The sequence below is a fragment of the Crotalus tigris genome, unplaced genomic scaffold (assembly GCF_016545835.1).
Source record: "Crotalus tigris isolate CLP2741 ecotype Arizona unplaced genomic scaffold, ASM1654583v1 scf7180000020925.269527, whole genome shotgun sequence".
Lineage (NCBI taxonomy): Eukaryota > Metazoa > Chordata > Lepidosauria > Squamata > Viperidae > Crotalus > Crotalus tigris.
Genome location: NW_024098258.1, coordinates 31,200 through 175,378, shown reverse-complemented (window position 1 = coordinate 175,378; position 144,179 = coordinate 31,200). Strand labels below are relative to the sequence as shown.

Here is a 144,179-nt window from a genome sequence, read left to right as displayed (position 1 = left end):
AGATTCCCCTTTGATTCATGAGATGGAAAATACAACTAAACGTCATCAACAAACTGATGATACCTCACCTCAGACACCTTAAGGCAGGGGTCTTCAAACTTGGCCCTTTTATGACTTGTGGACTTCAACTCCCAGAATTCCTCAGCCAGCATGCCTGGCTGAGGAATTCTGGGAGTTGAAATCCACAAGTCATAAAAGGGCCAAGTTTGAAGACCCCTGCCTGAAGGAGTTCATCTGGCTATTTCCCAAAGCTGGTTTAAAGGGAAATCAAAACATAAACTAAGCCCCAGAAAAGTGAAAATCCCCTAAATAGGGTTCTTACTCTGCCTATATACATTCTTCCCTTCCTATATTGTGCTGGCTACAACTATCCCCGCCTGCTGGTACTGCCAGTCTCTCATGTCTGCTCTGCTTGCTCTACTCCTGGCTGAGCTAGCAAATACACAGTCTTTTTTCTCCTTTCTTGAGTATAGGAGCTAGGCAGGGAATAGAGGAGGAGGAGGAGGAACAGCAGGCTAGGGTGTTGCAGCAACAATAGCAGCTGCTGCAGAGATAAAAGGGAAGGAGAGAAAAGCACTCTGCTTTTGTCCAGAGAGGCAAAGAGCTATGTTATCCGGCCTGCTGAACTGTGTCCCACAGCCAGCTTGGCTGACTGCTGTTGGCTGACTGCTGACTGAAGAGGGAGAAAGAGGCTGGGGAGCATGGTCTGGCAATAATTGCATTTGACAATGATACTGGTCATACTATGAATGCTGAGAAAATGTTAGCAATATTGGCAGGATGAGAAAATGGGGGGGGGAAGACATTTCCAAAATCATATCAGATTTTTCTCTCTGCCAAGGGAGGTGTCTCCTTTAAAGAAGAATTTAAATTTTAAAAGATAAAAGCAGCAGGTATTTATAGTTTATATGCTATTGTTAGTTCAAATTCTGTGGGACTGAATACACAATTTCAGGTTCTCTTTTTGCAAGAATCCATCTAGGGCTGGGGGTTGGGCCAGCCTCCAAGCCTGGCTTTGCATTAGGCTCCAAAATTATTTAAGTGGGTTTTCTTATATCCTCTGATAGCTTTTTTAAAATTGTTTGATGTATTGCTGTCCAGCAGAAAAATATGGATTCAAAGGATTATGCTATATTGCTTACATCTCAACGTGACCTTTCTCTAAATCCGCTTGCTTCTCCACCAACTTACTACTACAACAGACCCAGACCCTTCTCTGGGTATAAATTTGAACTGAATAAATTTTAAATAAATTGCGTACATTCTAAATAGCTAGGGGAAAGGAGATTTTCCTCTCACAGAAAGATAATGCTATTTTCATGTTCATAAAAAAGAATCAGTTATTCATTTCTTCAAAACACTTTTGGGGGGTGGGAGGCATATTTCAATTCCTAAGTTTATGCATATTTTCATAAAATGGCTGCCATGGTGGATAAAGACCAATACATAAACACCAAATATACCAGAACACAAGTTTTTGAGGCCAATTTGTCTCATACCCTTAATCTCCGAGCAGGTTCTTTGCCACCTCTACCAGCTGGAGGTGAACAATGTGGGAGTTATTTGGAGTGTGAAAGGAAAAATATCTATCAATATTTATCTCTGATTCAACACCTCCTTGATTGATCTCAGTATTAGAAGACTTGCTGATTAAGTCAAGCCTTAGGCCTGTTGACAATATTAAACCAAAGTTTGAGCTATGGCTTCTTTCATAATATAGTAGAAAGATTTGTAATCAAACTATGGCCTTTTACACAATATGTTGTTTTTGCAAACTTGTATATATATACACACACACACATACACACACATACAGTGGAGGGGTAAGAAGAGAGGGTGTGGAGCAGGGATTGAGAAAAACGTGGGGGGGAGCGTCTGTGATCCCAGAGAGGGTTGTAATACTGACAGAGGAGAAACGGATGCCCCCAGGGTGGAAAATGAAAAGAAAAAGGAGATGAGGGTCATACTATGGAAGGAAATAAGGATAAAGGGGTTGTGGAGGAGATGAATGTTAGTAATGGAATGGTGGGAGGAATGATCCGGAAGAACGATAGAAGGAAGTGCAAGGAGAGTAATAAAGAAACATCTGGAACACAAATTAACCGGCCGGGACCGGTGACGCAGTCCAGGAGCAGGGTGCAAATGTCAGCCAAACCCATTTAAGTCATCATTGTTTACTGGCTCCTTAGCCCTGATGCTGTTTGGAGTTCCCAAACGAAAACTTGGCAGCTTTTAGTAAAGTATATTTTTATATTTATATTCTCCTGGTGTTCGTATTTTATTTGTGTGTATATATATATATATATATATATATATATATATATATATATATATATACACACACATACCAGGAAGTTACAAAACTATAAAAAGTTTTAATAAAACCAGAATAAAACCAAGCTTTCGCTGGCTTCTGGCAGCATCATCAGGTTAGTGTCCAGTCGATGGGAGAAGCTATTTATAAATGTGGCGCTCTTTGCACCCGGCTTCTTGACCTCGTCATGGGTCCCAGCCAATCCACCTGTGTTTTGATCGTAGTTTCTGTGTTGCAAGCTGTAATTTCCTCACTTTCCTTACTTGTGCCGGTACCGCAGCTCTTCCTCCCTTCTTTGTATGACTGTAAGTCGGGGGGACTCCTTAATTTTACGTAGTTAAATGTGCACTGTCTGTGTTTATGTTGTTTATTCTCCTCATCCTCCCTCTTTGTACTCCCTATTTCCATTCTCCTCCTCCTGTTTCTCTGTTTAAGAGGGAGGATGAGGAGAATAAACAACATCCCCCCGACTTACAGCTTTGAGCAGCAAGAAGCTAAAAACACCAGCCTGAAGATGACGAATGTGACTTCGTCGAAACGTTGCCAAGACACTTCCAATTTTACGCGGGAGAAAACCCGAACAACCAAAGACATATATATATATATATATATATATATATATATATATATATATATAGGTTCAATGATGCAATCTTCGATCTCCGGTCATATATATATGATATGAAACTTGAAAGCCTGGAAATTGAGTAATTTGTAGTGGAACAATGACACATGTTATGGAAAGGTGAGTTTATATCTGATTCTGTAGCTTGTATCTGATTCAGTTATTGTTAAATTCTCAGAAATCATGTGGCTGTGGTTTTAAGAGGCTCGGGACCATTTCGTCACCAGCCATCACTCAGTGACTGTTCATGCATTTGGTCCTCATTGCAATGGGTTGTGTAACTACTATCTGTATGTTCTAAATTTCAATAAAACCTCTGAATTCTAAAGTGAGATGTTTTTGGTGTGTTGACTCTTGTGTTTATCAAGTTTTTCCTCTGACAGGAATTGGCTTTGTTTGTTTTGAAATAAATAAAAGATATCACATGAGCAAAAGGCCAAATGATCCAGAAACACCATGAAACTGTAATCCGTACAATTAACATCAGTTGAAAGCAGCCAGACACGCTTGTGAAGAGTCTCAACTGGAGTTTTATTGCTAGTCAACTATATTACAAGAAACTCACCAGACTAACTGCATTCACTTTGGAATGGCAAGATTAGGCTTCAAGGATTCTGAGTGAGGTCCAGCCTGTGCTGCTTACTGCAGTGTAAGGACTCTAAACTCAGGCCCCTCTTGACCCTCCCTACAGTCTAGCTGGAGACTTTACCATAAGTAGGAATATCATTTCATGGGCATTTCAAAATCAGTCAAGAGATCTTGGCCAGCTGATGCTGAGCAAACCTCTGCTAGGTCTAAATAACACTTTCCATTAATACTTTCCCTTTGGGGCATTGAGATAAAATATCCTCTTTTTGTTTATTAAGAAGCAGAAAGATAAATATTTTTTAATAATTAAAATGAGATGAGATGGAGCACAAAGGGTGGAGCTGGCAAGGGAGAAGTGTGTGGGAGCACTGGAGACCCAAGGAGGAGGCCAGCCAGATCAGAACTCACTTTTCTGAAAAGAGACTTCCAAAGAATTGGGTAGATGAAAGGAATATTGCTCAAGTGTTCTTCTTTTTTGCATCATGGTCAGGCACCTGCCATCTCATCCTCCTTTTAGAATCTTTATTTTTCATAAATCAGCCCAGTATTATTGCTTTTTAGAATCTCAAATCATGCTCAGTGTTTCCCAGCAATCAGCAATCTTAAAAAAATACAATATATATTGTAGAACAGTGGTCCCCAACCTTTCCACCTTGGCAGCATAACCTGCCACAACGTGTGTGTGTGTGTGTGTGTGTAAGTAGTAGGCACACGTGCACTCACAACTCCATTGGCGCGAGCAACAGGCACGGTCGCCCTCCCCTCACGCAAATGGAGCTTTGAGCATGAGTCAAGGGTGCTTGCTTTGCCCCCTTCTCTGCTAGTCTCCCTGTCTCCCTTTCCCTCACGCTGCTTCTCTGCTTGCTTTACTGTCTCCCTCTCTGTCTCCCTCCCTTTTTCCTCTCTTCTTCCCCTTTGTGCCACACGGTTGGCCAGCCTTCCCCACTATATGAAGACAACCTGGTCCAGGTCTGCCTATAACCAGTACAAAAGCTGAAAAAGGTCAGATGATTCCCAGGCCCAAGCCACTACCAGGAGCCATGAGTCCAGAAGGATTCTAAGTCACAGACCAGTTCCTCTGTGGGAAATACATCCTTATCAAGAGCAATCACCGAGCCAACGTTATTGGACAGCCAAAATATTTATGGACAAATAATTGTTCCATCTTGCTTTTTTAAAAAATCCTCTTGAAACACACCTGTTTGTCTTGAGATCAGAATATTCCAAATTGGAAATGTTTCTGACTTCCCTGATTTTCTTATTATTTGAAGACTGCAGCTGCTCCTCCCAAATAAGCTCACAAGATTATGATAGGTGGCACCATGCTCAATAGTAGTAACTGTGAGAGGGACCTCGGAGTCCTAGTAGACAATCACTTAAATATGAGCCAGCAGTGTGCGGCAGCTGCCAAAAAGGCCAACACAGTGCTAGGCTGCATTAACAGAGGGATAGAATCAAGATCACGTGAAGTATTAATACCACTCTTCAATGCCTTGGTAAGGCCACACTTGGAATACTGCATCCAGTTTTGGTCACCACGATGTAAAAAAGATGTTGAGACTCTAGAAAGAGTACAGAGAAGAGCAACAAAGATGATTAGGGGACTGGAGGCTAAAACATATAAGGAACGGTTGCGAGAATTGGGTATGTCTAGTTTAACGAAGAGAAGGACAAGGGGGACATGATAGCAGTATTCCAATATCTCAGGGGCTGCCATAAAGAAGAGGGAATTAAGCTATTTTCCAAAGCACCTGAAGGCAGGACAAGAAGCAACGGGTGGAAACTAATCAAGGAGAGAAGCAACCTAGAACTAAGGAGAAACTTCCTGACAGTGAGAACAATTAATCAGTGGAACAGCCTGCCTCCAGAAGCAGTAAATGCTCCAACACTGGAAGTTTTTAAGAAGAGACTGGACAGCCATTTGTCCGAAATGGTTTAGGGTTTCCTGCCCGAGCAGGGAGTTGGACTAGATGACCTCCAAGGTCCCTTCCAACTTTACTACTATTACTATCCAGACTGACTTTCCCAAGCATGAATCAATCAGGCAATTACAACTTCATTTTCCTAAGCCAGGTCCTTAATGAAACATGTGTCCTTTGTTGCCTATTGCAAAATCCAACCCTCAGTCAACCTATAAAGTGTACTGTGAAATATTAGCCTTTTCCAACCAATTCTGCTGACATTATTTCCATTCATAGGGAGTTCAAACAGAAAAACATCCAAATAACCAAAATAATGCCCTTTCCTAGATTAGCTTAATACCATTAGGTTAGCTCTATAGGTTAGTTTAATATTGAGGACCCAGATTGTTGGGGGCAATCTAATTATATATATACATTGCTTACTGGTGTACACCGCTTAGAGAGTGCTTGCACTTAAAGCGGTATATAAGTCTCATAAATAAATAAATAAATAAATAAATAAATTAAATGTAGTCAGCACTCAAGATAATCTCCATGCTGTCTATATTGAGTAAAACTGAAAATAAATTGGCTATTGTTATATTCCATTCTGGACCACGGTGGCTTGTTTTTCTCTATGTCATTTGGATGTTTAAGGCACTGGAAATTCTAAAACTTGCTGAAAGCAAATAAGTACTTTGAACATGAAACTGAACACAAAGATTTGATTGTGTAAAAAGAATTGTGCTGGAAGGTCGTGTGAGTTTTGACTAGGATTGGAGAAGGTTAGGGAATATAGTGTTCTTCTTTCCCCATTAGTGAGAAACAAAACAGCTAACTCAGACTGTATTTTTAAAAAAATGATTTATGCAGTACTAGAAAAAAGTAAGTTGTCCTTTAAATGGGTCAGTCTGTAAGTAAGCAAAATACAACTTGACCCAATCCTTTATAATCAGCCATGACTTTCTTTTAAAGTAATCTGTAGCTTTGTGTGCTGACCAAACAAGTTCTCTCCCTTTTTTTTTTCTGCTATTTTACAATCCTCTCATTCAGAGGGAAGGCAATGCACAGCTGGCTTTTAGGGTATTACTTGGGGAAAAAATAGTTTTCAATGGATTTGCTGACAGACTTTCACCTATTATAGACCTAGCCAAGCAGTTATAATAAAGGGATTTATCTTGGATTAAAGTCCTGGAATTACTCATTAATTGGATTAATGAACAGCAATTCATCATGCATGCCAAGCTTTGCCTCTTTCTGACTTCTTGCTCCAATCCCCTTGTAAAATTATCAAGGGGAAACCCTCTGTTTGTCAAAACTTTTTGAAGAAGTTTTAAGGTTTGCTTTCAGTCAGAATGACCCCAAATCTTCTTTGGTTTATTTTAACTTATTTTTCTGCAGTTTTCTGATATTGGGTGATTGTTCTTATTTTTAACTTATTGCAGAATGGTCAATGTTTTTTTTTTGTTTTAATTTCAAAATGGAGACATGCTATCTGGCTGGTTTTCTTAACACATAGATAAGGAACCTGTATGCTCTAAAAGTGTCTGAATAATGGTACATAGCCGATCCAGCCAGTAAGTCTCTTTCTCCCAAAAAAGCTGTACAGGTAGTTCAAATAGACACATGTCCCTTTCTCTGTCCCATAGAATGCATTACTATATCTTATTCAGACATAATTGTAATTCTAGTATCTGATGATCACAGAAACCATGATCTGATGCTCCTCATTAGGGATAATAGATCAGATGTGCTCTTTTCTGTAGTTTCGTATTTGGGATAGATCTCTAAAATGGCAAATTTCTGATCATTTTCTATTAAAAATTTTAAAAGATGTCTTCTTTCTCTGTATGTATTATTATCACCCTGCATACTCTCAGAGCAGGAGTAAACCATCTTTGTTGAAGGTTATGGATTATAATCTACCATGGTCTCTTGACATTAGTAGATATGTTGGACTTTCCAGACCAGAGAGAGTAATCCAACCAAAGCAGTTCGCACCAGTTCAGTAGAACTGGTAGCTAATTTTTTGTTGCCCAGGCCCAGAATGGACTTCCGGAAGCAGAGAACCAGTTGTTCACATATTTGAATCCCACAGAGAACCAGTTGTTCACATATTTGAATCTCACCACTGGCCCAACTGAAGTTGAAACTCAAATACTTTGGCCACCTAATGAGAAGGAAGGACTCACTGGAGAAGGGCCTAATGCTGGGAAAGATTGAGGGCAATAGAAGAAGGGGACGACAAAGAATGAGATGGCTGGATGGAGTCATTGAAGCAGTAGGTGTGAACTTAAATGGACTCCAGAAGATGGTAGAGGACAGGAAGACCTGGAGGAACGTTGTCCACGGGGTCGCGATGGGTCGGACACGACTTCGCAATTAACAATTAACAACAACAACTGGCCCAAAGTCACCTATTTCGTTTCTGTGTATAAGGGAGGACTTAACCACAACACCACACTGGCACTCTCACACACGTGTGTGTAATGCATTTTTAAAAGCCAGGTACGCTGTTTTGTGCCAGGAAGGGAAATTATTGACTGACTTGCTGGAAATCTTGATGGAATGAAATACCCACATTCATTTCTCACCTCATTGGTCCTATGGTAGTAAAAGGCCCCTCTGCCCCATGCACATGTAAGTTGCATTCACTACTCTCCCAATACATGTGAACTGCTTAAAGTGACCCTGAGTGGTAACAGAAAGAAGACTCAGTCAATAACCTATGCCCAGCAAACATGTTTTTTGTATTCATTGACCATATCTCAAAAATAGTATAGCTGTCATGCTGACCTAATAGGAAGGGATAACTAATAAGGAGTCACCCAGATGGATTTTATTAAAACATTCCAACCTCATGTTGTAATTTATTATTGCTTGTTTATTTGTTTAGTTATTTAGCTATTTAGTTATTTATTTATATCCTGCCTTTATCATTGTTATAAATAACTGAAGGCAGCAAATATTCTAAACCCTTTCTTCCTATTTTCCCCAAAACAAGAATCCTGTGAGGTGGGTTGGGCTGAGAGAAAATGACTAGCCCAAAGTCAGGATTACTGGTCAACAAGTTTAGTTGACTAGTTTAATCTGTAATAGGCTGCATTCTATTTATTATTTCTTTATAACTATCAGCCAGATGGGGTAGAACAGCCAAGATGGGGAGCAGCACAAGAATCTGCATTGAAAGTAATAAGAAATTTGGATGTTCAGGCAATGCCTTAAAGACAGTTAAAATTCAACATTAAATCTTGGTTAGGATGGGGAAGGTTGCCCTTAACCTATAACTTGCACTTAAACAGGCTGAAGATAAGTCAAACCAACTATAACTTAGCATTACCAGTTGGTTTAAGAAGTGCAGGTGTAAAACTAATCCAAAATAAATACTTCAAAGTCCCATTGATTCCACAGATGATCCAAAGGAGCTTCAACCTCCTTTGGTTGAATCATATCTGTGCAATTAATAGCAATACACATATGACAAAGCAGTTGACTGTTTAATGTTTTGCTTTGGGAAAAATACACCACAACACAGTTTTAATTTTGTCACTGTGGCTTGCTGAAGATGATAAATGATCAGAAATACTAAAGAACAGTGTGCAACTTTTTTTGGTTAAGCAATTTACACCTTCAAAGGGAAAATTTTGTCAAATAAACAGATTCAAAAGTAGTAACAATAGAGCTGTTTAGCTTTTGAAAGACAAAACAAAATGAAATATATTACAGACAGTTTCATCCTCAGTATTGTTAATACAGCCCAGGTAGTCCTGCCTTATGTATGATTTACAACTACAATTGAGCCCAAAATTTATGTTGCTAAGTGAGAAATTTGTTAAGTGAGTTTTGCCCCATTTTACGACTTTTCTTGCCAGAGTTGCTAAGTGAATCACTGCAGTTGTTAAATTAGTAACATGGTTGTGAAGTGAATCTGGCTTCCTTGTTGACTTTATGTGCCAGAAGGTTGTAAAAAGTGATCACATGACCTCGGGACACTGTAATCATCATAAATATGAACCAGTTGTCAAGCATCCAAAGGTAAATCATGTGACCATGGGGATGCTGCAATGGTCATGAAAAATGGTCATAAGTCACTTTTTTCACTGCCATTGTAACTTCAAATGGTCACTAAGTAAACTGTTGTAAGTCGAGGACTATCAGTAGTTTTCTTTCAAGACCTTAGAAATTGAATATGCTTAAAATGCCTCAGTTAACAGCAGGCCCAAATCATGTCAGAATTTTCAAAGTTGTTTCACTGTTGGTCTTGCCATTATATATTCAGAGTTTTGAGTTAAAATTATAGGAGAATGAATGCAAATGCATGTAAATAATTAAAGTTTCAATCCTGGATGGAGGCATCTGATATTCCAATAGCTATAATACAACTGAAGCCATGTTTATAAAATCTCTTCCTCCAAGAACACGTTAATGTATAAACCAGAAGCTCCAACAGGGCAGGATTTATCAAAGTAACCATGCCCATACAAGAAAGAGAGATCAACATTAACTGATCAAAAATGTTGGCTGTTTGCTTTCCCTCCTGGAGCACATTCATTTCATCATTAAAAGAATGCTTAAAGGTTACTCTGTATAGATTGTGAGGGAGGATCTCTGTATTCCAGAGGAGAATTCCACAAGGTCTAACAAGGATCCTTATAGACCAGTATTCAATTTTCTACAGTAGCCATCTAGATGTAAAGCTGAGTAGCTATGCAAATAATGAGATTCATATCAAGAGATTTCTGTAGATGCTGTTGTAATGAAGTAGCTGCCAGAATATAGAAGAATCCACTTATTTGGCTGAATGGATGCTTTTGCCAAAACTTTGCAATTTTTTTCCCAATCCAATGGAATGCTGGAAAGAAATAATGTAACAATGCTCAGGACTCCCTTTGCATATTCATCAGCAGGGTAATTCCCTGGAAATGGAACACAACTGGTTGTGAAGACTGGAGATGGTCCAAAATGAGCTGGTTCCCCCCCCCCCCAAAAAAATCCACAAAAAGATCTCAGTATATCCTTATGGGAAGGGAAGTTGGACATGACTTGAAATACTCATTCTTAAGTATCCCTTCCTCCAAGTTATAGACTGACAGTGGGACAAATGCCTAATAAAGGACTATAACCTGGGCTTTCCCATTTCTAAACCAGCATCTTAATCATTACACCACTCAGAGATGTGTGTGTTTGTGTGTGTGTGTAAACTTGGAACCATTCTATCATAACAAACACCATAAACACAGCCTTTGTTGTCCTATAATAGTGATGGCGGACCTTTTAGAGACCCAGTGCCCAAACTGTAGCCCCAAACCCACTTATTTATCAACAGGTGGCGGGTGGGCATGGCCGCAGTGGGCATGGCAGACTGGGTGGGCAGGGCCAGGGTGGCGGGGGTCAGTCCCTCGCCATCTCCAGGGCATGGCACACGTGCCCACAGAGAGGGCTCTGAGTGCCGCCTCTGGCACGCGTGCCATAGGTTTGCCACCACTGTCCTATAATCAATGTACTTTAGCAAAGACAGGCTTTCTGGCCTACTTCCTTACCTGATAGCATCATTTTAAGGTCATTTCAAGATAATTCAAAGGCCACATAAACTTTACTATACATAGCAATCAGGTAAAATACAGTGTTTCCCTCACGTTTTCTCTGACCCAAAAATAAAGTAGAAAAGAATTAGGAACACAGAAGTGATACTGAGACATGGACAGAGATAGACTATAACTGCAAAACTGCCAAAAACTAGATTTATTTTTTTCAGATACAAAATTAATTAATACAGATATTAAATCAAAATATGTCATAAATGTGGTTGAATGGTTCTTTTCCTTGAGGTCTTCACAAAAACCCTCTGACACTCTAGAGAAAAAAAAACAGAAAAAAACCCCAGAAAATGCTGGCCACGCCCATCTGCCTTTGTATCATCTGTAGCCCTCATATAATATTAATGGTAACTCTCTTGAGCTAAAGGTAACCCTTGACCTATAGACCTATTTTACAAAATAATTACATTGCTTCAGAAAAAATACACAATTCTACAAATCTGTTGTCAGTGCTAAACTTTTTTTTTTTTAAGGGTATGACTTTACAGATTGCCTCTAACAGATTTAATGTTAAAAAGTCGAATCATAGCTTCATCTTTACCATTAACATTTATAAGAGGGAAAGTTAGGCTAATATGGAACACTTTGGTAAATCCCTTAAGCTTCTTAGTTCAACCATTGTAGAGCTCTCTATTAGTAGCAACTATGCTAATGTGAATTCGATGTGTTTTCCCAGCCTCTGTGGAGAGGGCAAACTGTCTTTAATTGAGTTTATAAAACCATGTTTCTTTTCTAGGCATGGACCCTAATGTTATGCCCAGAAAAAAAAAATAGTTTTCAACAACTCAGATGGAATTGTTTAAAAAAAAATCACTTATCAAAGTAGACCAAAGCCATACCACCCATCAGGTACAATTTAGAACTATAGAGAATATATTTGCTGGATAATCTACCTATAGATTAAAAATGGAAATATAGTACCCAAAAGAATAATGTCTGCATCATTTACATAGTTAGGATAGAGATTCTCTGGATGCAGTTCTTCACAAGATAAATAATGGTGTGTGCTTCACAGAAGTGTGAAAGCAATGGCATTAAGGAAAAGGTTTATTATGTATAATTGCTTGCTCTGTTTATGTGACTTCTATAGAACTTGGACAAGCAATTTAGTTTGCAGAGATTTATAATGGTTTTCATGAAGATGTATGAAACTAAAAACCTGTGAGCTTTTTCAATCCACCAATAAATCATTTTACAAAATTTACTTTCTCTTTGTTGTGTGTTTATATATACACATATATAACATTAAAATTAAAACTAGCTTACTGAAGTAGCATATATTTTTCTGTTTGTTTTCCTTATCTTTTATTCATCCCTTGATTCAATTTATGAAATAAATTACAAGAATTTAATGCTAACTTAATGGATGATATTATTACGTTTGTTGAAACTTTGTTTTCCAGAAAATATAGTATTTCATATCAGAGATGTACAGTATATAGAACCATTATATATTTTGCTGGGGAATTGTAAGCATCAAGGAAGAAAAAAAGAACTAAGGAATTAAGATTGCCATGATATAAAAAAGATGTTGCGAATCTAGAAAGAGAGCAGAAAAGAGCAACAAAGATAATTAGGGAACTGGAGGCTAAAACATATGCAGAACGCTTTCAGGAATTGGATATGTTTAGTTTAGAAGGACTAGGGATGACATGATAGCAGTCTTCCAATATTTGAAGGGCTGATACAAAGAAGAGGGGATTAAGCTATCCTCCAAAGTACCTGAAGGCAGGACAAGAAGCAAAGGATGGAAATTAATCAAGGGGAGAACCAACCTAGAAATGACAAATTTCCCGATAGTGAAAACAATTAATCAGTGGAACAACTTGCCTCCAGAAGTTGTGGGTGCTCCATCACTGGAGGTTTTTAAGAAGAGATTGGACAATCATTTCTATGAAATGATATAGAGTCTTCTGTTTGAGTAGGGGATTGGATTGAAAGACTCCCAAGGACACTTCCAACTGTTCTATTATTCTGCTTCATACTGGCGAAGCAAGCAGATCTCTTTATCCTAAGGATAAGCCTTTTTTGGGTTAGTTTGTTTCTTTGGCATCCTAACAGCATGTCATAGGTGTTCTTACAAAATGAGAGCTATGAATATGGCCAGCTGTAGGACCCCTTTGAACTCATAGGCTTAGATCCTCCTTGCCTTCCTTTTAGCCCTAGCACTAGCATAACTTTGTGGGCAAGTAGGCACACTACTACACAAAGCACGGGGCAATAGCCACTTGATGTTTATTTCCTATGAAAGTCTTTTAATAGGGTAGTACTACAGTCCAGCTCTTCATCTGTCCTTTCAATGAAAAGAATATATAAAATTGAGCCAAAAGAAAGTGCCTGTGTGCGCACATTGGCTCCCAAGAGCATAATGCTGTTGAAGATTGCTTTATCCCCTCGCTAGTCCCAGAATTATATTAGTGCTTTGGGATCATTTCCTATTATTTAATATTTGCCAGATGAAAATAGAAGCACTTTTATCTATTTAATAATACCTCTGCCCTGGCCTATCTTCTGCTTTTTTGGACCATATTTGTACTGCATTCTTCAGTTTCCTCCCCCCTTCCCCATGTTGCGCACTCCTGCTATATTAAGGCACTCAGAAGTCATATTACTGGATTCAAACTCTTCCAGATAAATGTGTACAAGATAGCACTCTTAATCTCTCCTACTGTGACACCTACCTAGAAGGAAAACATTCAGTCATCAAATGTCACAGAACTTGTCTCTTTTTTCTTCTTTTCTCATATTTAACCTTATTTACAATTTCTTATCATCTAACTGAAGCTTTGCAAAATCCTCTCCTGATGTCCCGTAGGGTTTGAGGGAATTAATGCAAATCTGCTTATTAGGAAGATAATGTTATAAAAAATACTCAGAACAATTTGAACATTGTTTTCTAAATCTTGTTTTGTATTCTGTGGAAGAAGGTTAATGTTCTATAGACATAGATAGATAGATAGATAGATAGATAGATAGATAGATAGATAGATAGATAGATAGATAGATAGATGAATGAAATGGCTCTGTCTCATAGGAAGGGAGAAAGCAGCACAAAGTGCATTTGACAGAAAGTGGTACAGCTAGTACATACAGTATATTCTGCAGTTCTTGAAGGCATTTGCATTCAAGTTCAAATTGAATGATGGCCATGGTGTTGCCAAGGTGAGTGAATCTATTGTCCTCCCACTGGTTATGTGGAAATTGCCTTTTCGCTACTGATAATTTGGACTGCATTTTACAAAAAGACTTCACAAGCCTAGGTTACTTGCTGCTGAAAATGTACGAAAGGAAATCTCAAAAGAATTTTTTATGGTACATTAGCAATGTATTGCATCCATTTCTCCATGTGTATATCCGTGTGTGCCTGGGTGTGCATAATATTTGGGGTGGACCTAATGTTATTGAAATCCTGCCAACAAAAGTTGTAAAGAGCAATTGTGAGCTCAGCACATTTCCCCTCTCTGCTTTTCACACCCAGCAGGACTTTTAAGCATTGTACCTTGCAACAGGAGAGAAAAAAAAGTCAAGTACAAACTGATTCATCCATGCAGACTGTTGAAAAATGAAACATTTAAACTTTCTTCATCTGAATAAAATCGAAGAATGGCACATCTGGAGACTAATTGACTGGTGTGGGGTAACTTACACCTCTTCCCAGTATCTTGCAGAAAGTTGTACCTGTGATTTTGGAGTAAAATTCATGGCAGACATGATCCATGGTTTCTTCAATAATGGTTTTATTGTATAAGCCACTGAGATGAAGGGGAAACAAGAGCTACCTTTTGAATAAACCACAGCAGGTGAATATGAGCATTTACAGACCCAAAGCCTTTGACAATGGAGAAGGCAGGGAGCTGGAGAAGATGATTCAGGGAAATGCCAGAGGACCAGAAGGAAATGCTGCTGAGAAAGCAAACCTATATTTCCCTTATTGGGCTGTACATGCTTCTTACCCCTCTGTGAGGCATGGCTTTGTCTCAACATTGTCCAGGGAGAGAGGAGAGCTGCTTCCTCATCCTGGAAAGTCATCCTCAGGAACACAGAACAGACTATAGGGTAAGGAGATACTTCTATGCCCACAGCTGAAGTTGGAAGGCTTATTGAGACATCAGGAAAAGAAGCCTCAAATTAGTACTGCCAGAAATTCTTACCACCTTAGCATTCTAGCTTGAATGTTAGTTTGACAGCTGAGGCACCCAAGAATCTGTTTTTGCTCTCAGCTCCAGTCTCTGAATGCAGAAGGGAAGAATCAACTTCCGTAGGCTCTCTATAATTTTAGAGCAGGGGTCTTCAAACTTGGCCCTTTTATGACTTATGGACTTCAACTCCCAGAATTCTTCAGCCAGGCACGCTGGCTGAGAAATTCTGGGAGTTGAAGTCCACAAGTCATAATAAGGCCAAGTTTGAAGACCCCTGCTTCAGACTCCAGAGTTTGTTTTTTCACCAACTCATTAGCTCCCCACCACTTGGACTACAAGGTCTCTGCTCCAACAGTCCCAATTGCTTCTGTCAATGTGGCAGGCTAAGCAAAAAAAGTTGTTGTGCCTTAGGGTGCTGTGCAAACCCAGGTAACAAGCATGATAGAGGGGCAAAGATTTAGATATATTTTTTCTGAACTGAGAAGAAATTTGTTTTTGACAAATATGACTGGGTGCTGTGGATTACCATCAGCAGCTAGTTGCAATCTGGAATAATTCTTGAAATTGTAGGTAACCCAATTTGGATTACTTCCTTTGCTCTTTTAAATTTCCTCAGACAATTTTTGTATTAATTGTTCTGCCAATTCCATATTGTCTTCCTAATCCCTTTCTTCCTGCCAGTCAAGAAAAGTGGCCCATAATCATGACAATAGAAAATATTTTTCTCCTTTCCTTTACTATGTTATAGGTTGTAGGTTGTTACATTATTATCTGTGCATTTGTTCTATTTTCTCAGGCTTTGCTTTATGTTGTTTCTCTGTCAAAAATACTGAAATGTACAGCATTGGTGAGGAAGAAATAGGACACCTTGAAACACAATAGGAACAATGCCCTACTATATACTTTGTGTAAGCAACTGTCTACTTCTTTAGATGTCATGTTAGGACAGCCAGAAAAGTAAGTTGAAAAGTAAGAGAAAAATAGTCTAATAAATAATAAGTCTCATGCTCTCTGTGCAGAATACAAAGCCTTCAAAAGGCTCTGATTCTACAAAGTCAGATTATATAAATATATTTTTTGTTATTGTTGTGTACAAGGCACAATTCTGTTTTTTTGACATTACCTTTCCCCAAGATACAACTATTCTGACTATTTCGGTTTGACAAAAAGAGTCTTTGGGGGTGAGGAGGGGAGTGATAAAATAGGAATCAGAACTTTACAATACAAAAAAGGCCCTTGCATACTTGCACCAGAGAGCAAGAAAAGAAACAATGGTTGGAAACTGATCAAAGAGAAAAGCAATCTGGAATTAAGGAGAACCTTTCTAACAATGAGGACAATTAACTAGTGGAACAGCTTGCCTTCAGAAATCGTGGGCGTTCCATCACTGGAAGTTTTTAAGAAGAGACTGGACAGCCACTTGTCTGAAATGGTATAGGTTCTCCTGCTTGAGCAGGGGGCTGGACTAGAAGACCTCCAAGTTCCCTTCCAGCTCTATTCCACTCTATTCTATTCTATTCGCATAGTACATCACAATATGAAGGGGCAGAGCTTGTGGTGTGACATCAAAAACTATCTTTCATTACTTTGACATCATCATGATCAGGAGTGAGCATCTATTGGTAGACAGGGATATTGGACCATCCAGGAATGAGACCAATACTTAAATTCAATGCAACCTATTTTTATTAAATAAGTAATTGATACCTCACCACAGTTACTCATACAGCAGAGGAGATCTTCACCCAGAAAATGGTGGTTATCTTCAGAGGTAAAAGCTTTGTGATACATCTGTAGCTTAAAAAGGCCTTGCTGATGTTGACCTGCTTAACTCTTTCTGAGACTTGTCCAGTTGTAACTTACATCATGTCTTTTTGTAGCCCTCAGCAAATTCTTTAGCTTAAAGATAATAAGCCATTCTTTTTGGGACCTCAATGTATTTCTTATCTACAACTTGACAGTCTTAATGTCTTCCTAACATTCTGATTTTCGGCTTTCCAGTTGACCCCATTTCTCTAGAGAGCTCTTTTATTTGCAACTTTTTGACCTCATTCTTGCTCATTCCTTTTGCCTCTAATACAATTTCTTGCCCATCCTCTATTTGTGCTCTAAAATGCTTACATCGCATTTCAGTTGTACAAGAAATAATCAAAGTATGCATAATCAATATCCTAGATTTCAGAAATTAGAGTAAATAGCTAAATTTACATTAAGAAGGATTATAAGGATGATTCACCAAGCTATCTTATGTTTCATGCATATACTTAGCCTGAACTTTCTAAAAACAGAACTCTGAAATTGGAAATGCTCCATAATATCCAATGTTATAGTTTTGGTAATACAGTTAGTTTACATTTTTGTCAAGCATAGTCCATTTTTTCTTCTGCTACAGTATAACCTTCCTTTTGGACATGCACGTGATTCTGCAACAGATGAAAAGGAGGCAGAACACCACAACACTATTTTTTTTTATTAAAAGTTTTTAAAATTTTACAATAAAAACCCCTTCCCCAATCCCTCCCAACCCACCCCAAAACCGTCCCCCATTCTTCCCAGAGCTGAATACAGGCTTAACTAGAACTTAAAAGAAAAAAAGTTTTAAGCCCAAATAAACCTTAAGCAAATATAATTACACTCAATAAACAAGTTGTAAAATACTTTAACTCCATTATATATAAAAAACAAAAAGAGGAAAAAAAAGGGAAGATAAAAAAATAAAAAATTAAAGAATAATAATAATTACACTTCTAGATAATATCTTAAACTTTAAATATAAATTATTCAAAAGCTAGATAATATTTTCTTATATCATACTTATATTGTATAAAATTTATCCATCTTTTCCACACCAAGAGATACTTCTCTTGTGATTGATCTTTCAAGAAAGCCGAAATTTTTGCCATTTCCGCTAAGTAAGAAACTTTAAAAAACCATTCTTGCAAAGTAGGCAAAGATTCCTTCTTCCAATATTGCCCTATTAACAACCTAGCCGCAGTAATTAAATTTAACATTAAAATAATCTCTTTGTCATCACAATCCAGAACAATACCCAATAAAAACAATTGTGGAGTAAATTTTATCCTTCTTTTAAAAATTCTTTGAATATTCCACCTTATCTTAATCCAAAAAGCTTTTATACTTTTACATGACCACCAGATATGATAATAAGTAGCATCCAAGCAACCACATCTCCAACATTTAGGCTGCAGGTTTGGATACATACGAGACATTTTTTGTGGATCAAGGTGCCATCTATAAAACATTTTATAAAAATTTTCCCGTAAATTTTGGGCTTGTGTGAATTTAACATTCCTCACCCAAATAATCTCCCATGTATCTAATAAGATCGGTTCATCAAAATTTTGTGCCCACTTAACCATACAATCTTTAACTAGCTCTGCTTCTGAATCCAATTCCACCAAGACACCATAAATTCTTTTAATATGGGTTCGACTTTGATCTCTAATTTGTTTTAACAAATTCTCATCCTCTCTAAGCAAGCCCACATTATAATCTATCTTCCACCTTTCCAATAGTTGTCTATACTGAAACCATGAATAAATAATATTTTCTTGTGCTAATTCTTCCATAGATTTTAATTGCCGATTTTTACCATCCCACTTAAGTAATTGTGTATAAGAAATAGTGTCCATCTTAACTCTTCTCCTTATTCCTTCTATTGCATGCCATGAAATAGCCCATAATGGAATTCTTGAATCACTTCTATAATATTTCTTCCAAACCCGAAGTAAAGAAATTCTTAAGATATGAGATCTAAAAACCCTATACCATAACACTATTTTTATCAGTCTGACACACACATACCTTTTCCCATGTGGAAACATTGCTGCAATATTATTTTCTTAAATTCATTATAGCTGCCCATGTTACTGATGATGAATTTCTGTTACATACCCTGGGCAAAAAGTGTTTGTTATTAATAAGTAGCATCCTAATGTGGGAAATCTGGATTGTTCGGTGTCCATTGTGGTCAGTAACAGCTGAGAGTTTCCTGTATTTATGAGTACTTTTTGATTTTGCCACAACTCTGCATGTCAGACTTAACCTAGGATCTCATAAAGTAAAGACAAAATCTTTGTACTCCATTCCTGGTGACTTAAATAACATTGTCACATTGTTTTCTTGGAAACAACATGGAAATGTTTGGCCATTGCCTTCATTCAAGATTTTTTTATTATTATTTGCCATTCTCAACATCACTCCTGACTTAAAGAAAGGAAAGCCTGCCTACTGAATCATGGGTGCTGTATCTCTGGAGAGTTTGGGTCAAAAGTTGAATAGCCACTTGCCTGGGTTGGTCTGAGGGTTCTTGCTCTGGACAGGGGGTTGGCTAGTATATTTCCAAGCTCCATTCCAACCCAGTAATTGTAAAGCAAGCTTTCAGGCCAATTCAACATGCAATTTTAAAGCCGTTTATGGCACAACCCAGGAATATATCAAGCAACATTTTGCCAAAGCTGAATCTATGGGTCAGCTAGAGAGGGCTCTTGAGTACAGTCTGCTCCTTGAGAGACAAACATGGGAGTGGATTAAGTGTCATGCCTTATTCACTGTAGCCACTGTAGCCACTCCCTTTCCCCCTTAGAGTATACACAGCCCCTACTCAGCTAACCTTCTGATAACATCTGAAATATTTATTTCAGTGTACTTTTGGCCCCCGGAATGATTGAGTGGTGGCACATTTTACAGAATTTATTTTTGAGTTTCGTATTTTCACTTCATGATTTGATTTTTGCACTTGCATGCTACCAGAGACTTTGAGGACTAATGCAGGCTATAACAATTGCTGATAAATACATTGTATATTTCCATTACAGCCAGAGATTCAGAAATCTCACCCAAGGACAAGGCTTCTAAGCTAGAAAAATCAGGGGGATGTTGCCACCTGTTGAGAGTATACCCCTTGTCTTCTGCATTAAACTCTGCTCCATCACTCCTCATAAAAACTCAAGTCTGATCATGAAGTCTGCCTTATGTTATGAAGTTTTTCTAAAGATAGGAATTCTGTGGTTTGAACTCTTACTGTATGCTGTTGCCGACTAGATTTACAACCTCATAATAGCTAATTAACTGTCTCCAGAATGAATGGGCCATGACACAACTTCAACATCTGTTTTTATATTTGAGAGTAGATTGTGTATCTTATGATACACAGGATATTTCAGCTGTGAGTCATTAGGTATTAATAAGAGATATTCTGTTTTGGCATGTCTTGTTTATTTTGAAGTAATTGTATTCAGGGTATAATATAATAAATAAATAATGCTCATTTCAAAGTTCTGGCTGGAATTGATTTGAAGAAGCATTTATATAAAATTATATACAGTCTTCTGTATGTCAAAAATAACCCCTAATAATTAATTAAAAAGTTTAAAAATCCTGTTACTATTTTATTCTTATAATTAACAAATTTATAAGCTTGCTATTTCTGATGGTTCATATTTCAGTCCAACTCTGTTATCATTAAGTCAGGCAATTATTATTATTATTTTTTTTTTTGCATTTTCTCTGGTAATTAGAAGAGCACCCTGACTTCAAAAATAAAATGACCTTGTATTTCAGATTCTCCTTTAATCATTGTTTGTTCAACATGAAACTTGTGCTAGGATTAAGAAAGCTCCACATATGTTTAGGCAAAATAGGCTGATTATGCATTAAAGATGGTGTAGTTAGTACACTTGAAGAGTACACTTTTAGTTAGTACACTTTTCCAGTGTCACTTGGGTCAATATTTCAAGATTATAAATATTGAAATACTGTACATCTGGTGGTGACCAGGGCACCAGGACCATACTGCTCTATGCCAATCAGAAGAATAATGGTGTGTGTTTGTGTGATTGTTTTGATATTTCCATTCGAGTACAATTCTAAACACTGTTCTTTGAAACTTAAGTTTACTGGTTTCCTGTATAAATTATTGTAGATAAAATCAATGAGACTTACCTTCAAGAAACAATGTTTAGATGGTATTGAAAACTACAGCAGAACATAATAGCTTAGGAAGAAACTGCTTTTACTGCTTTGATATTTCCCAAAGCTGTATAATATTAAAATGTTGAGATAATAATATTTTCAGAGATACATTTCGTCTATCTTTTGAAAGCAAAACATGATTTCAAGGAAAGAATGCTGGGATTAGACATTCCCAAGGCAATTACTAATAACGAATCCAGTTAAAAGGAATGGAAAACACATGACCCCATTCAAAATAAATGCCTTTTATTTATAACAATCCTACTAAAGTTTAAAGTGAATAACAGCAAATTTGACAGTGATTAATGGTTTGAATTAATTGTGATTTTAACTATGTGTTTCTTGAATTATTGCATGGGTTTTCTATTCTTACATGTCTTATAATGTGTTTGTCTGTTTGTGTGTGCGCGTGTGCGCAGTTGCCTAGCGGTTAAGACGCTGGGTTTGTCGACCAGAAGGCTGGCAGTTTGAGACCTAAGTATCACGTGATGGGGTGAGTTCCTGTTTTTGTCCCATTTCCTGTCAGTTTGAAAGCATGCAAATGCAAGTAAATAAATAGGTACCACTTTGCTGGAAAGGTAACAGTTTCTATGAGCCTTTGGTGTACAGTCATGTTGGCAACATGACCACGGAAGCGTCTTCAGATGACACTGGCTCCCTTGGCTAGGAAGCATAGATGACCACAGCCTCTTAGAGTCAGACACAACTGGACAGGGTAAACCTTGCCTTATTCTTTATAAAATAGATTGTTTTCTATTTTACCCTGGATTTTATACTCTAACATTTTTGTAAGATGAGTCTCTCCTTTGTACTTATCTTTGTTTCACTATACATTGATCTGTCCTGGGGCTGTACCATAATTCTGTCTGCATAAGATAAGTAATACATGTGTATACCATTTTAATAAAAGTGGTATGGCAGAGTAATCCTTGCAAGTTAAAAGGACAAAATAAAGTTTTCCTGATCATTTGTGGGCTTTACCTCAAGAGGTAAAGCAGTATCTTTTTCATTTTCTTCCTAATGTGCAGTAGATACAAATCTTCCTTCTACATCGTATCAAAGAAATGGTCAGCCCTCTGTTTATTAATAATAATAAAAAAAGAAAACTGGAATATCACCGATTCTTCTTGTTTATTTACTGATGGAGCTGTTTTTTAACATGAGCATTACATCCTGGCTTCACATTTAATGCAAATACTCAGAGCTCCTGAACAGTTGATTTGCTAAACACAAGATAAGCTATATCATTTGCAAGCTTGTGTGGTTGTTATGTAAGTTGCTTCTGGCTGGCTGTGTGGCTTAATGGCTGTATCTGACCACTCTGACAATTCACCACTCCTCCATTTTGCAAATCACTTCTTTTGAAGACTTCACAGAGTCTTCTCGGACAGAGGCCTTTTAGACCCTTACATATTCCATTAGAATACTTACAGGTTTTATATGAGATGTTAGAAAAAGCAAAGCAACACTTTAGTTAATTCAAAAGAATAATATTTAAGGCAGAATATAAAATTGCAAAAATTGACCCCATCACTTTCAAACTGCTAATTTTTCACAAACCGAATTTGATATAGACTTTATATGAAAGCCTGATGGACTGGATTGAAGCATAGGGATTGCTAGTTCTACCAGCATAATTCTCAGAGTTACATATTCCCTGTCCCTCATTAGCTTTGCATTTCTTCTGAAGATGAGTGGATGAAAACCAAGAACTCACCTCGAGGGATGGAAAAGAAATTATTTTGAGTGATATTTTAATATGAATTTACCATTGTTGCAGTTCAACAATATGCATAGTTCAGACCACAATTCTCCTCCAGTATTCAATTCTTTAAACATTTGCCAATACAATTTTGTATACACAGACATACATACATGCACATACATACAGTGCTTTTTTTCTTTAAAAAAAAAAAAAGAAAAGGTGCCGGAACTCACACACGTCATACAACCCACCTTGCCTACCCTACAAGGTTCCATCCAAAAAAGGTGCCGGAACTTCGTTCTGGGCATTCTATGACAAAAAAAGCCCTGCATACACAGACACAGACACACACATACACATACAAATATACATTGGAGAAAGCAATATAGACATTAGAAAAAATCATTTGCAAATATGTTTTGAATAATAAATGCATATATGGGAAGAAATGTACATTTAAACTTACATGCATTGTCATGAATACTATTAAAATTCAAATTAATGCAGAAAGGAGGCCAATGAAAATGGAAAAATGGAAAGTAAATACACTGGAACACACAGACACGCATGTATGCATGTATACATGTATTTCTCATTGCTATCAGTGAGAGACTATATAAGTTGATAATTAGCAAGGTATTAGAATGGTTGATCTCTCAACCTAGGCTGGGTTTTTAGCTAAATAAAGACATGTCTCAATAGTAATTGATAATAGCAATTAATAGTTAATCCATACAGTAAATACTGGGGGAAACCAAAATCCTTTAGGGAAGTTATTAGCTCTATATCTAAGAACATCACAGCTGTGCCGGAGTGGATTAAAGATCTTTTAGCTTCAGCATTTTATCCCCATTAAAATCAGCCAGAAACCTAATGGACCAAATCAGAGATCCAGTAGTATACTTGCATTCATGTTATCCAATGACCCTCAGAAGATACTGTAAAGTCATTACAATTGGTAGCCGTTCGTTATTTATCTTTCCCTAAACAGGAATACTCATCTTCTAAAAATCAATGAATTGCCAATGCTAGTTACATTTTGTTCTAAGAAACTTTGTAGTTTTTCTATGCCCTGAGTGGACATACAGTATCTTTCTGGATAGTAGCTGAAGACTGTCTCCACCTACCACCCCTTTTTTAAAAAAAATAGTCTCTGAGCTCCACTATTGAGAATGGTAAGGATAACCATTTTCTGTTTTGTTTTGTTTTTTAATTTGGGGAGCAGACAGGTGGTTATAAAGTACAAACTGATGTAATTATAAAAAGAGAAACATTGCATCAAATGTCCACAGGTAATATAGGAATCTTTAGAGGGCCAATAGGGATGAAATCTGGGGCAAAGGTTTGTCTACCTCTGCTGATATTGAACTGTACACTCAAGATTCATGCCTAGTGCTATTAGATTTGTCAGGTCTCACTCCCTATTTGATTGTAGGTGTTCTTTTAAAAATGGAATATGTACAAACACTGATGGAGGAACTGTAAAATAAGCTTAAATGTAGTACAAAAATAACATAACCCCCCTCAAAATTACCAGGGGTAGTGGAGTAGTCCCAATAAGCACAATGTGCTTTTTTGTATCATTGTTTTGCCTATAAAGTCTCTTTGCCCTACAAAAGTTTGTCATCTGTGCTCTAAGCCAGGAGTCTCCAAACGTGGCAACTTTAAGATTCCCAGGATTCCCTGGTCAGCACTGATGATGTTACCTAGATTGGGTAATGAAATATCTGCAAGAAAATAAGCAAGCTTAGAGAGCATCAAGGACCCCTCATTTCAATCCTGAGCTACAAATATTCTCCTTTATTGGAAACAGCACTGTGAGTGGTGTTATCCTTGCTCTGACGACATTGCTAAGATAAATGGCAGCTATCTTACCTAGATCTAATTGGGAACATCTTTGGGAGACCAGAGAAGGTGGCAGGAAGTACCTTCGCTGGTTTATTTTTCGACAAAATCAGTGTTTCATAGACAGCCTTGGCCACACTGGTAGGCATTTTTAGAAGACTCCTAAGATGTTCTCAGTGCTCCAGATATATTCAAGAATCTAAAATGTTGCCTAGTTCTGGTCTACGTCTAGTTTCTGAAATGAGTAATTGGGATATCTGATTTCTCATGATGCTTGTTGGTTTCAGCTTATGGGATTTGGCTGACTTTGGGTGATGTTAAAACTAAACAGCGTCATAAGACCTCAACAACCACTGAATTGTTTTGCAGGGACTGTTGGCAGAGCAGAGTGTGTTCTCCTGTGTTTTTTTAAAAAAATACAATATAAATCCAGAAGTGTTTTGCTTAGTGTTAGTCCTTTGAGATACACCAGATAGGGAAACAGAAAGCACAAGGATTCCTAAAATGTTATTTTATTCTTACGAATATAATAACAAAATTTTGAAAGCTTGTTAGAATTTCTCTCTGCCCTCCCTCCTTTACTCAATAGTATTAGAGTGGCGTTATTTCAATTTCTTATACTTGGACACTTTCCCAGGACTGGGTAAGTCTCTTAACAATTTTTCCCTTCCAAGGTCATTTTTACATTCCTTTAAACTTAATATGTTAACTAAGTATAACCATCTTAATGAATGAATCAATCTATTTTCTGATGTGTGACAGCTGTTTCAGTAATATAATTGTGCATATGACTGGCACTACATTGGCTGCCTATATGTTTCTAAGTAAAATTCCAAGTGAAGATTAAGACCCATAAAGTTCTATATGGCTTCAGTCCACGACATCTTTAGGACCATCTTCTCTGAGCAGAACTGGAGTATTTTGTGTGACACTCAGATCCTTTTCCCCTAAGAAGGAGTAGGAATAGGAAGCAGATTTTTCTCTATGGCTGCTAAGTCTTTCTCAAACAGACTATCCATAATGTCCACATAGGCCCCATGGTGATATTTTTTAGAAAACAGTGGAGATTGAAGTTTTATGTTAAGCTTTTAGGGTTTAGATACTGTTTCACTGACTGTTTTTCATTGATATTATTATTCATTTGAATTATTTTACTTTATTTTTTTATTTTATTTTTTTCAGTTATTGTGGCTTGATGTTTTTGAGCATTATAAAGCTCTTTAAAGTCTATTGAATATGTCAGAAGATATGATCCGAAATAAAATAATGATCTTTGCAAGTATCATTGTTTTTAACTATTCTGGCCTTTGTTAGCACTGAAATACTCTTATCTTACATGACCTTGTCTACATACAGTATATAATTGCTTTCTCGTCTAGGATTAATTTTTTTCCTACTTCTGCTTATTTTTATATTTTTCTGAGCTTAAGAAAAAGAACTACTGATAGCCATCAAATCTTCTTCATAATTAATGCTAACCTAAGCTTCTATTTTCCATTGTTATTTTCAAAATTAGCTCTTTTAAATCCTCTTTACTTTTGACCAAGAAATTGATATAGCCTGCAGAAGTAGTTAGTATTTTGGCCTCCAATTTTGAAGCAGTTGTCATCTCTTCCAGACTTGCCATTTGTATAATAAACTCATTGTATAAGTTAAACATATAGAAAGACAGCATTAGTCTTGTCTAACACTCTTCTTCATGTCCAACTACTCTGCATCTTCAAATTCAGTTCTAACAGTGCTTTCTTATTAATTTTAAAGGTTTCTCAAAAGAATAATCAAGTGTTCCAACACACGTTAGTCTTAATATGTTATAAATTCTGACATGATCAATATAAGCAAATTATTGGTGTAGTCCATGAAGCAAAGATAAATTTCCTTCCTATATTTTTTTGTCCTCTTTATTCATGTGATCAAAGTCAGTCATCCGGTCAGGTGAGGTCAGGAGAGGTCAGTCACCTGATCAAAGTCCAGATGCAATGATGGGGGACAGAGAGAATTCAAAAAGTCATGATAGTGATTGCAGTTGCTCAGTCAAAGCTCTGCCCTTTTTAAATCTGCCTTTATCTCAACTACATGCACCAATAGGTGAGGCTTCAATTATGCTTCTGCAACTATCATCTTGACTGTTTTGATGTCTCCCCACCCCACATCATGAATATCCATTGCTCAAGTCTCTCTAAAATTTGATTGTGCATTGGCTCTATTAATGTCATACCTTACTGTTTTGTAAACTTGGTTCCTCAATATATTATCTCTCTACAAACATATTCTCTCTCTCATTTTATAATTCTGTTTGTGAAAATTGTCTTTTACATTCTAGCATTTTTTTGATAATGACTTTTCATGTTCCACTATCAGATTTCTTCCATAATTTCTTTGAACATTCCTACCATAGCTGCATATTTTCTTGATCTTCTGAAATACTGTAAATAACATTTTCTTTTCTTGCTATATTCTTGTAAATTAAGATGATCTGAACTGGCCACATCATCCTGTTCATATATTCTGATGGAAATGTTACGCCTTTTCTTGTTGAATATGATCTGGGTTTCCAATGTCGTTCTTCTGATTTGCTTTTCACTTCCTTCTCCTAGATAGGTTGGATTTTCTCAGGCAGAGCCATACCTGCTCTCCTGTTCATTTTGGATTTCTTTTAGTTTTGGCTCTTCCCTATCAACCTACTGGCATGGCAAGAATCTACATGATCAGGAGCACTCCTACTATTGCTGCAATTAAGATTAATGGGGATATTAAACTCTCCCACTGCATAAAGATGACCATCACCTGCAGTTTCTGTCTAAGAATATAGATGAAAATATTCTGGCATACCTTTTGTTCTTCTCAGTCTAGCATACAATCCTGAATTTTCCTGGCTGTCTCTCATTGAGACACTAATCCAATCCAACTCCGTTCACCTTCTAAACCCAGAGAAGATCAACCAGATTTGGTCACCTGCTGGAACTCAGAATGATTGTACCACATGTCTTTCCCAAATGTTAAGAATAACCTTGGTGCCACTTAATGCAATCAAATCAAGACAGCACCAAACGACTAGGGAAAAAAAACATAGCATTTTATTAACAGTCATTTCTCCGAGGAACAGATTCTGATATAAGAACTAGGAAAAGCTTACGTCAAGATATATTCTCTTATATTATGCCTTTAGCAGTCCTTGTGGAATACATTAATGAATAAGTTATAAGTATTTAAATGTAGATATATGACATAGTTATGTTAATTCAAGTTATAAATATTCTATGGACTGTCTGTGCTTCTTTACACTTTTCTAAGCTGAACTGCCTATTTTTAGAAATCAATTACCATATCTGGAACATCACTAACATCATTTTTAACCCCAAAACGTTTAACTAATCAGAACATCTTTTCATTAGTATTAGACAAAAGTGTTTTGTTTCTATTGAATACTAATATTAATATATTAATATACAAAAACTAATTTAAAACAATTATAAAAACCATAAAGTTGGATATAGTTTAGGATGAAGACTGCAATGAAAGTCAAGAGGTTGATTTAAAGAGATGGATTTTCTCCAGAGTACTAGAACTAAACCAAAACTTATCAACAAGTCATGAAATTCTATCCCTAAACACAGAATAAATTACTACTGGTTCAAAATAAATTATTTCATATAATTCTATTGTGTCCAAAATTAATTAGCACTAATGAATCTGATTAGGAACTACAACTAAGTTTCTAAATGGACAAATTTTCTGTGTGGTTACAGCAGTACAGCCTGCTCTGAGGATCACATCTTCAGCAATACTATTGCAGAGTGTCTGATCCTGTGCCAGTTTCATACATACATACATCATTTACTGGTTATAAAAGCTCATGAGCTCATGAGCTTTTTATGTTTTTGAAAAAATGGGCCATTGTATGTATTTTTTTAAATTGATAAACACTTTTATTAGGCCTGTGTTGACAGCACTTCAAGGAGGCATTTTGTAATGTAAAGACAATGTGATTCTCTGTATTGCGAGTCAATGTCAAATGAGATGCTTCACCTCCTTTTGAAGATTCATCTATGCTTGATTTTTGAGCATGCACAGCACATGCATTACAGCCTCTTCTGGCTACTAGAAATCCTGGAAAAAGCCTCACAACAGTGGCAAGGCACCAAATAATTTTGCTTTACTTTTTAAGTGTGGAAGATAAGCCATTTATTTATGAAATATTTTTTTCAGGAGTCCTTTGCACAGAGGTTTGTCAAACTGAAGCAATCCTTCAAAGTATTGCAGAATCCTAATTTTAGTTTCACATTAGGATCCTGCAGATTCTCTCCCCCCCACTTATGGGGGAGATTTTCAGAAGATTTTACAGCAAGATATCTATCTGCCTAGGGCAAAAGGTTACCTCTTGAAACAGATAACTCAACATGTACTCAGATGTACTCAGTTTCCGTGGAAACCATACTGAAGTGGTTTGCCATTTCTTTTTTTGGGGGGGGGAACAGTCAAAGTGTTATAAAACTAATTCAAGTCAACAGTCATTTGAGAGAAGAATTATTTAGCACAGTTGTTAATTTTCTACCTAAGGAGCATGCAATTTTTACCCAGTGGAAAGGTACAATGGTAAGATTTGGTTCTGGAAAGAGAGCAGGAAGGAAATGGGCCTATGAAGCGAAGGGACCAAATAATCAAATTCATTCTTTCCCTTTTGTTTATAGTGACTTGAAAGACTGCTTGGGATTGTTGCTTGCTTGGACCCCAAAGAATGAGCATTTTAATTTAGAGAAGACCATATCCCCATTGCTAACCAAGTAACTCACCACTGCCTAACACTAAACCTAGAGCTGAATTCATCTTCTTAAATCCTTTGTGCATATAGCGACTCCTGCTTGAGCAGGGGGCTGAACTAGAAGACCTCCAAAGTCCCTTCAAGCTCTATTCTGATTCTAATTCTAATCTGGAGTTCTATTTGGCTAATAGAAATTGTTTTGTAAAGCTTAGAATGTAGATGGTACTGCCTGGAAATATTGTGTGGCAACATTTGTTGAAACCCTTTTAACTCCTGAATTATTGGTCATTCTGCAGATTCTAAGTGGTTACTGTTGTCACTGTTTTTGATCTATTAATTCCAGACCCAATTATGTAGGTGTACAGGAATATAGCTTTAATAATAAAGATCAGTGCTACACATGGATACTAGCTGAGAGCAGAAAAGAGCTTTGAGAAGGGGGAGGGAATAGAACTTCATACTTGTAAATGCCATTCTTCTAGTGAACTTAAATAAAAAGTAAGAGAAAATGTTGCGTAGCAGATTCTACAGTTTTCAAGCACTGTTTTTGATAAGAATTGAACAGCCATTAGGATGAAATGAACTGCAGTCACTTAAAACAATTGTAATAAAAATAGGTATGAAATAATGAAAATCAAAGTAGAAATAGAGGTGGGAGAATGGATTGAGCAGTGTGCTGTATGACACATGAGTGAGTTTGATATAAAAGTCCTTAAATAAAATTACACCCAGATTGAATAGGTGTCCCATAATTTTATTTCAAATTCTGACATTACTACTTTCATCACCTGCCTAAGTGGCACTCGCATTACAATTTCAACTCATATGTCCAGATTAAAGCATGCCCATCCACACAAATTTGCTTTATATATATAAAAGACAGGAAAAGGGGATACAAAAATTGCACACAAAAGAGTAGACAGTCAAAGTTGAGAGAAAAAACAGGAATAACAAGCATACTGTTTATGTAAACTCACAAACAACAGATTAAGCTTGGATCACACATAATCTTTGTCAGTCTTTACAATATATCAATAGCAAATCAATTCACAGATAGAAAATGAGCACATATATTCAAACCAGGATTCTAAAGCTGATGCTGCATATTCTTTTTATCAAAACAAAATAATATTTGTCTATACTCAGTGCAGAGTAAATCCAAACTTCTACGTAAATTGATAATTGTATGCTTCCTGATACCATGCAAAACATGTTGTACATGGACTATTCACGGACAAGCTGGTACATGCAGTCATATTTGCTCCAGTCTTCAGACAAAGACAAAACCTACAGAATTTAAATTTAGTATCATTATGACCATGACATTATTATGTTTGATTCTTATTTATCTCCCTAATACTATATTTAAAAAAAACACTTACAAATATGAGGTTCAAACAACACAGCAAGGAACAATCCCAAAATGTGTACACCAATATCTCCTCTACCATATTGCACTTCCATGTGCTGAATCTGAAAGGCAACCTCTGAAATTTCCAATGAATAAGGAAAAGGTATATTTTGTTCAATTATTTGCATCTGAAGATTGTAAGGTACATATTTATTATTCTTTAAAACTGCAAGGCCCATATCAGTCAAAGTTAGAGGCAAACAGTCTAAAACAGTGGTTCTCAACCTTTTTAATGCCGCGACCCCCAACCGGTCATAAGTCGAGGACTACTCAACTGGTTGTAAGTCGAGGACTACTCAACTGGTGCAGCACCATTTGCAGAATGGGACTTTTGGTGGGCTCAGCAGGCCAGAGACAGCCTGGACAATTCCTATTGGCTTTTAAAAGCCAATAGAATTAGACTCTATTCAAGAGAGTCTATTCTATTGGCTTTCAAAAGCCAATAGAGTAAAAGGGAGTAGCACAGCTAAGGAAAAGGGGGAAAAAATAGTGGACTGCGTTGTTTGGCGACCCCGTGAAATGGTCGTTCGACCCCAAATGGGGTTCCGACCCACAGGTTGAGAACCACTGGTCTAAAACCAGAACAAGTGGTCATGCTCCTCCTGCCTCCTCAGCTTGTTGTATCACCCAGGTAGGAGGGAAAGGTGGGAAAAGGAACTCTTGCCTCTACTAGAAATAAGGCTTGCCTGTTACACTTTGTAGCTGCTGGATTTCTTTGGGGATGGTTGCCATAAAACTATTGATCAGAAATTTTGCATCCTTGAATTGCTGCATAGAATTCTTGTAGCTGCCTTCCACTCCTTCCAGTCTAATTAAAGTCTTTTCTACATTGAAGCCTTAAGCTACTGAAGTTTCCTGTGTAAAACGGTTAGAAATGAAGATCGCTTCAGTAATCCTCTTTTTGGATTTCATCCACTCCTTTGCTTTGGCTAAGGCAGGGGTTTTCAAACTTGGCTGAGGAATTCTGGAAGTTGAAGTCCACAAGTCATAAAAGGGCCAAGTTTGAAGACCCCCAGGCTAAGATTATGCTCTCTCCTGACTGCATTTAGCATGGCTTAATTGGTGGACCTATTTATTTTATAACTGTCCTGGAGCAGAGATAGAAAAATATCCACATGGACTTGGTAAAAATAAAACAAAACAAAAAACAAACAGAAAATCCCAAAGACAAATCAATTATTTCACTGTTCTACTCTTGCATCAGTGAATATATAAACAATTTTGAATGGAAATGTTTATCCATAATGAAATGAAGCACACCAGTAAGCTGGACAAAACCACTTGAGTTAGTGGAAGTCAAAAACACTACTTGTAATGTAGAAAAAGATGATCAAAAGTGGTCTTCCTGATGGACTGAAAATGGGTGTAGAACAGGGATATTAAACTCGCAACGTACAGGTTTCGGGTTTTAAAATTAATAATAATAAGACTAAAATATTGCCTAAAAATATGACCAATTTGGACAAGGAGATCCTGGTTAGGTTGACAGATTTTGAGGTTGTCAATAAGGTAAAATATCTGGGGGTTATCTTATCTGTTTCTAATGTAAAATTGTATAAAAACAATTACGAAAGGCTGTGGGTCAAAATACAAAGAGATTTGGAAAATTGGGAGAAGCTGCAATTATCTCTTTTGGGGAGAATTGCAGCGATCAAAATGAATGTTCTGCCAAAGTTTCTTTTTTTATTTCAAATGTTACCCATTTTAAAGAATGAGGTTAACTTAAATGAATGGCAGAAAGGTATCAATAAATTTATTTGGGCAGGGAAAAAACCAAGAGTTAAACTTAAAATTATACAAGATATTCATGAGAGGTGGACTCAAGGTACCGAATTTGAAATTGTATTATGACGCTGCGGTTTTAACATCAATTAGTGATTGGGTTAATTTAACAAATGTAGAAGTACTCCTCTTGGAGGGCTGGGATTTACTTTATGGTTGACATGCCTATTTAATTTTTAATAAAAAGATTGATAGGGTATTTAAATCTCATATTATAAGGATTTCTTTACTTCGGGTTTGGAAGAAATATTATAGAAGTGATTTTAAAATTCCATTATGGGCTATACCATGGCATGCGATAGAAGGGATAAGGAGAGGAGTCAAGATGGATAGTGTTTCTTATGTACAATTACTTAGATGGGATGGTAAAAACTGGCAATTAAAATCTTTGGAAGAATTAACACAAGACAATATTATTTATTCATGGTTTCAGTATAGACAAATAGTGGAGAGGTGGAAAATAGATCGTAATGTGGGTTTGCTTAGAGAAGATGAGAATTTGTTAAAACAAATAAAAGATCAAAGACGAACTCATATTAAGAGAATTTATGGGGTGTTGGTAGAATTGGATTCAGAAGCAGAATTAGTGAAAGAATGTATGGTTAAATGGGCACAAAATTTTGAAGAACCGGTTCTATTAGATACTTGGCAGATTATTTGGGTGAGGAATGTTAAATTTACACAAGCCCAAAATTTAAGGGAAAACTTTTATAAAATGTTTTATAGATGGCACCTTGATCCACAAAAAATGTCTCGTATGTATCCTGACTTGCAGCCTAAATGTTGGAGATGTGGATGTTTGGATGCTACTTATTATCATATCTGGTGGTCATGTAAAAATATAAAAGCTTTTTGGATTAAGATATGGTGGAATATTCAAAGAATTTTTAGAAGAAGGATAAAATTTACCCCACAATTGTTTTTGTTAGGTATTGTTTCTGATTGTGATAGTAAAGAGACTATATTGATGTTAAATTTAATTACAGCGGCCAGGTTGTTAGTAGGGCAATGTTGGAAGAAGGAATCTCTGCCTACTTTGCAAGAGTGGTTTTTAAAAGTTTCTTATTTGGCGGAAATGGCAAAGATTTCAGCTTTCTTGAAAGATCAATCGCAAGAGAAATACCTCCTGGTATGGAAAAAATGGATAGATTTCATACAATATAAGTTGGATATAAAAATATTATTTAGTTTTTGAATAATTTATATTTAAACTTTAGGATATTCCATAGATATTCTTTTTTAACTTTTTTTTTATTTTTCCTTTTTTTATTTATTTGAATTTTTCTTTTCTGTTTCTTTTTTCTTTCTTCTTGTATCCTTTTTATATATTGTTGTTAACTATTTTATAAGTTGTTTAATTAATGTATTTAGATTTGCTTATGGTTTACATGTGTTTTAAGATTTTTTTAAAAAAATTTTTTAACTAAGCCTGTATTCAGCTCTGGGAAGGTCGGGGGAGGGTTGGGAGGGTTTGGGGAAGGGAATTTCTTTTTGTAAAACTTAAAAATTTTCAATAAAAAAAACTCGCAACGTCACGTGACATGTCATGCTGTATCATGACTTTTTTTCCATTGCCAGCAATGGGGTGGGTGCGGTTTCGGTATGATGCATCCGGCCCGCAGGCCGGCAGTTTGACACCCCTGGTGTAGAATGAGGAGGCATGCTCCTATCTTTGAGAAATGGTCAGTGTTGAGTCCTTGGCGGGAAGCAGACACGAGAAGCAGTTGAAGTTCTCAGTTTCCTTTATTCAGCGTTCAGCTTACAAGTAGATGGCTTCAGCAGCTCCCAAAACCTCCCAGCTTCTTATATAGACGCTTCCCGGGTAAATGTGATACTTTTCCCGCGCCAGCACCCGCGCATGCGCACGGCGCTGGCGACAGCCTGTCTGGTCCCGGGCAGCTTTGCACCTGCCCGGGACTGCCTGCAAACGCCCGAGCCGTTTGCAAGGCTCGGGACATAACACCCCTTTCCCCCGGGCTAAAACTACTACCAACATATAATCATTTATTTTATGCAGTGTTCTGCTTCTCAGTGCTCCTATCGTTACCTGGCTTTTGTTTAGCCAGCAATGTTATGTAATCCTCTAAGTATTTAGGAGACTTCTTTGCTCTCTGTGACCTTCTCAGCTCTGGGTTACTAGCATGAGTTCCCTGACTGGAGGGAGATGTGAGCCTGTTCTCCTTATTTTGCCTTGGTGCCTTCCAAGGACTGTGCCCCGATGCCTGGCCTGCTTGCTCGCCCACCGGGCTCGTCAGGCCAGGGCTTCTGTCACTTTGTGACCTGGTTGACCTGCCTAGCTGTAGACCCTCGGGCCCCTTGAAGTGATAGCCACTGCTGGGCGTCTCTGTTGAACCTCCTAGGTCCGTCTAAGACCTGTCAGGAGGCTGACCATTCCCTGAACCCCGTTCTGTGTTCGGGCTTGTGTGGGTTTCTGTACTAAGGATGCTTCTTCGCGAAGCGCAAAAACCTACCCTATTCTGGCTGAGGAATCTGGTACCTTTCAGGCGCAGTTCTTCCTGAGGTTGTACCTTTCGTCGGCCCAGACACACAGCTGCAATGTGACCTTGTTTGCCGCATGCCCAGCAGGTAGCGGAGCGGAACTTGCAGTCGGTTCTCCCGTGGCGACCTCCACAGCCGATGCACTTGAGTGGAGCTGAAGAGCTTCCCTTCTGTTTTTCTTCCGTCGTGGGGTGGAGACGGTCGACTTCCTCATCCGGATCCTCCTCGGAGTTTCTTTGGACGTCTTCCTGGTGCACGGATGCAACCTCTGGACTGTTTCTGATCGGCCGCATGTTCTTGACAGCGCCGCCTGCTGCTTCTTCTGCGGTGACTTCCCTTAAGGCATCTTGGTAGGACAATTCTTCTTTAGCGAAAAGTCTTTGTTGTAGATCTCGATGCCTTAACCCGCACACGAATCGGTCCCTCAGTCGTTCTTCGAGGTCTTTGAACTCGCAGTGCTTGGCGGCCTTCCGTAATGCGGCGATGAATTCTTTGGCCGACTCACCGGGCCGTTGATCCCTCTGCTCGAAGGTGTGGTGCCATGCGATGACGGACATCTTGGGGTGGAAGTACTCCTTCAGTAGCTTCTTCAGATCTGCGTAGCTGACAGACTCTACTGGAACAGGTGCTGCAAGGTTTTCTGCGATGTCAAAGGCGTCTTGACCACAAACACAAAGCAGGGTGGCAGCCTTCAAGCTCTCTTCCCTCACTTGGTTTGCCTTGAAGTAGTTCTCCACCCTGGCTACGTATGACTCCCACCGCTCTGGATGTGAGACGTCGAATTCCGAAAGCCTTCCGATTTTCGCCATCTTCAGAAGACGGGTCTATCAGCCAGCCTACCCCCGAATGCGCACTGGATTGGCGGGTAGCTGCCGAGTCGACGCCGTTCCGCCGCTCAGGACTCACTTGGGTAAGCTTACACTTCTTCCTTTCCAGGAGGTGTAAGGCATCCCACCTTCGTCGCCAGTGTTGAGTCCTTGGCGGGAAGCAGACACGAGAAGCAGTTGAAGTTCTCAGTTTCCTTTATTCAGCGTTCAGCTTACAAGTAGATGGCTTCAGCAGCTCCCAAAACCTCCCAGCTTCTTATATAGATGCTTCCCGGGTAAATGTGATACTTTTCCCACGCCAGCACCCGCGCATGCGCACGGCGCTGGCGACAGCCTGTCTGGTCCCAGGCAGCTTTGCACCTGCCCGGGACTGCCTGCAAACGCCCGAGCCGTTTGCAAGGCTCGGGACATAACAGTCAGTGGCCTCTACTTATAGTAGGGTAAATTGGTCATATAGGTCAGCCATGAAAACAGCCTAACAAAAACATCTTTGATTTGTTAAAGCACGATATTTCAACTCTTTCTTCCTCCACATCACTAGCTTAATCTCTTTCACATCCTTGTGACAATACAATATTGTTATACCATTACTAGCTACCTGAACTTAAAATGCATGGATATCTGACTACTACACTGATCTTCCTCTTATTTCTGCTTGAGGCAAAAAGAAAAACTAAAACCAAGGCCCCACATATTTTTCTGTCCTTGTTCTATCTTTCAAATGTATCCATTCAGCTGAGTAGGAGCAACTTACATGGATCTATCTTATAGTTGATCCCTGTTTGCCTCTATATTGGTGACTTTTCTAGATGTTCAGAATTCTAGATTCACCTTCAAAATAATAATAATAAAACCTATTTTTAAGGAATAGTTTTAATATACCTTTAGATCTTGCAAAAAAAAAAAAGGCTTTTTCAAATGGTCTGCTATTGCTGATTCATCTGCCTGTATCTTTTCTGCACTTTTTCTGTCTTCAATGTCTTATTATTATCATTCATCGCACAGTCAGCCAGATGTTCAGACTGGATTTGGCATTTTGTCTACCTATCGAGTCCTTACCCAGGACCTGGGATAGGCAGATGTGGATGTTTGATGGTATTACAGGTATCGTCGCAGGATGGAAGCAGTTCCTAATAAGGCCGCCTTTTGCAATTGACTAATAGCAAATTTGTCAATGCCAATGGTGTTCAAGTGGTGCTCCAGTTGTTTTGGGATTGCGCCCAAGGAGCCTATGACTATTGGTACTACCCTTGCTTGCTTCTTCTTCTTCTTCTTCTTCTTCTTCTTCTTCTTCTTCTTCTTCTTCTTCTTCTTCTTCTTCTTCTTCTTCTTCTTCTTCTTCTTCTTCTTCTTCTTCTTCTTCTTCTTCTTCTTCTTCTTCTTCTTCTTCTTCTTCACATCATTGGACTTTCCTTACTCGAGTCTCTGCTACCAGCTCTATTGGAAGATGCCTTATTCTCTTTTGGATTTCATCCTGTTTCTTCATTAACTTTGCATCAATCTTAATGAAATAGTAATGATTCCATTAATTCCTGATTCTTGTGTACCCTCTGGGCAAGAAGGATCTTATCTATGAAAAAGCCTGTGTAAAAAGCATATGTACTGCCTACATCTTTGCAGTTTAAAAATAGCAAGGCATGTATTTCAAATGCAATAGTAGAATATGGTACTGTCCTTTCATAATGGCACCCAGCACTCTCACATCATAACATTTGACTCTGGTTGCCAGCATGTTTATCATATAATAGAATATTTCTGGATACTTTATTGCCATACAGCTGCAATATAGCTGTAATATTTCTTACTTTTTGATATCAGAAATTCCCCTGCTCACAAATTACTTTCATCTGGAAATAAATGCCTCTTGTTTACATTCAGAGGTAACTTTGTTTTTGTTGTTGTTATTCAACATAGCCAGAGCAATAAAAATCCCTTTAAAGTGAGACTGAAAATGGGTAGCCTAGAAAAATGGTATTTTGGAAATGGTAATGTCTATTCTATTCTCCCATTACCGGCCAAGATTGAGTTTGACATTTGGCAATATTGAAATATATTTAAGCATTCTTCTGAAATCAGGCATGGAGCTAAATAAATGATGGGCTTAACATCATATGAAGAAGAGTGGGGTTCTTGCCTGTTTTCTATTGTGCTGTGATTCTGAAATTAGGCAATTTATATATGGACAGCTATTCAGTGAGGCAAAGTGATAGCTTTATATTTATTCCCGAAATATTGGGGAGGAGAGGCATTTGGTGAGATTGAATTAAATCCTCTTGTATTTTGATTTTTTTTAAAGGTTAACTTTCAGGAAATGGTGGAGAAAAGTATTCCCCCCCTAAAAAAAATCTTAACTGTAGTAATATTCAAAACTGTTATTACTCCATTTTTTTTTTCTTATTTGATGGTATCTCCATCATTGTAATCACTGCATCATTTTTATATATTCAGTCATCTGGTCTAATAGAATTCATTAGAGATTATGTAGAAAGCGGGATGGTGTGACATTGTAATCTAGCCAATTTGTGAAAATATATACAGCACATGAGACTATAATGGGCAAAATAATAATAATAATCATAATCATAATAGTAAAAGTTGGAAGGGACTTTGGAGGTCATCTAGTCCAACCTCCTGCTCAGGCAGGAAACCCTATACCATTTCTGATAAATGGTTGTCCAATCTCTTCTTAAAAACTTCCAGTGTTGGAGCATTCACAACTTCTGGAGGCAGGTTGTTCCACTGGTTAATTGTTGTAACTGTCAGGTGTGGGAAGTCAGAGCCCCAGAGAAGGAAATATTAAAAGTGCAGAAAAATATATTTTTCCTCTAAAGGATTTTTAAAAGCAGGAACCAACTCTGCCCCCAAATCTCTCTATCCCAAACAGGAGCCAGCTCTATACAAATCCAAATGTAAAACCATCAGAAAGTTTGTCAAGACAAAGAGACTTAAAATCTGCATACCCCACCCAAACTCTAGGAGTCATTAGCCCCATCACCAGGGAAGCAGGATATGATAATAGGATTAAACCACAGATATCAAGGTCTAGAAAAATACTCACATTCAGTTCAAAGTTCAATCCACAGGAACAGGAAACTATTCCAAACAAGGCTAGAGAGGGTATACAAACCTACTGCCCATGTGCTCAGCCCCCCTTCTTCCCTCTGCTCTTTCCTGCAAGAACCATCTTTCTGCCTCTTAATAATCTGTAACCTTCTTCCCAAAGCAGTTGCCATGTTGCTTATTTATTCCCGGCTTGGATGAACCAGGATGAAGACTTTAGTCCAACACAGGAAATTTCCCCTTAGTTCTAGGTTGCTTCTCTCTTTGGTTAGTTTCCATCTGTTGCTTCTTGTCCTGCCTTCAGGTGCTTTGGAGAAGCTGTGCAACAGTAAAGGTCAGTCTTATACGTAACTGATAATTGGTAGTTATTTAGCAAAACAAATGATATTTATCCAATGCCATTTAATCAATCAGATTTATGCTTAGATTAAAACTGACAGCAAATGAAGCTAATACAGCCAGATTCAAAGCAATCTGAGGGGGTGGGGATTGAAACTTGTTAATACAGCCAGCAGAGTAAAGCTTCTGTTTGAGAACTGGGGTTACCTAAATATTCAGTGGATCTTATGGCACTTTAAGAATTAATAAATTTATTCCTGCATAAGCTTAGCCTTAAGAGGATCAATGAAGCATAAGCTTCCTTGAAAAAAAAAGCAAGCATTTTTTAAGAACAATGGCTTGGGTAAAGGAGATAGTTAATAATTGCTGATGGAATGACCTTTGCTGCAAAAATGAATGACATTAACTAGTTGCGTTGTGTTTATTGCAGCAGAAGGATTCTAAGGAAGCTGATTGTAGAGAACATAGATTAAACCCAGTTATTTTATTAGTTTGTTTTTATTTGTCATTCTGTAGAATTACTTCATTAGCTATAAAACCCTGTGAAATATTTCAGTCCATTGCTTAATAGCTAAGCAAGCTATCTTTGGTAAATAATCAGTACAAAACCTTACTTTGTATTCTAGAAATGTATATGGTAATTAAAATATAAATGAACTACCTCATTAGAAATATAATTAATAAACTCTACAAATGTTAAGACACTTCAAATATTGCCTAGGTAGCTCCACAGGCAAAAATAATTGGCATATGATTTGGATCTAGAGAGCAGCTGAGCTCCAGCACATGGGAGCATATTATAAATGAAATGCACCAAGGTCTCTAACAAATAAAATGGTGAAACATGTAATTATATGCCAAGTACACTGAAAAATGTACATTTACTCAGTTTCTTGAGTAATGGTGGGGCACAAGGTTACAATTAGATATAAATCATGTTAAACCCAAAATTGACTATAAGAAGAACTGTGTATTGTACATTAATATTTTATTAAATTTCCAAGACAATATGGATACAAACTGAAACCAGATTTTCAATCACAATGTTTTTTAATAACCTAGTCCTTCCATCTTCCTAAATCTGCAACAATAAAGTATAAGTCAGCATTATTCGATTGGATTCCAAAAAGCCCTAGCACTTCAAGCAGGAAGGAAATCTCCATGAATGACTTTGCATTCTCTTCCAGCCATCTCTACTTCAAACCATAATATCCATGCTATTGTTCATACTTCTTTTATTTTCAGGCTTTTCAAGAGGTCAAAAAGCTAAAATCATGGGGAGGTTGAAGAGCAATCATCTCTTAATAACTGAGGCAGCATACTGAATATTTAAAGGAGCCAAGAATCATAGGAGGTAGAATCATAGCATTTGTGAGGATAAATAATACAGGATCCAATCTGGGTCAGTCACCAGGACCAGAGTTTTTTTTCTTCTAAGCTTTCGGATTTGTACTGGAGCCCATCTTCAGAGAACCTCTCTCCAGCTTAGAGAGAAGTTCCCTGAAGATGGGGGTCCAACATGAGTCCGGAAGCTCGGAAGACAAAACCTCTTATCTCGGTGACTGACCCAGATTGGATCCTGCAACATTATCTTTGGATACGTACATTTGCCTTCATTTGCGATAAATAATACATTTTGGTGAAGCCAGAAATTTCAGTTATTGAGAAAATGAAAATGTTTTTTTCTAAATATGTTCTAAAATGTCAGATGGAACACTGTATATTTTCTTTTGCATGCATTTGTTGCCCTTGGAGAAGAGGGATCTTGTTGAATGTTGTATTTGTTTTCTGTTCTGTCTCCGACACCAGTAAGATGAAATGTATGGTCCTCAACCTCTTACAACTGCCCAAAGCAGAGTACTGCTACCTTTCCTTTTTCCCAGCTATTTGAGATCAGATAAAATTTGGGATGGCTCATAGAAGGATACTTCAGATTTAATTCAGTTATTGAGAGTACAAGATGGCATAACCATTACCCTCCATAGCAATGGATGGGCTGCCCTTGGTTATCCATTAGCTTTAACACTTCACAAATACTCTTAATTGCTTTGTCAGTTACAAGAGACGGACTACACTTTCTCTATCACATAAATGTTACAGGTTAATAGAGGGTACATAGATCCATCTCTGTCTCCTTTTCCAGATATTTCAGCTCTTGTGCTAGCAAGGAGCTCATAGTTTTCCTCCATTCCCAAGACAAAAGTTAAGAAAGGCCCATATCCCTGTTTTGCAGGAAAGTAATTACAAAACTTGCTGGTATGATATAGTATGGTGTGGTGTGGTATGGTATGGGTAAAGGAGTTCTTGTCGATTTTACTCCACTAGTATTGCCAACTATATGGGGTGGTGCTCATCTTTGTTTCAAAGCCATCGAGACAGCACTGGCTGATGACATTTCTGTGGTCATGTGGTCATGACGTCAAAGTGCTGTTAGCTCATCAAAGTGGTATCTATTTATCTACATGCATTTGCATGCTTTTGAACTGCTAGGGTGACAGGAGCTGGAACGAGGATGGGAGCTCACCCCATAATGTGGGTCTCGAATCTGGCTGCCAGCTTTCCAGCCAGCCAGTTCAGTATCTTAACCGCTGAGCTGCTGAGGTAGTATAGCAGAGCAGAGCATAGCTTAGCATAGCATATTTTTCTTTTTCTTTTCTGTTATTTCTGAATAAATGTATATAGTGCAATAAATAAAGATATTATTCCTTATGGAGGCATTTTCAACAACAATTCTCCACATCTTCACTATCCAAACATAGCTTGATTAGAACATCTATTGATTTTTTCTTATGTTGCTTGCCATATCTCTGTAAACATTCCATCAGTTCCCGTAGTCTTATAATTTAGTAATGTCCAAAGAGTTGATCTAACTTCACCTGTACATGTATACTCAAGATCTGTTCCCTGGTCAGCCCCTGGGTATGATTTTGCTGAATCTCCAATATAAGGGAATTCTGTAATCAATTTGATTTTTGGTGATGTGTCATTTTGGATGTTTAAAGACTGTATTTAACAACAAAGCAATCTATGGATAAACAAAAATGAATTATTCCTTCCTTCCTTCCTGGCCATACAGTCTGACTACATTTTTCTCCTTAATATTCCCAACTTTTGCATTCTAATCCTCAACCACAAGCAGCATATCTTGCATGTATGTTGTATAGATTTTAGATTGAACTTAATCATAAAACTCATCAACCTCTTCTACATCAGTGGTTGGAAAATAAACCTGAATAACCTTCATATTAAAGGCTATTCCATGAATTCTAATTGACTTTATACATTTATTGATTGCATTGCAGTCCAGGTTTATTTTCTTGATATAGCTGCCCTAATTATGAAAGCAACATTGTTTTTTCATGTCTTGAATAGTAAATATTGTGTTCTTTTGACTGAAAGTATCCATTCCAGTCTATTATCAATTCATTCATGCCTAAGATATGGATGTGTTGATTCATTTTATTTTTCATATACTGAGGTTTTTCATATCCATGCTTCTTACCTTCCTACTAAATCTGTCTTTGTAGCTTCCAATTTTCTTTTCCCATATGGCAACATCAGCAACTAGGTAGTCTAAAGGCTTTACTCTAGCTACCTCATAGACATCATTAGCACAAGAGAAGGGGGGAGGGAGGGAGGGGGAGAGAGAGAGAGAGAAAGAGAGAAAGACAGAGAGAATGTGAATATTTCCTACATGACTTTATGACTTCTTTTAAGTTATGTTCTGTGAATACAGCAACATTATGATGAGGTGGGTTGGGCTGAGAGAAAATGACTGAAGCTCAGCTTGAATCTGGGTTTCCCCAGTGCCATCAATATTTTATTCACTACCTTTCTTATATAGGTAGTTCTTGACTTACAACAGTTCATTTAGTGACAGTTCAAAGTGACTTATGACTATTTGCTTGGCAACTGACTCAATTTACGACTATTGCTGTGTCCCAAGGTCACGTGATCCCCTTTTGCGAACTTCTGATAAGCAAAGTCAATGAGGAAGCCCGATTCACTTAACAGCCGGGTTACTAACTTATCAACTGCAACGATTCACTTAACAACTGTGGCAAAAAGGTCGTAAAATGGGGCAAAACTCACTGAACAAAGAAATTTTGGGCTCAGTTGTGGTTGTAACGTGAGGGCTGCCTGTACTTATTCTGCTTCAGCCTGTCAGTTCTTTCCAGTGAAATACATCAGGGTACGAACAAACTTATATGCATATAGAAATGTAAGGGAACTCAGGAATAGGATAAAGTTTTTTTTTTCTTCAAGCAGATTAATACCGAATACGGAGCTAAATATTTTAGTCTCCCCTTTGTCATATTATGCTTTCTTGGCTTTTAGGTTTTTGGGATAATTCTGTGCTTCTTTCTTCTCTGCTGCTTCCCTCAGTCTGTTCTTCCATGCCAAATGTTTTTCTGAATCTACCTGTTCCATTTATTATTATTTTTTGAATTTTCATTCCATGTTTCTGGGTAGTTCTGGAAATAACATTTATATGAAAACTTCTTTCCTCTGTTTGGTTTCTTCAAAGGGAAATGAGGGAGAGTTAATAGAGAAAACTTAATCAAGAGAGGTGTTGCCTATTATGTAAAAGGGAGAGGATTTTGGAATAAATTTATCTCAGCTATTTCTGGCAAAGCTCCCCTTTATTTTCCATCTCCTCATTCCTTTTGTTCTGATCCCACAGAGCTTGCAAGCCTGAAGGCAGGTGAACTTCATTTTTACTGTTGTTCAGTACTTCATATATTTTTAGGCAATCCAATTAAATGATGAAGAAAAATGTGGAGTGGGGAACATTTATAATTTTGTTATTAGTCATAGCAAAGAAAGGTCGAACAAGCATGTGGGAAAATATATTTCAAAGGGCTTGATCAATTAAACTAAAATATTGCTGTTTGTACCAGAGAACAAGGAATAAAACTGCAGATGGTTATATAATTACCCAAGATCCTTCTTTGATTCAGTGAAATTCAGTTTTATTCTGGGGCTCTTCTTAAACTTTACAATGTCACATAGCTAGTTAAGATTCTTCCAAAATCATTTTCTTCAGCAATTTATAGTACGAAGTACAGAATTATTCATTAAATAGGTCAGAATGGTAGATAGGTAGATAGGTAGGTAAGTAGAGAGGGAGGGAGGGAGGGAGAGAGAGAGAGAGGGAGGGAGGAGGGAGGGAGAGAGAGAGAGAGAGAGAGAGAGAAAATGGATGGATCCCCAAAAGTTGCATTATGTGTTTAGATAATATTATTAAACTATTTAAGTATTATATAAAACCTCAATCTATTTTAGGGCCATACATATGATATTACATACAATGGAAAATGGATTCCCCCCCCATTTAGATGTAAATAATAGTTGTATGATCCTTTCTTCCCTACTCCATATTGTCAATACGTACCTTCCAAATTTCTGTAAAGCTATAATCTGTGTTTACACAAAGATTCATAGAACTCTGGATATATTGCCTTTTTGTTGTTTAGACCAAGGTAAATTCAAATAAAGAAAATAAAAAGGAAATCAAAAAGATGCTATACATCTCACATAAACAGGAGGCAAGTAAATACATTTACAGGATGTTTCATTACTGCTATATAGTTCTGCATTTGTTTGCTTCAGGGCAGATTGGTTGCATATTCACTTTCAAATTGCAAGTATATTGTTTGTATGTTTATATTAGAAATAGATATGCCTCTCACAAATGGCTTTTGGTAGCACACAAAAAATTATAAACCTGAAAAATCATACTGTGGTATTAAAAAGACCTTTCTAAAACTCTGTAAGTCCTGGGTTTAAAATAGATTTTGAGCCTTCTTCTAAAATATAATTTGGAAGGAACCAGCCATGACTATATAAAGCAGTTTGTTAGGCCCCGCCACAGAAAGTTTTATTTATTTATTTATTTATTTATGAGACTTATATACCGCTTTAAGTGCAAGCACTCTCTAAGCGGTGTACACCAGTAAGCAATGTATATATATATTTACATTGCCCCCAACAATCTGGGTCCTCATTTTACCTACCCCGGAAGGATGGAAGGCTGAGTCAACCTTGAGCCGGTGAGATTTGAACCGCTGACCTGCTGAACACAGTCAACTAAAGTGGCCTGCAGTACTGCACTCTAACTGCTGCGCCACCTCGGCTCATTAATTCATAATTGATTAGCCATATTGGAAAGATACATGGCAATATGTGTGAAAACAAAGCTTTGCTGCATTTAGGATCTCTATTGAACCCTGAGGTAGATGGATCTTTTTTATTGGATAGAACTAATAACTCTTCAAATATAAAACATCAATCAATATGACATGTGCTAGACCAGTGGTGGCGAACCTATGGCACGGGTGCCAGATGCAGCACTCAGAGCCCTCTCTCTGGGCACATGCACCGTCACCCCAGTCCTAGGCCTTCAGCTGGGTTTTATAAAACCTTTTGCTTTAGGCCTCCGCCATCGTGTACAAAAAAAAAAAGGTTCAATCAATCAGTCAATTTCAACTTCTCGTGGGGGAAAAAAAAGATCTTGCAAAGTTAGAATTGATTGATTGAACTTTTTAGCCCCACCCAGTCTGCCGTTACCACCGCAGCCACGCCTACCCAATGGGCCACACCCACCCAAGGGCCACACCCACCCAGCACCTGATGATGCATAAGTGGATTTTGGGTTGCAGTTTGGGCACTCGGTCTCTAAAAGGTTCACCATCACTGTGCTAGACTCATAAAAAAAGAAGTTCCTTTTAAATCAGAGTGGAAAATCATTTTGAAATCTCTCAGATTAAAATGGACAAGGATTGCATTCTAGCTTAGAGGCAAGGAATGTGGTACAGTGACAATCCATATGGTAGTTAAGCCTCATACCTTGTGTTAGATCCAGTACATTTCCCCAAGATAGTATACTTTAGGAGTGGCAACTCTGGAATACAGCAATACCGTCTTCCCTGATAGAATGTGCAGCCATATTTCTTTTTGGCTGAACTTAAAGATAATATCCTGAAGCAAAAAAGGCAGTGATCTTGTCAATGTGTATGAAACAAGCTATTTGTAACTTCCTGGGTCAACAGTAGTAATTTGGGTTCTCCCAGACATTGACAATGAAATAGGAGAATGAGATTGGAATGTCAGAATGAAAATAATGGTAATCAGTGCTGAACTATAAAACTAGAGAGGAATCAAAATAAATGAATATACAAGTAAAATAATGAGCAAACTATTTTTGCTTTTCAAATAATGAGTTTAGTTACTTTTCTCACATTCTATAGTATATGACACAAAACAGATATCTGTCAATTAAGTTACAGGCATAAGCTTTTCCAGATGTCTCACTGAATTATTTTAATGCTTTAGTATATTAGCACCAATTCATGTCAGGGTTAATCTCCAGGTATAAAATGAACTTAAAAGAATATCAGATAAAGGATGTTGCAGCTCTAGATTTAACTACTAGAGATTTAAGAGGCCCCCAACTGTATTCACATTACTTTATTGCCATTTAGTGCATTCTAATAAAAATAAAAAAGACCATTTCTTCTTTCCCCCTTTTATGCATTTTTGAAGTGATTTAGCTTTAAAGAGAAAGAGCAAATGACAGATTACAGAAAAATGTTAACCTATAAATTATCTACTTCTATGGACATACTGACTATTTATGAGGCTGGAGGTGAATTCTGACATCTGGATGCATTAATTCACCTAGAGGGTCTATTATTTTGCTGTTCTTTTAAGGAAAAAAGTTTCTGTTCAGCTGAAGCAGCTTGACAAAAGGGGGACAGGTTAGCATGGCAAACTCCAAGGCAAGGTAACTAACAGTGGGTTTTTTTTTGTTTCTTGGATTAAATTGGGCATGCATAGATAGTTTGTTGTTTTCCTAACCTTTCTTGTAATATTTTTCAGGTTTTTATTTAAAGCTCAAAGATGGTAATAAGGAATGTTCAAATAAGCCCCTCCCCCAACACACACACACACACACACACACACACACACACAAATTGAAAAAAAAAGATAGGAAAGAACTCTATAATCTCTGAATAAATGAGTGACAGGATTATGGACCACATAGAACAGCCATAGTTTAATGGCAAGGACTATGGTTGCCATAGAACAGAGTTCCCCAACCTTTTGGGCACCAGGGACCGGTTCTATGGAGAGAGGTTTTTTCCGCACACTGGAGGGTGCATGGTTTTGTGTGCTGTCTGCATCCTGCAGATGGGGCTTTGCTTGTTTGTGCGGACTGGTTGCTGGCATGCCGCAGCCCGGTACTGGTCCACAGGGGTGGGGGTTGGGGACCCCTGCCATAGAATATAAATGTTCAGTTTGGATCTTCCTTTTCTAAATTATGAGAGCAATTCGGAAATAAATCTCCATTTGGTTATCAATGACAGACGCTCACAGATACAGAACTTTTATTATACACATTAGAAAACTACAACATTACTTTTTGACATAATCGCCATTCAAATTGAGTCACTTGTCATAACGTCTTACAAGGTATGAAATTCCTTAGTAGTAGTCGCTCAGTGGCAAATCTGGGCTATGGATGGGGGTGATCAAAAACATCCCAACGGAACTGCTTTAAAAGTTCTTGGATACGTCTAGTGGTGTGCAGGTGAGCATTATTGTGAACCAACACCACACCGGAAGTCAGCATGCCCCAATGCTTGTTATGGATGGCTCATCTGAGTTTTTGTAACATTTCACAGTAGATTTCTGAATTGATGGTCGAACCACGTTCCATGAACTTCACTAGTGGTTCTCCTTTGGCAACTTCACATTTGGTGGAATTTTCTACGGCACCACTTCTGGTGTGGTGTTGGTTCATGATAATGCTCACCCGCACACTGCTAGACGCACCCAAGAACTTTTGAAGCAGTTCTGTTGGGGTGTTTTTGATCATCCCTCCCATAGCCCAGATTTGGTGCAAAGTGACTACTAAGGAATGTCAAATCTTGTAAGACATTATGACAAGTGTCTCAATTTGAATGGCAATTATGTCAAAAAGTAATGTAATGTTGTAGTTTTCTAATATGCATAATAAAATTTCTGTATCTGCAAGTGTCTGTCATTGATAACCAAATGGAGGTTTATTTCCGAATTGCCCTCGTATTATTTGGTGTTTGGAATGCAATAAATATCTGATCATTTACCCACCCACTCACGTGTCAGACTCTAGGCTCTGTTAGATAGCCATAAAATATTCTGGACTGCCTCATCTAAATGTTGTGAAGTGACAGGATTCTCTGCTCTGAACATCTAACTTTATTTTTTCTTATCCCACAAATATTATATAAATTAGGGGCATGGAAATTCATGTTTATTCCTTATACTTTCACTGGAAGAAAGAGGGGGAAGGTACCGTACAGTAATAATATATTCACTTTTATATCCCTGTTAGTAATAATTACAACTGCAGATTTAGTGAATATCATCTAGATCTGTATAAAATACAACAGTGATGGGAAACCCAAGGCATATGGACTACATGTTGCTCACAAATGTTTTTCTTATAGGCCTCAGAACTTTCAATTCTCCCTCCTTCCCTTTGGCAGAAAACAACAAAACAGATGTTTTAAGTTTTCATTTATGTTTAATCTTTGCAAACCCTGCTGCAGTAAATCCTAGTAGAACTTCTTTTGGAGATATTATCATATTTGTTTCCTTAAAATTGCAGGTTGTGCTCAAAATAATAGGAGAAAAAAAAAGGTACTTTTGGACATAAAAATTACTTCCCAAACCTTCAATCCCAATTGCAATAGTTTGTCATTGAAGTGGGACAGTTTTAGGAAAAAGTTCTCTTCTAACATGGAAACTACAATCCTAAACCCATTCTACTTCTTATGGGTGGTAGAAACTAGTGAGTACGTGCTACTTCCTTGTCAATATAGCCATATATAAAGGATCTATATTACAATACTGCTAGTTAGGGTTTTCTACACATCTTTCCTATTGTCTCACAAGAGCTCCACCATAATGTACAATGAAGCAAAAATTTGCATGGTGGCATATAAGATCAGGAAGATGTTGGTTTCTTCAAAGTGTTACCAATACTTGGGATTTTTTTTTTTCCTCCTAAGCTCCTCCATAATCACTTTTTACAGGCATGTTGTCTGGTTTTGGCCAGGGTTTTCAAACTCACTTCTTTCATGTACTGATATTTTCCTGCTTATACATTGTCTAATATTTTTATATAAGGTAATTTTATCATGCTTCTAAATTTATCCTTTATCTTTTATAGCTTTGATTTTTATTCTGATTTTTAGTTCCTACTGTGGCAGTTTTGACTATATCTTGATTGGTTTTGTAGGTTTTTTGTTTTTGTTCTTACTTTTTTGTATTGTTCTATGCTGTTTTGGGCTGTAATGAAGTGTAAGTTTCAAAATTCAAAAAAATCAGTAAAATTGATTTTTGAATAAATATTAATAACATGATAGAAGGCATGCAACATAATCTTAGACATGATTGAAAAGACTGCTATCAGTGTCAGCAGTATTAAAACAGATGAAGCAAGGGTCAAAATTAAGTCATCTTCCTATGTTGGTGTAAATGAATACAGCTGCCACAATGACAAAATGGGCTTGGCTTTGGTTGTAATGACACTCCCACCATTTTGCCCCCATGGACATGCTAGGAATGATAATGTTGATGATTATGATGATGACAACAATGAATTGGTTTCAAAAGTATATTCTTGAAAACAACTATTATCCAATGAACTTTTCTATATCATTCTTTTTCTTTGGAGCTAGAAAGGAATAAAAAATAAAACTCCATTTCTTAAATGATATATAATGAGTAGATCATCCTGGACAAAAGTTATATCCCCCCTGTAAACTAGGCTGTTTTAAAAGTATGTTTCAGTATATTTGTAGCAATGTGGATCATTGTAAATGCTTCTACCCGTTGCAGAAAACATTTAGGTTTGTTTCCCATCGTCCCTCTTGTAATAACTGCTTTTTCAATATTCATAAGAAAAGAAAAAGTATATAGACATTCATATTCCTGGAACAATTTGTCTAGCTTTTCTCCATTTCTGCTTAGAATAACAAAACTGTCCTGTGGTTTCTTTTGGCAATGGCTGCCCAACCAAATGGAATTATATTTCATATCTGTAGTATGCCCAATTTAATTAATTCCCTTGAGTCTAAAACCTTTATTTTCATCCAGCCTCACTTTTATTATTAGGATTGTCTTTTTCCGTCAAGAACCAGAAAGTGGAAAAAGTGGATGATTGCTTTGCTAGAGACTTCATTTATTATTGTTATTATTATATTGCATTTTGTTTTGTTTCTTTCTTTGTGGATCCAGCTGTCTTTAGAAGTCCCATCCATTGTTCTGTTAGATTACTCTGGACTGAACCGAATAAAATTCTCAGCTGCAGACTTACTTTCTGAATGTTCTTTGCTTTGAATAAAACTGCATCTAGAATGCTTTATCATGAACTAAGCGTAAGTGCTGGATACAATGTGGGCTAAATTATTATCCTCCTTTTTATTATAATAAAAGATATTTCATGAGATTCACTTTTTCCAGAAATCTTTTGCCAGCCTTTAGTGGTTCCAAATCAGAAATTGTGATGTATTTAATAATGAATAGCAAAGTGTTAAATTATAATGTACAGCCATTTTTCTAATCATTGAAATTCCAGATAAAACTCAACACAGCTGCATGTTAAATTTGGCAGGTTACATTTTAAAAAAAAAAAGAATTATTCCTAACCCTTATAGAAAGATGTTAGTGCATCATTTCAAAGGTATTTACTTGGATGGAATGAAGCAACTACAATGTGAATGACAAACAGGGAAAGACTAAGCTTCACGATTGGAGAAAAGGCTAAAGGAAATATATTATTTATCTTAATAAAAGTTTGACCAAGGTTCCAGTTTATTATTTATGGAGAAATCATGATCTGAAGATTTAAATTCTTCTGCCCTCTGTTCTCCAGTCTTATTCTTAGATTTTTACAAACACCATCCAAAATAGCTGAGATTTGCATGTAATATTTTTGAAATATGTCTATAGGGGTAACTGTAAAAAAAATAAGGCAATATCTTATAGTCTTATAGGCAGTCATCTGTTGTACATAAGCCCAATTTTTCTCTCTCTCCCTCTCCAGATTTGTAGGACTTTTTTTTGGGGGGGGGGTGTTTATCTATGTTAACTGCTTATAAATACTTTTGCAATGTTTTTCACTCAAAATAGCTGAAAATCATATATTTCACCAATTGTTATATTCTATACTAGATTTATTGATGGAATAGAGGGTAAAGCAGTCATATTCCTAATATCTGCATAGTCAACAAGACTGATATTAATAAACAGATTGAAATGTATATTGGGAGACTTCCCCTTCTTTTTGCTCCTCTTTAAATCCATCCATATGAACCTGAATAGATGTTATGTTCAATATTAAAAGGTAATTTTGCTCCAGGACATATTAAACAGTAAGCCTTTCCTGAATAAGACTTGATTGTAAATTTTTTAAAAACAGATTTCCCATAGTAAATACATTATACACAGTTCTGCTTAATTTAACATGCTCAGCAGAGTCATTAGTGGGGTTGGGGCAAGGGTGTCAAACTCACAATGTCACATGACGTGTCGCAAAGTATCGCAACTTTTTCTCCATTGCCGGCATCCAGTCAGCAGGCTGGCAATTTGACACCCCTGGGTTAGGGTATTGTGTGAACACCAAACCTAAATAACAATTGAGTGAGAAGTGATTAATTTCAATTCCAAATAGTTTGTGGTTTGGTTGGGGCCAAATTGCTTTCTGGAACCATGTTATTGAACAGGGAAGGGAGGGAAAAGAGACAAAAATCCTAGAACTACCCTGCAAACATAAGTCTTATATAGAAACTTTATCTTTTATTTTTCAAATACCTCTCTCCTGGCAACATGAAGTTTGAAGACTCTCCCTGCTCTATCTGAAGTCTTCCCATTTATATCCTATATATGAACCCTATAACCTTGTACAGGCTTACTCCTTGGAGTACAAAAGAGTACTATAACTATCTAGCCTTGAAATGTTAAAAAACTGCTGAATCCTCTCCAGTTATTACAAATAGTCTTAAACTTACAAGCATTTGTTTAGTGAGCATAATTACAACAGCATTGAAAAAAGTGAATTATGGACTTCCAGGTTAGATGTTGTGGTGTGATGGGCCAGGAAAATGGGGCTCCATTTTCCACATCTGATTTTGCTCTGCTGGGGACCCTAAAAGGGTCTAAAGTCACTCCGGAGAGATGACAAGAAGGGGACCCTCGTCGATCACGGAGGGGTGGCAGCCCTACCGTTTGATCCGAGGAAGCCCTTTAAACCAGCAGAAGAAAGACTGGCTGCATTTATGCAGCCAGCCAGAAGCCACCGACAACCCAAGACAAGCACTAACTAGCAACCTCTGAACAACATGGATGGAACTGGGTGAGAACGATTCTCTCTTTATAATTTTAAAACCTCTTCCTGGAAAAAAGAATTCCCAAAGCAAAGAATCCCCCAGATGATAGAGAGAAGGGGAATTTCCTCCCTGTTCTCTCTGGAAAAGAAAAGCAGCAAATAACTTTCTTTGGGAGGAAATTAGAGAAAACTACAAGATTAATTTGGATTTAATATAGAGACATAGCTTTGACAAATTTGGGGACTAAAAGTATTTCTAAGATTTTCTTTTTGAAAAGATATTTGAAAAGTTGATGAAATAGGTTTGGACCTAAAAGCTGGAAGATGGATGTTAACGATATCTAGTGATGAACCTTGGCATTACAATTTATTATGCTTAAAGAAAATTTGGCACAAAGCCCAGACATAGATAAGGCTCTTTGTTGTTCCTGGAAACTTTCACTTTTGCAGACTGCAGCTGGGAAAAGGGGAAAAAAAATCCTTGGGCTGTTTTATCTGTATGAAGGAAACAATAAACCATTCTAAATAGGCTGGCCTGGATTACAAATATTGACTGACTTTTGGTTTCAAGAATTATCAAGAAATATTAAGAAACAGTGGGAAAGTTGCTTCTGGACTATTTCTCTTTGGAAGAAACATGGATAAGCAACAAGAAAATGTAAATGGACTTCAGAAAGAAATCATTTCCATGTTGAAATCAATTCAAGAGACAATTGTTTTAAATTATGAGGAGACTAAAAATAATTTAAACAACATAAATGAGCAACACTCCAACTTAAACTTACAAGTAAAAAACGTTCAGAAAAATGACAATAAAGAATAAACTAGCAACTCAGAAACCAGAAGAAAAAATAGAGGAAACTGACATAAAGATAGAGGATTTGAAAGAAGAAACCAACAGACCAGCACAGATAAATAAAAATTTGGAAGACCCAGATATAACACCGGAAATGGGAAAGACATTTTATTTTTTAAGACTTCAGAACATATTTGAGGACAAGGAAGAAGAATTGGTAGAATGGATGACAGAGCTGTTAGGAGAAATGTGAAAACTGGGGAACATTCCCATGGGAACATTCCCATGGTCTCATGATAAAAATTCAGATGCTTGGCAATATATTTATGATGATTGCAGTGTCTTGGGGGCACATGATATCCTTTTGTGACCTTCTGATAAGCAAAATCTATAGTGACACCAGATTCACTTAACAACTGTACTGCTAACTTAACAACTGCATTGATTCACTTAACAACAATGGCAAGAAAGGCTGTAAAATAGGGCAAAATTCACTTCACAACTGTCTTGCTTAGCAATGGAAACTTTGGGCTCAGTTGTGGTCATAAGTAGAGGACTCTCTATTTCCTGGGAGAATTTCCCATCATACATACAATTGAAAAGTAGCATTTTAATATAATCTATCAAAGAGTAATGAGGCATACTTCTTGCTCTGTATAAATTCCAAAACACTGCAGAAAATGGGTCTCTAATCAAAGTCTATTAAAATCAGTGGAAAAGAGAAAATAAACATAATGAAGACAAAATACTAATATCTGACATCTGAAATGATCAGAAACTGAAGGTGCTTGACACTTCTGCATCTGTCACTAAAAGCCTTGTTTAAGTATATTTTAAGTCCTGAAACACATTTACTACACTCCACGAAACACTTTCTGAGCTGACGAGCCAAATCACGAAACAGACCATCTGTCGTAAATAATTACAAAAATAAGAAAGCATCTGAAAGTATTTTTAAGATGTTATACTGGCAGATATATCTGTTATATTGCTAAGGCAGCTGAGGGATTTCTCCCCTTTGCAGGAACATTATACCTTTGGGATCCAAACCATGAGTAAAAATATAGAGGATTTTTATTACAATTAATAGGGAGTTCTTTCACTCCACATTTTGTACTGTAATGTGTTCAGATATTTCACAGCAGTCTTTGCAAAATTCAGCTTATTTTTGAAAAATGCAGGAACATAATTGTTAGCTTTATAATTATGACAATATTTTTAAAGGGCTGAGAGATAAGGTAGAACAAGGTGCGAAAGAAGATATGCTAAGAAAAATATTAGAATTACGTTTTGATTTTTTTGCAAGATTTTATAATTACCTCTAACAAAACTTCAAATGCATCATAGCTCTGCCTTTAAAGGAAATGGTGTAGTTGTATTATGCATGTACAGTTTTCTGACAAAAGGGCACAACTTTTTAAAATCCTGAACATTTTGTGTTTGCACACTTGCATACTTACATAAATATAAATATACTGTATCAGTGTCTTAGAAGTGGTTTTATCAGCCAAAGACCTCTCAAAAAAAGGAGACCTGGAATCAAGGTTCTGAAAAGGAGAGCTGCAGTATAGTCCAGTATCTTTTAATAGTCATAGTCTATCAAAGGTTGTGTTAATATAGTCTTTTTAAAAAAAAAATCAAGCAATAGAGATTTGTTAACATTGGAGCACATTCTTCACAAATGTACTGTATTTTTTTCTTCAGCAAAAGAGGAATGTTATACTTATTACATACAATTATATATTTTAAAAGTTAATAGCTAGTTGTTAGGATCCTGGCTTAATAGTGATATTTCTGCATCTGTAGGGGGCTCCTTTTCTTAAGGAGGCCCCATTTGTTTGCAGAGCCATCTTTAAAAAAACAAAACAAAACCAGAGCCCCTTAGAGCAGTGGTTCTCAATCTTCCTAATGCCGTGACCCTTTAGTACAGTTTCTCATATTGTGGTGACCCCCAACCATAAAATTATTTTCGTTGCTACTTCATAACTGTAATTTTGCTACTGTTACGAATTGTAATGTAAATATCTGATATGCAGGGTATATTTTCATTGTTACGAATTGAACATAATTAAAGCATAGTGATTAATCACAAAAACAATATAGCAATGCTCACTGGAGAAGCTTACTCTTCCTTGCTCAAAAATGTTGGGAGGGAGGGAAGGGGAAGGAAGGAAGGAAGATTGAAAGGGAAAGAATGGAGAAGGAAGGAGATTGAAGGGGAAAGGAAGGAAGGAAGGAAGGAAGGAAGGAAGGAAGGAAGGAAGGAAGGAAGGAAGGAGAAAGAGATTGAAGGGGAAGGGATGGAGTTGGAGAAGGAAGGAAGAAAGATTGAAGGGGAAAGGAAGGAGATGGAGAAGGAAGGAGATTGAAGGGGAAAGGAAGGAAGGAAGGAAGGAAGGAAGGAAGGAAGGAAGGAAGGAAGGAAGGAAGGAAGGAAGATTGAAGGGGAAAGAAAGGAGATGGAGAAGGAAGCAAGGAAGGAAGATTGAAGGGGAAAGGAAGGAGATGGAGAAGGAAGGAGATTAAAGGGGGAAGGAAGGAAGGAAGGAAGGAGAGAGATTGAAGGGAAAGGGATGGAGATGGAGATAGAAGGAAAGAAGGAAGATTGAAGGGGAAAGGAAGAAGATGGAGAAGAAAGGAGATTGAAGGGGGAAGGAAGGAAGGAGAGAGATTGAAGGCGAAGGGATGAAGATGGAGATGGAAGGAAGGAAGATTGAAGGGGAAAGGAAGGAGATGGAGAAGGAAGCAAGGAAGGAAGATTGAAGGGGAAAGGAAGGAGATGGAGAAGGAAGGAGATTGAAGGGGGAAGGAAGGAAGGAAGGAAGGAAGGAAGGAAGGAAGGAAGGAAGGAAGGAAGGAGAGAGATTGAAGGGAAAGGGATGGAGATGGAGATAGAAGGAAAGAAGGAAGATTGAAGGGGAAAGGAAGAAGATGGAGAAGAAAGGAGATTGAAGGGGGAAGGAAGGAAGGAGAGAGATTGAAGGGAAGGGATGGAGATGGAAGGAAGGAAGATTGAAGGGGAAGGAAGGAGATGGAGAAGGAAGGAGATTTGAAGGAAGGAAGGAAGGAAGGAAGGAAGGAAGGAAGGAAGGAAGGAAGGAAGGAAGGAGAGAGATTGAAGGGAAAGGGATGGAGATGGAGATAGAAGGAAAGAAGGAAGATTGAAGAGGAAAGGAAGAAGATGGAGAAGAAAGGAGATTGAAGGGGGAAGGAAGGAAGGAGAGAGATTGAAGGCGAAGGGATGAAGATGGAGATGGAAGGAAGGAAGATTGAAGGGGAAAGGAAGGAAATGGAGAAGGAAGGAGATTGAAGGGGGAAGGAAGGAAGGAAGGAAGGAGAGAGATTGAAGGGAAAGGGATGGAGATGGAGATAGAAGGAAAGAAGGAAGATTGAAGGGGAAAGGAAGAAGATGGAGAAGAAAGGAGATTGAAGGGGGAAGGAAGGAAGGAGAGAGATTGAAGGCGAAGGGATGAAGATGGAGATGGAAGGAAGGAAGATTGAAGGGGAAAAGAAGGAGATAGAGAAGGAAGGAGATTGAAGGGGAAAGGAAGGAAGGAAGGAAGGAAGGAAGGAAGGAAGGAAGGAAGGAAGGAAGGAGAGATTGAAGGGGAAGGGAAGGAGATGGATGGAAGGAAGGAAGGAAGGAAGGATTGATCTTTGGAGAGTCATGTTTTCCCAGATGGTGATGAACTGCAACTCCCAGCATTCCCCACTCTTCCACAGTGCTTTTTAGGGCTGCTGGGGATGGCAGTCTTGTGGAGAGCCTGGCGAAGAGCCAAGTGGCAGCACCTCCAGGGCCTCGGAAGCCCTGCGGAGGATCTGCGTGCCTCAGAGCCACTGGCTGCCTTCTCGTGCCCACCAACCTGGAGCCCCCCATCCTCATCCTGGTGCCTCTTGCCCTCTCTCAGCCACCACCCGGGACCTGCCTGCCCCTTCAGCCTCCTGAGCACCATCGCAGCGGCGGAGTCATGGGATCCCCTTTCCACGCCGCTCAGCCCTTCACCGCCATGACCCTTCCCTGACTTATTGCACACGAGAGGGGCGCGGCCGGAGCGCCAGTTCCCACTCGGAAGTCGCTGCTTCTCCCCTTCTGGTCTGGCCTGCTGGCCTCCGATGCACATGCGGGCATCGCCACTGCCTCGCCCTCTTCTCCACAGCCTGGCCACTTCTGAGGCCCGGAGCCCGGCGAGCCGGGAAGGAACTGCTCCTGCCCGCTAGGCCCAGGTCCATGCCAGGCACCAGAGGGCTGAAGTGGCCTCCAACGGCAAGGGAGGCGGGCCGGACGGTGCGGGGGAGGTTCCGGTGCGATGTGGAGGGCAGCCAGGGGGGAGCACGGCTGAGCAACCAGGAGGCATTGGCACCGCAGTTCAGCTTAGTCAGCAGCAGTGGCAGAACAGCCCAGCAGCAGCACCAGCAGTGGCCCAGACCTGGCTCGGCCCAGCCGCCCATGCAGCTGAGCCGGTTGGGGGGCGCGCGATGGCGCTGCAGCGGCAGGAGCAGGTGCTGTCGGAGGAGAAGGGCACCCTGGAGGCGGAGGAGCCGGCGGAGGATGAGGGTGGTGGTGGAGGCAGCCGGATAGAGGAGCGGTGTCTCAGTTCCTAAGACCATCGGAAATATGTGTTTTCCGATGGTCTTAGGCGACCCCTGTGAAAGTGTCGTTCGACCCCCAAAAGGGTCGCGACCCACAGGTGGAGAACCACTGCCTTAGAGGATCATGAGACTATTACTTACTTGCAGAATAGTGTGAAGTTGCTATGAGGTAGGTGGCCTAAGCAAGAAAACTCAGCCTCGTATTGCATGGCACAGGCCTTGATCCTCTGCAAAGACCAGAAAGGTGAGTTAGGTGCTGCTGAGCCGTGGAGCTGACTGAAGAAATTGGCCAAGTCCTGCAAAGCGCTTGGGTGGCTGGATGGGAAGTAGGCCAAGGCCTACAAATAGTAACAGAACTTTTCTGAAAATGGGAGCAGGGTGTATATCACCTGAACAAAACTGGGATTTTAAAAAAATGATTAATTACTCAAACTGCCCAGCACACCATATTCCCATTCAATCAGATAATATATCAACTTACCAGTCGCTCATAGCCAGAAGGGATGGAAATAAAGTCTTCCATGCACAACACATTCAGCTACGTCAGCAAAAGTCCAAATTTGGAAAACCATCTGAAATGAGTGAGTTACAAAAAGTGAATGAATCAGTCAAATACGGTTACAGGGATCTGAGGGAGGGAGACTTTAACCATGCAAGGGAATTATGTTTTGTCTTAATTCCCCCTTTCAATAAATTAATTTTATTTTTAAACCAATTTAGAATACCAGCTTAGAATAACACGAGTTGGAAGGGACCTTGGAGGTCATCTAGTCTAACCCCCTGCTGAACCAGTAGACTCTATACCAGTGGTTCTCAACTTTTTTAATGCCGCGACCCCCCAGCCGGTCGTAAGTCGAGGACTACTCAACTGGTCATAAGTCGAGGACTACTCAACTGGTGCAGCACCATTTGCAGAATGGGACTTTTGGCGGGCTCAGCAGGGCAGAGACAGCCTGGACAATTCCTGTTGGCATTTGAAAGCCAATAGAATTAGACTCTATTCAAGGGAGTCTATTCTATTGGCTTTCAAAAGCCAATAGAATAAAAGGGAGTAGCACAACTAAGGAAAAGGGGAAAAAATGGCGGACTGCGTTGTTTGGCGACCCCCGTGAAATGGTCGTTCGACCCCAAATGGGGTCCCAACCCACAGGTTGAGAACCACTGCTCTATACCATTTCAGCAAGTGACTGTTCAATCTCTTCTTAAAAACCTCCAGTGATGAAGCACCCACAACTTCTGAAGGCAAGCTGTTCCACTGGTTAATTGTCGTCACTATTAAGAATTTTCTCCTTAATTCCATGTTGTTTCTCTCTTTGATCAGTTACCATCCATTGTTCCTTGTCTGACTTTCAGGTACTTTCCCAACATTTCCAACCGTATTGTTCTGGCTTTTACTCTAATGTAAATTCCAGCCAAGCTATGTACATTTTTCATTTTGGAAATATAAATTCTAATTGATTAAACTAAAGCTGTTTTTCTCTTATTAAGGTATACAGGAAAACAGGCTTCAAATCAGCTAGGCAGTCTTTATATGAACAAAACTGGATATAAGCTGAGCAATTATTCTCGGTAAGAAAGCAATCAAAATCAAATGGGATAGATTACCTAAAGGTGGAAGGAAATGTCCCTCAAAATTATCCAAGAAAGGTGATAAAATGTTCTGCTCCCATATAGCATTGCACTCCACTACTTACCTTGTATTTCTATGACACGGGGAAAGTTTCCTTTTCACATTCATAAAGCTTTTTTCCACTGAATTACAGTATTTCCTATCTTTATTTTTTTTTCCTGCCTGGCCTGCTGCTATATTAATATTTAGCCCACACTCGCAACCCAGTGACAGCAAATCCCTTCAATCACCTCTCCCTCTTGTTTTGTGCCATCATCAACCACAGCAAACATGCACTTTGAAGGCTTATGGCATTCCCAGCAGTCAGGCTACACATCTGGCTTGTCAGTAAATTGCGGGTCTCCAGATATTAATTCAGCTCTCAGCTAGACTTGGCAAGGGATTTCCAGATCAGTTAGGTAAGGATCTTTATTACAGAAAAGAATGAAGCCTTCACATGACACTTCATCCCCCTGCAATGCAATACAGTGAGAGACTTAAGTAGCGATGTTTCCAGGTTTAAAATCTAAACCTTCTCCCATCCTTTCAAATAATTGGATGTTTGGCAGGTCACTTGTTACCTTCAGAAGGCAGAAGAAACATGTTTGCATGACAATCTTCTCTGGCCTGAGGACTGCTGACTCCTACCTCACCAACCCCAGCTCCTACTTCAGTCTTATGCACTGGTCCAGGTGTATGAATGCTGAATTGGTTGGTTGCCTTAATAGGATTGTTGATGTTCCAGACATTTGCCCCAAATAGATCATAAAACATCGAAGAGCTTGATTTTTTTAAAAAAATTGTCCTTTTTATTAATGTAAAAATTATATGTGCCGGAAGTGAATTTAATTTGTGTAATGTTCATTCGGGGACACTTCCCAGATTATAAAGATTTTCCTGGAACAGTTAGGAGAACATACAAGAGTCACCATGGAAGATTTGTGTCTTACTGCAGCCATCTCACCTAGTTAAACATGATTACTGAACTTGGTTGGGTTGATTTATTTGGAAATTGGTATTTTAGCCATTCCACTTCTGGATAGCCTCCAAGTGTTAAAGCAAGTAATAAAAATGTACAGTTACCTTAGTTAAATCATTATTTTTAACATGAGTTCTATTCCAGCTTTTATATTATCCCTATTAACTTTTTATTTGTATTTTTTATATAAATTGAACCCATCAGGCAAACCCAAAATAGTAGATTCTAGTACAGTTGCAAGCATTACAAAGTACATGTGACATCCATTCTCATCATGTTCTGGGTTTACAAACAAAATAAAAAGCTAGATATTACCTCATTTCCTTCTATGAAAATACTATTTGCACATGTTTTTCAAATTGGCTTCAAAGGATGTAGCTCTAACCTTTGGTCAGTTGGCTTCTCCCTGTCCTATAGTAGGGAATATACGCAGGGGAACTCAACACCAGTTAGAAAGGTGTTCCCTGCATGCTTTCTCCACTTGTACATAACTTCCTCTTCTCTCATAAATCCCTCTAGCTTTTCCTTCCCTCAGCTGAGTTAACCTGTGGTGCATTTAGTGCATAAAACCTTGAATCAAATTATTTAAAATTCCTAAAGCCATGTTGGATTATATATTGTCCATTTTGGAAAGCATGTACCTGAGATTTGTTTAGTTTAAATTTCAGTGCCTTTCTTAAATTTTCTGACTAGTTTTAATAAGTATCTCATTAAAATAAGTCTTGAATTTTTTTTCCATTCTATAGTAAACTTCAATTTAGAGTTTACAGTATTTTATGTTGTTGGATTAAGTTCCTCTGCACCATTTTGTGGTTTTGTCTGTTGGGCCCAGTAAAAACAAACAAATAAACAAATTCTGCATCCATCACACAGCTACTGAATATTTTTTTCTGAAATAAAATAATTGTTGGTTCAGTTAAATAGTAGGAAGTTTCCCTAATGGGCATGTCAGCTTCTGGTATAATCAAAGCAAATAAGGCAGTGATTTCAAATGGTTCTTTGATTAACGATAATAAATACTTCATCATTTCCTACTTGGAATCAACAGTGTTGATGAAAAAAGCAATATGCAAGAACCCAAAGCAGTCAGCTGTCATTGATTAAGAATGATACAGGAGAGTATTAACTTAATTAATCATGATGCATCAAGCAGCATATCCCTAGCGATTGGCACAAGGAAAGTACTGAATCTGTACTTGATTTTTCAATCATTAAAAATATGCTTAGTATAAAAAGAAGGTGTAATGAATACGGAAAAATTATAACATTTTTCTCCATGATTTATATTAGGAAATGCATCCGTATACCATATGCTACTCACCCCTACCATGTTTGGGAATGAAAGAATGGACCAAAATATTTAATTGCTCTAATTTAAGAAAATACCAGTGAATAAGGTAATTATTTCATATTTATAGTTAGCTGTTATTTAGGGTTAGTTCAGGTAAATGTGCAGTAAACCCAGTTGAACTGATTGGACAGGTGTCAGCTAAATTAAGACTAAATCTAAAAAAGAGAGATTGTATGTGCTGAGAGAAGATGGTGTTGACATTTCTCTACTGCATGTAGACTAATGAAGTTGAGTATATCAACCAAATTGTGCTGGAATGTTATTTGGAAAGAGTTCTTCATTCTTTTAATTTATAAAACAGCAGTGTAACTAGAAATGTTCATGAGTGTTCTGCTTCGATATATATATTTTCAAAGTACAAATAGAAAATATTATTGTTTTACGAGGCTTCGTATTGTGGCTATTTAAAAGCTTTATATAAAACGAGAGGGAGTTAATGAAGTGTTAATTAATAATTTTTTATAGTTAACATTAAAAGGTAGGCTACAAGCTTCTTTCCTTGCAGGTTGAATTTCACTGTGTATAACTCAAATGGATCATAGCTGGAAAGTCACGTATCTGCCCTTATTATAATCCACCAAACTTTAGGCATTGTACAGCTGCACAGAAAGTTATAGCTTTTTTGTTTTATTTAGTAATAGAATCATATAAAGAAGGAAAGAGTTTACAAAATCCAATTTCTCTGCTCAGTGCAGGAACTCCAAATTAAAACATCCCAGACAGATGCTCTGCAACATCTGTTTCACCACATCAAGGAAAGCGAGTCCATCGCTTCATTAGGTAATTGATTCCATTGTTTATCATTTTTCCTTTAGGAATTTTTCCCTAACCTTCAACTGAAATTTGTCTTTCTGCAATTATTCTGTTGCTTGAAATCTTGAACAACAGAGTCCTCCAGTTTTGTGACTCTTAGTCTCAGGAAAGAAGCTTGATAGACTATCAGTAAGTTCTTTTAGTAGCCTACAAGGTCATCAAATCTTAGAAATGTGTACTTCATTCAAGATCAGTAACAATTTTCAAGCCATGTTTCTGTTGAATTCAAGCTGGATACTGGCCCCTTGAGCCTTTTGCTCATGATTCCCTGACTGGAATGCATATCTGTTTCTTTGAGAGAACTGAACCAAAATAAAATGTTGGCTATTTCGGCCTTTTCTTTGTTGTCTGTTGGCTTTTTGCCTGAAGTAAGCAGCTGGAATACTGTTTTTTCTTTTCTTTTCATTTGATGTAGTTTGGGGGGGGGGAAACTCTTTTTCTTGTTCTTAGCATTTTTTGCTAACTTCATTTCCTTCTGAATCTTAGATATAAGTACATCTCTATAGGCCCCAAAGCAAAAGCCTCAGACGTAGATGCTTCCCATGTTGAGAAATCTTAAGCACTAATCCCTTCCCAGACTGCAGCAGTTCAGAGCAAGTAGGGAAAAGAGAAAAAGAGAACCAGATGGTTGCTACTGCTTCTCCACTGCCAGAGCAAGAAGCTCAGGAGAAGAAGAAAATGGAAGCCTCTAAGTTTCGGAGGGTCCTGCTTTGATTACATGATGTGGTTCTTCCTTTCCCCATTTGCAAATGTTCTGTAGCAATAGATGCAGTGATGGCAGTTCCTCTTTCACTCAATGTCAATCTATGCACGTGTATGCTAGTACACATATGCTACCTGTGAAACTTGGGGAGAGATGTGGCAGAAGTAGCTCATGACAAACATTCCTTCTGAGGTGAAATGGCATGATCAATTTGCACAGTTCATCACCCACCATCCATGGTGCCAATTACATTATGCCATCCATGTTTTTGTCTTTACCTGTCCTATAACTGAGCACTGCCAGGTTGGCTTGTCTTTTAATAGACTGAAGGGCCAACTGGGATTCCTGCTCCTGTGTGCCCCAAAGGGACACACTTCCTCTGCCTTTGCTTTATTTATGCTCCTGCTTCCAAAATTTCACTTAGTTTTTTAGCAGAAGAATTTATGGTAGGAAAATCCTCATTTCATCTGATTAGGATAGCAATCACAGTTGTGCAGTGCTTTGGATTCAATTCCAAAATATGTGAAAATGCTAATGTAGCACCTATCAGCAGCCCTAAAGGATTTATGTCCTTTCTCAGGATCATGCGGAAACTGCAAAAGGCAAGCCATGTGTTCCTAGGAAAAGAAATAAGTGTTTTAAAGAGATGCTATATTCTTTCAGACTTAGTTGTATGCTTGTTTGAACTGAAAATATATAGTAACATCCATAATGCATAAAAGTGTTTAATTGCTATTGTATGTTTTATTATAATAGAAAAGAATTTTAACCTCATATTTTGGTAGGCCAAAAGGACTGTGCAGCATCTTGAGTTTGAATTGAAAAGGGGACTTTGAAGTACATGGAGGTACTCAATTGAGACCTATTGGCAGCTCTTTAAAGCCGTCATAGTTTGTTTGCTTTACACAGCTGTAGCACAATACCAGGAAAACATACTTGGTTGATGGAGTTGCTGGCTAATGATGCATACATGTCCACATGCCCAATTGCTCTGTCAATCTTACTGTTCAGGCTTGATCAATTTACTTTGTTTGGGAAAGTAAAATCAATTAAATAAAATTGTACTTAACTTTGTGCATAACATAAGTTGATTCTGCATTCTAATAGTTCAGAATATCTTTGAATTCTCTTGTTTCTAATTCCACACACATTTTTATCCATTGAGCCTTATCCCTGCTTTGGTTACTTTTCTTTATTAGCTTCTATTGTAATACCATTCTTATTTTGAATCCAAGCAATCAGATCCAGTTCCCCATTTCCTATTTGAAGCAAAACAATACATCAATGTTTACCACAGATTTATGCTTTGTTGGGCCCCATCCTAAATAAACAAACTCAATTTTAATTTAGAAATTATAAACATAGAAAACTGCTTAAAACTGAGACAAGCCACAATCCAGACATGCAAATTATTAAGGCAATATATCTGCTTAGATAGCAAAGTAGAATCCCTCTCTCCTATGCATAAATCATCCAGATATTTATGACAGCTATGATGATAATACTGACAGATTATCAGAATTGTAAATTTAAAAATTTTGGTATTGAATTAGTTTCAATAATAATAGATAACTCTACATCTAAATTTTATATTTACCACATTATTTATATAGATACACAAAATCTTTTCTAATTCATCATTAGAATGATGACTATAAATTATCAGGCATGGTTGAATAGAAAGAAGCTTCATTTTGCCAACAACCTTTGCAGAAGAAATAGATTTAGACATACAAGGTTAAGGAAACTGCAAAGAGGGGAAGGGAAGAGAATACATTAAAAAAAATTGAATAATTTTTCCCATCTAGGATTAGTGTCTTCTTTTTAAAGCAATTGGGACTTCAGGGAATACAATTTAAATTGGAGCAATTTCACAGAAAGGAGGAAAATATCAGGAGTGAAAAGTGCTTTGTGAGATAGGTGGCTATAAAAATATGATAAATAAAGAATTAATAAGCATATGTTTGAAGAGGAAAACTGGTTATCTGTTTACAAACACACACAAAATACAATCACTGGAGCCTAAAAAGAAAAAAAGTGGCGGCAGAGGGGGGGGGGGAATAATTATTCTATACTCCAAGTGAGGCATTGTGCAACTGTATCAATGAATGGGTGAAATTCTATCCATTCATAAATAGGGGAGATTCATTTGAAGTTCAAATCATTTCCATTGTTTGTTTGTTTTTCTGAGTCTCTGGAATGTTTCATCATTACCCGGGTGAAAAGTGTAATCAGTTGTAATCTCCATGACCTCCTATCTCCCTACATTGAACTAGGAGTGGTTCAGAACTATACTTTCTATGCACTTTTGTAGCACATAAACAGAAGACCCAAGCCACCAAGATGAGGCACAAAAGGTTCTTAGTTAACCTACTTATTATTTAGTTCTATCTCTGCAAAAGAAATACTTCATTTACTTATTATAACCACCCATCTTGCAGCTGCAAATCTGAGTGGCTAACAGCACATTAAAGGAATACAAAAAAAGGTCAACAAATCATTAAAAGTCTACAGTGATTGCTAAGAACAATCCTAATAACCACTCAGTAATACTGTAACATCTGAATGTATGAGCCACCTAACCTCCTGACCCACATACCCATAACAACAACAACAACAACAATATTATTATTAATAATAATAAGCAAGCAAGAACTGGTGGAATCATAAAATAGAGAAGGTCATAGAAAATGATAACGTTAAATTGAGCCGAGGTGGCGCAGCAGTTAGAGTGCAGTACTGCAGGCCACTTTAGCTGACTGTGTTCAGCAGGTCAGCGGTTCAAATCTCTCTTGACTCAGCCTTCCATCCTTCCGAGGTAGGTAAAATGAGGACCCAGATTGTTGGGGGCAATGTAAATATATATATATACATTGCTTACTGGTGTGCACCGCTTAGAGAGTGCTTGCACTTAAATATTCCCAGGGTTCATATTTTTAGCGTTATTAACTACTTAAAGCGGTATATAAGTCTCATAAATAAATAAATAATAAATTGCTCTGGGACTTTAGAATTCAAACAGACAAGCATCTGCCACATAACACCCCAGACTTAACAATTGTCAATAAGAAAGACAAAAAAGTCTGGATAGTGGACGGGCAGTGCCTGGAGACAGCAGAATAGACGAAAAAGAACTGGAGAAGATAACAAAATACAAAGACCTACAAATAGAAATAGAACGACTGTGGCAAAGGCAAGCAAGGGTAGTACCAATAGTAATAGGTGCCTTGGGTGCAATTCCAAAACAACTGTAGCACCACTTGAACACCATTGGCATTGACAAATTTGTCATTAGTCCATTGCAAAAGGTGGCCTTATTAGGAACTGCTTTCATCCTGCGATGATATCTGTAATACCATCAAACATCCACATCTGCCTATCTCAGGTCTTTGGTAAGGACTCGATAGGTAGACAAAAATGCCAAATCCAGTCTGAACATCTGGCTGACTGCGATGAATAATAATAATAATAATAATAATAATAATAATAATAATAATAAAGTTGGAAGGGACCTTGGAAGTCATCTAGTCCAACCTCCTGCTCAGGCCGGAAACCCTGTACCATTTCAGACAAATGGCTGTCCAGTCTCTTCTTAAAAGCTTCCAGTGTTGGAGGATTCACAGCTTCCTGAGGCAGGTTGTCCCACTGATTAATTGTTCTGACTGTCAGGAAATTTTTCCTTAATTCTAGGTTGCTTTTCTCCTTGATTAGTTTCCATGTGATTGGAAGAGCGCAGGTATAATAGGTGCTCTTATAGAGACATAACTGCCTGAAACACTGCATTTTTAAATACTCAAAGCTCCTGGATACTCTTTTTTTTAAAACACATTTTATTAATTTTTTAATTTCTTAAGAAAAAGTACTCAAGACCCACTGTGGTGTTTGGGTGGTGAAACATTCAAAAGTAAAGACATATATAAACAGCTCAGCAAAATACATTTCGCTATCCCCTCTCTATTTCCCTCGAATAACATAATACATTTAAAATATTCCATTTCTATTTTAAATTTCTATAATTGCTCAACCTGTTTTATAACTTTATCAGTTTACAATTACCATAGTTTAGCTTTAAAACAACAAATTATCAATTCTAATTCTTAATCTCTACATCCCTCATTTTATCACCAATCTCATTTGTTTCTTCTTCCATAACACAGTAAATATCTTAACAGCAATAAAGTATTAATCAACCCTATACGTATAAAATTCCACAATCAGTCCATCTCTTTAAAATAACAAAATAATATTAAACCTTAATGTAATAGGTTCTTTCAATATGGCACCAATTTCTGTAGTGGCCTCATATATCTTTTCCAGTATAAGATTATAATTTAGTTGTGAATGTGATTCCTCCATTTTAATAGTAAGTAGAAAAAATCTCTTTTTTCTTTTTCTTTTTTGTGGGGACTGTATTTGGTAAAGATTAGTCAGTGTCCACCCCCACAGTTCCCAACAGCTGCATAGCTTATCTTTTTTCAAAAATAATTTGAAGGTCAAAACTTTCCAAACAATAACCAGAAATTACAATGTTAAATTTTTGCCATTAGATGTCCTCAATAGGTTAAGAAAAAGTCTTTTCCAGTCTTTAAAAGTATAGTGTGAAAGAAGAAATAATCTTCCAACACCAGATGATAGTACAATTCTTAGAAAAAAGGAGAGAGAATTTTCTGTATCCCAAAAAGTATGAAAATAATATATAGTCTTTTAAAAAAAAGCCTTCTTTCCCAAGCCAGGGAAATAATTCCAACAAGGCTCTTACAGGTTCCAAAAGCAAAGTAAAGTAGAGAAAGTGACAAGAAAAAGTCTCACCTGGATTCACCACAGGGGTTCTTACAGCTTAGATGTTCTTTGACTTGCGGTTTGAAGCAGCAGGGTGATCGGCCATTTTACTGGCTGATCTTCTTCTCCGTTGGCCCTCAGAGATTGCCTGGACAGCTGGAGGAGCCACTGCTCCTCCGTAGCCGAGCTGAAGCCTCCTCGACAGAAGTCGCACCCTCCAGGGCGACTTTCAACCCGTATAAGGGTCGACTAGCGGAGGGAAAGCTAGCCAACGAGGAGACGAGTCTCCCCGTGTGAATAGGAGCGCCATGAACCGGAAACGGAAGTCATCGAAGCTCCCGGATACTCTTCAAGGATTGTGTTGTATAAAGCATAATGCACAATATACAGTAAAGTGTATTACAATGGTTCAATCTGGAGGTTACTAGGGCATGACTACTATAGGCATTATAAGGGATTGACTGATTGATTGAGTGATTATGTGCCATCAAGTTGTTTTCAACTCCTAGTGACCACATACAGTAGATATTCTCCATAACAACCTATTCCTAACTTGATCTTTCCAATCGTACACTCATTGCCACTGTAACTGGTAATGAGTGCACCATCCAATGAGTCCATCTTGCCGCTGGTCATCCTCTCCTTCTCTGCCCTTTCACCTTTTCCAGCATTAGAACCTTCTTTGGAGAATGGGCCTTTGCATAATGTAGGATAATTTTAGCCTGGTCATTTATGCCTCTAGTGAGTTGATTTGTTGATACATTGTTTTGTTTTCTTGACTTTCCACCATATTCTCAACACCAAAAAAGGAAATATATTGTGGATAGCTAAATGTAAAAATGCATAGATTATGGAAAAGAAAATATTAAGGAAAGTGGCATACAACCATTGTGGATTTCCTTCCTCCACCCACATAGAGCTCTAAAATAATATTTTTAAAAATCGTACATAAAATATAATAAAAGAGACCAATATTTGAATTCATTCCATAGTGCCATGATTTGATTTAGAGAGCTACACATACCTCTATTTAGGAAATGACAGTAAATGAATCTTTAAAATTTGGGATGAATGATTAGAAAGCTTTGGGAAGCAATAGGAACATCTGGGATCACAGCTTCCTGGTATCTGCACAAATGTATGATGTAGTAACACCAACAGCTTCAGAACTATTACAAGCATAAGAAGCAGAATATTAGTTGTGACTCTAAATGTGCATAAGTAACATGTCCTGTTACATTTCATTTATTAGATTCCTTAGAAACAATAGGGTAACAAATCTATGCATTAAACTATTTTTTAATATGAATTATTTATTTTGTGAAACATTTTCTGCTTTCCAACACATTTTTGTATTTTTGCTACAAGCCTCTAAAATATATGAGAATATACTTAAAATAAGATTTTTTTTTCTTTCTGAGTGATTGTCATTTTCAGTCCACAAACACACACACACACACACACACACACACACACACACACTAAACCTCAAAGATCAACTTTTTTTCCCATGACACAAAATTAATTTTGCCAGTAGCTTGATTTCCATGGGACAGTTCCAAATCATCTGATATTTTATTCTTTCTGTAATTTAAATTGTATCTTCTGATTCATGTATTATTGTTTGCTTTGCTAGTCTTTACGGTTCACCTACCAAGTCATGCACCAAAGGGCGACAGTTTCCACCCCTTAAAAATCCAGAAATAATTAACTTCTAAAGTGTACCTATGAGCTTGTTAGAGGAGATTCATTGAACAAATGCAGAGACAAAGGAATGTTAAAATTAAACTGCAGTGATGGACATTTGTCATATTTGCTGAGCTTGTCTGAGCACTTCTTTTGTTAGACTTTTCCTAGATTTGACTGTCTTCTCTAATTTTGATAGAGCTATATCGAAAAACCACATTAAGTTCCAAACTAATCCATGCTTATAAGTACAGCTTGGCAATCTCAAAGCCTGGATCCATCCCATCAGCATTTTGTCTTCTGTACTCTACAGCTGCCATTGTGAGTAAAAGTTCATTCGTAGGCCTTTTGTTCCAGGGCAAAATGGAGAGAACATTTGCACGCAAGATTAGTCACATTCATTTATAAAACTGAATGTTGCATCTTCAAAACAGGGATTGTGGACTCCAGATAAACTCTCAATTTATTATGCTGACAAACTATTTCATTGGAATTCCTTTCATTTGTAATTCTCAGATCTGTTATATTTTCTCCTTCCTGCAACCAGAGGATCCCAACTGATACTTACAACAAATAGTAACATCTAACCTGAAATATTTCAAATTATAGCCATTATTGTTATTCACTGGTTCAAAAAATTGAAGTAGAGTAAAAATGTTTCCCTATGTTCATGCTGATCGTAGCCATTCCCTAAAACAAGTATTTTACAGAGAGAAACAAATAGACTTTTGAAGGAGATTGAATTTGGGATGATTAATTTAAGTTTCCATTCCCCAATATTGGGGTGTGGTGTGCTTGTAATTATTAAATGGGGGTGAAAGTCTGTTTGAATATCACACTTATACATACCCAATTTATATGTGGAATATACATCTTTGGCTGGTTTGGGGGCATTTCCAAAGGAGATATTTTTCTAAAATTAATTATTATATTCTCATTTGCATGACCAGAAGAATAGGGAATGGAAGGAGAGAATGGGTAAGCCCAGTGTAAGAAAAACTATAAGGATCTGCAGTATCATAAACCTCTTTCAAGGAATTAAGGTTTCACTTTGGAAAAAATGGACACATTCATAATTAGTTAAGCCATCAATTCACAACATTCCTTTCCTACACCTCTTTCCACTCTCAAGTAGCCCAGGGGAAGTGAGCAGAGATGAAATAAACCAAAATTATTTAGCAACAGACTAGCTGGAACTCTGGCTTGATTTTCTTTCTTAGTTTCAGAGAAAGCAATTGTCTGCCAATAGAAGTTCCCTGTTCATAGAATATATATATAAGAACATAGGAGGTTTCATACATTTGCAAGGCCCTGGTTGATCTCTCATACCAAAAATGAAACTATACTTTTATTTGGAAGTCACCTGAATTACAGAAGGGAGGGAGAAGGAAGTGTGATTCATGTAATTAGGAAAAGGGATAGTTCTACATGGAGAAGAGTGGATAAATGAAAATCTAAGGGTCTTATATTGTGAGTTGATGGGCCAATTATCAATAGAGGAAAAGACAAAAAGATTGGTAATTAAATGGGGTCATATATATATATATATATATATATATATATATATATATATATATATATATATATATATATTCTAGTGGGATTTGCCACCGGAAAATATGTATTTGTTACAATCTCTTTATTGAATGAATAAATAAACTCTTGAGTTGGAAGTGCAGATCCAATGTACTGAGTCTAATGAGCTACTAACTACATGGGTAAGGATATATAGGTTTTTATTTATTTATATCCCAGTTTTATTATTTTTACAAAAAACTCAAGGCAACAAATATATTCCATATACCTTCCTCCTCCTAATTTTCCTACAATAGCTCTGTGACGTGAGCTGGGCTGAGAGAGAGTGACAGGTCCAAGGGCACCTAGCTTGTTTTCATGGCTAAGATGGGAATAATAATAATAATAATAATAATAATAACAATAACAACAACAACAATTAACAACAACAACTTTATTGTCACTTTGAACGTACACCAATCGGCATACATCAAAATGAAATTTTGTTGCATAAAGCTCTCAAAGGGTCACCACTCCAATATACACTCCTTGTTCGTGGCCAGCTCAAGTTACAGATCTTCCATTTTAGTCTCTAGGGAGCGAATGATGGCAAACAGAACAGATGGAAACAGAGCTCCATGGAGATTAGCCTTCAAATTAACTTGTATTTCTGCACGACAATCTCGCCTCCTTTCCTATTTTCTGATTCTGTCCCCTCTACCTGTTCCTAGAACTAGAACTCACAGTCTCTGGCTTTCTAGCCTGGTGCCTTAACCTTTAGACCAAACTTGCTCTATATAGTGGCTCTACATACATAGTGTAAATTTAGAAGTGCCCCTATTAGTCTGTCACTCTATTAGCCTCCTGTCTAAGAAACTGCTAACCTAAGCTCACTTCCTTCTATCTTCATCTGAAACATACATGGGGCATGTTGTTTTTGGACAACTCCTGCTAAGGTGTGGTTAACTAGTACTTGTTTAAGTTATTTCCTGTAGACCATGGGTGTCAAACTAGCCACGTCATGTGACCTGTCCCGACGTATCATGACTCTTTTTGCATTGACAGTAATGGGGTGGATGCGGCTTCAGTATATGAAACCAGCCCGTGGGCCGGCAGTTTGACACCCCTGCTATAGACAAACCTCCTTTGCGTTATAATTATAATCTGCTTCACTCATCATTGCTGAGGTCAGATTTCTGCTCTTAGGAACATTGTCATACATACACAGAATGCTTCAATCTCCAATGCTTTAGGTGTTAATAAAGATCTTGGAGAATCTTATGATTTAAAAAGCCCAGAGAGTCTTTCATAATAAAACAACAGTGACTACAGTCAGAGATACTTCAGGCTTTATTAGGATGATGTGCCTTTGAATATTAAATCGGAATATCCTTAGAATCCTTAATAAGCTATCAAAAGAGATTATCTCCAGCTGGGATCATTTATTTTCCTTTCTGAAGTACAAAATCTGTACATAATAAGTTTATTAGAGTGAATTCCATCACTGTCTGTTGACCTAAGCTGTTCTCTTTCTCTTCTCCATGACCAGTTTTTGGAACTGCCAAAAACTCCAGAGCACCAGGAGAGGACTACCTTTAGCTCTGAACATTAAGTTGAAACATCTGGCATTTTCCTTGAAAACCAATGTGCTGAAACAATGCTGAAGAGAAGCTCTGAGTCCTGTTTTTTTTTAAAATTCCATAATGAAAGAAAGAAATATATCAATATAGCAAGTGTAATTATATTGCATATTTTAAAATTACCAAACTTTTGCCACTTGTTCAGTGCCATTGCTTTGACCAAGATTAAGGACCCGCAAAGTCTTGTTAGCGTACCTGCAGACACCTCATGTAATGCCCATGGCACTCTCTGCTTAATCTGAGATGCTACCTGTTTAATTTTTCAAGTAAATCCTTTAATTTAAAAAAACATAATGGCAAAATATTAAACTAAGCGGTAATTTTATTTAGACCAGTGGTTCTCAACCTTTCTAATGCCGTGACCCCATAATACAGTTCCCCATGTTGTGGGGACCCCCAACCACTTATACATCACCGGGTACCAGGGGCGTGGCCAAAGAAAAGGGGAAAAAATGGTGGACAGCCTTGTTTGGCGACCCCTGTGAAATGGTCATTCGACCCCAAATGGGGTCCCGACCCACAGGTTGAGAACCACTGATTTAGACAGTGCCTCTGATCTCTTTAGCAGTGTGTCCATGTTCCTGGAATAAAACACAAAGGGAAGTTATGGTTGTGGAAAGCATCTTAGGGGACAGGAAAGAGAATAGAGAGCAGACGTACATGTTTTCCTTTTGATACACGGATAATTTGTGACCAGCCAGTCACACCATTTAGAAATAATGGAACTCTTGCTAGGCTAGCCAGTTTTTGTTAGTGCCTCTAGCATGCTCTCAAAAATTGTGTCTGCTGCATATGCCCTTGTGGTAAGAACTTGACAATTCTTTGGATATCTTTGATGAGGATAGTCTGCTAATACTGTTATTTTCCTCACTTAACTTTAGAAAAGCTTAGAGAAAAGCTTTGAGAATTGGAAGCACATTTTTTTTAAAAAAATTAGGGCTACAGGACAATTTCTTGCACTGCAGAGAGATGTCTAATATTTCTCTGATTGCTTTCTCAAAGCCATTGATATACGAGTACAGTAAACCTCTTTCCAACTGGTTCAGGTATGATATTCCCAGAGATATTCCCTCCTTGGTGCTTTCCTTCAGCTGAAGTCAGACCAGGGTGTGTTGTGTAACTTGACTATTCCTACAAAATAGCTTGTTGGTTTCAGCTATGATGAATAATTTATTAGCAGATAAATTTTAATTGCCAGTAAATGAGTGGGATGGATATTAGTATGCGCAAAGCATTGCATCTTTAGAAAGAGAACATTCTGGGGAATTGTGAGAGGTTCTGTTAATCCTCCAGACCGTGCCGATCCAGGGGACGGCATGGACATTTTTCAGACATAAATCTTTCAAAATTTGAAACGATTCCAGAGAGGACCCAGCCAGATCATGTCTAGAACACCATGGATCATCTCCTCTTCTACTGTAGAAGATTGACTTCCAGAAACCTGCCAGGTCACGTCAGAACATTGGCATGACCCTGGTGAATAGATCATTCCAGGATATTCCATTGGTTGGGGGGAAGAGGAGAAGGAGAGAGAGAGAGAGAGAGAGAGAGAGATGTACAAACATAATGAATGTATGTTCTTCCAAATTAGCGTGTATAAAATTATAGTTCAGTGCCGCAATGGAAAATGAGGTTGAAAGTCCCTGATCGAATGTCTTATGAGGACATTCTTTCCAAAGTTTGAAAAGTAATACATTTGCCAAAAATAAAAAAAGAGCAACAGCTATGTCACATTATTGTTTTTATGAGATAAACATAAAAGCTTTTAATAATATTAGTGGGTTTTTAAAGGAGTAAATTGAGCACTTAGATTTCTGGCAACTTTCCTTAAGAAAAATGTGTAGACATAATACCAGAAATATGAACCTAAAGCATTTGCATCTCCGCCAAGAAAACAAGTCATTTCACTTAATGCTAACAATTCATTCTTTAGTTTCCTGGTGTGCCTGTATATTGCAGCACATTAGTTAAAGTCACATGATTTATAGAGAGTGAAGAAAGGCCCGTTCTTAAACTGCAGCACATTATCGGTTCTTTTAAACTGCAGAAAAGATGTGGCTTCATTTTTACATAGCTTTTTGCATAGCTTTGCTAGTGTAAAACCCTTGAACGTGCATCTGGTAGCAATAATTTTGATTTGCGCAAAGGACAATCAATGAACTGAGTGTCAGAACATTGTTTACATATTGAGTGCTAGATTATACTCTGTACTACCACCAGGTAGAAAATTTATTGTTTTCTATAAAATCTGATGGGCCTTGTAGCTTCACATTTTACTACACTGAGAAAAGCGTGATGAGAAAATTATTTATTTTAGCTCTTAGTAAGATGGTGAATAAATGCTAATTCTTTTAAGAGACTTGAAGACTTCGTACACAGTGTTTTTCCAGCTGCTTATATATGCCTTGCTCTAAGTACAGGTAGTCCTCAGCTTTTAACCATACCTGAGCCCCAAATCTCTGTTGTTAAGTGAGACATTTGTTAAGTGAGTTTTGCCCCATTTTACTCTTTTTCTTGCCACAATTGTTAAATGAATCACTGCAGTGGATAAGCTTGTCATCTGGTTGTTAAGTGACTCTGGTTCCCCATTGACTTTGCTTGGGAGAAGGTCGCAGAAGGGGATCACATGATATTGGGACACTGCAATTGTCATAAATATGAACTAGTTGCCAAGCATGTGAATTTTGATCACATGAAGCTGCAAAGGTCATAACTGTGAAAAACGGTCATAAGCAGTGGTGGGATTCAGCCAGTTCGCACCACTTTGGCAGAACTGGTAGCTAATTTTTTGTTCCCCAGGCCCAGAATGGACTTCTAGAAGTGGCATCCACGCAGAGAACCGCTTGTTCACATATTTGAATCCCACCACTGGTTATAAGTCACAATTTTTCAGTACTGTTGTAACTTTGAATGGTCACTAAATGAATTGTTGTAAGTCGAGTACTACTTGTACATACATTGGCATAGCTATATAAATTTAGGGAAGCTGCCTAGGTTATAATATGAAAATTCATGTATATTTGTCTTCAGCCTATGAAAGTGTGGAATAGAGTGTCAGAAGTAAGTCTTCATCCTGGTTCATCCAAGCCGGGGATAAATAAGCAACATGGCAACTGCTTTGGGAAGAAGGTTACAATTTATTGAAGAAGCAAAAAGATGGTCCTTGCAAGAAAGAGCAGAGGACAGGAAAAAAAGGAGTTGAGCACATGGGCAGTAGGTTTTTATACCCCCTCTAGCCTTGCTTGGAATAGTTTCCTGTTCCTGTGGCATGAACCTTGAGGCTATTTCTGAGTGTTTTTCTAGGCCTTGATATCTGTGGTTTAATCCTATTATCATATCCTGCTTCCCAGGTGATAGGGCTAATGACTCCTAGAGTTTGGGTGGGGTATGCAGATTTTCTCTTTGTCTTCTTGATTGCTCTGGCTTCAATTCTCTGATGGTTTTACATCTGCATTTGTATGGGGCTAGCTCTTGCTTGGAGCAGAGAGATAGATTTGGGGCCAGGTTTGGTTTTAAAAAATCCTTTTGAGGAAAAATATATTTTTCTGTCTTTTTAATATTTCCTTCTCTGGGCTAACTTCCCTCAATAGAATGCTGGGTCTGATACAATTCCTTCTGAATTCTGTGATATTACAAGGCTCAGAAGGCCCCGATACTTGAAACTTAATAATTCTTTGGAACGGAACACATTTAAGTACAATGATAAATTTACCTCTTACTCTACGGTTGCAGCATAACTCTCTTCTTTTTATAATCTATCCTGGCTGATCATCAAAACCATACATTATAAGCTCATTTGCCACTATTGCAAAGTTCATTTTGTCTATTGGATGGAGAAAGTTCATAAGGAGCTTCCAGTCAGCAGTAAATGCGGAGATATTATCTTTTTTTTTGGTCAAATAAGTCTATTTAGCTATCTCAGCAAGCTCCATCATCTTTACCAACTATTCCTCCATTGTGGGTAGTACTGAAACTTCCCATCTTTGTCCTTATTCACAATAACTGAGATCCAGCTGTTGCTGGATTTTTTCCCTTGGAGATGAGCCAGAAGTTTGCAGTTCGCAATATATATTTTTGTGAAGGTTTGGAAGAGACTCCTTAAGAGAAGTTGAGAATTCTAATCTGTAATTTTTATATGATTCATTGTTATGCTAATGAAATCATACTGAGACTATTTACCAGATGTAGTTTTATTATCATGTACAAGATTCCTGTTTAAAGAATATCCCATTGTGCTGAGTGGCTAACTGATTACAGTCTGAGTGATGAATGCAGCATGTTTTAGGTTCACTCCCATTGTTTCAGCTGTTACTTTGCCATATTTATAGGACTTTCACAGAAATATCTGACTAGTTAGTTAGCTGCCTGCTGTCTATCCACAAATCACATGGCAGAATCAAAATCTAGTGTTGGCATCCCTCTGGCCCGGGACCAAATTTGCTGCAGGCCTCCATCACATCTACTTCAAAGAATCCTCATAGCAAATTATCAGACCATTCCTTCCTGTTTGCTTATCCTCCTTCCAATATTGGAGAAATGAGATACAGCACTTTGCAACAGTTGAAATAGCTTGCTAATGGTACTGCATGTTTTCCACCTAGAAAGTATGGAAATAACAATAATCAATCAGCAACTAGTCCATTACCTAACTGCAAACTCATGTATCAACTGCTCCTCTTCTTCCAAGTCACAGGAAACAACAGAAAGCAGAGAATGGGAGCAAAAATGAAGGAGGCTGTTTGGTCCTCTTGCTTCTGATTGATTCTTTTCTGTTTCCCCAGTACTTTCTTACAGCCTTACAATTACAGACTGATGAAGTTTGCCTGCAATCAATCGTCAACTTTAAAATATTTATATTCTGCCTTTGGGCATCACAATCAAACTGGCTATCATCATAATTTCAACATTCAGATAAAATGCAGTGGATGAATATTTCCATCGAGGTAGGTTTTATACCATCAAAAAGTAAAATGACAGCAAAAAATTACATGGTAGGAGCAGTTTAACGCAAACAGAGAAAAAGTACGCAAAATGGGACAAATAAATGGAAGGAATTGAAGCAGAGGACTTCCATCCTTTCATGTCTATACCTACCTGTTTTTTTTGTATCTCCCAGAGCTATTTAGGCAGGCAGGCAGGATTTTTTCTTCTGTTATAGCTAAAGCAGCCTGGGGAATATACTGTAGAAGACAGAATCATAAAAAGTGGCAGCAAGAGAACTCCTAAGGGAAAAAGTCACCCTTGGAGTACAGTAATGCAGAACAATTTCCATTTTCTTCTGATGGCACTTCTTGTAACGCTTGGTGGAAAGATTGTGGACACAATATTTCTTAGTTTCTACTACACACTGGCTTCTTCTGACCATTCCCACCCTATGACAGAAAACATTGCCAACTCTACAGAAAAATGTGCCTTTGTTTGGTGAAATACTTTCTGCCACATCTGAACTTACTTTTTCTAAGAGCATGTTCTCATGGCCATAGAAAGGTTTATTCCCTACAGCAGGCATGTCAAACTAGCAACATCACATGACATATTGCGACTTTCCCCCCATTGCCAGCAATGGGGTGGACATGATGCATCTGGCCCGTGGGCTGGCAGTTTGACATGCCTGCCCTACAGTCTCTGAAATGACACAAAAACATGGTGACATATTTTGCTGTGACCTCATTTCCAAACCTTCTCTTTTTCAAAACAAGGCCAACAATTGCTACTGTCCACACAGTATTAATGTGGGGCAATTTTCTCTCATGTATGGCATTAATATTATTGATAGGTTCTCTTCCAACATCAACGTCTAGTGGAAAAATAACAGTAATTATTCTCCTTATTGTGGAGTCAGATATGCACAGACAAGTGTGGGCAAAGGTTTGGGATAAAGGTTATGGCTATTTTTAAGTAGCCCAAGTGATTGGTCTTAAGCATGGAATACCCTGCACTGATGACTTTACACCTGGGCTATTTCTTAACATCAGTGCACTGGTCCTCTGGAGAGACCACCTCTTCCTTCATCATGTTCCCTGCTACACCCCACTGACCTATCAGCCAACTTTTTTTGACAAATGAACAGTGTTATTCCAAAAACGTAGATGTGCCTTTTTTTTTTAATAAAGGGCTGGTATATTCTGCTCAGGGTCACTTTCTTCAATAGACATAATATACTCATTCTCACTCCATGGATCAGAAGATGTTTACCTCTGGCTTCACACTGCTTCCTTACTATATAATCCACCAGTCATCCAGGGAAGATTAATATTCTGCGTCAAAAAATAACCCAGCTGACATGTCAGTGGGGTGGAGAAATCTGCATGATGAAGCAGTGACAGGCTGATAGGTGCTAATGTAAAGAACTCAGGTTTCCCTGCCAGGTATCTGCCACGGATCAGCTCAGTGTAATCAGACTTGTTGGCAAAATACAACCATTCCATAGTTGTCAAGAGGAACAGGGCGTGAAGTGGCTTCTTAGCCACCAGTTCTCCAATCCCATGGAAGAGCTTCATCACTAACATCGTTGTGGAGACATCATTAGTCATTTGTACTACAAGACATACACTGGGAGAAAAGGCAAAATTGGAACAGTAGATTGGAAAATTGTTACCACTGTTGTGGAGTGGAGATGACATCATGAAAACAGAATCTATAAAAACAATTATGGGGGTATCTTCCTGTCACTTTTAGTAGGACATGAGATTCTTTTTTAACTATCATAAGCCACTAAAAACAGAACAATGACTGAGAGTTAGTGCTACTTGGGTGTCCATCTTCATTTACCATTATGTTTGCTTATGCAAGTGTTATTTCATTCACCACAAAGAATGGATTTAGAAAATCTAGAATACAAACAAAGCAAGGCTTGAGTTACTTGTTAAAATCACAGTAGTATGTGGCAGTATACATGGCACAACCAGGACTTTTAAGTATAATAAGCAAGTGCAATTCTTTATAAGTTGTCTAGACTTATTATATGAGAGAGGCATACAAGTCCTATAAATAAATAAAGTAAACAAGAGTTGTGACTTTGCATAATAATATAAGAAAGTCAAATGTTTCTATATTGAGTAATTTGCCAGAAAATATTTAATTAGTTTAATATTAGGGCCCTTTAGAAGCTTCTCAGGCATACTAAAGATGGATAAATGAAAAAAACTCATTATGTATTGTAATAATGATTGACATCTGTACAGCACAACCCACAGGTGTTATATAGTTGAGGAATAAAAATCAATATAGAACTCACCTTCTATGGTTAAAACTAATTCAAAACGTAGCTTGTCTTTTCCTGTCAAGTCATTTTGTTGTACATCTCAAGGAGGTGCCAGTTGGCACAGTTCTGAAAAGGACACAAATGGGTGCTTCATTCCAGCCTGAAAATGAATTTAAATGTCAGACTCAGACTTTATAACAAAAAAAAGGTGTTTGAAGAATATTTATAAATTTAGTCTCCTATGTGCATTGTGAAGGGACAGAAACCTTGACCTTGTCAAGAATTTCTGATTCTTTTTCTATTCATTTCAGCACTCAGCTGACCTCTTAAGATGGAAACCCATCAGAGGTATTCAGAAATTGTGGCTTTGTCAGGATGAATGATTCTGTTATTATTTGGCCTGCGGAAGGAAAGTTGACCTTGAATTCTACCACCTTCTGAGATATGAGCAAGAACAAAATAAACCAACTCTGTTTGTAGGGGCAGAAGGAGAAGAATGTCAGGAACATTAGATACATCATCATACATTCTTCTTGTTTATGTTTCTCCTATAGCAGGTTATTCAAACTATATCTGAATCACTGATCTTTTTACCCAAATGATGTACAGAACATTTGAGAAATGATTGCCTTTGCTGTTGACAAATAAGTACTGTGGTATCTGGCTCCTGAAAACCAAACCCTATTGATATGCTATACATACAAGTTCAATTATGTCGTTGATGAAAACAATTATAGCTGGAATTTAGGAGTACAGATTAAAAGGTTTGGAGACTTGGTAAAAGTGATTCCACAAAATATAAAAAGCAAATGACTTTTTAATTCTATGAATTCATCAATTTGTAAGTTAATGGAATTAATGAAGCAAGAAATGAAATGGAAATTCTGAAAGTTTTCTTTCTATGCTCAAGTCCTGGAATAGGGTCTTACCACTAGTTAGAGCTAAAGGTAATGAATAGTTTCATTCGAACACTAATTCAATTATATAATACTCTTCTCCTTCTATCTCCCCCACCCCTCAACAAATCTATGGCAAGTCCTTGACAGATTTCTCTTTTCACCAGAAGAAATATGGGGACATTTTAGCTCCAGTCAAAGTGAAATAAAAAGTTCTACTGAAAGCAAAGAAGACAAGGCAAAGTATGGTTATATTATTGGTTTCAACAGAGCTTACATAACAGCTAACTGCAATGGCTGGTACTGCTCTAAATGTTTCTATTGAAGCTTCAGTGCTTCTCTTCTCACCCCATGCCTGACCTACTCTTTGAATAAAACTATTAGTTCATTTTTGTGTTTCTCTTTCACATTGCAATGAACATATTGAATACTGAAGCGTTGTTCATTATGGATTGTGAACATTACCGTGCCCAGGGAAAGAATTTCCAGCAGTGATTTTATTAGGAGGAGGAAGCAGGGAATTGTGAAGTAAGGACCAAATACATTTACTATGAATTTGGATTTTTTTCTCATCTCAGTTATCAAAAGGCAATGTTAAGAAGAAACAATAACAACAACAACAAACCCCAATACATAACACAAGCACAGAACTCCAGATCCAGAGCTCAAAGCTTGGGATCTTAATAATAATAGTAGTAGTAAAGTTGGAAAGGACCTTGGAGGTCATCTAGTCCAGTGGTTCTTAACCTGGATGATATTGCCCCCCAGGGAGCGATTTCGTTTTTCAGGGGGGCGATGGAACAAAAAAGGGCGATGTGGGGGCGAAGGAACAAAAAGTGGGTGATATGGGGGCGATGGAGTGAGAAGTTTTGGGGACACTTTTGAGACTTTTTCATACAGTGAATCGCTGCATATCTGTCATACAAAAACATCAGATCGCTCACTATTAGTGGATTGAATTGTGTTTTCAAATGGTCTTCCAGTTAGCTTCAGTACAGAACGCCATACATACGTGAATACGCATTGCTTACCTTCATGTGCATTGCGCAGCAGCCTCTACCCTTTTTATATTTCTTTTTGCATCTTAAATTTCACTTGTAATTCAATCATTAAATGTTACTGTTTTTCTTTTCGGGCATTTCACTTTCTTGCAATTGAATTTTGTTTTCAGTGGTCATTACATTTAAGTGTCCTGAATAAATAAGATAATAATGAAATACATGTATCATGAAGTTTGGGAATAAAGTGACGGGTGGCACCAAAATTTTTCAAACAGTTGAGATATGGGGAAAAGACTGGAAATAAATTATTTGCATCGATATGTCCTGATGACAATTTTAAAGAAAATAAAAAAGTGTTTGGATAAATTGAAGAATTATTTCCTATGTTGTGATTAAGAGGTTATGTTGGGGGAGGGGGGCAATGACAACTTTCTCATTGGCTCAAGGGGGCGATTCTTTCAAAAAGTTTAAGAACCACTGATCTAGTCCAACCCCCTGCTCAGGCAGGAAACACTATACCATTTCTGATTAATGGTTATCCAATTTCTTCTTTAAAACTTCCAGTGTTGGAACATTCACAACTTTAGAAGGCAGGTTGTTCCACTGAATAATTGTTCTAACTGTCAGGAAATTTCTCCTTAGTTCTAGGTTGCTTCTCTCCTTGATTAGTTTCCACCCGTTGCTTCTTGTCCTGCCTTCAGGTGCTTTGGAAAATAGCTTGACTCCCTCTTCTTTGTGACAGCCCCTGAGATATTGGAATACTGCTATCATGTCCCCCCTCATCCTTCTCTTTGTTAAACTAGACATATCCAATTCCAGCACCCGTTCCTTACCATTATTTGATTTAACCATTTTTCATTTTCTGTGGGGGGTTTTCTCCTTCAAGTCAGAGTTGATTGCCTGGAGAAGTCCTTGCTGTTTTCTTGGCAAGATTTTCAGAGATGCTGCCTACAGCTGAGAGAGAAGGGCTGGTTCAAAGTCACCCAGTCACTTTGACTGGAACTCATGATCTCCTGGCTTCTAGCCACCATCATTTGGCACCTGCTGATGCTATTTCAACTTCCTTCATGGATATTTACCTGCAAGTTGCTTCTTTCTAAATGGAAATCTACATACAGGCAGAATAAGATCCCTGAGGCTATTCTTCATGCTTGTTTCATAAGAGCCTGACTAGCCTTTTTCTGCAAATGGATTTTATTTTGTCTGTTTATAGAACTGTTTCTGTTCTTTTCTTTTTGGATAGTTATTATATACATTAAGCCCTTTTAGAATTTCCTATCAACATCCAATTTTCCTTTCAAGTGGGAAAAGGAACAGGTATTTCATTCTTCGTTCTCTTATTCTGACACAGAGTTAAGTAGGTATACAGTCTCCTAGCTGCCTGTCAAAATTATTTTTACGAACTTATTTGATTTGGTATACCACCAGTTATCAAAATTTTCAGCAAATAAACAAATTGGTAAGAGCAACATTAAATAAAATATAGGTGAACTAATTGCAAGTGAAACCTTCTCAAATGATCTTGATAGCATGGAAGTTCATATAGACAGAGATCAAACAGCTTCTATCTTAACCCAGTGTTTCCCAACCTTGCCAACTTTCAGACTGTGGACTTCAACCTTAAACGTGCTGGCTGGGGAATTCTGGGAGTTGAAGTCCACACATCTTAAAGTTGACAAGTTTGAGAAACATTGACCTAACTCATGTAGGTCTATAAAAATAAAGACCAGTACTTCTATTTTACCTGCAAGTGAACTATTGTGCTTTAAGCACAGCATAATATTGTTTCTTAGTACTCAGGGCAATTGAGTTTTCCAGATTAGAGACTCTAATTGCAGCAGCATCTTGATTTCCCTCAAAGAGGTGTTTATGGTTTTACTAAAGACATCTCTAATTCTCTTCCAGTTAGAGGTTACAAGCCAAATTCAGAAAGAATGGACGGGACAAGTGGTGAAACATATCACTTCAATAATTGTCTACATCCTTATTTATCACAAATCAAAATGTATCAGAAAAGTTACCTGGCAGTTCCATAGTTCTTGGAACATTAAAAGTTGAATTGAGCCCATCTCAAATATCAGCAATCACCTAAAAAAAACCACAATGAAACTTTTCAACAGAGGCATATTGATTATTATTATTAGATTCTGTAATATACAGTAACTCTTGGAGAAAAAGTAGGAATACACGTCAGCCCTCTTACAACCCAAAATAAGTAATCGGGACATGAGTTTACAGATTAACTGTTTTTCTTTAAATGTTCTTTCTACTATGCATTATCAGTTTTGAGTTGGGTATTCTTCAACCTGTGCTTTGCCACTTCAGCTCCAGTAGTTCACTTGTACACTACGGTCCAATCTTTAAGGCAGGTCAAAGAGGGTGACAATGGCTCTAATGAGCTATATATCCTAAACACAGAATAAATGGGGGACCTATACCCACTTCTTTCCAAGTATTTGGAATCCAACTAGATTCAACAACCTTTCTAGGCACTCCATCTTAATAGTCCACTTAGAGAAATAATGGAACTAACTCAACATTAATCCATTGTTGGAGGGGAAAGGAGACTGTCTAAAATCCCAGATGTACCCATCATCCCCTCCCCATAATCTTATATGTAAGATTACCTATATTATCCATTATAGTCTTAGTTAACCCATATCCAGAACCTTTACCTATGCATATAAAGAGATAAAACTATACTTTTTCTGAAATCTGAAACAGGTTGTTAGAAACTTAGCAAGAATAAAAGAAGAAAGTATTATAAGTTCTACATTATGTTATAAATACTGCTGAATCCATCAGCAGCAAAGCTGAAAGCTGAGAATCTGGAGCTTTCAATTACTCTCTGTGACAAACACGGGCTCAGGCTTTAAATCCAAGCTGGCTGTCATAAGCTGCAAGTGGGATTTATGCGTAAGCTTTCTCTAAGGTATGCTAATCAATGAAATCATGGAGGGGTGGGTGGTCAGCCTAAGAAAAACATCTTCTTACTGTTCACAGGTTTGTTTGTTTTTTTCAGAAATGAAGCAAACTATTTTGCTTCCTTATTTTTGGCCAAAAGTTGACAAAGCAAAACAAAAACCATAGCTAACAGCCTGATAAATTCTCTCCTAGCCACCACCCGCAAACTACAGTAAGTGAACAGCCCTATAAAATCCACACTTTTCCTTCCCGTGTTGCTAATCCTTCAACCATCACACTTTCATGACCCCCCCATCCGCCCCCCCAAAAATGAGTTCAGTGGTCTCATCAGTCTCAATTTTCTAAAAATGTTGGACTGTAAAAATTCAGTGGCAACTGTTTAAAATGTATGACATTTCCCAGTCTTTGAAGCATTTTGTGTGATTAAAGCTATTTCCTCTTTCTCTCTCTTCATAAAATATGGCCAGGAAATGAGAGAGCCTGTTGAAGTAAAATTTAATTCTATAAGATGAAAGTTATAATAATCTTTGCACATCAAGAAAGAAAGCCACAGTGATTAAATATGTAATCATTATAACAGCATGAACTTAAACACTGAATAAAATACCAGCCAAACCCACCTCAGGTGCCTAATTCTTGTGGAGAATGAGAGCCCAGTGAACAATTTAATTTCAAAATTAATAGGTGGTTAGCAAGGAACTAGGGGCAGAAATATTTAAAACATAGGCTGAAAGAAAGAAGGTGAACATGTTTTAAGTGCATTTTCATAATCTATGTAATTCAAAATATATAATGCTGATAGAAATAATCATTATATAACACAGAAATAAAACAAATGATTGGGAAGGAAAAGATTTTAATAGGATAATATTAAATCAGCATAGAATATGTCCTATTTTGTAGTGAAAATAGGTGCAGTTAAATTTCATGTTTATTATCTCCAAGGGTATAAAACAATTGCATAGGCCAGTGTTTCCCAAACTTGACAATTTTAAGGCATGTGGACTTCAACTCCCAGAATTCCACAGCCAGCATTGCTGGCTGTGGAATTCTGGGAGTTGAAGTCCTCATGCCTTAAAATTGTCAAGTTTGGGGAACACTGGCATAGGCTTTTCTTTTTCAGAGAGAGAAAAGAGGTATTTAGGAGAGATAGGTTAAGAGAGTAATTGGAAATAGCATCTTTAATTAATGGAAATATCTTATGCAAATTATTTCATGTATCTGTAAGTCAAATTGAACATGAGGTTAGAAATCCATCTTTTCTTTAATGGGTTGGCTCTTCTTATATCAAAACTGATAGAGGGCTGACAACAACAATTACAATTACAACAGGAAACAAGGACAATTTAGCTCTAAACGCTTCTCCTTTGGAGATTATTTCTCAGAAGATGTGAACTCAAAGGGACTTCTGCCTTCTTCCATTGGTTCTATTCTTCAGCTAGATGGCAGATGTCTATATGGAAAAGCAAAGCAGGAAAAGATTTAATTAATACTCGAATAAGACTAATGTTCCACCAGGAAATCCTAAGTCTGCAGGCTTCAGTGAGAGGTAAATAAAAAAAAAAAATCCCAGAACAGTCAATGGCAAATCATTTCAGTACTGTTGCCACCCGCCTCCCCCCAATGGTTACATCTAAGAAGTCCATGAATGGAGAGGTACCAATAAAAGGGTGATATGGGTAAAGTTTAGAACATCCTGGCACTGCATAACTCTCTTCTTATATAGTTAGACCATTTTTGGTCAACTTTGGTCTAGCATGCCAAGACCTAAATCAGATTCTTTTTTTGCAGATGAAAAATTTCCTCTTATCCATTTTCTGTAAAGGTCAGGCACAGTAGAAACTGAAGTATGCATGGTTGCAAAGGTGCTGGAGTTGTGAATCTTTTGCTTCCTACCAAAAGACATCACAAGATGAAATTAGGACTGCCCTAATGGTTTGTTGAAACTTCTAACTGGCTTTTCAAAAAGTTTACAGCAGCAATAGAAACTTTTTCGGAGGAAGGCAACAGCATAAAACTCTGTGGTTGCTTTACCTCCCTGAAAGAAATTTTCCTCTGTCTCTTGCTGGATCCCCAATTTCAAGTGTTGTGATGGAAGAACAACACAGCTGCAAATGTCACATCCTAAGAGAGCCAAGAAGAGGTTGCCTAGGAGACCAGCCTTGAAAAGTGTGTTTGCCATTGAAAAGCAATTGATAAACATGTAGATCCACCCGGATCTTTATCAGACATACGGTATATTTTTTTTTAGTCTTGCACCCAGACATATAAACTGAAATATAAAAACAATATGGATAAGTTCAAGGTTAGGTTGTCTCAAGTGGCTTTATGCGGATATATGTTTAAGAACAACAAACGCAAGACTTTTTGCAAAACTAAGCTAAACAAAGAAAAAAGTTCTCCAGAGACAATATTTGGCTTCCTTTCAGACAGAGGGGTAAGTGGAAATGGTCCAATCGACTATGCCAACTTAGAGCAGCAATTAAAAACTACCTACATTTTGAGTAGGCGAGCTTGTCTCTAGCAGAACCTTTTGTTTTCCCCTGTCGTTCTTGTTTTTTGTTTTTTTTATGTTTGTCTATTTCAGCTGATGAACCATGGCTCCCCAGTGGCATTTTAGGAAAAACAGAAGAGTTGCCAATTGGATCTCTTCTGCTCCTGCTGTTCAGAGCTTCAGCAGAAAGTTGGCTTCTTCCAATGCTATGTTAGCAAAATAGGGGGTTTTGGGGGGAGGGGGGATTCAGCATTGTTTCTTTCTCATGATGTTTAAAATCCACACCAATGTGCACCCTGAAAGAGATCAATGTGGGATGGGACACATTTTTTTTTTTAAATTGCAGGTTGGCTTTGGAGAATTGAGTGATGCTGCCCAAGACCTGATGTGTATTCATAGCTGGAGGAGTTTTAGGCAAAATGGAAACAGCTCAGTTCCAAATAAAGGAGATTATAAATTGAGAGGGAAAGGAAAGGAGAGAGAGGAAAGGACTAATGATGGGAGAAGCTTACTCTTGAAAATTGGAACTCTTCTGAAAGCTTACCTCAGAGAGGCATATTCCCAATTTCACTTTTTCAGTAACACAACTTCTCCTACTTTACTTAATCTTTAAAAGACCAATGCGCTTCAGACAGTTTGGCATTGTTTGCACCCAATCAACTCTACCATATCTGAGCTGCAAAAATCTGAACAATCTCTAAATGGCAACAAAGAGCATTTCCTAAAGGTTGTGCTGAGTTTTGCAGTCCCTACATGAAAGGCTTGATGGTAAGTCATCTTCTAGGACCCCAACATTTCTTGGAAGGTCCATATGATTATTCAACATTTTGAGTCAAGGGTTACCATAAGGGTGGAAAGTCAAAATGTAAGCAGGGATAGGAATTCACTAGATGGACCTGAGTACCAATATTGCACATGTGATGTTCCTGTCCCAGAAGTCTGAATGCAGCATGCAAAGATCTCTAGAAAGGAGTCTATTATGCATACAGTACAGAAACAGAAGCTTATAGACAAGCAGGAATCCTCTTAGGACAAATGAGGCCTGTGTTGCACTCTGATGCAAGGATAAGAATGATAATGTTATTTAGAGCCGTGGTGGTGCAATGGTTAGAATGCAGTACTGCAGGTTAATTCTGCTGACTGCCAGCAGTTCGATCCTGACTGGCTCAAGATTGACTCAGTCTTCCATCCTTCCGAGGTCAGTAAAATGAGGACTTAGATTGTTGGGGAGCAATATGCTGACTCTATAAACTTGTAAAGCACTGTGAAGCAGTATATAAGTCTAAGTGCTAGTGCTAATGCTATGCATAGTCATGATCAAGGGCTATTTATTTATTTATTTCATTTCTATTCACCATAATCAGAAGGTTCTCTGTGGTTTACAAATCATCAGATTATATTATTTAATCTCTTCCTTTTCAAATTTAATTTATTAATACATAATTTCAATTTACTAAGCTATATACATCATTAAATATGGAGGGGGGGACATTATGTAACAGGACTAGTCCATGCATTACAGTTAGCAATGCAGAATTTGTAAAAAGTAAATCTAAGCATTTTTTTTTAGTTTTTCATTGTGAAATAAATATTCCAGAGATTTCTTTATGCTGTTTATTTGAAAATGTTCATTATTCATCCAAAGTATAGCACAGTGCATATAATGATTTTGTTCTAAACTTTGTATTCCTATTGACTTATTCTTCCAAATTTTCAGAATGAATTCCTTCTGGCCATATCATTTGCAGAACATGATTTACTGCTTTCAAATCCCAGTCCACTGCTTTTAATTAGTTCTGGCTCTGCTTCTATTCCAATATCCTGGTGTGTACTGAACTAAAATGTAGATGATGTAGAAGGCCTCTTCCAGCAAAGCTCATTTGGCAAATATTGACTATGGATTTCGGTGGTGGCCATGCTTGTTTGTATTATTTGTGATTGAAAGTTGACACCATGCTATGAGCTATGTATACACATTGATGTTCATTTATGCAACATAGCCTAACTATATGTTAAGTGAATTTAGTTTACAACAATAAAAGCAGTAGTAAGTTATTTCTTTCATTTGGCTCTTCTGACTAACAGCAGAGTTTGGTGGGGTTTCTTTAATCCATTCTGCTACAGTGAATGTTACTTAAAGTTAATCATTTTTATTAAATTTTCACATGCTTTTTGCACTAAATGCAAGGAGCTTTGTGGCATTTTTGTGATGAAAAGCTTAGGACAATCACATCGATTCATAGCCACTTGGTACATGTAGAAGTACCTCTAACTGATTCTAAACTGCAGAAATTTTGACCCATGTGGTATCTTTCAAATCCCTCAAAGTCAGCAATAGCATTCCAGTCTTTCCTTTTCATGTCTCTATTATGACTATATATAATTACAACAACTTTGGATACAAGAACATTCTGGGGGGGAAAAAACCCCATTAAGAATACCAATTTTTCCTATGTACTTTTAAGATTCTGTGAGCAAGGTTTTGTGATTACATATCATCAACTTTATATATCTAGTTTAACATTTATTTTTCCTGTAAACTCTTCTATCTTTGTTCTTACAATTCTGCTGAATTATTCTCTTTTTTTTTCCCCCCCCCCGTTGACTTCTTCCCACATTTGCATGTGAACTGAGAACGTATAGGGCAGAGAGCTGGTTCCTAGGGGCCTCAGTGCCAAGGATTTGCTGCTATGCTGTCAACTCCTATAGACTTCTGGGCATGCAACAAACTCTTTGTTGCTTGTTTACCAGTTTTAAGATTACTTCCTACCATCTGCTCAGAATGTATCTGTCTTGATAGCCCAGTCATCCTTAGTGCTTGGCTGAACATACTAACTTACTTATGATTAGTCCATTAATGCAAGTTAAAATCTAAGTCACTGTATCAGTATGCACTATGGATTATTTACTTCATGAATAATTTCTGTTTTTGAATACTGAAGATGTGTTGAAGTTTGGAAATATCAAAAAATAAGATTCACCATCCTGTAGGAGGCAAACAAGCTGTCTGCTAAGGTCCACCACACAAGTTCCTGTGAAACAATTTTATATTAGTAAATCTCTAGTTGTCATGAATCATATGTTTTGTTTTTTAAAAGAACTGATACTTTTATTGCCTGGAAGTGAGACTTTCTAAAAATTGCAGTTGTTTTGTGCTTGAAGTACTTTGTTTTGAACTCAGAATACTTTTGATGACAGCAGCAAAAGAGTTCCTGCAAGGCCAAACCAACGATCTGTTCCTACATCAAAAGAGGGGTATTCTGAGATCAGATCTTTTGAATTCAATCTGTTTTGCACACCTCTACCCCTAAATGATGTTGGCTCAGAGCAAGAATGACAGCTGCTCACAGAGAACAAAGGAAAAGTCCAAGAATTTACACTGCAATGGACTTCCACAGGATGTCCATCCCCATTTTAAAGATGGATTCAAAAACACAGTCTTGTTAATTCACTAGGAGGGTTAACATATTGTGTTTTGCAACCCTGAGCCTGTAATTTTTTTATGGGCCAAAGATTTTCACAATCCCCATTTTGGAGATGCCACCACTTCATTGCCACATTTCCTGAGGCCAAAATTAATACTTTTAAAATTATGATCCTAGTCTTTATATGAAATGAAGACCTATGACAGAGCTGCATGATTATTACTTTCATCACATCATGGAGATGGGCAAGGTCTAATTCCCAACAATGGGAAGAAATGGCTAAAGCAGCATATTCCACTAAAGTTATGAGTCCTCAATTCCACATAAAGTTCATGTACAAAGATAGAGATTTAGGCGTCCAGGTTTTAATGGAAGAAAGTCCATAAGTTTGACAGTTTGTTTGTTTGATCACACTGAATATTCCATTCACATTAGAGGTGTTTTTCCCCAAAATAATATTCTCATAATTTCAACTGGAAACAATGATGCACATTGGATGGGGATTATGTTACCTTGCAATAAACGGCTGAACATGATATCCAATTCTGGATGTGGATTCCCCTTCACAATGGATAGCTTATATTTAAACGCCCTGTGAGGTTTACTACTCAGCCAAATAATTAATTATATGTGATTCTAGCTTGAATGGAAACAGGCAGTGGTGGGATTCAGCCAGTTCGCACCAGTTCAGCAGAACTGATAGCTAATTTTTGTTGCTGAGGCCCAGAATGGATTTCCAGAAGCAGCATCCACACAGAGAACTGGTTGTTCACATATTTGAATCCCACCACTGGAAACAGGATATATATTTTTGTAATTCTGTCCTTGAAGAAAGACATGTTGGACAACTTAAAAGATGTCAAAGGGGCATGCATATCTGGGGCCATGCTTTTTTCTTCTTTCTTCTTAAAGCTATTTCTCATCTTCATAACAAACACTGCCATCAGTATCTCAATATCTTGTAAACAAAATGAAAGGAGAAAAGATTTAATATGGATAAAACTGAGGTGTTATTTGTGGCCAAAAGCAACTGTGGTTTTTTTAATTATGTTTATATTTTGCAGGTGAGGGATTGTAGGTTATATTCTCTAAGAACAAAGCAACTGATAAATGTCCTACTTTTTCTCTTTGGTTGCCAGTTCTGATTACCATGAAACATGTAAATGTTTAGCAATTACTATATTACAGCTTTCTCATGTAATGATAGAGCCTACAATACTCCTAAAGCTGGTTTCTTCTTCTCCAGTGACTTGACTGGTAGCACAAGGCTATAGATCAGTGGTTCTCAACCTGTGGCTCGGGACCCCATTTGGGGTCGAACGACCATTTCACGGGGGTCTCCAAACAAGGCTGTCTGCCATTTTTTTCCCCTTTTCTTTGGCCACACCCCTGGCACCCGGTGATGTATAAGTGGTTGGGGGTCACCACAACATGGGGAACTGTATTATGGGGTCGCGGCATTAGAAAGGTTGAGAACCACTGCTATAGATGTTCTGGAAAGAAGAACTTGAGAAAGGACACTCTGCACAATATCAATTTGAACACTCTTGACAAAGAGTTAGACTGGAGGACAGTGGTTATTCTAGGTTACTATTCCAAATTGGAAAGTGGAAAAAGAGAAAAAAATATCTGAATAAAACTGTGACAAATCACATCCACAGAACTGCTAAGAAAACTTCATGTGTTATCCATATATTAAACGGTGGCTGCACACAGTTGTAAAAAGACTTTACTTATTTTTTTATATATTTTACATATGTCAAAGAGCCAGGTCCCCAGTGTTAAGTGTACTACACAGTGATTTCCTCTGCATCTGCTTTTTAAGTGCAGAAATCCAAGGAGATGGACATTTGTGTGTTCATCTATATATGTAAATGCTAACCCAAATAGTGCATTAAAAATTAAATCTCAAAAACAACAGCATTTTTCAAGTTTACCTTTTGCAGTTGCATTTCATAAAAAAAAGATAAGTCATGGTATATATGGTCAAAGTGTTAGATGAAGCTTGAAGAGATTCAGGTAGGATTACATATCTAAGTTGCAAAAATCCAGATGATCATGATGTCATGGTTCTAACAGATGAAACTCTTCAAAGAACTTTGAGACACTGTTTACCTTAAAGAATCTTTATTTGAGAAGCATAGCATCGGCACTAACACAATCGAAGCCAAAAACTGGATTCCCCTCTCCTGAACACATAGTATCAAAGCACAATTCCCTCCTCCAATTAACAGTCATAAATCACATTCTCTAATTAGTTTGAAATGCAGACTTTCCCTCCTGTTCTCCAGTCAGCCAATTCTTATCATCTCTTATTTCAATAACCTTGGCTCACAAACTAGGTTCAGTATTATTATGTCTAGCTAAACTCTCATGCACATTCCTCCCCCCCCCAACATCATCTAACTCTAACTCTAAGAGTAAAACATAAAAAGAAAATGGTTGCATCTCCATCTGTTGTCAAAGCAAAAACATCTGATGTTAGCAGCGTTGACACATCATATACCATGTGCTGGTAAGCCCAGCCATACTACAATTAGCTATTCAGCCAACTAAAATCTAGTTCACATGCAATATTGTTAATGCATTTATACACACACAGATCTGAAAAACGTGCAGAGATTTTTGTTTTCTTGTTGGCAGGACTCCTGCCTCACCAGGCCCCTAGTACCATCTGCTGTAACTGAGCATTCTGTAAACAGTAGTTTAGAGGGAGGTTGCTACTAGAATGTTATTTTTGTGTTTTTAGTTACACAAGTTTAGTCTACCCCACAATGTTGTGATAAGCATAAAATAAAATGGACCTGCATATATCCTAAATTGTCCTTAGGCTTTTGGAAGAAGGATGGCTATCAATATAGTAAATGCATAAAATGATGAATATGCATGTATACATCATCTCACAGTCACTCTCATATTTTTAAACACTTCTAACCCTTCTGCTATCATAAATGGCATACAATAGAGACAAACACAAGACACACACATATATTTTCAATTCTTTATATTGTGAAGCAATGCTGAAATAATTATCAAATTAAACCATCCACATGTGGAATAGCTACACAATGTTAGTTTGAACTGATCCGTTTTTACTGTTTATCAGGTATATCATCCAGTCCTATTATTTCAATTTTTTTCCTTTTCCTTTATTCTGCCCACTTTGATTGCAACGTTGTTAAAATACATTAGAAAAATGAATATTGAAGGTCAGCACTAAATCTAATTTTTTTTGTTGCAAAATCCCATGTTTCTTGTATTATTAAACAATAATCACTTCTGTATTCTGAGAAAGCTCAATGGTTATGAAGGAGGAGAGAAGGCATATTGGCCTGTACACTATAATATGTAAAAAGGTATCTTGTCCAAATACTTAGTTTAATGTCTTTTTTGTTTTAATGAAATAGAAAACAGGTGATATGGCTTGTTCTTTCTGTGTTGGACATAATTTTGGATACAGTTACAGACCTACATAGCACTTTAAATCTGTTGATCTTTCACTAAAAAAAACAGAATTTTTTAATTGAGAATACCAATGTGGAAAAAAAAAAGGTTTAAATAAAGCATATATTTAAAGAATAAGCTCATTTTTGCCAAGCACAATAGCACAACTGCATTTAGTGATGAAACCCCCCCTTCTATTGGTTATTTATTAGGTAACTAGTTGGAAAACGAAATAATTCCTGTAGTAGGATATAGTTAGCCATTACTTCCTCACCCCATTTGAATACATGGATTTTGTAGTAAAGTTTTGACATGGGAAATAAAAAAGAAGCAAAATAGTCCTCTTTCACAGCAAATCATCAATATAAATTGTAATGACTGATCATTATCATTGATTCTACAAGCATCAACTCAGAGGAATGTTTATTTTCTGAATAAAGCTACCACTCGATTCATTCAAACAGACAAGCATTTGTTTGTAAATCTTTCTATCCTTTCTGTACAATAAACATGGAGTTATTTCACAATATGATGAAGTTAGTATTAATTAATAAACCTACATGTGCATGAGCAAGGTTTTTTTCCCACAATGTTTAGATTCTGTCTTCTATGTGAGGATGAAATCATGTATTTAAATGCCTATGAATTAGTATCTTAAATTCTTTATCCATCTATCAAGTCCTTCCCAAGGATTTGGGATAGCCACATGCTGATGTTTTACAGTGTTAGAGGTATCATTGCAGGAAATAAATTGTTCCGAGTAAAGCTGGTTTATTAGGAAGAAATGTATTTATGTTTAAGCGACTATGAGCATCTCCCAGTTGAATATGAGTTTGGAAATAATGTGGGATGAGAACAACAGAGGCATATGCACAACAGGAGGAACCGATGAAGCCAAAATAATGGATGCTACTGCAGATCAAAGCCCCACCCCCTTCTAAGTATGCACAATGTTGATGTTGATAGAAAGCAGTGGAACAATGAACTGCTGTTGTGTCTGCCATTTTGGCTTCCCTGACCCATCCATTTTGGACACTCCCACAGTAGCATCAGCTCCCTGTCCTCTATTTTCTTTCAAGAACCTCAAGCTTTCAGGAATATCTGAACAGGCCTCTAAAGCAGTGGTTCTCAACCTTTTTAATGCCGTGACCCCCAACTGGTCGTAAGTCGAGGGCTACTCAACCGGTCGTAAGTTGAGGACTACTCAACTGGTGCAGCACCGTTTGGGACTTTTGGCGGGCTCAGCAGGGCAGAGACAGCCTGGACAATTCCTATTGGCTTTTGAAAGCCAATAGAATTAGACTCTATTCAAGAGAGTCTATTCTATTGGCTTTCAAAAGCCAATAGAATAAAAGGGAGTAGCACAGCTAAGGAAAAGGGGGAAAAAATGGTGGACTGCGTTGTTTGGCAACCCCCGTGAAATGGTCGTTCGACCCCAAATGGGGTCCTGACCCACAGGTTGAGAACCACTGCTCTAAAGCTTCCGAGGTAATGAATGATGCTGTCTGTCTGTCTACCACTACCTATCGTAGCAATTCATACTTTCTATGCTTCCGTTTGTCTTTCCAATTACCAACTAAATGTCATTTGGAACATGGTACTATCAAAGCAGCTTGTTTCTGGCTTGGCTTTGCTTGCTTTGGCTCAAATAGAATAAAATAATAGCCCTTGAATGCTAGGCCAGTCTGAATACATTTAGATAGTAATTTTTACTCCTAGCCTTTCATTACAGTCTTAAACAGTGTAGTCAGAGTTCAAGCAGTCCCCAACAGTCATTACCATTAGACTCAATAAAATGATTGTTCAAACTGTAGACCAAAATGCGTGTAATGATAGTTTCAATATTCTCTCCAGCAAATACATTTTGCCACATCCTATTGGATTCCCCCCCCCCCTGCTCATTTGTTCAGCCATATGGAGAAACCAGACCTTGGCACCTAATGGAATCTGTAGAAGTAAGAGGAGGGGGAAATCCTGTCTGTCTGCCCCCCAAATAACTGTGGTTTGAGGCAGGAGAAAAATAGAAATTGCTAGTGCAGCTTTTCATCAGTGGGAGGGGAGCGTGCTGAGTTTTCTCTCTTAGAGAGTCCAACGTTCTGTTTTGTTCCATTTTTAAAACCAGAGTTCTGCGCACAGGTGAATTTCATGCTAGGATTTCAATGGATGTGAGGCCTTATTATGCACATAAATACAATACTAAGGAAAGGAGGGAGGTAGAAATAGGAATTATTCCTACATTGCAGAAATCTACTCACTTCAGATGTTTTTCACATTAGCATTGTTTTAAGATTAGGTTTCACTAACACGGCTTAAAAAGCATATGTTGCAGCGAATTTTCAAATCGCTGAATAAAACAAATGCTTGACTATTCAAGCCTGTATACCCTCACTTGGAAATAAATTTATCTACATTCGGTGAAGATTACTCCATTGCAAGTTTAAGATTATAGTAGCAGCATGCAAAGAATATACATGGAGTAAACTGACTGACACATTCAGGATGCATTTGAAGAAAGAAAGAAATCTACAGACCCATGATCTGTATTGCTTTAAGGTACTTATGCTTCATTCCAAGGAGTCTGCTTTCCAGAAAGTAGGATAAAGTCGTTTTTGATTTTTAGTATACAATGTGGTATGAAATGATTTGGTGATGGTAGTGATAGCTCTATCTATGGATCTCAGGCTTTGCTGAATAGTAAAATACCTCCAGCCACAAGCAAACCTATTCTTGTTAATTTTATCTCCAATCCATTAGTGATTTGTCACTGCCTCTGAATTCTTCAATCCATTTTCTCCATAAAAATGTCAAGCTGTCTCTTAAATTCATTTATACCATTGGCTTTTATGACCTTCCTTTAGATCTTATTGTTATTTTCCAACCAGTACGAAACAGCTGTGCCTGGATGATTTCCCAAGTTACTCTTAATTTGCTACTTTGGTTCTGAGATTATGTGTCCTGTTGACACCTAATACTTTACCAATGTATGCAATTTGTTTCTCTATTTTGACCCAGTATAACAACATGTTTTCTCATTTATGCTGAAATCAAAATCTATTTCTTGGAGGGGGGGGTCTATTTAAGTCAGTTCAGCCCAGACTTTAATAGGTTAAACAAATCTGTAAAATCTGGACTGAACTAGGTAAAATACCGTATATTCCGGCGTATAAGGCAACCCGGCGTATAAGACGACCCCCGTCTTCGACACCAAGTCGCATGCCTAGAAAGTCATCTTATATGCCGGAAACTACCATTATTTCCGGCGTATAAGATGACTCAGAGTATAAGATGACCCCCGTCTTTGGCGCCAATTTTAAAGCTTGCGAAAGTAGTCTTATACGCCGGAAAGTACGGTATGCTTTTTTGTGAAAACTTTTTTTAAAAAAACAAAAAGAACAAAAATATTCTTTATATACAATAGTGGCAAAAATTGTGGAAACCTTTTGGGAAAAGTGTATTTTTAAGGTTTGATGGCTAATAACACCACTTTTTTTGGAGTAGTACCATAAAATTATATATCAATGGAAAGATAATTTAATCAAGAATGTCATGCAACAAAGTTTGTTCAATTATCTGTACAATATTCTATGAAAAGGTATAGCCAAATAACCAGAAAAAGGAAGCACAACTTGCTTAGGTTGATATCAGGTATTGTATTTATAACAATCTTAATCTTTAGTTTATTAAAACAATGTTCTAGAACTTTATTTCTTTTCATTTTTTCTTTATCCCTTTTCAAAAGATTATCCACAATTCTGACCAGCGCACCTGAAAAAAGTGTATTGCTAGAAAAAAGATGCATAAAGAAAGACAATGTAAAGTGTTATGAGGCAATTTGACAGAGATATCCCTATGGCCAGGGAAACCATAATCCTTTCTTTAAGTAATTTGTGTTCCAGAAGACTTACTTTCTAAACCCCCAAAATAAGTTTTAAGAATGTCTCCATGGAAGAATAAGAGCATTGAAAGGATCAGAAGACCAGTTTATTCTGGCTAATTCTTCATCTTTAACATAGCCTACCAGATATGTAATATGCATAAATCGTGTAGGCTTTAAATCATCACATCTGCTGAATTCTCACAAACTGAAAAGAAAACTACTTCTTTGTATCTTTTTTCCCCCTATATTTCTTCTTTTTTTGTACCTATAGTTTTTCGGGGGATAGATGTTGCTCTCTTTTAGTTTATATTAGCCTTATTCTTTATATGTATCTGTGCATGTGTATGTGTATGCATATATAATTTTAAGACAAGGTTAAAATACAAAAAAATCAAAAAAGAAAAAAAGGAAAACAGGACAAAAAACACAAAACAATCAAAACATCAAGCCTTATTCATTGCAGTAAAGACAGTAGCAGAACTTCTTTTTTCTCAAAGCATCTCCTTTAAGGACTGGAAAACTGGGAATTCTGTCCCTTTCACGCAGGGCCTAATGTTCTTATTAGTTTATTCTTGGTCTTATATTTTCATTCATCCTACATTGCCCATCCTTCAGTAGACTGTAACCTGAAGTAGCCTGCTAATGGCTCCCTTTTCCTGAACTGTTTCTAGATCCTTATCAGTTTGTTTGAATACACAATGAAAGTTATTTATTATATGACTTTGTGAATTTATGTTTTATTTTGAAAAGGAAAATACCATAGCAGTCAATTGTAGCTGAATGTTTCCACTAGCATCTCCTTTCTTTATGTGTCACAACTTTCTCAGTTATGAATATATTTGAGAAAGTCAGTTTTTTTTAAAAAAAAATGATGATGTTGATTATGATGATGATGACAACAATGAAGATGAGGTCACTACAATTGGCCCACTGAATCCCAATCCAGTTTTTTTCAATTTAAGAAATTAGTGGACTTGTTCTGCACCTAAAGAATTTTCTACAGTTGTAAGAGATCTGCCCATGAAACCCTAGATCAGGGGTGTCAAACAGCCAGATGTATCATCCGGAAACTGTGCCCACCTCATTGCCGGCAATGGTAAAACCGTCCCGATACGTTGTGCAATGTCATGTGACATCGCGAGTTTGACATGTCTGCCCTAGATGAATGATTTGCATACCACTGGCCTATCTAGAGAAGCGTGGTAATAAAGGAATGTATTTTGGGGGGATACATGGGATACTTCTGTGGAAGCATTGCCCTCCCCCCTCTTTTTTTCTCCAAATGCCTGTCATGCAAATACAGCTTTGTAGTTTCTTCTGCAAGGATTTCCATATAGATTTGTAAAAATGTGTAAGAATTTGAAAGATGGGGGTCTTTATATTCTCCAAATGCAGCAAGAGAGGGAAGAAGAAAGTAGTCACGTTGGCAAGTATTAGAGCTGGAAAATTAAGTAGATAGGGCATTTCAGTTATCTGATGCAGAATGCTGATATATATTTTCCAGATTAAGGAAAACTAGAAAGACACATTCCAAAAATAATATAGCTAATATAACTGTAAAATGCATTTGTTGTGCTGATGCCTCACAATTTGCTGAGCAAAGCTGTACTAGCACATGTCCAAATTAAGCAAGCACTGTTTTGTGGCGCTCCTAAAATGCATTTCTACTGTAGGATAGCTCTCACACATTCCATCTTGTCTCTCCCTGTTCCACAATTTAACACTGAAAACTGTTCAGTGTTAACCTTTATTTTAAAATTAATATATGTGACCGGTTCACAGTGAAATAATTCAGATTTTTCACCACAGCAAGAAAATGTGGTGCAATTATTTGAGGCTTTGCATCTCACAGAGCAGGATAAATGCTGCTGAAGTTCAACATTCAAACATTAAGGGGACTGCTTATGTACACAGCCTTTGCATGGTACAAAGTTAAACAAAAGATCTTTCTGAAATTTAAATGTAGGTTTATTATTTATGTGCAGATGTTCACAGATTCAAAAAACACCACCACCACAAAACCTTTGGTTGAGAGATGTTCTTGGGAGTCCTTGCATATGTTGCATGTTTGCGGCCTCTCCACAAATTTTCAACAATTTTCATGTCAACACTCCAAATCTTATTTTTTGTGTGTGTGTGTGTGTGTGTGTGTCTGTGAAGTACTTCATGGCTCATTTGTCAAACAACAATTTGTCTGAAATTGTATAGGATTTCTTGCTTGAGCTTGGGTTGAACTAGAACAGGGGTGTCAAATTGCCGGCCCGTGGGCCGGTTGCATCATATGGAGGCCGCACATACCCCAGCTCCAGCAATGCAAAGAAAGTTGCAAAACATCACGTGACGTGGCAAGTTTGACACCCTTGGACTAGAAGGTCTCAGCTCTGTTATTCTGTTATTCCTTTGAAAGTTGTTTCAGACAGTTGTCTTGTTGACATATCCAAACTCATTTCAGCTTCAGTTTGTTACAGTTTGTTCAAATATATGTTAATAATCTTCCTGCTACCAAGGTAATAGTTTTGGTGCCAATGGCTACAGCACAACCCCAAATGATAATAGAGGTAACCTCTCTTTAATTGTTAGCAATTGTTATTTTATTCAAATGCTTCTCTTTTTTCCCTAGTGTCACTTGTACATTCATAACTGAATGTTCAGTTTTTGCTTCCTCAATCCAAAGCACTTTGTTCCAAAACACTTCAGGCTCATCAAGGTTTTACTTTGAATCTGTAAAAGAGCTGCACATGCATAGAAAGTATAGATTCATATTTTCAGAAAGTTGGTGGCACTTAACTTTATATCACATATAGGTTGGCTCATCTTCATTTTGAGATTCATTAAAAGATGCAAGTTGATCAGAGGAACTTAATTTTTTGCATAAATTTGTATGTTAAATTCACTGGGAAGGGAGTCGGCATGATAGAGCACTTACCCATTTTAATATTAACATTGTTGCAGTTTCTATATTAGGTCAACTGATAAATGAGCCACAGTCACACCGATGAAGCTGTGGCAGCTAATAAAGTAGGAATGGAAATCTCTCTCTCTTTCTTAAATGGTAATGAAGATGGGAAATAGAAGGTTCTGCTTTGAAAATTGTTCAGGTAACACCATTTTGCAGAGTGTCAGCTTCCCTTTAAAAAATAATAATAATACAGGATTTGTTTTATTCCAAAACGTCAAATGAGTTAATAAGCCAAGGGAAATGCAAGAGCGCACACTGGTATCCCAGCTGTCACATTAGGATCCCAAGAAAAATAGTGCTCAGTGCATGATTTCCAAAGAGATTGTTAAACAATCCACTGAGGTGTCCCATGCAAAGATAATAGTAGTTGTCAAGATGTCTTGAAGCAAATGCCAAACTTAATGAAAGCCATTATCTTCTCAATACTTTTTGAATCTTTGGCTTTGAAAACAACAACAATGAAAGTACTATGATAATATGTATATATCCAGATTACGCACCTCCGAGGACTAATGTCATACTATGTCTTTTGTGTTGTGTAGTTATGCTACTTTAATAGTGATCTGCAATGTCATCTCTCCGGGGAAAATATTGTTATTACAATTGCCTGGTATTAGATTATATTTCAGTTCATGGCAATGAGAATGGAGAATAAAAAGGTTTAAGAATATAGGCTCCTGTTGAAAGAATCACTGTTAGCCTTGGAAGGAAAAATGAGTCAATTTCCAAGCTGGTATTAAAGAATGAAGAACTTAGACAGTCAGAGGAATCAGAGGAGTTTATTTCCAGGAGCAAGAGATAATTGAGACACACAATCAGCTGCTTGGAAGGGGCCACACATCAATTTCCTGGGGTAGCTTTTTTTTTTTTTTAATAGGGAAACCTTTCCATTCTGCCTGTAGGAATTATTGGGAAGCCTAATTAGCCAGCCAGCCAAAAGGAGTGCTCTATGGTCAGGCACCCTGCTGAGCTTGTGGATATTGCATTATGAATCGAGATGATGACCTCGTGGAAAAAGGACCCTTTCTTTATGAAAAAGGAAAATCTTAGATAGAGAAGGGAAGTCTCTGATACCCTAAAAAGATCTTCTTATTTGAGTAGGCTATGGCCCTTTTGCAATCTTGCAAATTTCAACCTTGATGTTAACATCCATTTAAGCATAATTTCTAATCTTTTGCCCTGAAATTGGCTAAAATGTTGGATGACAAGGAGTGAGGGAAGTTGAATGGTAGAGGGTTTAATTTCCTTTCTATGTTATGACAGCTGTGCCTTTTACCTTTGAACTCGGGAAGTCCACTGAGAAGTTCAAAATGCTTATTTCTAATAACTATATAAGTTTAGTGTAGTTTGTTTATTGATTAGTCAAATAATCAAATCAGAATATAGCATCAGGTTAGTAAAATAGAGTAAAATTGGTACAACATATTGATATATACAAAAAGTGTTCAATAAAATTCACAAATAAGTTCTCTGCCTTGGCAATTGACCCCAATCTAGGTAGATCTCAACTGAACGGCTTTAGTTATAAAGTTAGCACTCTTTCTAATTGCCTATATATTTGTATCTTGAAGGAAGCAAGCTAGTCTGTTGATGGAATCCCTGTCAGCTATCTTATCAATTAGTTGGTCTAAATGCTGCAGACCTTGGCTGTAATGTGTCACTGACAACCAAAGAGAATATGTAAGATGTCTTCTATATGTGCAGCCACCATATTTTTTTCTCTGGATACAGTACTTGATGGAACTGACCATGTTTTTAAATATCTATTAAAAAGGCAATGCTGTATAACAAAACATGAGTTACATTTGTTCCATAAGGGCATACTTGATTGTTATAAGGGATTCTTTTAAATTGCAATCAGCCAGAGTAAAGAATCTTCTGAATTTAGATATTGGTATGTGTCTCAAATAGCTTGCTGGTATCATTATAGGAAAACAGTTGGTTTTTTTTTTAAAAAAAGATGTTCTGTGTTCAGTATATATAGACATATGGGTTGTTTTTATCGGGATGTGTGTGTTGTATATTGTCCTGGGTTTGGTGATTATGAACATTATAAAAATACTGGGAATGAATGGATGAACAAATAAATAATGCCTTCACCTTGAGCAGCAGTATAAACAGTTGAATACATTGGTCTTCTGGCTTGGGGAGAGATGTTGTTATAACCCCCCCCCCCTCCATCATCTATATTTCATCTATCTATCATCATCTGTAAAAGCAACATAGACCTTTCTACCAATTCACAGATAGCCCAACAAGGCTAGTACTTTCAAGGCTGGGTAGCAAAATTTCTACTGCCTTGTCTTGTATCCTATTTAGATACCTGGTTGCTTTCAAACAGAGATGCCAACAGAGGCTGAATTGGGAATCTTACAGAGTCAAAGCATATGTATGGCCATCAGGGAGATTCCCTGGGGTTGTGGGACATGTGCAAAGCAAATCAGTTCTTCAGTCTCAAATGATGCAAAAACTGTAACATCATCCACGGGTGATACTCTACTGCTGCAAAGACGAGATTATTTTTTTAGAGCAGGGAGAGCCTCAAATGCCCTTCCTTCCTGAATAACATGTTTGGCAGACTTCCAAGGGATCCCTTGAGCCCCATCTTAATTCAGGCATAGTTTTGTCTCACCAGAAGCAAAGGAATTTGCCTGTATCAGTCAAGTGGCACAGAGCTCTTCAGATCTGAATACATTCTTTGCTCTGCTATGCATTTTACAATATTTATCTCTGAGAAAAAGTAGTGCCAGTTAATTAAAGCACTTAGTTCATTGTATTTTTAATAGAAGAGGATTGTGCTGCATGGTGCCAGGATGTTTACTAGCAATTTCACCCTGGCATAAAATCAAAATCCTGTTCCTCTAGCCTTGAATTTCCCTCCCTGCTTTTCCATTGTTATTCCAATGCATCTCAACAATACAGGATCTTTTCTCCACCACTGATGAGATTAAGCCTCTCCATGGACCCCAGCTAAGACTGACCTTTGCCTAATTGCAAGCATGCTTGTTGTGTAAAATTCCTCCTGTTCAAGCTCCTTAAGTCTTATGTTAAGTGCTTAGATCTCAATAAGCAGGATGGCTCATTGTGCATCTAGGGTTCTTAATCATTCTTAATGCCTCCACTGCTAAATCTCATCAGAATCTTCCTTTTACCATCATTTTGAGGATTTCCTCTCCTTTGTATTGTTTTAAAGTTATCTACCTATAAGAAATATGTAAAATATATATATATTAGTATGAGGAAAGAGGAGCGATATAACAAAATAGAGAGATGTCTGTGTTGTTTCTCCCAATCCTGAAATTTAAGATCAAGTTCCTTTGCTTTTCTACAAATTTCCTTAACAAAAGAATCCCAACAATAGCAATGGAAACACTTAAGACCCATGTTCATTGTTTATTTAATAGTCCAACTGAACATTTGCCATTTTCTTTCAACCAGTGGGGCTTTATCTGTCTTTGGACACAAGATCACCTGGCAATTAGTCACAGCCAGTGCTTACTGTGCATCATCTTGATTTTGATATGGGGCTAAGCTTTATATTTTGTTCACCGCCAATTGTGTGAAAGCAACCAACAATCTCTCATCCTGTAAAGTCAATTCAGTTGGTTCCTCCCTTCTATCTTTATTCTTTTAGGAATATGAAAAAAGGCTGGAGAGAATACCAAATAAAATTGTAAGCAACAAAATTCTAAAGAAGAAGGTGTCTAATTGCTCAAACCCTATTACAACTGTGTAGTATTATAAAGTTAATAATCACCCAATATTGGTCCTTTCTTTCAGATGGAAAATAATTATTTTTATTTGTACTGGAACATTGTGAGATTTTATTTAGTCATGTGCTATCCTGGGTTATAATCACGCTATTACAGTAAAGTTCATATGTCAGAGCATGCACAGTCTTATTGTGCTGAGGTAACCCAGGAGTAAATACAGAAAACAGTGGTTTCTAATTAAATAGTGGTTTATATTACACTATCTAAAAATATACACTAGAAACAAGATACATACATGTGGTGAAACAGCAAACTCTTATATACAGCAATTACAGCAGGAAATGGACAAGAGAGAGAAAGACTCCAGCAAAGCCTTTCCTTTTGTACTCAGACTCTTAAAGGGATACACACACATGCTGAGTCATTCCTATTATTGCATCTTCCACTTTACATTACATCATTACATAAGCTGTTTAGCTATTAAATTATTATCCTGACATCATAGAAATCACAACTAAATTTTTTGACAAATTTATATAATCAATATGTAGTGCCTGGCCAGTGCCAGGCAACCGATGTATAGAAATAAAAATGTGTGGGGTTTATTTTTAGGTGTTTTTTCACCTTTTTTTTTACTATCCAACACAATGAAAAGAAATTATATAAAGGGGCTTGGCATTTTGTCTGTCCATCACCAGGATAATAGAAGACTGTATAGAAGAGGAACAAATTTAGTGATGAGATAGATAACGGAAAAAAAGACTGGATCCAACTGAGGTTGCTAACCCCTCCCTCTTCCAAAAAACATCCTCCTGCAACATTTATAGGAATGCATTTTTATAGGAAAAGTAGTTTGGCAGCAAATCAGAAATACTTTTTATTCTAGGTCCCTCTCCCTATTTCCTTCCAGTCACATGATGCTGACTGGACCTATTAGCAAGAATTAGTAAGAATTCCAGAAGATGGAATCTGCAGGGTTTTCCTACTTTATTTCTGAGATAGACAGATGACAGATAGACATACATTCAATACACACAAACACACACTCACATACATGAAAAAAGAAATTCTTCCAGACAAGTATCTCTCTTCTATTAATAAAAAAGAGATTTCTGTTATGTTTATGCAGTTATATTAGAAATATATTACCACGTTACAGAAGAGAACCGTTGCTTATAATTTTTTTTTAAAAAACTGTCTTAATTATGAGAAAAGATAGAAAATTAACTATATAATTAACTATAACTATATATGCAGTTCTGAATCATCCTCTATCTGGTATTCTCAGCAACAAAATGTTTATTCAAATACACAAAGGGAGATCAGAGTGTAAGATAAGACTCTGATGCCTGATGAAGAGTGGATGTTCTTCCATATTTATCATTTAGTTATTTAGCTTTGCAATCTTAAAAGCATACAATATCCATTTCCACTGTCCTCGAGTAAGCTTCCAAGCTATTGGTACATATTAAACACACACACACACCCCACAAACACAAACCAAATAATCTCCCAGGGCAAAATTAGTGTATGAAATGGGATCTATCCAAAAGAGCATCTATCTCATTTGATCATAGGAACAAAAGTGGTGTTTTAAGCACCTTATCGCAAACCATTATTCTGTAGCACAAACTGCCCTATGAATACACATGTGAGCATTTAGAAAAACCCTGTACTCTGGGTGTGATAGTGAATTGGAATAGAGTTCTAACTGTATGGAAGAAAGTTGGAAATTACCCTTTTTCTATTTCTTTTCTTTTTTTCATTATTCCTTTTCACCTTCCCTTTTTTTCTATAATTCCTTTTTTGTTTTTTATATTTTATCTTTTGCACAAATTTAATCAGGTATATATATATTTTTAAAAACTTAACTCTCGAAAGAAATTTGAATTTTTTTGCCAAAGGCTGCTTAAACTGAAACTCCTTATCTACTATCCATTTCATATGTCTAGTTTAATGAAGAGAAGGACGAGGGGGGACATGATAGCAGTGTTCCAATATTTCAGGGGCTGCCACAAAGAAGAGGGAGTCAAGCTATTTTCCAAAGCACCTGAGGGCAGGACAAGGAGCAACGGGTGGAAACTAATCAAGGAGAGAAGCAACCTAGAACTAAGGAGAAACTTCCTGACAATTAGAACAATTAACCAGTGGAACAACCTGCCTCCAAAAGAGGTGAATGCTCCAACACTGGAAGTTTTTAAGAAGAAACTGGACAGCCATTTGTCCGAAATGGTATAGGGTTACCTGCCTGAGCAGGGGATTGGACTTGATGACCTCCAAGGTCCCTTCCAACTTTTTATTATTATTATTATTATTATTATTATTATTATTATTATTATTATTATTAGTAATCATTGCGCATTCAGCCAGATGTTCAGACTGGATTTGGCATTTTCTCTACCTATCGAGTTCTTACCCAGGACCTGGGATAGGCAGATGTGGATGTTTGATGGTATTACAAATATCGTCGCAGGATGGAAGCAGTTCCTAGTAAGGCCGCCTTTTGCAATTGACTAATAGCGAATTTGTCAATGCCAATGGTGCTCAAGTGGTGCTCCAGTTATTTTGGGATTGCACCCAAGGCGCCTATGACTATTGGTACTACCCTTGCTTGCTTTTGCCACAGTCTTTCTATTTCTATTTGTAGGTCTTTGTATTTTGTTATCTTCTCCAGTTCTTTCTCGTCTATTCTGCTGTTTCCAGGCACTGCCATGTCCACTATCCAGACTTTCTTGTCTTTCTTATCGACAATTGTTAAGTCTGGGGTGTTATGTTGCAGGTGCTTGTCTGTTTGAATTCTGAAGTCCCAGAGCAGTTTAATTTTATCATTTTCTATGACTTTCTCTATTTTATGATTCCACCAGTTTTTGCTTACAGGCAAATGATATTTTTTGCATATCTTCCAATGCACCATTGTTGCTACTTTGTCATGCCGCTGCTTGTAATCAGTTTGTGCAATCTTCTTGCAACAGCTTACCAAGTGGTCCACTGTTTCTTCAGCTTCTTTGCATAGGCGGCACTTACTGTCTGTTGCTGTCTTCTCAATTTTGACTTTGTATGCGTTTGTCCTTAAGGCTTGGTCTTTGCAGCCAGAATTAGTCCCTCGGTCTCTTTCTTCAATTTTCCTGCTCTTAGCCATTGCCAGGTTTTATTATTATCTGCTTTCCCAGCTATTTTTTTCATGTATTGGCCATGTAGTGCTTGGTCTTCCCATGCCTCTATTCTGTTCTTCATTTGGTCTTTCTTGTAGGCCAGTTTGGTCTCTCCAGTAGTTAGTAAGCCTTCCTGATATACTATTTTCAGGGCATCTTCATCATTGTTCTTCAGATCTTCTTCCAAAGCCATTTTTTCTTCTTCAACCATCTGATGTACTTGTAGCATTCCACGCCCACCTATTTGCCTTGGTAGATAAAGTCTATCAATGTCACTGCGTGGATGAAGGGCATGATTCATTGTCATTATTTTTCTGGTCTGCCTATCCATTGCTTTTAGTTCTGCTTGGGTCCAGTCCACTATTCCAGCTGTGTACCTAATAACTGGGATTGCCCAGGTGTTGATTGCCTTTATGGTATTTCCTCCATTGAGTTTGGATTTTAAGATCTTCTTCACTCTCTTGATGTATTCACCTCTAATCTTTTTCTTGACTTCAGTGTGCTTGATGTTGTCAGCTTGAAGGATACCCAAGTATTTGTAGTAATCTTCCTCATCCAGACTCTTAATGTTATTTCCGTGGGGCATCTTGATTCCTTCAGTTTTCACTACTTTTCCTTGTTTGATAGTAAGTGTGGCACATTTGTCCAAGCCAAACTCCATTACAATATCTTGGCTATATATACGGACAGTGTTGAGCAGCGATTCTATTTCAGATGATGTTTTTCCATACAGCTTCAGATCATCCATGTAAAGGAGATGGGATAGTCTGGTAGATGTTTTTGATGTTTGATAGCCATGTCCTGAGTTATTCAGTATTGCTGACAGAGGAAACAGTGCAATAACAAATAGTAATGGTGATAATGAATCTCCTTGAAATATTCCTCTCTTGTTATTAACCTCTCCCAGCTTTTCACCATTGATCTGCAACTGTGTCTTCCATTGTGCCATCGATCTTTGCACAAATTTTCTGATGTTTCTACTGACTCCTGTTATTTCTAGGCACTTGATTATCCAATCATGTGGCAGAGAGTCAAATGCCTTGTTGTAGTCAATCCATGCCACATTCAGGTTGGTCTTCCTTCTCTTGCAGTTTTCCAAGATCATTTTGTCTATTAGGAGTTGATCTTTTGTTCCTCTGCTATTGGGGCGGTTTCCTTTCTGCTCAAGTGGAAAGAGATTGTTTTCAACTAGATGCTGTTGTACTGCATCAGCTACTACACCAGTTAGTAATTTGAAAGTTGTTGGTAAGCAGGTAATTGGCCTGTAGTTACCTGGTGTTGCCCCTTTTGCTGGATTTTTTATTATTAGGTAGGTTTTCCCAGTTGTTAGCCATTTTTCAATTTCTCCTCCTTGTAGTATATTGTTGAACTGCTTGGAAATGAGTGGGTGTATAACAGTTAGATGTTTCAACCAAAACCCATGCAGTTCATCTTCACCTGGTGCTGACCAATTTTTGATTTTCCTTGCTCTTTTTTCTACCATTTTTGTTGTTATTATTAGTTCTTTCATTTCAACTTCTGTTTTATTTGCATCCACCTCTTTTAACCAAGCCACATCCTTGTTGTATTTCTTTGGGTTATCCCATATCTGCTTTCAGAACTGCACTGTTTCTTCCTTGTCATGTACTGACTGATTCATTGCAGTTTCTCTATTGATGGATTGGTAGAAATGTTTCTGATTGGATTGAAATTGGAGGTTCTGCCTATAGTTTGCAATTCGGGCTTCATATCTACTGATTTTTCTGGCTATAGCTGTTATCTTTTGCTTTATTATTTCCAGTGCTTCCTTGATCTTCCTTGTTTCTAAGTGGTATTTCTTGATTAGGTATTCTTTGGTCTTCTTGTTCTTCAGCTTCTTTTCTTTCATCTGTTCTAGCTTGCTTGCATGTGATCTTAACTTGCTGATCTTATTTTCTAGTCTAACCTTCCATTTTTGTGGTGCACTGTTTGTTTGTTTTTCTTATTTGTTGATTTTGCATCCCAAGTATTCAGTTATAACTGCCGCTGTGCTGTACATTAGTTGGTTTTTTATTATTATTATTGTTGTTGTTGTTATTATTGTTATTATTATTGTTATTATTATTGTTGTTGTTGTTGTTATTAAATGGTCTGATATATGCTCCACATTTCACCTTGGTTTCCCCCAAGAAAAAGAACAACTGGTTATTTTCAAGTTTTTTCCTCTAACCATATTTAGAATATTTATGTTTCCTTACAAACTTGACCCACCACTCTCTGCACATTTTTCCTTCCTTTTTTTTTTTTTTTTTGCTTTATCACAGAGGTGGGGAACAATGGACCTTTTATGACTTATGAACTTCAACTCCCAGAATTCCTGAGCCAGCTATACCAGTCCACAAGTGATAAAGTAGCCATGGTTCCCCACCTCTTCTTTAATATAATACAACATCCCATCTTTTCTGGAATCACAAACTTGGAAGGGGATTTTTAAACCATTGATTCATTTGTTTACTTCAGGGAAGGGATCCACATTAAAACATCCCTTCAGACAGTTGCTTAACTTATACTTGGTCACACCTAGTAGAGTGGAGGGATAAGTGTGCCTACAAGTGAACGGATCTTATTGTCAGAACTCTTTCTAAAGAAAAATCACATTCTGTCTTCCTGTAATTTAATCCATTATTCCATGTCCTGCACTCTGAAACAACAGAGAATAGATAGCCTCCTAAAACTCATTGGTTCGTTCACATCTACTCCTCATCTCAATTCCAAATACAATAATTAACACTAATTAAAATTATGTAGATGTAACAATACACCATGCTAAGCACCCATGGTGATTTTGTCAGTCACTTTGTCATTTGGAGCCTCCAGAGATATAACCCTGATGCTAATGCAATCTGTGTGGGCATCAAAGCAAGGGCGTGAGACTGGAGAGAAGGTTATATAGAAACATCCACAAATCTAGAAGAGAGCACAAAGGGGAAAATGTTTCTCTGTTTTCACTTCCTTTTTGTTGGTCTACATCCAATGGAGATTTGGGCTCGTGGAGAGGTGCAGGTGGGGCTTTAAAAACTTTCTGTCTGCCAATGTCTTAAATCCTAACCCTAACTCTAACCCAGGGGTAGGCAACCTTGGCTCTTTTATGACTCATGGACCAACTCCCAGAATTCCTGAGCCAGCATGGCTCAGCTTGGAAACCTCTCCCTTTCCCCTCAGCATGACTGGCTCAGGAATTCTGGGAGTTGAAGTTGTTGGATTAAAGTCTTCATCCTGGTTCATCCAAGCTTGTGATAAATAAGCAACATGGTGACTGCTTTAGAAAGAAGGTTGCAGTTTATTGAAGAGCCAGACAGCAAGATTGTTCTGGCAGGAAAGAAGGGGGAAAAAGGGCTGAGCACATGTGGCTAGTAGGTTTTTATACCCCTCTTGAGCCTTTTGTTTCCTGTTCCTGTTTCAGGCTTTGTATTTCCTATGTCACGTATTCTGACCTGAGTGTGCCTTTCTGGTATTCTTTATGGTGATGGGTTAGTCCTATTATCATATCCTGCTTCCCTGGTGATGGGGCTAATGACTCCTAGAATTTGGGTGGGGTATGCAGAATTTAAATGTCTTTGTCGTCTTGATCTCCTAGCTGGGGCCTTTCTGATGGTTTACATTTGCATTTGTACAGGACTGGCTTCTGCTTGGGGGAGGGTGACCTGGGGCTATGAAGGAAAACTGGGCATGCTTTTCTGTCTCTTTAAGATCCTTGAAGGAAATATATTTTTCTGCCCTTTTTAATATTTCCTTCTCTGGGGGGCTAACTTCCCACAAAGTCCACGAGTCATAAAAGAGCCAAGATTGCCTACCCATGCCCTAACCCTTTAAATGAACTCGACTGTCAAATTTAATATGTTAAAACAGAAATAGGGGGTGTGTTCAATTACACAAGAGACCTACCAGGCCCATCTGGAGTTTGTGGCTTTAAATCTCATATCTATCTATCTATCTATCTATCTATCTATCTATCTATCTATCTATCTATCTATCTATCTATCTATCTATCTATCTCTATTTCTATCTCTCTATCTCTCATCTCCTCCCATCCTATCCACCCTTATTCACATTTTGATTGAACATGCCATCCTGATTTATTCATATACTTTTTTTTGAAATGTGAAAAACAATGTCATTGACATTTAAACAAAATCTTCATCTCCTAGTAATAACCTGGAAGCTAATATTTTATCTTCACATGAAAAATATAACAGTCAATATAGGAAGCCACACTGATAATTTATGAAATTATTTTCAGAGCATTCAAAGCATGCAAACTCTATTCGGCTTACCATTGATGCAAAATGCAAATTGCAGTTAGGTTTCTCTCAGCAACAAAATATTGTTACTTAAAACTAATTTGAAAAGTATACTTTTTAATTGATCCTGCTCATTCATCTGTTGTCAATATTATTATCCTCACTTCATTTATACCCACTGAGCTAAACAATCAGAAAAAAACCTAGCAAACTCATTTCATTGTGATTAAAAGATAGATCACTAACTATATATCTTTTGAGGACCTGCAGGAAAGAAAAAAAAACCTAACTTTTCCCAAGAGTTTTAGAATAATTAATTGTGCTATTTAAAACAGTTTTAAATACTAGTTCAAAATCCAGGCAGCAATTACTAAGCAACATCACCAAATCTCAGTGGGATAAAAATCTACAGTCCCCAAAGTTAATTAAACTAATAATTTCTGGGGAGCTTCTCAACCCAAACAGCCAGTTTGAAAAGGAAAAAAACCTGCCTCCTCCCTCTCGTTTAGCACGTGGAAATAACTCCTGGAGACTTTCAGGTTGAGTAAAATAAAAATGTTTTGAATGAATGGATGGATAGATAGATAGATAGATAGATAGATAGATAGATAGATAGATAGATAGATAGATAGATAGATAGATAGATAGATTTACTACAGGCTTCAATAGCTTCCTGCTAGCCTACTTTCCTCCTGGAGTGAGCAGTAGACATAGCATACATTCCCTCCTAGATTCCTTTATATTAATTCATCCAGTCATTCCATTTAGCTTCTGCCCTCCCATTCACAGAATATATAGAAATACTTGAAACTTTCACTGTACTTTGGCAAAGACCAACATAAAACAATGCAATATAAAAAGTTTTAAAATCCTACAATGAAGAGGGAGAACAGCAAAACAAAGAACAAAACAGTCAAGGTATAACCAGCTGCCAGAGCTAGAGAGCTTGAAAACAGAGAACAAAAGGGGGTTGGAATCACATTACTGATCCTGAAACCATTAACATCTAAGAGGATCTGAATAAGTCTTCTAAAAGCAAAAAAAAAAAAAAAAACCCTGGAGCAAAGCTTTGAGAGGCCCCAGTCCCAAGTGGTTTCTAAGGTAAATCTACAATGATTTCCATAGAATTAGCCAATGGGGGGGGGGGCAATACTTGGTGGATTTTAACTACCTTAAACAAGCCAACTTTTGGTCTGCTAAAAGTATAGGGTATTAGGGCCTGACAGTATAGGACTTCTAGATTTCATTTGAGCCTCCTATTATCTCCTGCCTAGAGAGTGGAAAAAAATAGCACAAACGTGTAGTATAGTATAACAATAACAATAATAAAGTTGGAAGGCACCTTAGAGGTCATCTAGGCAACCCCTTGCTCAGGCAGGAAACTTAAGTTGCTGGGTTGTCGACTGGAAAGTTGGCAGCTCAAGACCCAAGTACTGTGTAACAGGGTGAGCTCCCGTTCTTGCCCCAACTCCTGACAACCTACCAGTTCAAACGCAGGCAAATGCAAGTAGATAAATAGGTACCACTTTGGTGGGAAGGTAAGGTTCCGTGTATATAGACATGTTGCATATAGACGTGCTGGCCACATGGCCATGGAAATGTCTTTAGACAACTCCTCAGCGAGGAAACAGAGATAAGCACCACCCCCTGGAGTTGGACATGATTGGACAGGGAAAACCTTTACCTTTTACCTATAGAATAGTCTAATTCTTTATTGCCATCTATCTGTGTGGGTGCAAAAGGTCAACACCCATGATGGCTCATAAGTAATCAATGGTCATATGGATTCCGATATGGTAGTTTAGGTAGAACACCTGGTAGGCACAAGGGCAATATCTGTAAACAGATTGTTCCTCATGGTCATCTGTTTTCTATAGTTGAGCCAAGCTTTTTTCAGCAAAATGTCTCCTCCCTTACTCTACGTAGACTCATGCATTCACCAGGATGATTTCAGCCCAGATATGGTAACCCTATCCATGCTAAGTATGGTACGTGATGACATGTTGCTGTACGTTGCCCAGCAGGATTACATGAAATATGATATTTAAGGTTGCTGCTGTGGTTACAGAAACATTTATAAACAGATTTGGAACAATTCTTTAATATTACTGTTTAGCGCTACAAGGCTACTATTTCTTGCAACCCTCCTCTTTCTCTTACCCTGGATGAACGGCAGGAGAATAATTCTTATTTAATATTGTCTGGATCTGAAGTAATGCAAGTGGTGCTGTCTAGATACTCTGAATGAATTATTTATGATAATGTTTGCAGTTGGAGAATTTCTCACCTCAAGCTAGCCTTTGAATTCTTGCTGTGGGAATCAAACTGGCAGAGGGAGCAATGGTCTTCACCTCCTGGAGGAAAGGCAAGACATAAATATAACAAATAAAATCAAGAAATCATAGGAAGGAAAGACATGTGAATTAATTTAGTTAACTTCTAATAGATTCTTTTTAAAAGCTGTGACTAAGGTTGCAGAACATGCCTGAGATGTGATCTGTTTGTTTTGGAAGTGATAGTGAATCTAGAGTTAAAGAATGACATATACATTGAAAAACCAACAACCAGAGCAGAAAATAATTAAGAAATTTTGGGGAAAAAATGTCTTTCATATACAGATAGTTTTATTTTTTTACTACTGTTTTTTGAAAAAAATGTCTTGATTTGTACATTCTTTGTGAGTATTAAAAAAAAAACACTAACCATTTCCTGTTAGCCTTTCATCTTATCCGTCTCCCCAAATCTCATGGTAAAAACCAGTAGTCTTCAACTTATAACTATTCACTTAGTGACCGTTTGAAATTACAGTGACATTGAAAAAAGTGACTTATGACCATTTTTCACGTTTATGACCACCGCTGCATCCCCTTGGTCATGTAATCAAAATTTGGGTGCTTGGCAACTGGGATGTATTTATGACAGTTGCAAACTCCCAGGGTCAGGTGATCACCTTTGGCAAACTTCTGACAAGCAAAAGTCAACGGGGAAGCTAAATTCACTTAACAGCTCTGTTACTAACTTAACAACTGCAGTGATTCACTTAACAACTGTGGCAAGAAAGGTTATAAAATAGGGCAAAATCCACTTAACAACTCTCTTGTTTAACAATGGAAATGTTGGGCTCAATTGTTGTTGTAAGCAGTGCTTTTTTTGTAAAAAAAAAAAATACCTCCAAATCACAAGACATTGGCTTTATTCTTATTCTTCCCCTCTGCAGTTTGAATATAAAGTATAAAAGACTAAAAAGAGATTTTCGTTGACATCCCAGCCTTTGAACTACCCAAGGAACCGAAACAGCAAAGTTCCGCTGTTGGGCAAGCTTCCACGCCAGCCGCCTTTCTTTCCTCTCGCTTCGCCTCTTTTTAACCTCACAGTCCACCTTCTGTAAGGGAAGGCAAAAGGCGCACTCACCCTCTTGTGAAAGATGGCTTCCATGTTTATGTCTCCCACCACCACCATGGGCTTCCACACCACATGATCCGACCCAGCCAATCAAGCCACGCTCTGGCTGTGGTACTCCAGTGGCTCATGGCTCCTCCTAGAGGAAGCAGACAACGCTGGAGGGGACCCTGCTCACACCGTACTGCCAGCGGGACATTTTCAAAAGCAAATGAGGATAGGAAGGGAAACAATAGGAAAAGAACGCAAGTTTGGAAAATCCGTCGAAAAAAGATGCCGGAACTCTGTTCCGGTGCGTTCTATGAGGCTCACCTATATTCTCAGCCTGCTTTAATATAGGCTAAGGTAAAGCTCTGAAGGAACATTTCATTTTTGACCCAGGCTCATGAAAGGCATCTCTTCCAAGCTGCTTCTTTAACAACTTTCCAGGCTTGTGAAGTCAAGTCAAGTTGAAAAAAGCTTGTGTAGCAAACATGGCTTCATGTTGTCTCTCTGCTCTGATGGGGTAGATTGCCTCAATGAAATGATTCATAGCTATCTTACTTGTAGCTGCTATAAAATGCAACAAGGCATGTAAAATTAAAAGACAGCTCCTCCCATGTAAAGTTATGTATCTTGTGTTGATATATCACACACCCACACCAACACACAAAGGGTTTCCTTTATGGCAGGGGTCCCCAACCTCTGGTCCGTGGACCGGTACCAGTAATAATAACAGATTTTCACCTGGGTTAGTCTTTAAAGTCTTTTAAAATGCCACTAATGTTGTATTTGAATATATATTTACCTTGCAGTAAATGTAATCAGATTTTATTATGATTATCTCTTTTTCTAGGAGCTATTTATTTTTATCCAGACACCAAAATAGTTGTTTTAGAAGCAATTCCTATCATCAAATCTATTTTGATTTGGAGACTATAAGGATGTTGCAACCTCAGTTTCACACAATATTATTTCATTTATTGTTTGATTGCCTCTTCTCACTTCCAGCTCACTATATCTTGATTCAAAAAGAAAAGAAAAGAAAAGATCTTACTCTACTTCAAGTTCAGCTAGGACTTAATCACTTTCAAATGTCTCCCCTAAATGTACTCATTTTTAAAATATGCAAAATGAATAGATACTGAGCATATTGTTGTATAGTGCAAAAGCATTTTACTTGCAGTGAAATTCCCCAGGAGCAAAATATTATCTGTGATTAGGGAATAATGTTCTCTTTCTACCCATTATTATGTCTGGTAGCAACAGGCACTATCCCATTTATTTCAAAATCACTCTGACCTTGAATATTGGGTTTTCCCAACAAAGAACATCATCCATATTTATTAACACAGTGTATATTGTTTTATACAGGAAGAAAATCAGGATAATATTCCTATGCTTTACTACTAGTTTTTAAAGAAAACACACTTTTGTGAATGAATAGCTACTCTGAATAAACCTATTATCAACCTTAAAAAAATGTAGTAAAGTATGTTTAGGCATTCATGGCCAAACAATTATAAATGTGCACTTTCACAAAGAACATACCTTTGTTATTCTGCTATGTAATTCATAAATATTTCATAATTGTGTTAAAATTATTTTAGACTAGATTAGTAATTGAGGATAGAACAAGAGAAATATTTTACAATATGAACTTTATAGTATAATATAAAAAGAAATCCACTCTGCATACATTTCAAACTTTTTTTGTTTCCAATATTGTCCTTGAAAAGATTTATAAAACTTTGATCTAGGGGAATTAAATTTTAAAACTAGTAAATGGCAAATGGAAAATATTGCAAATTGTAAGGTGTTATGAATTAAGTTTTCCATATTTTCTAGATTTTAAGGCTTGAAAACCTTCAATCCTAGGAAGTTAAGTGCTAAAATATTTTTGGGGTGCATTTATGATCTTTTTAATGTCTAATTATTAGAACAACTTTGGACGTACTTCTACAAACTGAATTGTATTCATAAACATCTTCTAAACATCTAAGGCAATAATAGAGGGAGAATGACCAATATAATACTTCTTAAATTTTGAAGAAACATTCCTTCAGAATTTCTCTGAAGGTAGCCTTACAAATAAATATATATCCATATAACAAAAATGAGCAAATTAACAATTCACTTTCTCTTTAAACTATAAAAAAACAGGTTCTCAGCTAATTAAGTATTTAATAATAGTAAAAAGATTAGAGGTCATTGTGGCTCAAACTAAAATGGTTTAGGTCCCCCAAGAAGGATTATGGAATTGTTTCAAGTTGAAATTAAGACAATATTTGTCCAGACTCTGAATTGTTGTAAGATTCAGTAAATACCGTATTTAAAACTCACCTGGAAATTAGGAAAGGGAAAGAGGCTATGGGAATCTAAACATCTCCATTCTTACAGCCTCCAATCATTGCAGAAGAATGAGGGAAACATCTGGATTTCTTGGCACTTCACAAGCAGATTTCATTTCCATACAGATGTAACTTGTCTCAAGAGGGGCTTCACATACGTTCACACTGAAAATTACAAGGGTAATTATTGATACAAACAAGGATAAATGGTATTATTGATATTCATACTAATGGGTTAAGCTCTTAATAAGTAGATAATATGGCAATAAAATAAATACTAATTGCCAACATTGTTACCTAGTGGCAATGTTTGTTGATTTTCTCTTACTGGCAAAGATTGCCAGTCAAATATTTTCCAGTCTATTGCTGAAACGCCTCAAATATTCTGATAATCAGAAGTACAGGATAAGTTACACAGCCACTATACTGTATATAGTGATTGTCCACTCAAAGTTACCATATAATAAAAAGTCATTACAAACTTATTGGGAACTTGAAACTCTGCCACATTTCATGAGAATAGCAAATAGAAAGCAAACTCTTCTCTTTGATCAGCCTTTCTCTGTTGAATATTGCTTCACTGGAACTTAAATATTATGTTTCTCTGGATATATATTCTCTACTTGTGTCTATATTTTTGGCATTTCTCTGGCTAGTGGCTAAACAATATTCTTCCAAATAAACCATCACATCCAGAGGCTTAGAATACTAAGAATACCCCAAGGACCACATGAGTGCCAAAACACATTGTTTATGTGTATTTTTTTCTTTTGATTATGAAGTGTTTAAAGACAGTTGTCCCAGAAAATTTCTGCTACATGCAAATGCCTACTAATGACCAAGTCATTGCCCAGCCAGAAAACATATGGTGAAAGCAGACTCTTGGCTGGAAAAATTACTCAGTTTTGAAGTACTGGATTAAATTTAACAGGTTAGGTGGCCGGGATTTACATAAGCATCCCAAATATTATCTTTTATTCTTTATTAATTATAATGTTTATTTGTCCTTCATGGCAAGCAAAGCTAAATCAGTTGAATTACCAAGAATCTCCTAAGGATGCTTTTCACAACAGGCAGTGATTTTATTAATATGTGTATTTTATTTCATCCTGAGCATAGTCTGAAGCCACAGAATATTGTGGAGCTATCAGTAGTCCTTGTAATTTGCAGTTCAACTTTAAGAAGATTCAAAAGTTCACTTGATCTCTAGGGCTGTTTCTGTAACCCTTGCCTCCCACTGCATAGGCACATGGATTCAATCCCCACTGAGCAGCTAATCCTATAAGAGAATCTACAAAATCTAGGCAACATTCAGAAACAGCTCAGCCAGACACCTCCCGAATTTGCAAGATTAATTAGGTAAATCAGATCATGGAGTCAACTCTATAGGAAAGCTGAAACTATTTTATTGAGATTGGATATGCTGTATCTTTTCCTCCTCCTCTTTAAAGTTCAATGAATTGGGGAGGTGTTTCTTTTTCTTTTTGTCTGAGCCAGTTATGAATATAATGTGTGTATTGTGGACTTCAAAAAAATGCTTTAGCCCATTTTGCTGAGGCATCAGCTTTTGTTTATCTCTATAACAGGGGTTCCCAGCCAGTGATGCTCACACCCCCTGGGGGTGCAAGATGATATTCCAGGGGGTGCGAAAACTTGGCTTTTCAAAATTATAGTGTATATGCATAATTCGTTGCCATTATTTTGAACTTTTGTAAAGGGTGTGGGAATATATCAGAATCGTTCTAGAAGTGCAGAGTAGAGAAAAGGTTGGAAGCCTCTGCTCTATCATTATCTTATGTCAATCTGGAAATGATGTTACCAATGCTTTCTTAGTCTAGAATCAGTTATCATAACTAATTATGCTCTATTTTAAATTGAACTCAGTATTTTCACTAAAATTCAAGCTAGATAGAGAAAAAAATATTTTTAACTCAGGGTTGAACTTTGAGGTCCTTGGTGCTCTCTGAGCTTGGTGATTTTCTTGCAGATGTTTGATTATCAAGCTAGGTAATAGCATCAGTGTAGTGAAATGTCTGCAAGAAAACTACCAAGCTTAGAGAGCACCAAGGACCTCACAATCCAAGCTATCCCTGTCAGGCAGAAACCCATACTTGTCATTTCCAAAGTGGCTCCTTCTGTACTTCATCCTATTTCCTTGATAAACGAAAACTTTATCAGTATCTATTTTTATTATATTTATGGCATATCCACATTCATAATTTAAGCTGGTCCTATCCTGGCTAATAAACCAGTTTAAGAAAATCCTCTCTAGCCTGAGACATTTTGGCAACAGCTTGAAGTTATTCAGCATAAACTACAAGCTACTATGGTATCTCATTAGACAATTTCCCTGCTGAAATGCCCTCTTATCTTTCTGTCCCAGGAAAACAACTACCTTTTTTTTCCTTTCTGTATATATATATATATATCTCCAAGAAAAGCCACCACAGAAAGGAAAAAAAAGGTAGTTGTTTTCCTGGGACAGAAAGATAAGAGGGCATTTCAGCAGGGAAATTGTCTAATGAGATACCAATATATATATATATATATATATATATATATATATATATATATATATATATATATATAAATAAAAACAAAAATGCGACTCTTGGGGGTATTCATATTGTCAAAATAATGATCACCAAGAGAATATCTATCAAAAATAGAATTTAATCCACCAAGCTTTCGTCAAATACATTTGACATCGTCAGGGTTAAAAGGCAAACGCCGGAGGAAGTCTTATATACAGTTGTTTAATGCCTGTTTCCGGCTCCTGGAGCGTGTCATCGGCCCCAGTTGATCGAATTGAGTCCCAAGCACCCCCCCCCCACATCAGCACCTATCCTCTTTCCATTGCTAATTTGCATTCTGTCATACGTTACTCTGTTAGCTGTTTCAGGGTTGGTCAGGTTGGGGGTCAGGATCTTTTCTCCTCCCCTGCTCATAATTCCCCCACCAGAAACAGGCATTAAACAACTGTATATAAGACTTCCCCCGGCGTTTGCCTTTTAACCCTGACGATGTCAGATGTATTTGACAAAAGCTTGGTGGATTAAATTCTATTTTTGGATAGATATTCTCTTGGTGATCATTATTTTGACAATATGAATACTCCCAAGAGTCGCATTTTTGTTTTTATTTCTAATCATACACACACACACACACACACACACACACACACACACACACACATATATATATATATATATATATATATATATATATATATATATATAGGTCTTTGGTTGTTCGGGTTTTCTCCCGCGTAAAATTGGAAGTGTCTTGGCGACGTTTCGACGAAGTCCCATTCGTCATCTTCAGGCTGGTGTTTTCAGCTTCGTGCTTTGAGCAGCAATGTGTGGTCTTAGCTGTTTCTTCCTTTTAACTGCCAGTGGGGGTATGAACTGATTGGGTGGGAGCTTGGCTGTGTTCTGATTGGGTGGAGGTGTGTTCTGAATGGTTAGGGGCTTGGCTGTGCTCTGATTGGCTGGGGGAGTGTTCTGTTTGGTTGTGCTCAGGTTAGTCTGAGTTGCAGAGGGGTTTGAGATTTTGGGCTGCCTTCTTATTTTTTGGCTTCGCGTTCGTGGTCGTGCTTCTTCTTCATGGAGGGTGTCAGTTTGCTTCATGTATGGATTGGGGGGTTTAAAGTGGCTAATGATGCAGCTGTGGTCTGGCTTCTGGTTTGTGGTCGTGCCTCGTCATCGGTGTGGCTTTGGGTTTGTTTTTTGCGTGGATGTGTGGTGGTGACCTCCTGTGTGGTTTTTGTGAGTGTGGGTCTGGTATCATTTTTTGTGTTAGGGAGTCGTTTGTCAATAAGGGCGGGTTTCCAAATGGCTGGTAGGCGGGAGGTATCATCTCGCTTGTTCATGCTGTGTGGGCGTTTTTCTATCTCGATGGCTTCTCTGATTATTCTGTTATTAAAATGTTCACTTTTGGCAATGGTTCTGGTATTTTTAAAGTCAATTTCATGTCCTGTGGCTTTAAGGTGTTGGACCAGGGAAGATGTTGGTTCCTCTTTTTTGACTGAGTTCTTATGTTCTTCAATGCGTGCACTTATTCTTCTGTTGGTTTGTCCGATGTATGTGGTGGGACAAGTGGTGCATGGGATTTCGTATACTCCTTGATTTTCTAATTCAATTTTATCTTTGGGGTTTCTAAGGATGGTGGATATTTTTCTGTTTGTGCAGAATGCTGTTTTGATGTTGTGTTTATGGAGGATCTTACTGATTCTGTCTGTGGTGCCTTTTATGTATGGGAGGAGGGCTTTGCCGTTTTCTTGTTCTTTGTCTTGGATTTTAGTGGGGGTTTCTTTTTGGATTAGGTTTGTAATCTTATTTCTATGGAATCCATTGGATGTTAGTACATTGGTGAGAGTGTGTAGTTCGGGTTTTAGGTGTTGTTCGTCAGCTAAGCGTTTTGTTCTGGAGATGAGTGTCTTGGCTACAGAGTTGATCTGTGCTGGGTGGTGGTGTGAGAGAGCATGCAGATAGCGGTTTGTGTGTGTTTTCTTCTGGTAGATGGTGTGTCCTAGGGAGCCATTGGATTTCTTGTAGACTAAGACATCCAGGAAGGGAAGTTGGTTGTTAGCTTCTGTTTCCATGGTGAACTGTATTTTGGGGTGTAGGCTGTTGAGGTGTGTGAGGAAGTTGTCCAGTTTTTCTTTCCCATGTGGCCAGATTATGAAGGTGTCGTCTACGTATCTGAGCCAGAGTTTGGGTTTGTGATCCAATTTTTCTAGAGCTTGGGTTTCAAAGTGTTCCATGTAGAGGTTGGCAATGACAGGTGAGAGGGGTGATCCCATGAGTGCTCCTTCTGTTTGTTTGTATTTTTGTCCATTATAGATGAAGTATGTGTTGGATAGGCAGTGGTTGGTCAGATCTAAGATGTGTTTGGGGGGGTTATATTTGTTTTGAATAGCTGTCAAGGCTTCTTTGATAGGAACTTGGGTGAAGAGGGATATGACATCAAAGCTCACTAGTAGGTCGCTGGGCTGTAAGTTTTGTTTCTTTATGATCTCTATAAACTGGAATGAGTTTTTTACGTGTGATTCTGCATAGGATTCTGCATAGGGCTGTAGTTGTTTGGCGAGAAATTTGGCTAGGTTTTGTAGAGGTGAGCCTATGGAGCTGACTATAGGTCTGAGTGGGGTTCCTTCTTTGTGTATCTTGGGGAGACCATAGAGTTTGGGGCATCTGGATGATTTCTCTCTGGGAATGATTCTTTGCTGGATCTCTTCGCTAATGGGGGAGGCTTTTATTTTGGATCTGGTGGTTTTTTCCAGGTAGGTGGTGGGATCTGTATTTAGGGGTTTGTATGTGGAGTCTTGGAGTAGGTTGGTTAATTTGGTTTGGTAGTCAGATGTGTTCATAACCACCGTGGCGTTGCCCTTGTCTGCTGGTAGGATTATTATTATGCTGGTGTCGAAATCACTAACATCCTCTGCACCAGCAAGCCACCCAAAAGCAACTTACCCAAAGAGGAACAGACAGCACTACGTAACCTGAAACAAGACACCAGCATAATAATCCTACCAGCAGACAAGGGCAACGCTTGCGTGTGTGTGTGTGTGTGTGTGTGTGTGTGTGTATAGGGGCTTGGCTGTGCTCTGATTGGATGGGGGGGCTGGCTGTGCTCTGATTGGATGGAGGAGTGTTCTATTTGGGTGGGGGCTTTGTTATGCTCGGGTTAGTCTGAGTTGCAGGGGGATTTGACAGAATAATCAGAGAAGCCATCGAGATAGAAAAACGCCCACACAGCATGAATAAATGAGATGATACCTCCCGCCTACCAGCCATTTGGAAACCCGCCCTTATTGACAAATGACTCCCTAACACAAAAAATGACACCAGACCCACACTCACAAAAACCACACAGGATGTCACCACCACACATCCACGCAAAAAGCAAACCCAAAGCCACACCCGAGGCACGACCACAAACCAGAAGCCAGACCACAGCTGCATCATTAGCCACTTTAAACCCCTCCAATCCATACATGAAGCAAACTGACACTCACCATGAAGATGAGGCACGACCACGAACGTGAAGCCAAACAATAGCAATGCAGCTCACCATCTCAAATCCCCCTGCAACTCAGACTAACCCGAGCACAACAAAGCCCCCACCCAAACAGAACACTCCCCCATCCAATCAGAGCACAGCCAACCCCATCCAATCAGAGCACAGCCAAGCCCCTAACCAATCCGAACACACCTCCACCCAATGAGAACACAGCCAAGCTCCCATCCAATCAGTTCATACCCCCACTAGCTGTTAAAAGGAAGAAACAGCTACGATCACACATTGCTCCTAGAAGCAAGAAGCCGAAAACACCAGCCTGAAGATAACGAATGGGACTTCATCGAAACATCGCCAAGTCACTTCCAATTTGATGTGGGAGAAAACCCGAATAACCAAAGACCTACATACAAACACCCGTGAAACCTCAGAATATATACATACATATATACATACATACATACATACATATATACATACATACATACATACTGGTATGCATGGGTATGTGTATATTGTTTATGTGTGTACACAGAGACACACTGACAATTTTAAAATGAAAAACATAATTCTTCCCATCTGGTTCCACTCTAATAGGTCCATATCTCCATTTTTTTTCACAGCCAAAATAGCACAGGGTTATTATCTTCACTTAGTATCAACCAGATTGCCATTTAAAATTTTGCTTTTTTTTCTTGAAGCACAATTTTTCTTTTCCTGAATATCTGCTTGTCCTCCTGAGGGTTTTTTTAAAGTGTCCAGAGATAAATTATTTTACCATTTTTCAAATCATCTTAATGAAATTTTCACTCTCAACTCCAGATAGTCCATTAGGAGCTAAATTGTAAAGAGCCAAGTGGGGAATGTAGCTGAGTCATATGTTAGGACATAGTAATTGTTTCAGTGAGATGGATGTATTAGCCAAAAAGTTCTTCTCTGTGAGAGGTATAGGTAACTGTGTGTAGTAAATGAATATATTAAATACAAACTTGAATAGTTATTTGAGTTACTTTTAGAGCTAGCTATTCCTCAGATTTTTTTTAACCTACTTCTGGTCTACAAATAGCTATTTCTCAGTTTGCTGTTTGTGTTAAAATTTGCCACATGAGGAGACATGATTAGAAGAGCTTTTTCATTCCAGTATCCACCGTATACATGCAAATGCAAATGTACATATGTAAAAGAAGAATTCAGGACAACACTGTAGCCGAAAAGATGTTCAAAAAAGCAAAAAAAATAAAAAAAATAAAATATGCAGAAAGTAGCATTTCTTGTGGAAGGCAGTTATGGGGTGAATACATCATTATAAACAGAGCTGCCATTTTAGATTTCAGTAAGAAAGACAATATTGTTTGCCGTGATGCAAAATCCACAACCAAGCTTATAAAATTATTTACATTGTCTCCAGGTCTGATAAAAGCTTTTGTTGCAATTACCATTTTATAACTTAAACAAACAAATAAACCAGCCAAATTCAGAATGCTGAGGGGCTTAGGGATTTATGGCTGAAGTCATAAAGTCCAGGACGGTGAAGAGAAAGGGCTATGTGTGTCATAAAGCAGGGTAAGCTCAAGGTTCAATCAGGTAGATAAAGCGTGTATTTCTTGGTCAAATGAATATTTTATATTATGGTGCTTGAAATTCCACTTTAGGGTATTGTCAATATACACTTCTCTTCGGCACAATCCAGTGCATCTCACTAAAATGAAGGGGAGCTAATCAAGAGCACTTCTAATCTTCAGCCCGCTACTGTCATCTTTTCATTGGGGCCTTCCACATTTAAGATGAAGAAAGATTTTTACTATAGCAATCTTATGTTTGCCTAAAAAAATGCCTATGTCTAACTAAGCTCAGTGTTTCAGCTCAGAAGTATTATACCAGCTGGGAAACATAAAGGAGAGCTTTTACATTACTTAAAACAGAGTACCAAAATAATAGAAACCATGCTGCCTGTAACCTAGCAACAGAAAGAAAGCAATTATCAAATGCTAACTTCTCAGTGGATTGTCTTTGTCAATAGCAGCTTTTCCCAATAAATCCTCCCCGTTTGACACTGCTCCATGTGACACCAAACAAGATACCGTAGGAGCTCAGCTGGATTATTGGAATCTGGTGAGCCCATTTTTTTTAGTTCTGAGTAGTGCATAATGGATAACCACCCAGAGTTGTTCTGGAGGGCGAGATGGGCAGCGTATAAATTTAATTAATAAATAAAAGGGAGGTGTTGCAAGTGCCTTCCTTAAACCTTATGGTACTTTCATTCCTCTCAGTATAAACTAGGGTTTGTCAACCTTGGCAATTTTAAGTGTGTGGACTTCAACTTCCAGAATCCCCCAACCAGCCACACTGACTAGGGGAATTCTGGGAACTGAAGTCCACACATTTTAAAATTGCCAAGGTTGAAAAATACTGGTAGAAACTTGGCTTATCCAGTTGAATTAGGAAAGAGGCTTAGATGGAGTAACAGAAAATAATAGAAGAAACTCTGTTGGGTCATTTTTTTAAAAAAAGCAAACTATTTCAGTTTTCTAGATCAGCTTCTCATATATACCATTTTGCATTTCCAGTGATATATTTAGCAATGGCCTAGAACAGATTACCACACAAACTTCCCTCCTTTATCTCATTTCTCTACAGAATTCACATGCCTTTTCCCAAATGCACCTGGAATGGAGCTGTCATAATGATGAATAAAAGCAGCTCCAGAGGTACACTATTTGGGGATTGTACATAATCATCACAAAAGCCTTCCCAGGCCCACCAGAGCTATTCCTGTAAGACAAAATCATGTGCTTGGAGAATAATCATATTAATTATACCTCATGTCGAGTATAAAAAATATGAAATGAAATAATTTGGTCTTCACCCTACCACAATTTTTAGGACCATGCCTCTGAGATCTTCCCTGATAGCCAAATATATGCTTTGGCTTGGAAAAAGTTGAACATTTGTGCATTAGAGCATCTTCAAGGCATTTTAAGAAGCACAGACAATAAGAAACACAAGGGCATAAAGACTGAAAAAGAGTCATACAAGTTAAGAACTTGTTTAGCTGATTTTATCCTGGTTTTGACAGTTCCCTTAAAGGGATCTGAACCTTCAATGAGTAAATTAAAAGGATTGGGGCCTTTAGCAAGTTTCAAGATTAATAAACAGAAGAGAAAGATGTTGACAAATCCTGAGATCAAACAGGATTTATGAATAACACAGATTTTAAGATTAAGAAGATAAAATATTTAGATATAACTAAAATATGAATTTTATATTCTTTCAAAATTACTATTCTGGGACATGGAATAAAGTTTGAAAAGATATATCAAGATGAGACGAATTACAATTGTCACTGCATTGTTGGGTAGAATTTCTGTGATTAAGATGAATGTTTTAATTAGAATGTTATTTTTGTCTCAGACAATGCCTGTTTTATCAACTGAACTATTATTTAAACAATAGCAGAAGGATTTATCTAAATTTGTGTGGCAGGAGAAAAATGACTTAAATGTAAGGTACTATAAGATCCAAAGAGAATGACTGGGTCTACCAAAAGTGAAATTATATTTTGCTGCCTGTTGTCTAACTTGGATGAAAGGGCAAATATTGTTAGGAAATAGAAGGCTATTGGAATTAGAAGGACATGATTTAAGATTTGAGTGGCATGGATACTTATGGTATAATAAAGTTAAGGTTAATGTAGATTTTAAAACCCCTTTATGGATTACTGCCTTGTCGTGGCGAAGGGGCTTGCGTAACTCAATGAAGCTATAAGCTATGCTGTGCAGGGCCACCCAAGATGGACAAGTTATAGCAGAGAGTTCTGACAAAATGTGATCCACTGGAGAAGGAAATGGCAAACCACTCCAATATCTTTTCCATGAAAACCCCATGGACAGTACTAAAAGGCAAAAAGATATGACGCTGGAAGATGAGCCCCTCAGGTCGGAAGGTGTCCAATATGCTACTGGGGAAGAGCAGAGGGCTAGTACTAGTAGTGCCAGAAAGAATGAAGTGACTGGGCCAAAGCCAAAAGGACGCTCAGCTGTGGATATATCTGGTGGTGAAAGGAAAGTCCGATGCTGTAAAGATTTTATTCTCCATAAGAACCTGGAATGTAAGATCCATTAATCAAGGCAAGCTAGACCTAGTCAAAAAAGAGATGACAAGACTGAACATCAACATCTTAGGAATCAGCGAACTAAAATGGACAGGAATGGGTGAATTTAACACAGATGACCATCAGGTATACTACTGTGGGCAAGAATCCCTCAGAAGAAATGGAGTAGCCTTCATAGTCAATAAAAGAATAGGAAAAGCAATACTGGGATACAATCCCCAAAACGGCAGAATGATCTCAATTCGAATCCAAGGCAAACCATTCAATATCACAATAGTCCAAATCTATGCTCCAACCACTGGTGCTGAAGAGGATGAAATTGACCAGTTTTATGAAGCCCTACAGCACCTTATAGAACTAACACCAAAAAATGATGTCCTTATCATCATGGGGGATTGGAATGCTAAGTTGGGAAGTGAAAAGATAACCGGAATAACAGGCAAGTTTGGCCTTGGAGTTCAAAATGAAGCAGGGCATAGGCTAATAGAATTTTGTCAAGAGAATACGATGGTCATAATAAACACTCTTTTCCAACAACCCAAGAGACGGCTCTACACATGGACATTACCAGACGGTCAACATAGAAATCAGATTGACTATGTGCTCTGCAGCCAAAGATGGAGAAGCTCTATACAGTCAGTAAAAACAAGACCAGGAGCTGACTGTGGCTCAGATCATGAGCTTCTCATTGCAAAATTTAGGCTTAAATTGAAAAAAGTAGGGAAAAGCACTAGGCCACTCAGGTATGAACTAAATCATATCCCTGATGAATATACAGTAGAGGTGACAAATAGATTTAAGGAATTAGATCTGATAGACAGAGTGCCTGAAGAACTATGGATGGAAGTTCGCAAATTGTACAAGAGGTAGCAACTAAAACCATCCCAAAGAAAAAGAAATGCAAGAAAGCAAAATGGCTGTCTGAGAAAGCTTTGCAAATAGCTGAGGAAAGAAGGGAAGCGAAAGGCAAAGGAGAAAGAGAAAGATACACCCAATTGAATGCAGAATTCCAGAGAGTAGCTAGAAGAGATAAGAATGTCTTCTTAAATGAACAGTGCAAAGAAATAGAAGAAAACAACAGAATAGGGAGGACCAGAGATCTCTTCAAGAAAATTGGAGAGATGAAGGGAACGTTTCATGCAAAGATGGGCATGATAAAGGACCAAAATGGCAGAGACCTAACAGAGGCAGAAGAGATTAGAAGAGATGGCAAAACTACACAGAAGAACTATACAAGAATGAGCTTAACATCCCAGATAACCACAATGATATGGTCACTGACCTCGAACCAGACATCCTAGAATGTGAAGTGAAATGGGCCTTAGAAAATCTGAGCAACAACAAAGCTAGTGGAGGTGACAGTATTTCAACTGAGCTATTCAAAATCTTAAAAGACGATGCAGTAAAAGTGCTACACTCAATTTGCCAGCAAATTTGGAAAACTCAACAGTGGCCACAGGATTGGAAAAGGTCAGTTTACATTCCAATTCCAAAGAAAGGCAATGCCAAAGAATGTTCAAACTATCGCACAATTGCACTCATTTCACATGCTAGTAAAGTAATGCTTAAAATCCTACAAGCTAGACTCCAGCAGTATGTAGATCGAGAACTACCAGAAGTACAGGCAGGATTTCGAAGAGGCAGAGGAACTAGAGATCAAATTGCCAACATACGCTGGATCATGGAGAAAGCTAGGGAGTTCCAGAAAAACATCTACTTCTGCTTCATTGACTATGCTAAAGCCTTTGATTGGGTGGATCACAACAAATTGTGGCAAGTTCTTAAAGAGATGGGAGTACCAGACCATCTCATTTGTCTCTTGAGAAACTTATATGTGGGTCAAGAAGCAACAGTGAGAACTGGACACGGAACCACTGATTGGTTCAAAATTGGAAAAGGAGTCCGGCAAGGCTGTATACTGTCGCCCTGCCTATTTAACTTATATGCAGAGCGCATCATGAGAAAGGCAGGGCTAGATGAATCAAAAGTTGGAATTAAGATTGCCAGGAGAAATATCAACAACCTAAGATATACAGATGATACCACTCTAATGGCAGAAAGTGAAGAGGAACTAAAGAGCCTCTTGATGCGGGTGAAGAAGGAGAGTGCAAAAGTTGGCTTGAAACTCAACATTAAGAAAACCAAAATCATGGCATCCGGCCCTCTCAATTCCTGGCAAATAGATGGGGAAGAAATGGAGGTAGTGACAGATTTTATTTTTCTGGGCTCCAAGATCACCTCAGATGGGGACTGCAGCCAAGAAATTAAAAGACGCTTGCTCCTGGGGAGGAAAGCTATGGCAAATCTAGACAGCATACTAAAAAGCAGAGACATCCCCCTGCCAACAAAAGTGCGTATAGTCCAGGCTATGGTTTTCCCTGTTGCAATGTATGGCTGTGAAAGTTGGACCATAAGAAAGGCTGAGCTCCAAAGAATTGAGTCCTTTGAACTATGGTGCTGGAGAAGACTCCTGTGAGTCCCTTGGACTGCAAGGCTTTCAAACCGGTCAGTCCTAGAAGAGATCAACCCTGACTGCTCTTTAGAAGGCCAGATCCTGAAGTTGAAACTCAAATACTTTGGCCACCTAATGAGAAGGAAGGACTCACTGGAAAAGGGCCTAATGCTGGGAAAGATTGAGGGCAATAGAAGAAGGGGGCGACAGAGAATGAGATGGCTGGATGGAGTCACTGAAGCAGTAGGTGAGAACTTAAATGGACTCCAGAAGATGGTAGAGGACAGGAAGACCTGGAGGAACGTTGTCCATGGGGTCACGATGGGTCGGACACAACTTCGCAATTAACAACAAAAGATTTTAAAAAATCATATTAAAATCAATCTTAAAATTAGGAATGAATATAAATTCAGATTATGCCCTAAAATGTCTTGTGGTTTTCAGTACAAGAAGCATTTTATAGATCAAAAATGAGAACTAAGTATTAAAGGTTAACTTACTGTGATACACTAAAATTTTCTGAAGGGGATTGTAAAATAAAATCAAGAGAAGATTTAAGAAGGTTATATTGTCAATGGTTTTCCTGTGTACAATTATTAAAAAGGTTTAAAGTGGATGGAAGATTTTATGGTTTTGAACAATGTAAAACTGAGTTTGAAACAGAACTATATATCAGTGAGGAACATGTTATTGCTAATTGTATATTTTTTAAAAAAAATAAGACGAGAACAGGAATGTATGATGACATGCGCTGAACAATGTGATTATAATATACAAATGGATCAATGTGAAAAGATGTAGTAGAACAGATTTACATTATTTTATAATCTTAAAGAGAATTTTTACAAAATAATGTATCATTGGTCACCAGAGAAATTGTTTAGAATGTATAAAGATACTTTGAATCTTTTCTGAAAATGTAAACTATAGGAAGGGATATTTTATTATGTTTGGTAGATGTTAAAAAAGCTTAAAATTGTAGTCATATACATATATTAATTCAGAAGATTTTTAAAGACTAAAATTACAGTTGAAACCAAAGGCTTTTGGGGTGGACTAATGAACAGAAAATTAGAAAAAAAGGTAATGGTCTTTATCTATAACAACTGCAACAATACCATTTATTTGTTCAAAAGTGGAAAGATTTGACGCTACCCATAACAGAGGAATGGTTACTGAAGATGACAGAACTTGCAGAGATAGTTAAATTAAATTCCCTGATTAGAGAAAAGCCAATATCTACATTTTATGGCTGACTGGAAACCGTTTATAGACTTTTTGTATGAAACACAAAAAATGCACATCTTACATTGATGATAAGAAAAAAATGGATAATAAAAAGTGAGTTTTTTTATTATAATCCTAGAGTAAGAGATAATTTAGTAATTGTATTTGCTGCAAAGGAAATCAGAAACTTATTTCTATTTCTTTTGGGGGGGGTTTCTGCATTTTTTCTTTCTTCTCTCTCTCTCTCTCTCTCTCTCTCTCTCTCTCTCTCTCTCTCTCTCTCTCTCTCTCTCTCTCTCTCTCCCCCCTTTATTCTGTATTAGCTTCTATTGCTTTTATGTTATTTTTTAAAAAATCTTTTAATAAAAAAAGATAGGAAACACAGAACTTCCCCGGATAGTGGGATAAAGCTATTTGCATACTCTATATGAGCCATATTGTTACCACAAAGGGTTTATCTGATCTATTTTTCTTTGTCACACTGTAGCCAATCACATGTATTTTGGAAGTTCATAAGCATTGCAACACCTTTTGGTGAAAGCAGCAAAAACCTGGAGACATCACTGGTTATCCCCTCTAATCTAGAAACTACCTAGCAAGGGATCAAATCTTTGTGATGGTCTTTGTTTCTGTAATGTATTTATGGACAAATCTATAAGGAATACTTGTGATGATGGCAGAGAGGAATCAGTACATCCATTTCTACTCAGACTATGACCTGCTGTTGGCTAAAAAGATGAAAGATTTGCAGAGAATGTTACATAGACTGGATGATTCAATAAGAAGTATGGATTTAAAAAAATCAATGAATTAGGACCAAAGTTTGGTCCTAATCCATCAATAGATTTGACAGATAAAATGGAGCAAACAATATGTTACATATAAATGTGAAAAACTAGACCAAAATAGATGAATTTGTGTACCTTGTAGGATGTTTACTAAAGAATAGAAAATGTAATGTAAAATATTAAGAAGTACAAAAAGTTCATTGAAAGAAGAGAAAACAGCTTTGTAAGAAAACATGCTTCTTCCCACTTTCTCATGAGAGATGGTTGGGTGAGAGGGGAAATATGAAATCACTGAATTGTAATGGGAATATGTTAGTATTTGTACATGTAGTAAAACAAAATAAAATGGGTGATCAATGAGTATGTGTTGAATATGAAGCATACGACCATTGTGAAAGAAATACATTGAGGTAGTTCATCCTAGAAAGAGAAAGGATGATTCACAAAACAAATATATGCTTGAGAGGAAGTGGGAGACTAAAAAAGTTGTGCCTTGATGGAGTTGATAAAATGCTCAAAAAACAGAGGAGAAGTTTAAAAGACCAAACACAATGTATGAAATAGCATATGGATGTGATAGAAGCAAGGAGTTTTCCTGGCTTAGAAAGGAATTAAAAAGTATAAGGAATTGGGGTAAACTAGACCTAGATTTAGCTCAATTTTATTTTTTTTTCTTATTGTATGTGTTATATAGTTTTGTTCACAATTTCTTACTCCTTTTCTGTGCTTTATGTTATGCAGTTTACCAAAAAGGAATTGTATAATGGATATGTAGGTATGAATTAATCTCATTTACATGTGATGATGCTACCCATTCAATCATGTCCAATTCTCAGCAACTCTATTGGATGCTATTTAACAGAGAGAGAGAGAAAGAGAGAGAGAGTTGAAGGTATTCTAACAGTTAGTTTACTGAACTAGGTTTTTTTCCTACATAGTTCCATTTTAAATATACATATTGTATATCATAGAGGACAGTTTGTATTGAATATTTTATAATGCACATTTATTAAAAAAGGCTACTATTACTACTACTACTACTACTACTACTACTACTACTACTACTGTATTGCCTTTTATTAAGTTTTGGCACCACAATTAAACATAAGAAAGAGAAATATTTAATTTCTTCTTTTTCATTTTTTGTGTGCACTTGGTACCTGGTAAGATTTAGGGAGGGCAAAGTCAAAAGCCCTGTAAAAGCCCACAAAAACAATTAAACTTTAAGGAAAAGTAAAGTTCTGTTGACTTGCATGGCATTTCATCTACCCTACAAGTGTTGCCAGCCCTTACTATTAAGAGCCAGATTCTCAGAAGTCTGCCTGTGGTAAGAGTAGGGTTAAGCCCAAACCAAAAATTAATGGCATGACCCACTCTTCTGAACACATCTTCTTTTTGATAGCTACTTCTCTGCCTTCCCCCATTCCCCCAAGGCAAGGCTACAAAGGGAAAGAAAGACGTTTACTAGTGGTTTTAATTGTATGCTGTTAGAACCCTTTTTAAAATTTGATAAAGGGATGAGAGCTGTGTCTTGCTTCTGAGCCCCAGATTGCTCTGAATTTAGCCCTAGAAGTATCAGTATCAGTCAGTTATACAATCCTCATATCCAAAGATTTCTCTTATACTGATTGTGTGGGTGTGCATGCACACACACATACATGCAGGCATACACCTGTGAGTTAGTATTGAATTTTGGTGACTGCCTAGTCAAGTCCTTGTAGTTTTCTTGGCAAGATTTTGGAAGTGGTTTGCCACTGGCTCCTTCTTAGGGTTAAGAGGGAGGGACAAGCTCAAGGTCATCAGCTGGCTTTGTGCCTATGGCAAGACTAGAATTCAGTCTCCCAGTTTTTAGCTTGGAGCCTTAACCACTACCCCAGATTGGCCCTCTACATTGATGTAGGCTGAAGCAAAGTTTTCAAACGAGGAGATTTAATGAATGTTATTTTCAAAGCAAGGCAACAAATAGATGGAGCATAATGAGACTTGCTTTATTGATTAAATAGAATCGCTTTCTTGTTTAATAGATGTTTCAATAACTCTGTCTCTCTGCTCTGGTATGTATAGGTTCTACTCTAAATCTGGATAAACTAGTAGAAACCTCTTATTTGTTTTAGTAGAATTTATTCTTATGGGCAAAAAGGAAGTAATCATTGCTTTATCAACCACTGCAGGCTCACAGTCTCAAAAAGATTATGAGCATGGGTTCACGATATCCTTTTATTACCCATCCTTAGAGTCATTATGCCTTAGGCACAGTGGTGGATATTAATCAATGAAAGGAGTTCTTTATCTCATATTTTGCTATAAAAAGCCCAAGTTAATCTTTGTAACAAGGCAAGCTTGATAATGTAGAGCTTTATGAAGATACAAAAATCATGATTTGTCCACATGCAAAACATGCACAAAAGAATGATATCAAAGAAGGATAGATGTGTAATGAATTTTTGAAATGGCTGTCACAGCAGCTATTCAACAAAGCAATGTTGCTTTAATCTCTGGAGAATAATAATCAAGCTCTTGCCTTTAAAGAAAAGCTCTTAATGGTGCTAAAGAAATAAATGCCCTCAATAAATCGTTAATGGATGCTGAAAATATTCAGTGCTACACAGAACTAAGCCAAAACAAGTACCAATGTGTACTGTACATGATGGGATAATCAAGGGATAATATTTGGAGCAGGAACACTGGTCTTTTATTCTAGAATTGTTATGGAAGTTGAGGATTGTAGAATAAAAAGAAGTCAAGAAATATAGATGCAGAATTCCTTCCTTCTTTGCCAAACACATTGGGAATTGAGTCAAAGGATAAGTTAATGTCTACAAAGGCAACATATAACATTGATCTTAGAGTTAGCTAGATATTTTTCCACCAAAAATGTTTTTATTATATTATTTTATCATAAGAGATAAAATACAAAACAGAAAAACAAACAAACAAAATGAAACAAAACAAAAGCATGCATTCAATACTAACAAAAAAAAATCAAGATCAAGATCAAGGGGGTAGAACCAATTTGTGCAGTGATACAAGTATCAGAAACAGAGAGAAATGAATCACACTACGATATAGATATGTGAGCCTGAATCTTTTAAGAGAATATTTGTTATTGTTGCCTTTATGGATACATCTGTAGGGTCTTGCATCTATTCATAGTCATGAAGAAGATATTCATATGGCTTACCTTTGATAAGTTTTAGTCTTAACAGCAGTTTTCACTAAAGGTTCTTGAAGGTGTCATATGAGCAGTATCAGAGTATCACCAGCTGAGCTTTTATAGCCACCTTAAAGCTCTACACATTACTTCCTACCTGCACAATTGTTAGACAGGCTTTTATATAGCAAAGATATCCTGAATTCCGCTACTGATCTAATCCAAGCATTGGTTTTGGCTTGCTGTTGATGTGTTTCTTCGTCTCTCTGATTTAGGTCAGTGCAGATGTCAAACACAGCACTGGGATTAGCAGGTTGCAACAACTGTTTTGATATCTGTGGGACAGTGCCACATAGTGTGGCAGTATTTAGCAACTTGGGGAAGCGAATAGGAAAAGTTTCAATTATTTTTTTTTTTCAGACCGTAGGTTTTGAATGAGTAAACAATGCTTACAGCAGAATCTTTTGCCAATGGACTGCTGAAAGCAATATTTGGCCAGCACTACTAAGTTCTGGGAGGCCAAGAAAGCCAGACCATGCTGAGATTTTCTTTAAAAAGTAGACAAACACTGTGGAGCCAGCATAGACTTTTGTAAATGAATTCATTGCTTGGAAAATATTGGCACGGCATTCATTTGGCAACAGCATTATGAACAGCAAACAGAAAAGAGAATGTGGTACTGTAATTGCACTCTTGGTAATCCATGATGTTAAAAAGAACCAAAAAAGAAGTGCCAGGGAGAAATGATGCTTTCAGTATAGCATTAGGCATTGTTTTGTTCAGGGAAGGCAAGAACAAGAACTTCTTAAGTTAGAATAAATACAGTGGTGGGATTCAGCCGGTTCGCACCCAGTTTGGCAGAACTGGTAGCTAATTTTTTGTTGCCCAGGCCCAGAACGGACTTCTGGAAGCGGCATCCACACAAGAACCGGTTGTTCACATATTTGAATCCCACCACTGGATAAATAGCTACCTTGCTATTTATCTCAGATCTTCTGAGATAAGTAGGTAACTAGGAATCAAGATCTTGGAAAGAAATAGCCAGCTCATTCCAGTTTGGCTGGCTCCAGATCATAGTTTAACTCCCATTCTACCACCATGTAATGCGAGCAGGGACAGATAAGAGAAATGATGCTTCTGTTGGGCCCGTATGATGTCTCTTAATTATATGAGTAAACAATTATTTCACTTACAAGTGAGAATATTCTTCTTTTTTCTTCTTGGATGTCCCATGACGGAGGAAAACTGCCTCTTACCATGAAACTTGCTAGTTTGGTAGCAAGCTTGAAAAGGGAAGCTTATTTTTCTTTTCTGGCCATTTCCTTGAACATTTTCTCTATTCAGTTTTTTTCTCTTTCTTTCTATTTTCCTCTCTGGATGTGAGGGTGATCTGGCTGTCATCTCATTTATCATCAGGGCTGATTTGGTGGCTGGTTAAGAAGGCTAAGCTGGGACCCTGTTCATCCTCCTAAAGTTGCAGGATCAGTGGAAGAGGACCACCATCTCAGACAGAAGGGGTGTACTGTCCTCTAATCAGGGAGATATAATAACTTTTCAATAGACTTATCCCTTCTTCCCAGCTCATTTCTATTCCCCACCCCCATCTCAGCCCTTATTTTGAGCATTGTTAGTGTGAATGGTTGGTACATGTAAAATGGGAAATCAATTCATTTTGTAAATAGGGTATCTTGATTTGCGGCCAAAAAAAAATCATCTGTAGTCATTCATTCACTCACCTCGAGATTGCTCCTGGCCTGTACTTTGTACATGCAGTATATAGATGATATGGCAGCATGATGGCTCAGTGATTAAGATACTGGGCTTGTTGGCTGAAAGCCAACAGCCTGGGTTCAAAACCCGAGTGTTGTGCAATGGGGTGAGTACCCATCTTCACCTAAGCTCCTGCCCACCTAGAAGTTTGAAAGCATGCAAATGTGAGTAGATAAATAAGTACCATTTCAGTGGGAGGGAAACAGTGCTCTGCAATGTTATGTTGGCTACATGACTGCAGAAATGTCTTCTGACAGAATTTACTCACAGCCTCAAAATGGAGATGAGTGCTACCCCCTATAGTTAGTAACAACTAATGGAGTAAAATCTGTAGGGACTCCATATAGAATAGATTAATATAGATACACATACACATACGTATACAATAAACTTGTACATATTTTACAAATGTATGCATGCACTTTATTGTTAATATGGATTACCAGTTGAAATCTTTGACTGGAAAGGGGGAAAGCCTAGAAGTGCATATGATCCTGATCAATGTTTGTAATTTTTTTATTTTGTCTTTGCATTGCTTTGGCATGGGTGTCTTACAGCTAGAATAATATTATTTTCAGATAAATATGGTATGTGATCTAAATTCATTTGAACCATAAATGAGAACTCTATTAAGGATGTCTGGCCTCATTCATTAGCAAATTTGTGGAGCAAGAAAAGATATTCAGATGATCAAATGACATATAATGCATAACTTTGCTGAATATTAAGAATTCTTAGCAAAGGAATGTTCTCATTCTTTTGATGGGAACATAACATTTATTGCACAACTGGTATTTTTAACCATCCTTCAGGAGAAATATGCACATCAGTCTGTTTCTGGGCCTGGAAGTGCTTCATGTATTCACTCATTATTCTACTTTGTTATATTTTCTATGTTTTAGTTTACAAATAATAAATAAAACCCTCATCTTATTGCATGCAACTTTGTCTAAGAAATGCAAATTTGCAAAAAGATGTCTCTTCATCTTCCTCTCTTGTCTCTAATACAGGAAAGCCACCTGGGGACTACGTGATACAATAGAATCCATATTGGTCAGTCATAACATTTTATTCCCAAAATGGTTTTTTTTTTAATGTCCCTAACTTACAGCATGAGAATATACCTTTTTTTTTTTTCGAGTCAGCTTTGACTTCTAGCAACAGCCTGGACAACTCCCTGAAATTTTCTTGGCAAGAAAATTTTTGTGACCTCCTTCATAGGGGCTGAGAGAAAGCCCAAAGTTACTCGGCTGGCTTTCTACCTAAAGGAAGACTAGATCTCCCAGTCTCCCAGTTTCTCCCTAGTACCTTAACCACTAAACCAAACTATTGCAATCCATTTTGAATCCACTTGAAAATGTCATTCTTGATTTTTTTTATCCCTTTCTATAGAAAATTTAATATGTGCATATATTTTTATTTTTGCTTCAGAATTAGAGTATGAAATCATGTGATGGTCCTTTTTGTTTTTTTTAATGTAGTAGGAGGTTTAAATGTGGAATAGGCATCATCTAATCATCATCAGTTTTCCTAAATAGGTTTGCTAACCAACAGATTTTGGGCTGCACATTGTGCTCTCTGGAAGATTTTGATTTGAATCTCAAAGTCCCTCTTGAAACTAACTTTTGCCCCATTTTTAATGAACTAGAAGGAGAAATCCAGAGGAAGTATTCATATTAAGTGTATTACATTAATTAGATTCTAATTAAATCAAATAAAGGCTTAGCATGGGCTAAGCGTTTCCATAGCCTTGCCTAGTTTTTGGATAGGGAAGTAATACTTTATCTGATGTTCAGATGGAAAAGCATGAAATCAAATTCAAATTGCCTGATTAATATTTGCAAACAGCAAGTATTTAAGGATAGGTCACTTGCACATTATTTGCAATGTTCATTATTTATTGATATCCCTAATGAATTTTTTTTTAATGAAAAAGTCTGCAAGACTAACTGGATAAAACTGCAAAACCTCGTGGCTTTGGAGATCAAAAAGTAACACTTCCTTCTGTTCAGCTGCTTATGGAAAGGCTAATATTGTTAAGAGCAAATGTAAAAGTTACTGAATTCCAACCTCAGCACTTTACCTTGCAGAGTTTAGTCCATCTTTAGTGAATAATGCTAGTAAACACAGCTAATGGGAGGGATTCGTGATGAAAAGAAATTACATTGAGAGACATAGCTTCAAAACTACATATATTATTAATTTGATAGAGGATTTCTCTTGAATTATTATGCACTTCTCTTTTCAGATGGGCTTGTGAAGCAGTCTCATTGGCAAGTCTAAGAAGTCAACACCAATCTCCCTTTAAACCAAAGCATGAAAAATGCACATTGCATAATTTGATTTATTTAGTCTATTTTCCTAGCCAAGGGAGCTAGTATACATGTGGCGTCATTTATACCCTTGCTGTGATCCAGGTTATACTGTGCATCTACCATAGAGTTATCTTTATAAATGTTCCCCTGCTAATTTCAATTAACAAGGAAGGATCTGTGTGCAAAATTTTGCTTATAATTAATGGAGAAAGTTATACCAGTATCAGAATGTATATTGGAACTGAAGTTAGAGTGGATGCTTCATTCAAAGTAATTTGAAATGAAACAATCACACATTTTTCCATGTTCTGGATTTATATTTCTGTTCTCCATAGTATTGAATACAACAATTTGTTTGTATCAAGTTTGCTCTGCAACTTGGTTTGCTCCTGCATATAGACAACACTTTCCTTTTTTTTTCTGTAGAAATAGAACTTTTTTTTCAAAACATTAAGCTAACTGAACTAGGGAAAATAAACAATTTCTCTGAGCAACACAATCACCATTGAAATTTCTTAGTGCAGAAAATGCCAAAGAACTCAAATAAAATCTATCCTTGCAATCTATTAGTCATCTTGCAATATTACATACATAATGAATTGTAATAATTTTTAATCTCGGTTTCTTTGCTTAATCATAAATTCATTCTCACCATCATTAGGGAAAACATCTTTGTTTGATTCCTTGAACAAAAAGTGAATAAAAGACATTTTGCCTTTAATGCTAGTGGCTGTATAGCCCTCAGGATTGGTAGCAATTGAAAAATCTTGGGAATATCAAAAGATCATTTACATGTGGTTCATTGACTACAAAAAAGTCTTTGATTATGTTGATCATGAGAAGCTATGGAGAGTCCTACAAGACCTGGGGGTATCAGCACCTCTGGTCAACTTGGTGTAATCACTGTACACAAATCAGAAAGCCACTGTGCTAACATCATTTAGAGTCACTGATTAGTTTAAGATCAAGAAAGGAGTGTGACAAGATTGCATTCTTTTCCCTTTCTTATTCAACCCGGATACCGAAATAATTGTGAGAAAGAATCTTGAAGAATCAAAAAATCTGGGTAAAGATTGGATCAATCATCTTCGATATACTGATGATACAACTCTGCCCTCAGAAACCAAAAAAAAAAAAAAAAAAGGCTGGGAACATCTGATCAAGAAAATCAAAGAAGAAAGTGGGATTTTTTAATCTCTTTCTGAACATCAAAATGACCAAGCCCATAACTATTGCAAAAAATAGAAACATCAAACTAGAAATGGTGAAGAGACAGAATGTGTGGGAAAATTCACTTTCCTAAGATCACAGAAAACAGTGAATGCAGCCCAGAAATAAAACATTGGATTGCACTGGGTCATACAGCAATGATAAACATGAGCTGAATGTGGAAACACAAGGACATCACCCTGGCAATCAAATGTAGGTTAGTCCATTCCATTGCATTCCCTGTAACTACCTATGGTCGTGAAAGTTGGACCTTAAAAAAGCAAGAACAGAAGAAAACCAACTCATTTGAGCTCTAGTGCTGGAGAAGGCTTCTGCATATTCCTTGGACAGCAGAAGTGACTAACAAACAAGTACTGGAGTGTATAATACCAGACATGTTACTAGAAGGCAAAATCATGGTCAAGTTATGGGGGGGAATTTACTCTTGAAAGCAATTATTTTGTGAAGAGTTAGCAGTAAAAGGAAACCAGGCCACCAAAGAACATGGTGGTCAGATACCATCAAAGCTGACACCAACAAGAACATAAAACCATTCAAAGAAGTGGTGCAAGATTGGAAGATATGGAGAGACCTGGCTCATAGAGTTGCCAAGACTCTGACACTATTGAATGGATAGCATTATCATCATCACCATCATCATCTTCATCATCATCATCTCTTTATGAGTCTGCCTCAGAGAGAGAGAGAGAGAGAGAGAGGGAGGGGGAGGGAGGGAGAGAGAGAGAGACAGAGAGAGAGAGAGAGAGAGAGAGAGAGAGAGAGATATTGGCCCAATAGCCAATAGCACTAGAACTCACAGACTTCCAATTTCTTGTTTAATGCCTTAACCACTACACCGAACTGGCTCTTTGGGATGAGATGAGACATGCGTTTAAAATGTGAGTTATACTAAGCAGTATTTCTTTCTGCTTAAGCTCAACTCCCGGTTACCGTAAATGCCGGTGTATAAGACGACTTCTGCGAGCGCTGAAATCAGCGCCAAAGATGGGGGTCGTCTTATACGCCGAGTCGTCTTATACGCCGGAAATACTGGTAGTTTCCGGCGTATAAGACGACGTTCTAGGAATGCGGCCCGGCTATAAAGACGGGGGTCATCTTATACGCCGGGTCGCCTAATACGCTGGCATATACGGTACTTCATGGACATACACTTGCAGTTTTCTTGTCAAAAATAAAGAAGGGGTGTTCTGCCACCTTTTTCCAATATGGTTTTGGACTGCCCGGTTTAGTTTCCAAGACAGATTCTGTTGTTTGCATCATCTCCATGCATGTTTCAACAGTTTTAAAATGGCGTGTTTTATGCCATTAGAAACCGTTGAGGCAATGATATGTGGAATATTGTATACACCATGAAAAAAGATAACAGAATAACAAGAGTTGGAAGGGACCTTGGAGATCTTCTAGTCCAACCCCCTGCTCAGGCAAGAAATCCTATACTATATTGCACAAATATTGTGCAATTGCCAAAAATACAAAAAAGAATAATTTGTTGACTCCCCCCCCATAAGAAAAATTAAGCAGGATGCTTAAAGGATAGGAATGACATTGTCAGAAAATTCTAGGTCAAGAGTGTGGCAAAGATAAGCCCACTTTAGCCTTGTCCCAAAAGATAATTGTTGAAGCAAGGCAGTGCCTGAAATGTAAGTATTATCTTGTTTCCACACTAATGCTTAGTCAGTATTCTGAATAACGTATTACAGCTTTGCAGCTTGGTTAGTTCAAAAAATTGATTTTTTTTTTCCAGAAGAATATCCAGGAGGCAAGTCTATTCAGCTTACTTTGTAAAACACTGTGTGCTTAGTCAATTTTTGTTATTGATTGCACTGTGTTTAGTTTAATGTGTCAGGCTTTTGAGTATTACAACTTACTTCATGGTTTATTCTTTATGCCTTTGGAACTCCTTCTTTTTTAATTACATTTTTAAAAAATTGCTTTATAGAACAGCATGAACAGAGATAGATACTAGCTACAAATTGGGGATACAAATCTGAATTTATACTCCAATGCAATTCTTAAAAATTCAGTCATGCCTCAAATAGATAAAGGTTGAGTCTGTTTGTACGTGTAATATTTTATCACGGTTTTTGAAAGAGGGCAAAAATGTTGTTAATAATCCTTTGCAAAGATACAGTTGTGATACCACCTTGCGTGTATTTCTATGGAATTAATGTAATAAAACTTAGGTTGGATGCCTTGTGAGCAGTTACTATTGGATTTTGACTTTCTACGCTAGCCAAACTCTAAGAAAATATTTTTGTAGTTGCAATGGTAGCACTGTATCTAGACTACACTATACATTTTTTATTTGCTTGTTAATATTACTGGTAAAGAAATTCATAACTTGAACAGTCAGATTTGAATTCTAAACACAGTTTCTCTGGCCTTTGTCTTAAAGAAGATTCTCATGGGTTAGTTCTGATTTGGTGTGCAAAATATTTTTAAATTTAAATGTTTCAAGCTCAAAATACTGAATTGTTTCAGGTTTAAAATCAGTTGCTCTGTATTTTGAAGCTGAAAACAGAGCTTGACTGGCTGAAAGATCACCCAGTGATCTTCCATGGCTAAGTGTAGACTTGAATCTGGGATGGTCTCTTCAGTCCTAGTCCAATATCTCAACTCCCTAATTATGCTGTCCAAGAAAATGTAATCTAGCAAAAGGTATGTCATTATATGCTAACCATGTTAAGGCACAATCAATATATTCAAGTGGCAGCATTCAGGGGCAGTGTTTACTTAGGAGCTTAATGTCTGATCAAATTACTATTCAAAATATGATTAATATAATCTCTTCGAAGTATTCTTAATATGG

At 37.5% G+C, this 144,179-nt stretch overlaps 2 long non-coding RNA genes across 2 annotated transcripts; both read right to left on the bottom strand.

The window, feature by feature from the left end:
* Nucleotides 1–77,399: 77,399 nt before the first annotated feature.
* On the bottom strand, nucleotides 77,400–80,555 carry LOC120319658. Its single transcript, XR_005559805.1, has 2 exons — nucleotides 78,322–80,555; nucleotides 77,400–77,824 (listed from the first exon to the last, which is right to left on the bottom strand). It is a non-coding gene; the product is annotated as an uncharacterized LOC120319658 (long non-coding RNA).
* Nucleotides 80,556–86,385: 5,830 nt separating this feature from the next.
* Nucleotides 86,386–136,324, bottom strand: LOC120319659. Its single transcript, XR_005559806.1, has 4 exons — nucleotides 136,086–136,324; nucleotides 118,298–118,470; nucleotides 114,864–114,930; nucleotides 86,386–86,706 (listed from the first exon to the last, which is right to left on the bottom strand). It is a non-coding gene; the product is annotated as an uncharacterized LOC120319659 (long non-coding RNA).
* Nucleotides 136,325–144,179: the final 7,855 nt, after the last annotated feature.